Source organism: Garra rufa, chromosome 14 (genome assembly GCF_049309525.1).
Source record: "Garra rufa chromosome 14, GarRuf1.0, whole genome shotgun sequence".
In the NCBI taxonomy this organism is placed as follows: Eukaryota; Metazoa; Chordata; class Actinopteri; order Cypriniformes; family Cyprinidae; genus Garra; species Garra rufa.
The window spans coordinates 34,588,781-34,732,959 of record NC_133374.1 but is presented as its reverse complement, the minus strand read 5'-3'; the positions used below and the strand labels follow the sequence as shown (position 1 = coordinate 34,732,959).

At 37.2% G+C, this 144,179-nt stretch overlaps 3 protein-coding genes across 4 annotated transcripts in view; all 3 read left to right on the top strand.

Moving 5' to 3' along the window:
- Nucleotides 1-40,981: 40,981 nt before the first annotated feature.
- On the top strand, nt 40,982-42,730 carry foxl2a (forkhead box L2a). Its single transcript, XM_073817709.1, has one exon. The coding sequence runs from the start codon at nt 41,170-41,172 to the stop codon at nt 42,088-42,090; it is 921 nt and encodes a 306-aa protein (XP_073673810.1). The 5' UTR covers nt 40,982-41,169; the 3' UTR covers nt 42,091-42,730.
- Nucleotides 42,731-54,940: 12,210 nt separating this feature from the next.
- On the top strand, nt 54,941-108,565 carry pik3cb (phosphatidylinositol-4,5-bisphosphate 3-kinase, catalytic subunit beta). 2 transcript variants are annotated; one of them, XM_073817618.1, is made up of 24 exons: nt 54,941-55,340; nt 68,737-68,800; nt 79,897-80,080; nt 82,730-82,958; nt 83,985-84,205; nt 84,297-84,479; nt 85,391-85,558; nt 86,772-86,858; nt 88,153-88,404; nt 88,612-88,708; nt 88,946-89,076; nt 90,108-90,158; nt 93,613-93,801; nt 93,896-94,017; nt 94,109-94,252; nt 94,386-94,485; nt 95,807-95,991; nt 96,387-96,496; nt 96,585-96,663; nt 97,971-98,138; nt 103,181-103,304; nt 103,474-103,619; nt 103,745-103,877; nt 106,736-108,565. In XM_073817618.1, exons 3-24 carry the CDS (start codon nt 79,931-79,933, stop codon nt 106,865-106,867), a joined length of 3,201 nt encoding a protein of 1,066 aa, XP_073673719.1. In that variant the 5' UTR covers nt 54,941-55,340; nt 68,737-68,800; nt 79,897-79,930; the 3' UTR covers nt 106,868-108,565. The 2 variants fall into 2 exon arrangements, with proteins under 2 accessions (XP_073673719.1, XP_073673718.1); XM_073817617.1 differs by having other exon boundaries at nt 86,769-86,858.
- A 6,314-nt stretch (nt 108,566-114,879) lies between these two features.
- The window catches only part of LOC141284911 (period circadian protein homolog 2-like), a 64,065-nt gene continuing 34,765 nt past the window's right edge, over nt 114,880-144,179 (top strand). Inside the window, exons 1-19 of the mRNA XM_073817940.1 lie at nt 114,880-115,220; nt 116,891-116,983; nt 117,194-117,348; nt 117,437-117,558; nt 119,767-119,968; nt 120,126-120,177; nt 120,472-120,614; nt 120,720-120,798; nt 121,335-121,441; nt 121,733-121,886; nt 121,982-122,090; nt 126,268-126,438; nt 126,876-126,972; nt 127,175-127,310; nt 127,431-127,555; nt 127,654-127,854; nt 129,928-130,167; nt 131,372-132,050; nt 137,622-137,640. Of these exons, the coding sequence (XP_073674041.1) occupies nt 114,886-115,220; nt 116,891-116,983; nt 117,194-117,348; nt 117,437-117,558; nt 119,767-119,968; nt 120,126-120,177; nt 120,472-120,614; nt 120,720-120,798; nt 121,335-121,441; nt 121,733-121,886; nt 121,982-122,090; nt 126,268-126,438; nt 126,876-126,972; nt 127,175-127,310; nt 127,431-127,555; nt 127,654-127,854; nt 129,928-130,167; nt 131,372-132,050; nt 137,622-137,640 (3,219 nt within the window). The 5' untranslated portion in view covers nt 114,880-114,885. The remainder of the gene's footprint in view (nt 115,221-116,890; nt 116,984-117,193; nt 117,349-117,436; nt 117,559-119,766; nt 119,969-120,125; nt 120,178-120,471; nt 120,615-120,719; nt 120,799-121,334; nt 121,442-121,732; nt 121,887-121,981; nt 122,091-126,267; nt 126,439-126,875; nt 126,973-127,174; nt 127,311-127,430; nt 127,556-127,653; nt 127,855-129,927; nt 130,168-131,371; nt 132,051-137,621; nt 137,641-144,179) is intronic.

The following is a 144,179-nucleotide window of genomic DNA, read 5'->3' as shown; positions in this document are numbered from 1 at the left end:
TGATGGAAAGACTATTATTCGTTATCAGTAAATTATAAAATGTTGCTGTGTGTTTTATGAAACACTGCTGCTCAAAAGTTTGGGATCAGCAAGACTTGTAATGTTTTTAAAAGAAGTCTCTTATGTTCATTAAGGCTGCAATTATTTGATCAAAAATACAGAAAAAAAAACTGCAATATTGCAAAATGTTATTACAATATCTTTTTTTTTATTTAAATATACTTTGAAATAAAATGTATTCCTGTGATACAATGCTGTTTTTTTATCAGCTGTTACTCCAGTCTTAAGTGTCACATGATCCTTCAGAAATCATTCTAATATGCTGATTTATTATTAGAATTATCAATGTTGAAAACAGTTGTGCTGCCAAATATTTTTTTGGAACCTGTGATTCTTTTTTTCAGGATTCTTTGATGAATAAAAAATTAAAAAGAACAGCATTTATTCAAAATATAAATATTTCCTAACTATGGATGGACCAAGGTTGTTAAATTAATAAAAAATGATAGCATAGATTTATGCTATCACTTTTTATTAATTTAACATCCTTGTTGAATAAAAGTATTAATTTCTTTCAAAAAAAGAAAGAATAAAAATGTACTGACCCCAAACTTTTGAACAATAGTGTACAGTCGTGGCCAAAAGTTTTGAGAATTACATAAATATTGGAAATTGGAAAAGTTGCTGCTTAAGTTTTTATAATAGCAATTTGCATATACTCCAGAATGTTATGAAGAGTGATCAGATGAATTGCATAGTCCTTCTTTGCCATGAAAATTAACTTAATCCCGAAAAAAACTTTCCACTGCATTTCATTGCTGTCATTAAAGGATGCTTGAAATCATTGTTCTTCCATTGTTAACCATGGTGACCTGCAAAGAAACACGTGCAGCCATCATTGCGTTGCATAAAAATGGCTTCACAGGCAAGGAAATTGTGGCTACTAAGATTGCACCTAAATCAACAATTTACTGTATAGGATCATCAAGAACTTCAAGGAAAGAGGTTCAATTCTTGTTAAGAAGGCTTCAGGGCGTCCAAGAAAGTCCAGAAAGTGCCAGGATCGTCTCCTAAAGAGGATTCAGCTGCGGGATCGGAGTGCCACCAGTGCAGAGCTTGCTCAGGAATGGCAGCAGGCAGGTGTGAGCGCATCTGCACGCACAGTGAGGTGAAGACTTTTGGAAGATGGCCTGGTGTCAAGAAGGGCAGCAAAGAAGCCACTTCTCTCAAAAAAAAAAAAAAACATCAGGGACAGATTGATCTTCTGCAAAAAGTATGGCGAATGGACTGCTGAGGACTGGGGCAAAGTCATATTCTCCGATGAAGCCTCTTTCCGATTGTTTGGGGCATCTGGAAAAAGGCTTGTCCGGAGAAGAAAAGGTGAGCGCTACCATCAGTCCTGTGTCATGCCAACAATAAAGCATCCTGAGACCATTCATGTGTGGGGTTGCTTCTCATCCAAGGGTGTGGGCTCACTCACAATTTTGCCCAAAAACACAGCCATGAATAAAGAATGGTACCAAAACACCCTCCAACAGCAACTTCTTCCAACAATCCAACAACAGTTTGTTGAAGAACAATGCATTTTCCAGCACGATGGAGCACCGTGCCATAAGGCAAAAGTGATAACTAAGTGGCTCGGGGACCAAAATTTTGGGTCCATGGCCTGGAAACTCCCCAGATCTTATTTCCATTGAGAACTTGTGGTCAATCCTCAAGAGGCGGGTGGACAAACAAAAACCCACTAATTCTGACAAACTCCAAGAAGTGATTATGAAAGAATGGGTTGCTATCAGTCAGGATTTGGCCCAGAAGTTGATTGAGAGCATGCCCAGTCGAATTGCAGAGGTCCTGAAAAAGAAGGGCCAACACTGCAAATACTGACTCTTTGCATAAATGTCATGTAATTGTCGATAAAAGCCTTTGAAACGTATGAAGTGCTCGTAATTATATTTTAGTACATCACAGAAACAACTGAAACAAAGATCCAAAAGCAGTTTAGCAGCAAACTTTGTGAAAACTAATATTTGTGTCATTCTCAAAACTTTTGGCCACGACTGTATATTGTTAGAAAACCTTTCTATTTGAAATAAATGCTATTCTTTTTAACCTTTTATTGATCAAAGAATCCTGAATAAAAGTATCACAGAATCCAAAATATATATTAAGCAGCAACTGTTTTCAACATTAGTAATAAATCAGAATATTAGAATGATTTCTGAAGGATCATGTGACACTGAAGACTGGAGTAATGATGCTGAAAATGTTGCTTTGTATCACAGGAATAAATGACATTTTAAAATATATTCACATAGAAAACTGTTATTTTTAAAATTAAAATAATATTTCACAATATTACAGTTTTTTCTGTATTTTTGATCAAATAAATGGTGCCTTTAAAAACCATTAAAAATCTTACAGATCCCAAACTTTTGAGCGGCAGTGCATGTATTAACCATTTTACAAAAGCAATAAACCTATGAAGCTGTATTGTGCATAACAACGGCTCTTAGTTGTTCTAAAATTACTGTAAACCACAGCTTCTTGGGGTATATTGCTTTATTTAAAATTAGACCTTTATGTAAACTGTGTAAACACATTACTGTACTGTAATGGTATAATACATATACGTGAATATAAGTGAATCACCATATCAACAACATGATTACACAGAACTCCAAACTAATAACATTAATAATATGTTGTTCATTACTATTATATACACTTCCTATATCCATCTATATTCTTGTTTCATCTGCTTTTTCCTTGTTTTCATCCACCTAAGAATTGCATTTGTACATCTACTTTTAAGTTTGGGTCACTTGAATGCTTTAACATTTTTCTTTTTTTGTCCTTTTTTTTTTTTAGGAGTGTTATTTACGTCTGCACTGAAAATGCACTATTTTGTATTTGTGTTCAGCCTTTTAAAACTTTAAACATTAAAGTTTATGGTCCATAAAAGTTTCTCTCCTTTCTTTCAAGATGAATGAGGGTGTTCTGGTGTTCTCAGTTTGTTATCAGATAGGCAGGTTTGCTTGCCTTCCGTTAACATAAACAGTACTATAATAACTGCTGCTGTAATCCTCTAATTAAACACTGTGATCATTAAAAGATCATATTTTACACTAATTAGTTATCAGCTCACATCAGAACTTGTGTCAGGTGGTCGGCATGAAAGAGGGATTGCAATCAGCGGCTACGGTTGTTGCTGTGGAAGCTATTTGTACTATGACACCTCAACACAGCCTCTTACAACTACACAGCACAGCAGGGTCATATTCACAAACAATAACCGCACACACACACACACACACACACACACACACACACCAAATGGCTATTCTCACTCTTCACCAAGTCTGGCAGACATTGTGCTCCATCAGGGCTCACACCTGCTGCTACAGGCATATTAAGACATTGTTCTCTCTCATACACATACACATGCACACACATACATACACACACTGCTTTTTCACATAGTGCTCAATATTTAGCATTTGAATTAGTATTAAAGTAATTGCTCCTTGTATGATTGATGATTGAAGAATAAACCTGCTCTTTCCTGGCCCCTTTAGTTTTACTGGAATATGATTCTCTCACGAATACCAGCATGAAAGTTTCTGTCCTCCAACTGAACCAGCACTGGTTATCCTCATATTTCTCTGTCTTTTTCTCTCTCTCTCTCCCTATGTTTTGCCCTTTATTGCTGTAACAGGCGACTAACAAATACTCATTAGTTACAACTACATACACAGTCTAATTAGCGGTTTGTGTTGGGTTAATAATGGTTTGTTGATTAATCCTGTTAAGTAATACCAGTGTACGTTTTATATCCTTTAAACGCATTCTTTCTGTCTCTCTGTACTTCTGGATTAGACTAAGTAACTCTAAAAGCTTTTCTCAGATCTCTGCCAGCTGTGATATCCCACTGCCACACTGTCCTATATACACACATGGCCAAACGAGAGCATGCAGTCACACACACATCTGAATAAGCAGTGCAGATAAAGAGCATAGGGGGTGTCAACTGTCTCTCCGCTCTGTGTTGTTATTATTAGTGAGGCTTGTAGGGCAAGAAAATCTTTAACCCTAACTATTAATTTGGTGCTATGGGTATAAATGATACTTTGGGCAGCTTGTTGATTAGAGGTGTGCTATTACTTTCCTGAGTAGTCAGACTGACAGTTTTCAACTGGCAGACAGTTAAACAATTAAAAAGCCCCATAGACGAACACTGAAGGAAGGGCCTGAACCATGTCTAGTGACCAGAATTTCAAAGAGAGTGAAAGTGGGCTTTCTTAACATGGCCCAAGTAATTCTCTACCCATAGCAATCGCAACATGCTAAATAAACTTCTAGAAATCTATAGAAACCAACAGTTTTGGTTCTAGAAATAAAAATTCTATTCAACATTGATTTGTAAAGATAACTATAAACCTTTAAAAACAGATATACTGTAGTGTGAGTTCTGAGGTTGTTAATCAGTAGTACTGTATATGATTTTGTTGAAGCCATCAGTTCACATTATTTCAACCTATTTTCAAGGAACAATGAAATTTTGGGGAAAAAACTGCTACCTATGATTTTCTAAAAAGTTCCATCAATCATAGGGTTGCAGCAAGCATATCACACCCAAAGATCTCTGCAGCACCCACTCCCATGAAGCACCGCAAATTATGTAATCAAGTCAGTCTCCCTATGCTCTCAAATCATTTAAACATTTGTAAATATATGCATATTTTGCAGTAAATCTTATGTTTTTGCTCTCAATATTTGATCATGTGCAACTTAAGTGTCAGAAGCCTAATATCAGCTATAGTTATATGACGACTCACTAAGACATCATATATGTGTGATTGACAGCTGTAGGTAAATGGTTAATCCTGTCCCTCCAAACATCTCTCTCTCTCTTTCTCTCTCTCTCTCTGCCTCTTTGCACTGTTGAGTTGTGTATTCCAGCTGGGTTCTTTTCTCTGGTTTCTGATGTTTGATGTTTCTGCTGAGCCCCAAGCTTCCCTCATGAGATTTTAGCGTGTGTGTGTGTGTGTGTGTGTGTGTGTGTGTGTGTGTGTGTGTGTGTGTGTGTGTCAAGTCCAGGTGTTTGCTATTTGGGGGATGTCTGTCAGTGTTGGTGTGAATGGGGTGTGGACAGTGTGTCTGAGTGTGTTTCTGTGTGTTCAGAGCATGTATAGATTGCTGAACTGGGCAGGGTAGAGAAATTCCACCCATACCAATGTCAAAAAGACACCTGCATCAGATACACACATTTTATATTAAAATTGTTTATAAGATTAAAATCTTATTAAAATTCTGTAAATATAAACAAATTGAAATTGTACATTGTTCTTATTCACAATGCAACTCACATTTGATCTAAACTTTAACATTCTTCCAAAGAATAAAAAGTACACCTGAAAATCTGAAAGTCTGAAATCACTTTTCTTTTCAGTTTTTCAGCAGTTTACACCTTACCTTGCAACCAGAAAGAGATATTAAACCAATATTAGTGGACTAAAAATAATATAACCTTTCAAAGGATTGTAATGATAGGAAACTGGCTGTTTATTTTCATGTAAATGTCTCAGTAGAGCATTATTTGTTTGTTTGGTAGATTTCATCGTTTTAGGATTCTTTGATTAACCAGTCGCAATTTGTCTGACTTTTTTTTTTAGAAAGACACAGACCCAAAAGAAATGCCACAATTTGTAAGTAACCAGGTTAATTCTATGTCTAATCTGTGAATACTGATTTTTGATATGTCAGGCAATATTTTCTGCAAAATGGTTTATTGCTATTTATGTATTAGTAAATCAAGCCAGTGACTAAATGGGCAATTTCGCATTATTCCTCCTCCTTTAAAAAAAAAAAATCAAGATGCAGTGGCAAGCTCTTTTGTGCAATCAACAGACATAATTTTGATGAGTTACAATGGGCCAGACAGCAACCTTTTATGGAAAGAGGTAAAATATGTTATAACGTCAAAATTTCTCATTATTAATTAAAAGTGTTTGGCATGTAATACTTATTGCATATCCTATTAATCAGAGTGTTTAAATCAAATTCTAAAATCAGGATAGAGAATAGCCTTTTATTTCTAAATGATGGGAGTTTTTGATGTAAAAAATGGGGAAAAAAACACTTCTGAACATTATAAAATCATAAAAATCTGATATGAGAAGTCACTCGTTTATGTGCCTCTACACAGAATTGCAAAAGTTCCCTTTTTAATAAATTGTTTGCTCAAAATGAAAATTAAACTAAATTTGTTAAAAATATTGTCCTCCATAGCTCTCAAATATAATTTGTTCCTTAGCATCACTAATATCAGTTCAAATGTGACATTTGATGTAGTGACATTACTGGTGGTTACATTTAACTTGATTTGTTGAATGTTTTGAATTGATCACAAATCACTATGAATGATATTCAAGAAATTTGTCAGGGAAAGATTTTTGGAAGCTTAAATTAAGCTTCAGTCTGATTTTTACACAATCTGTCATAGGACTTCAAAAGGGTTTGTATGACCAGAGGGTGTGTATATTATAACAACAATTTTAATTTAAAACTTTTCTATGAACTTTACCCTCAAGTAAGAGGGTAAAGCGATTTCTTTTGGATAAGTTCATTTAAAAAGTCAAGAAAAGACAGGTTTATTTTCTTGTGATTTATCTTGTGATACGTTACAATTTATTTCTATTATTTTGTTTTATCTTGCGGAATAAGATTTTGGTCGTTCCACAACATTTTATTCTTACAAATGGAAATACATGTGCTATAAAACCTTTGTTTACAGTCTTTAGATCTATTTGATATAACACGCCAAAAAAAGGGAAGGAGGATGTTTGGAGGAAGAGGCGTGTCACATGCGTGCATGCAAGCGGGATGTCCAATCAGAGAGCTGCGTCACTTCCTTTCCCATCATACAAACATAGATGACACAATTAATCAGTGCACTGGAAACAACATACTTCATTAGGTCTCTGTCTTTAAAAACAAGTGTTCTTTTTTCCTCTTTATCTCTCTTCTGCCGCTCATCCGACTCTTTCTGTGCCTAATTCATTTCCTAACTCTTCTGTTGTGTTTCCTGCTTCATAAAGCTCTAATCATCCTCCATTTCTTGTTTCAAGCAAACCAAAGAATCATTAGACTGAAGCACATCCCTCTCCTTCCCCTTTGTTGTTCATTCTGCTCTAATTGGGATCTGTCATCACTCTGATCTTAGGTTTATTATTAGAGGGGTGCTTCCTGTTGCAGATAAAAATAATCAAAGAGCTCTGCGGACACATGTAATGGGGAGTCCTCTGGGGCATGTATTGTATGTGTGTGTTTAGGACCAGGGCCCAGAATGGATTCAGGGGTCAGAATGAATGTGTTTAGTCACATGTGATACCCCGATTTCTCTTCCGCCACCTGATCGCCCTGTTCAAACACCCATCGGGTCAGTGTGCTGTCTGTCAATTAACACCTACTCGCTCCAGTCCCTCCCCTCCAAATAAGTAAGAAATAAAAAACCTGTGAACCAGACATGGCCCTTCATTCACTTTGTCTTTCATTACCGCCCACCTCCAGACACACACTCACACATACTTAAACTATCTCTTTTCACCTCAGCCGCTACGAGATAGAGTGAAAGGGGCAAAACATGTCAACAGCCATTTTGTGCACCTGTCAGCTGTGCAGTGACTGCAAATATGGCAGCTGCTACTTAGCACTCAATGCTAAAATGTTAATCATCAACTATTTGTAAAGCGTGTACTGCATGATAATGAAATTATAAACACAGAACGTTACCAATTTGTATACATGGTGACTATGCTGCTGCACCGCATTACATTTTTGACAAACAGGAATGATTATCAGTCTCCAAAACCTCTTGCTAAACTAGATTCCAACACATTCCAGCAAAAAATATTTTTCCTCAGTGGAAAATATGTAAGCTACATATAGTTTTTTAGTTTTTGAAAAGGAAAAAAAAACTGTCAACACAATCTTATGGCTATTTGCAACTACTTTAAGGCGAGACACTGCAGGTGAATTGGGTAAAATAATTAGCTAATAGTTATCACCTTACTTACCCAGTTGATTGATTACTGATTACACTGATAATTGCAAACATTTTTTGTATTACAAGTTTTCTAAAATGTTACATTTAAATATGCAAATGATGCATTATTTAATAAAATATGCATTAATTTGCATATTTCGAGTACAAAAATCTAAACACTGGATGAAGTCGGTTTCAGAATTCAGAATGTTTAATTTTTTTGACATATTAGAGTCAAATGTTTTTATAGAGGGGATTTTGGGTATCTCATTTTGTTCAAAAAAACTTTGAACAGACAAAAAAAACGTATTTTTTACCATTTTGGGGGAATAAAATGTTGTATAAAATCAAGCTAATTATATATGAACAAATCCCTCTGTAAAAACCTTCAGGATATAGACAGGAATAAAAATGTAAAGTTTAGTGTTTGTAAGTGCTACTGAAGTGGAGATTTGTGGCTCAGTGTAGGAGAAAAAAATCATCCACATGCCTCGCCAGTAGTTCCGGCCCCCTGCCTACCCCAAGGCATCTCAAGGCCCGTCGGCAGAGGCCTAACCAGGCCAAACCCAAAAAATGGCTGCCACGTCAGAGTTGGTTCACGAGATGGCCTCCATTCCTGAGAATCCCCGGCCGAGATGGCCATCAAGCCTGAATCCCCAGCCAAGATGGCCACCAATCCTGAGTCCCCGGCCAAGATGGCCGCCAAGCCTGAATCCCCGGCTAAGATGGCTGCCACACCTGCGTTCCCTCTGGAGCCCGCTTCTCCAGAGCTCCTCAATCCACCATGGCCCTCTGCCATGTACGTAACCTCACGCGCCTTTTGGAGGGGGACGTTACTGTCAGTGTTTCCTAGTGTTTTCCCCCCTCACATGGACTTCAGTTGGTTTTTCCCTTTGTTCCCCTCTGTAGTTCTGTGTTTATTGGTTTATTCCCATTAGCTTTGATTTGGTTCACCTGTCTTGTTAATTTACCACACCCCCTGCCACTCCTATTTAAGTTGTTTGTTTTCTCAGTTTTATTGTCTGTCGATGATGTTACTTCGTGTTACATGTCTGCTCTTAATTTGCTTTTGGTTTCCTGGATTTTGTTTTGTTTTTCTTAAAGTAGTTTTGTTTAGTCCTGTTCTCCCAGTTTTCCTTTTTCTTCTCCACTTCATCTCCCATACACGACCCTGACACCCTTAAGTTTTGACAATTTCTTGCAGATTTAAAATGTATGTTATTTTAGATAACAGGGCAGGACATGACATATCAGTCTTTAATTGGTCAAACATCTTCACGGCAATTGTCAGGGCAAACTTCACCAAACTTGAACTTTGGAACGCAGTGAAATTCACATGAGCTTGCATTTCCTGTCTCCCGCATTCACATACATATGAATGGAAGTTAATAGGTGTGTTTGGCTTCATGAGACACTGCACAGACTGATTGGTGTCTGACTTAAAGCAGTGCATGCTGGCTAGAAACACGTGTTTTGTAGTCTGACACCTTCAGTTCCGCTAACCCTGTTGAAAAAAACAGCATATGTTGGTTAGGTAGGTTTTGATGCTGGGATGCTGGTTTTAGCTGGTTTATGCTGGTCCTTTAGCTGGTCATGTTGATTTTTTTTTTAAGTTGCCAATGGGGTAAGCAAAAAAAATCTTATTTCAAACAGAAAACAAGATTATTTCACTTCATTTTGACTTGTTTTTTTGTGTGTTTTACTCGCCTAAGAAATTTGCTGGAAACAAGACAAAAAATCTAAGTAAGAAAAGCATTTTTCCTGACTGTCAAACTGAACTATTGCTGCTTTTGAAATCGAATACTTCTAATAGACAAAATACTCCCCAAAAAATTACCTATTATATTAGCTGAGATTCTGGACTGTGCTTTTTTATAGATATTTTACTAGCCCTCAAGGCTGTAGGCAAGGATTTATGAATGGCAGTGAAGTAACGCAACTGACAAAGGTTCTTCAGATGTTAAAAGTTCTTTATGGAACCATTTAGACAAAAAGGTTCTTCTACGGCATCATGAAGAACGTCTAGGTTACGTACGTAACCCAAGTTCCCTGAAGAAGGTAATGGAGACGTTACATATGGGAACTCGCTTGAGTGACCGATCACCTCTGAGCCTTATAGAAAAGGCCAATGAGAATTGGCGAGTGGAATTTGCATGCAAACTCCCCTGTACATACGGGTATATAAGAGGGCGGCGTGCATCCACTCATTTCAGGTTTTTGCTGAGGAGCCGAGCCGCAGCCCGGCATCAGCGTGACCTAGGGTTGTGGCAAGGGGATGTAACGTCTCTGTTCCCTCCTTCAGGGAACGAGGGTTACATACGTAACCTAGACGTTCCCCTTCAGTCATTTCACTACGACGTTACATATGGGAACAGACCCATGGAAAAGGCCACAATCCTAAGCCCGCGTTATGCAAGAGACCAATGCTGACAGGTGGACGTGTCAGACAGTGGAGTCAATACGTAACCTTCCCAACACCCTGGGGGCCAATAAGGCCAGGGGTGCCAGTGTACTGAAGCATGGGTTGGGGGAGGGGGGGCACATGTGGTTTAGGCATGTGGAATAGAGACAATAAAATATATCTATTCTGGTTATAGATATATGAGGGGAAACACAGCCTTCTGGCTGACTGTGGAAAAATACTGAGACATGTTGCCACAATCTTTTGGGCGAAAGAGACCTAGTCAGAGCAGCGGACTACTCCGCATCTAGTCCTGACTGGGGGGCAGGGAGGACCCAGGGTTCACCGGAGGGAACATTCTGGGAAAATAGCGCACAGATCCCGTGGGAATGGCACAGCAAGCCGACACCTGCCGGCCTCCCGCAGATTACCTGATGTTACCTTAACACATGGGAGGACACGGGCTCGACGCGGAGATTGTAGAAACTCGCGAAGGTGTTAGGTGTCGCCCAGCCCGCAGCTCTGCTGATGTCTGCTAGTGAGGCGCCGTGCGCCAACGCATAGGAGGAGGCAACATGATTGGAGTGAGCTCGAACTCCTAGGGGGCACGGCTCCCCCTGGCCCTCATACGCCAGGGGGATGGCATCTACCACCCAATGGGCCAACCTCTGCTTGGAGACAGCATTCCCCTTCTGCTGTCCTCTATAGCAAACAAAGAGCTGCTCAGAGCGTCCGCTCCGGGTGTGTTGTCCACATATATTCGCAAGGCGCGAACGGGACACAGCAATGCTAAGGCTGGGTCTGCCTCCTCCGGGGGCAGCGCTTGCAGGTTCACCACCTGGTCTCGAAAGGGTGTGGTGGAAACTTTGGGCACATAGCCAGGCCGGGGTCTCAAGGCAACGTGAGAGTAGCCGGCCAGAATTCCAGGCATGCTTCGTTGACAGAGAAGGCTTGTAGGTTCCCAACCCTCTTGATGGAGGCGAGCGCGGTCAGGAGCGTCGTCTTAAGCGACAGGAATTTAAGCTAGACTGAAACCGACGGCTCGAAGGGGGCTCCCCGCAGGCCCTGAAGGGCGACGGAGAGAGCCCAAGAGGGTATAAGGTGTGGTCTAGGGGGATTAACCCTTCTCGCACCTCTGAGGAACCTCACAACCAGTTGATACTTCCCAATGGATGCTCCATCTACTGCATCGTGATACGCTGCAATGTCAGCAACATACACTTGAGAGTTGAAGGGGACAGCCTGCGCTCCAACTTCACTTGCAGGAAGGAAAGCACTACTGCAGTCAGGCATCTCTGTGGGTCCTCACACTAGAGGCACACTAGTCAACAAACAGACCCTCAGTACGTAGTCCTGCCTCGTAGGGGGAGCTCTAGACTGTTAGGGAGGCCGGAGAGGTCTACCGTGTCCCATCCAGAAGCTACACGTGTTAGGTTCCACAGATTGGGATGCGGGTGCCAGATAGTGCCCATCCCCTGAGAAAGAAAGTCCTTCCTCAAGGGGATCTTCCAGGGAGGGGCTGCTGCGAGGAGCAAGAGGTTGGCAAACCAGGTCCAGGTGGGCCAATGTGGCGCAGCCAACAGGACCTGCTTCCCGTCTTCCCTGACCTTGCACAAGTTCTGTGTAAGGAGGCTCACTGGGGAAAAGGCGTACTTAGGCCCCGGAGGCCAGCTGTATGACAGTGCGTTCCTGCCAAGGGAAGCCTCCCCAGATAGCAGACCAACAATGAATCAACATTGAATCAATGCTAATGCATCAATCAAATTATCATTGAATCAATTTTGAAATTTAACATTGTTTTTTCGTCAGTTTTGCACCCTGAAATAATGTTATTTCAATGATGAAAAATCGATCAAGATGGTCATTATATCAACATTTCTTCAACTCAAATTAAATCACTTATTTAACATTGAATTAACATAGAAGCTTAAAAGCTTAAAATACAATGTACATACAGGATATGATAAAATGAATGACAAAGTGGCCTTAATACATGAAACAGTTAATTCTGAATTTATAAAGCAAATGCCAGGAGAAGAGCCTGTAAAACTGACAACATATAACAAATGCAACCTGCATTTGCAAAATGGAAGTAAATCGAAATTAAAACTCACCATCAAAGGCAGAAACACTAAAATACCACAGACTGAAACATTATCAGTTTGCTGTTTCTTATTCAAAAAAGATGTCCTTACTCCTCATTAGTTGAGAACTCAGGGCTTTCCACCATAAGGCAATGCCCCAAGCCATACAGGGCCACACTGGAGCCAATGTTGCACCATCACAGCAAAGAGGAAATCTGAGGCCTCCTTTTTCTCAGCTTTGACTTTTTGTAAGGCATCTAAAGTATAAAAAACAAACAGGATGTTAAAACGTACAATAGTGTAAAACATTATATTAGTAGTAGCATGTAACTGAAAGAAGGTGGGTCCTTAATATTTGGAAATGTAACTTAATGTACTACAAAATTAAATGCAAATTGTATTTTGATCAAATGTTTACAAGTTAACAAATTTTAAGCACTACTTGCGTATTACTTTGAAACACTTAATATAAAGAATGTTTCATGTTTGTAACAAATTAGATTATGCACTTTCCACACAACAGCTCACCCTGTGCCATCTATTTTTAAGATGTGCTTGTAATATCAAACTATTGTATATTCATATAATTGATGTTATTTTATTTTATTTTATTTTATTTATAAATTATATATCAATATATATCAGGCAACCTCAAACAGTATATACTAAATATAAACGTTCTGTAAATCTGTATGAGTTTCTTTCTTCTGTTGAACATAAGAGATGATTTTCCAAAGAATGGTGGTCACCAGACAGTTGAGGGTAGACATTGACTTCCATAATATTGTTTTCCTCCACAATAAAAGTTAATGGTTTCCATCAGCTGTTGGGTTACCAACATTTTTTAACATCTTTTGTGTTCAACAGAAGAAAGAAACTGATTAGAACACAGGTTTGGAACAACATGTGGGCGAATAAATTGCTAAATTTTTGAGTGAACTAAAGGCCTGTTCACACCAGGGACCATAACTCTAAAGAAACACACACACAATAAACAAGACAATATTGTTGGAATCATTTTCACGCCTCAATTGATGCTCCTCTAACAGCAAAACAGCCAACCTAAAAGGGTGTCAGGAACATATTTGCACAAAAAACATGGACAGGCTACAAATAATTGTCATGGGAATGTAGGGTTTTTTTAAAGTTAGAAAACATTAAAAACAGCATTCACTTGGTAAATGCATGTTAAATGAAAAACTTGCTTTTGTCAATAAATAAATAAATAAAATAAAAATAAATTAATCTTAAAATAAAAATTACCATCACATATCTGGCATCTTCACATTATGGAGTCCATTCTGGTAGCTGCCATCTCTTGAAACCCCAGACACTGGTTCAGCCAGTTCTTCAGTCCTGATGTGAGCAAAGCTGTGAAACATCCTTCTGATGATAAAATAATCAAATATATTCAATTACATAAAAATGAGAAAATCAAACAATGCAAGGTTTTCCCTACTTATCAGTCAAAGAAGTAGTGAAGAGAAATTAAAATTAGGTCGATATCACGAATAAGAAGTTCGTACAAATATTTATTACATATTAATATTTTCCATTTATATTTTTTTCAGGATAGAAAATCAAAATCGCGATATATATATATATATATATAAAACGAAAATCCTTACCTGCAGTGGTGTAGTCTATTTTTTTGTAGTGAGTATACTGTGATTTTTCCGTCCCAGCCCCATATTTACCCATCCAAGAGCAACACCCCAAATGCCACCACACTCATTAATGCATACAGGATGCAGCTATATGTAATTGAGAGCATTCTGAAACACTGCTTATGTGTTATCAACATTTTGATTTATTTTTAGCAAGTTTAAGTTTTATGAGCTGTCAATTTTCAATGCACATTTAGGGGTGCAAGTTGGAACTATTATTAACAATAAATTCAGGGCTCGTACTTAAATTTTTTACATGGTAGCACTGGTGCTCCCAACTTCAAAAAGTTAGGAGCACCAAAAAAAATTAGGAGCACCCAGTTTCTTTTTAGTAATGTGCCAATCATGATTCTTCATGGTCGATTCTTATTGCTGATGCCTTTACAAGCAAATTGGCTGATTTGGAAAGCCTTTTTTTTATTATTTTACGCCTTAAGCACAGTTTGTTTGTTTATTTAAGCACAACCTATAATAGCCCACATACTAATAACAGCCTAGATATTTTATGTAGCCTAATTTGCACACATTGGGGAGTCGCTCTCTAAACGTGGGGTATTGAAATTGCTTTTGAATGCGTGTGCGCGTTTTACTTTTGGTTTCGTTTTAACGATTGCACGAAACTCTCTGTGGCGCTGAGCGTGTATTCTACAATACAAGAGATTATTTTAACAAAACCATTCGAAAGTAGGAGGACACAAACGGGATTTTGAAAAGCGTGTCCCCAGTGGAAATTACATCTTTGCGTGAGTGGAACTCTGCCGCTGAGTTAGTATTTGATGTGAATGTATGCCGCGTTGTACAGTATATTGAGACGGACAGGCTTGTGAAAACACTGAAAGAGTGTAATTCGAATCTGTTTTCGTTTCATAATTCATATCTCATTTACTGGTTTGCGTAACTTGATTTCAAACTTGCGCCGAGAATGACCACTAAGCTTGATAGGTGACGTCAGATCCAGGTCACAGCAGGCTACGGAAGCCTTAATAGTTCATATGTCATCAATCTTCAAATAGAAGCAGCCGATTGGTCTACACATCGCCGCTTCAAGTCAAACAATACGCCTCGCAAGACAGACGTGGATAATTTATGAATGAAAGTATGAAAATTATGTCACAATATCATGTTGTTACGTATCCTCGCTTTTTAAAGTGGGTATACGCAAATCCTTGACCTTTTCTAGTGGGTATACGGCGTATACCTGCGTATCACGTAGACTACACCACTGCTTACCTGGCCCTTCGTTGGTCTGGACTGCGCGCGTTCATGTGACTCACTGAAGACTCGCAGTTCACTCAGACTTGTCCAAATAAAAACACACAAGTTGTAAGTAAGATGAATAGTGAAATACACGCGAAATGAAATAAAGTCCATGTAACGCTAACTTACTTCTTTTCTCTGAGGTGAATCAATAAACATCTGTGAACTGTCATCAAATAAAGGGAACTCTCTGTAACGGAAGTAAATTAAGTTACACGGATCATTTTATTATTATTTCTAGGCGTTATATTTTATGTCAATTTTTAGTAATATTTTATTACTTGCCTATAATAAATCACTTTGACTTTGTCCTTGAGGGTGTACTCACACTAGGCAGTTTGAACCGTGCCCGAGTGCGTTTGACCACCATGGCGCGGTTCGTTTGACTAGTGTGAGTGCTCCGAACCATGCCGGGCGGTCCCTTGCCCGGTTGGAAGAGGTGGGTCAGAGCACATTTCAGTTGGACTCGAGCACGGTTCGCATGCAGTGTGAGCGCTAACCGTGCTGAAGCACGGAATAGGACGCGTGATGTCACGCTATTCGCCTTATTCACCTGGCGGTCATTTTGAAAATGACCGAAATCTCGAACGCCGTTGAGGGGTACACAAACCCGGAAGTTTGACTGACGCATACGATCTGCTCAGTTCGCAGAGCAGTGCGACAGTTAAACCAGCTTGCTAAATGTTCATTATGAGTTTATATCAACAATGCACCTTTCCTTGTCTAATAACAAAGTGTTTTACAAGATAAAAACAATTATTAAATATATTAAAATCTTCATACACCCAAGTATTATATGATTATAATAATAATAATAATAATACATTTTATTTTTAAAGCACCTTTCAGGACACCCAAGGTCGCTAATAATCATACTCTCCATGTCGTTACAAGCCAGCAGAAACTGAGGTAAATTAGCGTCCATTCATACCTTCAATGTCGTGGATAAAACCTTCGATCCAGTTACTGTATCCCTTAATTAATACTGCCTGGGGGATGTTGCAGTCGGTACTGGCCCACTGCTCCACATTTTGTATCGTTAATTCGGCAGACAGGAAAGATTGGTGGTCCACACTGGAGTTTCCATTGCAGCTGAATCTCTGAAGATCGTATGCGTCAGTCAAACTTCCGGGTTTGTGTACCCCTCAACGGCGTTCGAGTTTCAAAATGGCCGCCAGGTGAATAAGGCGATTTGCGAGGTAATCAACGTTTTTGTAGTCCGTAATCAAAGCTGCAAAGTCATTGCTGCACTTCAGCTGGTAATTGAAAACCTCCTCAGACGAGCAGCACGATTGCGTGAAAATTGCAAGCTAGTGAGCCAGTCACAGAGATAGTTGAGGAAGCAGACGCCCTTTCCACCGGAGGGGTTCAGGGCGCCCTCTGCGATCTCAGTGAGGGCGCGGGGGGACAGGGACAGGCCAAATGGGAGGACTTAGTACTGATCCGCTCGACCCTTGAAGGCAAACCATAGGAAGGGTTTGAGTCAAGGTAAAATCGAGACATGGAAGTACGCAACCTTCGGGTCAAGGACTGCAACCCAATCCTGACAAAGTCATGAACGGCAGCGACAAAGTTAGGACTTCATCTCAGCTGGAGGGAAGGCTTGATTGTGTCTTTCGCCAGGAGAACGACAATCTCTGCACACAGGACAAGAATACATTGTCAGCTTTTAAGGTAAAATAATGTCCTAAGTGTGGCAGACGCCTCGTGAGTTTTTTTTTTTTTTACTCACATAGCCGAGTCGTACTCGGATCAACCAACGAGATGGGCTAGAAGCTGACAGGACGAGCTTTAGCCTGCGTGCAAGTGGGATCGACAGAGCGTTGACCGACGTGACCAGAGTGGGGCAGCCCATTGTAAGGAAAGGGGAAAAGAGGAAGAGGGGGACTAAACCCAGAAGGATGAACATCCTGGAGAAAAGTCAGGCTGCTAAGGCAGTGCTTACCTCTTCCCGGTTCCCGTGTTGGCGAATTCAGGTTCCGAGTCCGAGGAGGCAGCAGCATCACTCGGGAACAGACACAGCCTGGAAATCTAGAAACAGAGGAAATTGCTCTTTCTGTGAGAGGGTGGGTACCACTGACCCGTAGGTCGGTGGCAGCTGAACACACAGAAGCTCCCGGCCCTCCCCCGGGAGTGGGGCGTAGATGTCATTGTCCCCCGAAGAGCAATCTCCACCATTCCAGGCTGCCCGTGTCAGGGAGGCTATCTCCTAGCATGCTTCAAGTTCTGCAGGACCCTGAGCAGCGTGCGGCGCCGCACCACTGTGATTAGCTCGACGGCGGAGGGGCTGCCTGTCTTTTTCTTCTGGAGGCAGCGGGGGCGGAGCTGGAACGCTGCAGGAGGGCGCTCTCGGTGACAAGCAGGCTAAGGCTGAGCACCCAGCTGCCTATTGTGGTCTTACGCCGGGGCGGGATTTTCTTTTTACGGCCTCCATCTGCTTCGTACTGCTAAGAACTGCTGACACAGTCCCCTGCAGTGTCACTGGAAAGGCTGGCCTGGGAGACGGGTGCGTCAAGAAAGCGTACTTTGTCGACGTCAGCCATCTGAGGATCCCAGACTCAGCCCAATGGGGCTCTGGACCCACTGTGGACATCACCTGACCAAGGGACCACGTTGTGGTTATCAGCCAGACGCAGCTCCTGCATCAACCTCGTGCAGCTATGGTGCCTCGGTATGGTGAGTCTGCAGGATAACCACGGCACAGCTGATGGTGGCCAAATCCGCAGAGCTGCAAGCCTTGACAGCCTACATGCTACGGACGAGAAACGTGGGTGACTCCAACAAGTGGCGGCGAGTTGCGAGCACGAATGCACCGCGACCGCACTCTCCACAAGAGGAGCATCCACGTAACCGTTTGGCCGCGAACGACGATAATGAGGGGTGAGGAGCAAGGACGAAAGCGAGCCGTGTGAGGGGCTGCCACATCCTAGATAGCTCCTCATGTATCTCCGAGGAAAAAGGTCTCAAGGGGGACACGGCAGTGCGGCGTTCGACCCCCTAAAAAAACAATCATCCAGCCTGAGCATAATGGGAGAAGATGCCTTAACATGTCTTAACAACCCAAATTCCCAGGCGGCCCGGAGAAACATGGCTGACTGTTCAGCGTTCACCCCCGACAGAGTGGCAGCCACGAAGGGGTGCCGCTCAGCAGGAACGTCCGCCTCAACAGCCGAACCCCCCACCTCCTCTCTGATGTTGTGATAAACATTCTGTTCTCCTCTGGAGCATCAAAGGGACGCCAGCCACACTGCACGAGGGAGCGTCAAGCTTTGATAACTCTACGAGACTGCGTGACGATCCGGAAGTCCACAGGGGGTTGCCCGGCGGAGAGTTCCAGAAACATCGCAAGATCGCCCAAGGCCTCTCGTCTTCACAGCCGCGAAGCCGATAAGAAGAGGACGAAGGCTGCCGTCTCGCGAACGAGCGGCGAGATCTCTCGCAGTCACGGTTCATGCGCTCGTAATGAACACGCAAACCATCCACAAAAGCCGGCTCAGCGCGTACTTGCGGCAACACGTGAGCCAGCGATCGTGTTCGTAACAGAGGAGAGAGAAAGTCACCACTACCCAGAGACACACGGCCGGAAAGTCATCCCGAGGGAATACTCTCGACAGCCGTGTGAGAGGAATTTGCTCTTTTAGAATCCCGGTTTGCCCAGGGAGGACCGCGGCACAACTGTGCACTCAGTATAAACTCGCTGGAATGCAAGAATGCCAGTCTAGCCGGCTCACAGGATCAGCTGGTGATGACTGCAGCAGCGGTTCAGCATAAACTTCTTTCCGACCGGCAGCAGCTATAACAGCAACAGCGTAGAGCAGTGTTCTCTCGTAGTAGTAGTAGTTTTCTTTTTATGAATGAAAGCTCGTGAGGCGAGGCTCCGAAGCAAAAATCTGAATGAGTGGATGCACACCGTCCTCTTATATACCCGTATGTACGGGAGAATTTGCATGCAAATTCCACTCGCCAATTCTCATTGGCCTTTTCTATAAAGCTCAGGGGTGATTGGTCACTCAAGCAAGTTCCCATATGTAACGTCATAGTGAAACGACTGAAGGGGAACCTTATTTTTAAGAGTGTGCGTCCGAATTTCATTTATAATTGCAGTGCATGCATAAGCCTACATGTGTATTTTTCTTTTAATGCATACCAAAGTTTAGGTAATAAACAGACATCTGGGGTCAGTTGTTCAAAAGTAATCTGATTGGATTTTGGCCATCGGATTGAATAAAATCTTGAAAATGGGTTGTTCAAGTGAAAAGGATTCTGAATTAGATCACAAAATCCAATCTAGGGTTTGATCCTCAGTTTGTGTTGTTCAAAATGTTTTAGTAAGATTGGGATATTTTTGATTCCACAAAAAAAAAGGATCATTCTGATTCCAGCAGAAGGGTGGATTTTTAAGAACAAAAATGTAATGAGACTTTAAAACTGGTCCAAAATATACAACATTTTAACATATGTCCCTAAATCTCCAAACAACTGACAATATCAAACAAAAATTAATTAAATTAAATTTATTTTATTTTTATTCATCTATTTTTTTAATCACTGATTGTAAACTACTGTTGACTGTAAATTTGGCACAATCGTCAGAGATGGACCAGTCGGAAGTAGTTATTTGTGTAAATGCAAAACTAGAATGCAAAACATTGTCTTTTTTTCATCACCATGTCCCTTTAGTGGCTCCGTAGAGCACTAGTAATCCAGATTTGAAAATCTGAAAAAGTGAGTATCTGGATTAGGGTAATCAAATTATGCTTTAAAAAACCAGCACAACAGTAAAAACATGGGATTTCCAAAACCAGATCATTCTGATCCAGATTAAACTTTCTGAACAACTGGCACCTAATTATTAGTGAGATTATTATTAGTTTTATTATTATTAGTGAAATTAGATTATTAGATCTATCTCTTAACTAAAAAGCAACTGCATGCTTGCAAAATCTGTATACTTTTAACATTTCCAATATATTATTATATACAGTGCCCTCCACTAATATTGGCACCCTTGGTAATTATAAGCAAAGGTGGATGTGAAAATAAATCTGCATAATTTATGCTGTTGATCTTTCATTCAAAAAATTCACAAAATTCAACATTAGAACCTAGGGGTGAAATCTCATTATGAAATAAATGTTTTTTCTCTAATTCACGTTGGCCACTCTTATTGGCACCCAATCATTGCAACATCCTTTTCCCAAGATAACAGTTCTGAGTTTTCTCCAACAATGTCTAATGAGTTTGGAGAACACCTGACAAGAGATCAGAGACCATTGCTTCATACAGAATCTCTCTAGATTCTCCAGAATCTCTCTCTTCAAAGCTTCATGTTGGTGCTTCTTCTCTTCAGTTTCTATACAGGGTTCAGGTCAGGGAACTGGGACGGCCATGGTAGAAGCTTTATTCTGTGCTCAGTGACACAATTTTTGTGTTGATTTTAATGTTTGTTTTGGATCATCGTCCTGCTGGAATATGCAACCATGCCCCATTATAAGATTTCTAACAGAGGCAGTCAGGTTTTGATTTTTTATCTGCTGGTATTTGATAGAATCCATGAAGCCATGTATCTAAACAAGATGTACAGGACCTCCGGCAGAAAAATAGGTCCACAACATTCAAGACCCAGCAGTATTTTTAACCGTGGTCATGGGGTACTTTTTTTTATCCCTGTCTGCACCAAAACCATCTGGAGGGTTAGCTGCCAAAAAGCTAATTTTTAGTTTCATCTGACCATAGAAGCCAGTCCTGTTTGAAGTTCCAATCATGTCTGACAAGTGAATATGCTTAAGTTTGATTTTGGGTAAGCAAGGAGGATATTTTCCTGAAACCCTCTGGATCAACATGTGGTGATGTAGGGGCTGTTTGATCATTTTATTTTAGGCTTTCTGACCCCAAGACTCAACAATTCTCTGCAATTCTCCAACTGTGATCCTTGGAGAGTCTTTAGCCACTCAAACTCTCCTCCTTATCGTGCATTAGGATGATATAGACACGCGTCCTCTTCTAGGCAGATTTGTAACATCTATAGTTGATTTTAAGTTCTTAATTATTGCCCTGATGGTGGGAATGGGGATTTTCAATACTTTAGCGCTTTTCTTAAAGCCACTATCTATTTTGTGAAGCTCAACAAACTTGTTCTGCACATCAGAACTACATTCTTTGGTTTTACTTCTTGTGATGGATGATTTATAATCCTGTGGAACAGAAAGTCATTACTGGACAATTTTATACTCCTAGCCACCCTGGTGTGCTAAAAAAAAAAGTAATATTAATGGGAATATACTTTAGAGATATTTTACTTACTTTTATTTCATAATTAGATATCCTCCCCCCCCCCCCCCCCTTTTTCCATCATTTTACTTCAGTGAAAGGTTAGAATTTTGTGAATTTTTCGAATGAAAGATCTAAAGGATAAATGCAGATTTATTTGGTCACCTTTGCTCATATTTACTAAGGGTGCCAATATTAATGGAGGGCACTGTATAATTAATTCAAAACAAGAACCCATTGACCAGCCTTCAATATTAAAATTTTTGCCCATAGCAGCATCTTCTTCCAACTTTTACATACACTTTGAGTAGCAGCCTGACCTGAGAATATGGTGAATCGTAAGCAAATGATAGCAGAATGCTCAGTGTCACAAAGACACAAATATTTACAGCCAGTGTGTGTCTGAACATGTCAACAATCTGATAGAGTGGAAGGGAGAGCCTGCTTTCACACAGACTTGAAATTCTTTATCATCATTTTTTTTTTTATTATTCGGTAGAATTCTTAGCCAGCATGACTAAACCTGTGGGTGGTGTGGCATAGTCTATTTTATTTTGATTCAGGTTTGGACAACTTACTACAAATATATGACACACATTTGCTCTAAAAGTACTGACCATGATTTTGCAGAGTAGTGATTAGTGAGTAGTTTGATAATTTACTGGAAGGATATTGTCTTAGGTTTAGGTTTACGGACATTTCCTATAATGTCCTACAGGTAAAGCAGAACATTCATCTTAATACAATACATTGGGCTCTATTTTTTTACAAACCTTTCTTAGAGTGTAGTTGAGTTCAATGATACAGTTGATAAATGAAAAAAAAAAACATTTTCAAAACAAATCTAGATAAAAACGTTTGGTGAAGCTAACCACACACATCTTGCTACACTATAAAGAAAAAATTAAACACAGAAAACTCTAACCTTTTGTTGACTGTTGGAAGGACTCAAGAGATGAATTCCATGGGCATAGGTTATTTTAGAAGAAAAAGGGTCTTCCTGCACAGAGGCATAGGAAGGTGAACAGGAAAGAACTTGGCAGAACAGGAAGTGTAAGCACCTGTATTTGATTTGAGGCTGTCAGTTTCTGACTCCATCTCTCCAGATCCATGTCTATTCTTTAATGAAGCGCAACTGAACTTTTGTTTCAGCAGTGTGTGTGGGAAAACATGACAGGCAGCTGATCCTGCAATGTGAACCTGCAGTTACCAAAACATCTGAGGGTGAGATACCTGTTTGTGGATGTCACACCCTCTGCACGTTCCCTCAGCCCCAATCACCACGATCCTCCACCAACCAGCCAATCACCACCACAACACACCCGTGAACCATCACCAGAATTCTAATCACCGTCACCTGCACCAGCAATCACCACACCCTTCAAATACTTACCTCATTCACTCACTCACCGGCTGGTATCGAAGTTGCATGGATGCTTCTCTGTGGATCTTCTCCCCCTCCTGTTGTCTCTCCTGTGCTCCTCGTGGATTCTTCTGATGTTCTCCTGTGCTCCCCGTGGATTGCTCTGATGTTCTCCTGTGAAACACGTTAATCGTGTCAGAGGGAAGTGACTGTTGCTAACGCTATGATCCTTATGAACTTGAACTCACCTGTTGTGTTATGTTTGAAGATTTGACCACAGAGACATTATTCACCCGTTTGCACGTGTGTTGAACTGTGCACGTTTGTTAATAAATACCTTGAAAGATACTCACCTTCTCCCTTTGTGTGTGGTCGTGACAGGATACCAGCCCAAAAAAGTATTAACTCACCGCGTCACTCATGGAGGCGAGCGCCGCTATCACCGAAGACACCCCCGACCCATTTTCGGATATGGTAAACGTCCTTCATCAATCTCTACCTGCTGCTCCAACGACGATTTCCAACACGCCCCTCTCTCGCCCTATGAGTTATTCCGGAGACCCGGGTGGCTGCAATGGTTTTCTCCTGCAAAGTTCCCTCTATATCGAAGCCAACGCACACCAGTTTCCTAACGAAATTTCTAAGATATCTTTTATGATTTCCCTCCTCACTGGGCAGGCACTTCAATGGGCAGACGCACTCTGGAATTCACGGAGCGACGCTTTAATCTCCTATAATGCTTTCGTTGCCCACTTCAAGGACGTGTTTGGAGCTGTGCTCACTCCCCTTTCCGTACACGATGAACTGATCACTCTGAATCAAGGTGCGTCCAATATTCACGAATACACCCTGCGCTTCCGCTCCCTAGCGGCCACCAGTGGTTGGAACCAAATCGCTCTCCTAGCAGCCTACCGTAAGGGGCTTAAACCCCAGATCCGCAAGCATATGGTCATTTACGATGACAACGTACCGCTGGAAACCTTTATTAAGAAGGCAGTAGGCATCTCTCAACATCTCTCAGCATGTCCTTCTACAAAGTCTGTACCCAGCTTCCCTCCACTTCGAACACCGTCACCCCAACGAGATGCGGAAGAACCTATGATTACGGACTCCTATCGCCTGGATCCTGCGGAGAGGAAACGACGAATTAATAATCGTCTGTGCCTATATTGTGGAGAAGCCTCTCACTTCATCAGTGCCTGTCCAGTCCGCCCGCCTCGTCCAATGGTGAGTACTGTATCTATTACTCCGGCCATGTCTCTCTTACCCCATATTACCGCTGAACTAATAGTAAACTCTCGTACTCTCCCCATCTATGTGCTCGTGGATTCCGGAGCGGCTGGCAATTTTGTTTCATCACACTTCATTGCTAAATATCGAATTCCCACCGTTCAAAATGAGGTCACATACCAAATTACCACAATCCAAAACTCACCATTGGGCGATGGTAAGATATCTCACCGGACCAGAAAAGTGACCCTCGTCTCCCAACACAACCACCGTGAACATCTAACCCTCCTAGTACTCCCGCGAGCCAACGTGGATGTCATCCTGGGCAGACCATGGCTCATTAAGCACCAACCCCGCATAGATTGGAGCACAGGAGAGGTCCTGGAGTGGGGCAAAACGTGCAGGAACCACGGCTACCATCCTTCCTCGTCGGATGCAGAGTCTCCATACCATCCTATCCCTCTGCACGCCACCACCATAGAGAGCCCTGCCACTCAATCCACCACCGCCATTCCCCCCGTCTATCAGTCTTTCACCGATGTCTTCAGCAAGGAACGGGCCACACAACTACCACCGCACCGGCCCTGGGATTGTAGTATCGACCTGCTGCCAGGCGCCAAACTACCCCACGGGAAGATCTACCCCCTCTCACGTCCTGAGCAGGAGGCCATGGAGAATTACATCCAGGAGGCTCTCCAACAGGGGTTCATCAGACCTTCCACGTCCCCAGCAGCATCCAGTTTCTTCTTCGTCCCCAAGAAGGATGGCGGGCTCAGACCCTGCATTGACTACCGGGTGCTCAACGACGCCACGGTGAAATTCGCCTATCCACTTCCTCTAGTGCCAGCTGCCTTGGAGGAACTACGGGAAGCCCACATCTTCACCAAACTCGACCTCCGCAGTGCGTACAACCTGATCCGTATCCGAGAAGGAGATGAGTGGAAAACCGCCTTCATCACCCCGACCGGTCACTATGAATATCAGGTGATGCCCTATGGCCTGGCTAACAGTCCTTCCGTATTTCAGAATTTCATGAACGAAATCTTCCGCGACTACCTCCATCGATTCGTAATCATCTACATTGACGATATCCTCATTTACTCACGTAACCTAAAGGAACATCAAGACCACGTCCGCCAGGTTCTCCAACGCCTCCGTGAGTACCAACTCTATCTGAAATTAGAAAAATGTGAATTCCATCAGCCCTCCATCTCCTTTCTCGGATACGTGATCACTGCGGAGGGAGTTCGTATGGAAGCCGGTAAGGTGGACGCAGTGGCCAAGTGGGCGGAGCCCAGGACGGTGAAGGAGCTTCAGCGTTTCTTAGGCTTCGCTAACTTCTACCGACGCTTTATAAAAAACTATAGCCTCCTATCGGCTCCACTCACTTCCCTCTTAAAGGGAGGACGCCGGGTACTACAGTGGACTCCAGAGGCTCAGCAAGCCTTCGACCGTCTAAAGCTGATGTTCACCACCGCTCCTATCCTCAAGCACCCCGACCCTTCAAGGCCCTTCGTGGTGGAAGTTGATGCGGCGGACGTAGGCGTAGGAGCTGTGCTGTCCCAGTGGTCTGATGAACCCCGATCCCTCCATCCGTGTGCGTACTATTCCAAGAAACTCACCCCAGCCGAGCAGAATTATGGAATTGGAGACCGCGAACTGCTGGCAATAAAGCTCGCCCTCGAAGAGTGGCGGCACTGGTTGGAAGGAGCCCAGTTCCCCTTCACCGTAATAACCGACCACAAGAACCTCCAGTACATTCAGCACGCCAAGAGACTAAATGCCCGTCAAGCTCGCTGGTCACTATTCTTTGCCCGATTCGACTTCAACATTACTTACCAACCCGGCCACAAAAACACCAAAGCAGACGCCCTATCACGTATGTACTCACCTGAACCTACCTCTGACGATCCTGATCCAATTCTACCCCCATCTGTCTTTCTCGCACCCATACTATGGCAGCTGGATGAAGATATACGAGCCGCCACCTTCGAGGAACCTGCACCACCGGAGCTTCCCCCGGGTCGTGTCTATGTCCCAAGCCGTCTCAGACCCCTTCTGCTGGATAGTACGCACACGTCCCCCGGCTCAGGACATCCTGGCAGCAGGCGAACCCTCTCGCTCCTCCAGCAGAAATATTGGTGGCCCAACATGAGCAGGGAAGTGGAACGGTACGTCCAAGGATGTTCGGTCTGCGCCGTTAACACAACCCCACGCCGCTTACCTGAAGGTAAATTACAACCATTACCTATTCCCCGCCGACCCTGGACACACTTGGGCATTGACTTCGCCACAGACCTGCCCCCCTCTCAGGGTTACACCACAATTTTAGTGGTAGTCGATCGATTCTCAAAAGCTTGCAAATTAATACCTCTCAAAGGTCTCCCCACAGCACTAGAAACCGCAGAAGCACTGTTCCACAATGTATTCCGGAACTTCGGACTCCCAGAAGACATCGTGTCCGATCGGGGACCCCAATTCATTTCCAGGGTCTGGCGGACCTTCTTCCAACTCCTGGGTACCACAGTCAGCCTGTCATCCGGATATCACCCTCAAACGAACGGGCAGACCGAACGGAAAATACAGGAAATCTCCCGCTACCTTCGGACGTACTGTTCCCAACATCAAAACACCTGGAGCCAGTATCTACCGTGGGCTGAGTATGCGCAAAATTCCCTCCGTCAAACCTCTACTGGTCTAACCCCATTCCAATGTATTCTAGGTTATCAACCAGCTCTGTTTCCATGGACTGGAGAGTCCTCCGAGGTGCCCGCGGTAGATCACTGGTTCCGAGAGAGCGAGAGGGTGTGGGACTCAGCGCACGTCCATCTCCAGCGGGCAGTACGGAGGCATACGGAACACGCCAACCGTCGTAGGCTACCCAACCCAGTTTACCTCCCCGGGGACCAAGTATGGCTGTCCACTCGAGACATACGCCTCCGGCTGCCCAGCAGGAAGCTGAGTCCCCGCTACATAGGGCCCTTCACCGTGCACTCACAAATCAACCCTGTCACCTACCGTCTAAACCTACCTCCACATTACAGAATCGCTCCCTCGTTTCACGTTTCCCTACTCAAACGCCACACTGAACCCCTGTTCCCTTCCTCCACAGAATCGGAGTCACCTCCTCCTCCCGACCCGCCAGAGATCCTTGGAGATAACATCTACCAAGTCCAAGAAATCCTAGACTCCCGGCGGCGGAACGGCCAGCTCCAGTACCTAGTGGACTGGGAGGGGTTCGGACCCGAGGAGAGATCGTGGATACCCCGTGACGACATCCTGGACCCGACTCTCCTCGAGGAATTCCACCGCCAACATCCCGAACGCCCAGCTCCCAGAGGTCGTGGTCGTCCCCGTCGCCGTTCTTGGGTGCCAGGAGTCACCCGTGGAGGAGGGGGTGATGTCACACCCTCTGCACGTTCCCTCAGCCCCAATCACCACGATCCTCCACCAACCAGCCAATCACCACCACAACACACCCGTGAACCATCACCAGAATTCTAATCACCGTCACCTGCACCAGCAATCACCACACCCTTCAAATACTTACCTCATTCACTCACTCACCGGCTGGTATCGAAGTTGCATGGATGCTTCTCTGTGGATCTTCTCCCCCTCCTGTTGTCTCTCCTGTGCTCCTCGTGGATTCTTCTGATGTTCTCCTGTGCTCCCCGTGGATTGCTCTGATGTTCTCCTGTGAAACACGTTAATCGTGTCAGAGGGAAGTGACTGTTGCTAACGCTATGATCCTTATGAACTTGAACTCACCTGTTGTGTTATGTTTGAAGATTTGACCACAGAGACATTATTCACCCGTTTGCACGTGTGTTGAACTGTGCACGTTTGTTAATAAATACCTTGAAAGATACTCACCTTCTCCCTTTGTGTGTGGTCGTGACAGTGGATCAGTTCACTGCATGAAAAAAATGTGACTTAGAAAAACATTGACAACCATCATAATGAGATCCTATATCCGTAGACCCCTTACGATATTGGGGCTCAACTGACCGTATATATAGCTACCTTAAAAAAAGATCTGACACTGGAGACTTTACACAGTGGTAGTGGGTATGTTCCTGAACTTGTGAGAATTTAGATTCAAGTACAACCTGGATTATGTCACCTTTACCCATCTCCTCCCCAAAAATGTCCTTTCTCTTTTCACCTACAAGAGACTGTTCCGTATGAAATATAGTACACTGCATACTCCCTACTGTTAAAAAAAGTATGTGAAACAGTTAGCAACAATAAAATGGTTTAGTGACGGCAAGTGCAATCCAGGTATCATTGTGAAATGAATACTACAATTTCAGCTTTTTTAATTAAGATCTATGTAAAAATGTGTTAACTTTGGCAATTTCAAGATACAGTTGAAGTCAAAAGTTTACATACACCTTGCAGAATCTGCAAAATGTTAATTATTTTACCAAAATAAGTGGGATCATACAAAATGCATTATTTTTAATTTAGCACTGACCTGAATAACACATTTTACATAAAATACATTTACATATATTCCACAAGAGAAAATAATAGTTACATTTATAAAAATGACCTTGTTCAAAAGTTTACATACACTTGCGTCTTAATACTTTGTTGTTGCCTGAATCATCCACAGCTGTTTTTCTTTTTTCTTTTTTTTTTTTCTTTTTTTAGTGATAGTTGTTCACGAGTCCCTTGTTTGTCCTGAACAGTTGAACTGTTGTGTTTTCTTTTGGAGCATCAGTGAGCATTTGAACCTTCTGTAATAGTTGCACATGAGTCCCTCAGTTGTCATCAGTGTGAAAAGATGAATCTCAAAATTATACAGTCATTGTTGGAAACAAACATGCATCACTAAACAAAAAAAAACAAAAAAAACACAGCTGTGAATTATTCAGGTAACAGGTAAGAATCAAGTGTATGTAAACTTTTAAACAGGGTCATTTTTACAAATTCAAATATTATTTTCTTTTGTGGGCTATGTGTAAACGTATTTTACACTGCCCTCCAAAAGTTTGGAAACACCCATGGCAAAGTGTGGTTTTGGACAATATCAGCATAGTGTGAATAATCTTTGGCCAATCCTTCAGGAGGCTTGGAGTGATATATTAAATCAATGTTTGAATAAACTGACAGCTCGGATGCCCAGATTATGCCAGAGCTGTAATAGCTGCTATGGATATTTTGATGAAAATTTAAGTTTTTTCTATGTATAAACTGTTTATGTAATAAAATATGTTTTCATAGTTTGTGTTGTCCCTTATCAGTGCAAAATTATCACAAATTAAAAAGGATTCATGCCAATATTGTCCAAAACCCTACTTTTCTAGGACATTTCCAAACTTTTGGAGGGCAGTGTATGTGAAATATCTTATTCAGGGATGCGTTTCCCGTACAACGAGGTAACTCGCTGATTCACCTCCATAGTACGATGCATTGTTGTGGAAACGAACTAGCTAGTCACGACTGTTTCCCGAACAAGGTCGCATCTCCGTCGTTTAAACCACATTTGTTCAACAATTTAGGGCCGTTGTTAATAACGTCACCGAGTAATAACTTCTGCTATTTAACTGATTAGAGATCTCAAAAATGCAGCTATATTGAACATGGCACCTAATGACTAATTTACTATTTTTTGTTCCCTGTCATTTCACTTTATTTGATGTTTGATTCATCGCGCGTTCTCTCTTACGTCATACTCCGGGGTTCCCTCAGGCATTTATGTACATGTGCACTACTCATAAACAATGCTTATAGAGAATGAACAAAATAAATGCATTTATATGTATATTCAATGGAAGATATAGATTGTACTGCATATTAGCTTACTTATTGTGCCCAAGAGCATAATTTATTGAGCCCATATGTCTTACTAACAAGAAAATATGCTTCTAACCGCAGGTCGAGAGCTGTAGTTCTAACTACGTAAGTTTGCAACGCTGTTTGCGAATGTTCGTTTCGGGAAACACCGAATCGTTGAACTATGTTGGTAACGACGGAACTTGCGACCATTGGCTAACGATGCTTTTGGGAAACGCATCCCAGGTCAGTAATAAATAAAAAAATATTATGCATTTTGTATGATCCCTCTTTTTTTGTAAAAAAATTTAACATTTTGCAGATTCTGCAAGGTGTCTGTAAACTTTTGACTTCAACTCTAAGTCACATTACATTGTGGCATAATGTATTCCACACAGTGTGCTCTACTGTATACTGACTATTTTAGGAAGTCTGTACTTTGAATACAGAAGGTTGCTCTATGTGCTTATGGTGCACAAACTGGAATACTTCAAAAACAGTAAGTGTAGTATGGTAGTATGCTGCAAACATAAAAATTAAACAACATTTTTTATGTAAATATTAACCTGTCACTAAAATAGAATGAGAAGTTTATAATGATTTTCTGTGTGATTGGATGTTGATGATGATGTAATCATAAGACAGAAAAACTGGACTATACCATGTTATAGAGAATATGGCATCAAACATCACACAAATGATAAGAATGACAATGCAGCTTTACTGTAATTGTTATGCTATTTGTAGTGAGATCACATTTCGTGCCATAGTTTTAGATCCTCCCCAACTTTCTGATAGGCATTTCCTGCTGGGCAGAACTGCTGATTGACGGTCGTCGCTTGACAGACCCCCGCCTGCTTTAATCAGCTTTGGTTCCGAATTCTAAAAGGTTTTTTTTTTAAAAAGCCTCTGAGGATTGTCCCAAAAACAAACACAGAACAACACTTCTCTCAGGAAAAGGCTCATAGCTTGTGTGTGTGTGCTTGTGTGTAAGTGTGTGCGTGTGTGGCTTTGAAGTGAACACCCAAACACACACGTCTTTATAGGCACTTTTTAGGGGGGCTAAACACTAATAAAGCAGAAACAAAACACTGGCTGTGTGCTGGGTGTATGCATGTGTGTGTGCATTTCTAAAGAGGTAAAAAGAAAGAGAAAGAAGGGACTTGACAGAGAAAGACACACGCTGTTGCACATTTAACATTTACACTGTTGACCTCTTTGTGCCTGCAGTATGAGGAAATAAACTGTTAAAAAAAATGGTTTGGTTTAAGAAATAGTTCATCCGTCAAAAAAATATTTTTTGTCACCTGTCGTTTACTAACCCTAATGTCAATATGTCTGTCTTGTCATTCAGATTGACAATAAACACCTAATAAATATCCCAGAGGAGTAGACTGCAAATAGCTTAGATTACATTTTAATCAGACTAGTCACTTTTTATTGATTACATGATTATCATAATTTATTGATTCTCCCTAATTCTTCTTTTTCTTCTTTAAAATGTTCTGTTTTGAAACAGTCCACATTCAGAAAATCTTCCAGTTTTGTGGATATTCGCACAAAGACCAATTGAGAGGCCACACAGAATTTGAACGTTGAATTTACAAAAATCATTTCAATTTTAAGAAGTGTTTTAACACTGCCTAAACATTGCCTCAACTACTGTGACACTAAACAACTCTACCAAACAATAAATAATTGTATTTCTAGAATTAACCAATATTAATAAATGCTTTAAAAAAATCATGCTTACTGTTAATGTTAGATAATGGATTCATTAATGTTAACAAAAGAGACCTTATTGTAAAGTGTTAACAGCATGTTTTATAAACTGCTTACAGGTGGTGACAAATGTTTTTTGTCCTATATTTTGAAACGAAAAAAGGACTTGGGAATTAAAAGTAATAATTTGTTTAGGGTGTCCATTTTTTAAAACAAACAAACAAACAAACAAACAAAAAATAAAACAGTTCATTAGATAAATAGAAAAATTTGATATTTAGATATTCAATATAAAACAACCCAAAGCAATCCACCAATCCCATTTAACTCATCTTTTTAAAATAGGATTAGTTAGTTTTAACTAAGTTTTAACATTTGTTAGAGTGTCACTCTGATGCCCCAGATAATTATTTAAATACAGTAAATGTACTCCTGCCCAAGCTCTCTAGAAGTCAGTTAACTTCTAGAGAGCTTGGTTAACTATATTCAATCTTAAAAGGTATATATCCCCATAAAATATGTTGCCCCACTGTTGTATTGATTTGTCAAGAGGAATTACTCTTCAAAATTTTGTACTGTATTTCCATTTATAATGGTATGTAGTTTTGTGTGTGTGTGTGTATAATTAGGTGTTCTTGTTGTAATACAGGACTCACTGAAGCCATGGTAGCTATGAGAGGGTTTGCTCAAGGTTTGGGAGTTGGGGTCTTTCACCCACACCCTTTATTTAGCTTCTCTGCTCTTTCCCAGACCCAATGGCCATGTCATATGTGCTGTTTCTAGGAGAGTAGAAACAGAGGTGTCCTACAGAGTGTACAGTCAGCATCTGTCCCTTTCTTGACATGCAAGTGTCAAATATTGTTGATTTGTTTCTAATACTAGTAGATCAGTATCCCAGTTTCATATTTTATCATAGTTATTGATTTGTAAGTTAGTCACAGTTTTTGAACATTTTTGTTGTGTAATTTGGAATCAGTAATCAGTAAATGACTACAATTTGCAAGTAATTTACCCAGCACTGCCTGTGACTAACAAACACTAACAAAACTACCAAACAATAAATAATTGTATTTCTATTAGCATTCATACATGGTTATTATTATTATTATTATTAATATACCCAATGTGTTCCTGTGCTATTTCTATAATGCAGGACTCAATGCAGATAAAAGCTTGTCTGCTTGGGGATGGTCGTGGAGAAACCTTCTCAAGTATGTGGAGTGGTCGCTCCTATTATGCGAATTCTTGTCCTCCTCTGCTCCAATGTGGCTCTTCAATCCCTTGGCTGTTGGTCAGTTGATTCCCTGGCTCCACCTTAGCTCTCCGATCCTCTGGCAACCACTTGGGTCCTCCATCCCTCCGGCTTCTCCAGTCCTGCCAGCATCACTTTAGTCTTCTGTTTCCCCCAGCTCTGCCCTGGCCCTTCAATTCTCTGGTTCTGCTTTCGTCCTCTGAGCCTGTAAAATTTTCCTGTTGTCCACCTCCTCTGTTCACCAGCTCCACCACGGTCAGCAGTCAAGCGAGCTCTGCTATGGATTTCTATCCCTCTAACTTTGCCATGGTCATCCACTCTGCCAGTTTAAACGTGACCCTTATTGTTATATATATATATATATATATATATATATATATATATATATATATACAGTCAGGTCCATATGTATGTGGACACTGACACAACTTTTATTATTTTAGCTGTTGACCAAAACATATTCAAGTTACAGTTATACAATGAATATGGGCTTAAAGTGCACACTCTGAACTTTAATTTTTAGGGCAGTCTCATCAAATTGGTAGAAAGGTTAAGGAATTACAGCTCTTTAATATGTACCCCCCCCCCCCCCCCCCCTTTTTTTAAGGGACCATAAGTAATTGGACAGTTGACTCAAAAGCTGTTTCGTGGACAGTTGTGGGCTATTCCTTCATTTTTTCTACATCAATTAACCAGGTAAATGATTTGGAGCTGATTCTAAGTGTGCCATTTGTATTTGGAGGCTGTTGCTCTGAACCCATCATGCAGTCAAAGGAGCTCTGCATGCAAATAAAACAGACAATTGTTAGGCTTCAAAAACAAAAGAAATGCATCAGAGAGATAGCAGGAACATTAGGAGTGGCCAAATCAACAGTTTGGTGAATTCTGAGAAGAAAAAGAACACACTGGTGAGCTCAGCAACATAAAAAGGCCTGGATGTTCACAAAAGACGACATTATGGTGGATGATTGGATGATCCTCTCCATGGTAATAAAACATTTTACAACATCCAACCAAGTGAAGAATACTCTCCAGGAGGTAGGCGTGTCACTGTCAAGTCTACAATCAAGAGAAGACTTCACCAGAACAAAATATATAATAGTTGCAAACAAGACCAGATTAGACTTTGTCAAAAAACATTTAAAAAAGCCAGACCACTTCTGGAAAAGCATTTTTTGGACTACTGAAATTAAAATCAATGTGTACCAGAATGACGGGAAGAAAAAAGTATGGAGAAGGCTTGGAACAGCTCATGATCCAAAGCCTACAACATCATCTGTGAACATGGTGGAGCAGTGTAATGGCATGAGCATGCATGGCTTCCAGTGGGACTGGGTTACCAGTGTTTAGTGATGATGTGACAGAAGACAGAAGCAGCCGGAAGAATTCTGAAGTGTATAGGGATATACTGTCTGCCCAGATTCAGTTAAATGGAGCAAAGTTGTTTGGGCGGCTCTTCATAGTACAAATGGATGATGACCTAAAACATACAGCAATAGCAACCTAGGAGTTTTTAAAGGTAAAAAAGTGGAATATTCTGCAATGGCCAAGTCAATCTTCTGATTTCAAATTGATTGAACATGCATTTCACTTGCTGAAGACAAAACTAAAGGCAGAAAGACCCACAAACCAACAACAACTGAAGTCAGCTGCAGTAAAGGCCTGGCAAAGCACCACAAAGGAAGAAACCCAGTCTATGGTGATGTCCATGAGTTCCAGACTTAAGACAGTCATTGCCTGCAAAGGATTCTCAACAAAATATTAAAAATGAACATTTTATTTATGATTATATTTATTTGTCCAATTACTTATGAGCCCCTGAAAATGGGGGGTCTGTGTATAAAAATGGTTGTAATTCCTTAGCATTTTATGTTACATTTTTGTTCAACCCCTTGAATTAAAGCTTAAAGTCTGCACTTCAATTTCATCTTGATTGTATCATTTTTAAAACTATTCTACTGGCATACAGAGCCGAAATTATGAAAAGTGTGTCAGTGTCCAAATATATATGGACCTGACTGTATATACACACACACACACACACACACACACACACACACACACACACACACACACACACACACACACACACACACATATACAAATGAATATATGTGTGTGTGCATGTGTGTTTGGTTCAGTTCTATGTCTGTTCTCAGTTTACGCTTTGGCTTACTGTACTCTTGTACTGTACTAGAGTGTTTTTTGCTTTTATTTAGTAAAGACCACTACTTGCTACTTTATATTGCTGCAATTTGTTGTTATATTGTTTCAAGTCATTATCATAAACACTCTGGTTTGTAGCACAAGTAGCTTTATGTTTACTGCACTTTCTTATTGTTATTCCCTTAGAGATTTTTTTATTAAAAGCCTTTGTTTAGGAGTTATAAGCCATCAACCAAGCCAGACAGCTATGGGGTGAGGCATTGCAAACTTTGATTTGAAGCAAAAATGTGAAAAGCAGACAAAAAGACAAATGTACAATATTGTGTATTTAACAGCCTTAATGAGGGAAGAAACTACAATTCCACAAAGCACTGTTAATGTCATAAATAAAGCATTGTTAATGACATAAAAATGATATAATTTGCAGTGCTTCATCATGAGAGTGGGTGGGCAGTTTTCTTTTTGTGCAATTTTCTTGTAATGATTCTCTGATTGATTAAAAATTTTCTGAAGAATCATGGGTACAAAAATGAAATAAGTTGAAATAATGCAGCCTGATGGCTTCAGAAAAAATTAACAAGTGGAGGAATGTACCTTTGCATTACACAGTACATTTCAAATTGTTAACTTTAAATCTTATTATCTTATTAATCTTATACTTAACATACTAAACATACTGCCTCAGAAGAATGTTACAAAGAAGATTACTTTGTATACTGAACTTTTCAGAAATTGGCTTCTAAGTAAACTTGAATATAGTGAGAAACCTTAACTAGATTTTTCTAAGGCAATAATTATTTTTATTTATTTATTTATTGTAACATTGAAATTACAGAGTATGATATCACAGTAATGTACTGAGCAATGGACGTCATCTGTATCTAGAGATCCTCCTGGTATGTGAACTTCTTGTGTTGCAGAGACACAAAGCTTGATCCTCCAAACTCTGCTCTAGAGTATAAGGATTTCCAGGCAGGATTACCCACACCAGATGAAACTTTAGCCCAATTTCAAAGAGACTATAGGGATTAGACAATTACCTGTTAATGCTCTCATCTGCCAGGAGTCCACAGTAAACAATCCTCATCTGGGGCTGATTATGCATATAAACACTCAAAATAAACACTATTAAAGTATTATTCTACAAGGAAAACAGCCTACACTTTCTTTTACATATTCTTTTATTTTTAGCACCTTTTTTTTACACATATTCTGAGGACAGTGTTAAAGATAACACTAATGATTCCACTGTGAAATATCACAGCTATTAAACACGTTTAGAAGTGTCCCTCTCTTTGGCCCCATGGTTGCCTCAAATGCTTCCAAGTTTCAGGTTTTAAAATAACAAGTAGTGTTCCAGGAGTGCTGATATATTAAGATCCAGTTCTCAACTGTTAACTACAAGTTTTGCCTCAGTAAACTTTTAATTTGCTGCTTATTTATAGTTAGTAAGGTAGTTGTTAATTTTAGGTATTGGGTAGGTTTATGGGATCTAAAATATTGTCATGCAGAATAAGGCATTAATATGTGCTTAAGTACTAATAAACAGACAGTAAGCTAGTAATATTCTTGCTAGTTAATAGTAAGAATTGGTCCTTATATTAAGCAATAAGTGTTACCAACACCAATCTATCAAGTTTGGTGGTCAGATACATTAATTGTAAAGTAAGGAGAGTAATCACCTTTAATAATAACATAATAACCTTTATACCTAAAATGTCCAAATTTTGTATCACTGTTTAAACTGGTACACATGAGCATCACTCACTGGAACACAGTTTTATCATAAATTAAAGCAGGACATGGGACATAATAGATATTTGCATTCTGAAGAATAGCATAAAGATCTGGGTAGACAGAATGATTGAGGGATATAGTGAATGAAAGGAGCGAGATGGTGTGTGGAGGTCCGAGACAGGTTCTGAATCCTTTTCCCTGCGGATTTGAAGACGTCCTGTTTTACTTTTTCTTTCCTGCAGGAAGCTACTCCACACTGTGTGCAAAGACCAGACACACAAACACACGCACACACACACACATACACACACCATTTCAATCACATTTGCAAATAAATAAGAACTCTTATAACCAGATACACAACTATAACACGTCCACTTCACAAATATATTTACCTAATCACTTCCACATGCTCAAATGAATTAGTGCTTTCTGTCACATCATTACTAAATCTCCAGCACTTCAATGCCAGGAGTGTTAATCTGTATTATGTCAATGTCAGTATTTTCACACCATTACTGCATCACAACCATTATAGGCACTCTTTTGTGTGCCAGGATCCAAAACGAGACACTTTTAGCAGAGAGAAAGCTACATTAATTATTAAGATGAAAAATGAATGCATGATGAGTGTACGACAACAGTAAAAAGTCCAACAGCTGTGTGACACGGTTGCAGTGTCATGGCTGCATTAACGTCTCTTGTTGTCATGGAGTCATGATGCGATAAGATCTCCCACAATTCATAGCCACCCACATGTAGGCTTTTGTACTGCCAAGAACATTCTCTGGTAGCTTGGCAACTGCAGGGCATGGGGGTGTCAGGTAAAGACCGCGCCATCATACAAACACCTTGTTCACCTGAGTTAAACCTACACATTTTTGGTCCATTAACTTTGAGGATTTAAACATGTCAGCTGTGAAACTGTCATTTTCTGATCATGCGTGTAAATGCATTTGTGTTATAAGATATGTTAACTTCACTTAGTAAGTTAGTAAGTTTATTTTTTATCCATTTGTTTATTTTAATGTGTAACATTATTTTGACTTACATTTTTGTAGACTGATCAAACGTACACACAAAGACAGATTTGTTTATGTGTGTGTGTGTTCCTTTGATGATGTCCACCTGTCTCAGTAGGAGCAGAAGAACATCCCTCCCTCTTAATCCCTCTTTCCGCTCCTCAATTTTCACATCTCACATGCACACAAAGAAGAAAATTAGCTATATGTAAGGACATCGACAGCTTGCAAACGTTAGCTTTGCTACATTAAGACTTTAACTGAGCTCAATTAGCAAGTTTTTGATAAGACAATATTAAATCTCCAGACTTTTATACACTTGAGACAATGATTGCGTGCACACACAAAAATTAATAAATAAATAAACAAATCCTTCCTTACATTACAATTGCATTAGTGTAAGGGTAATTATTGTCCTAAAATTCTAATTAATGGCATAAATATACCTGCATAAAAATCTAATTAATGGCATAAATAGGCTATACCTACAGAAACATAGGTGTGTCTCTATGGTTTGACTGAGGCCAAAAATATCCTCACGTTTAAAAATGTCCTGATAAGTAATACAGACCTTACTGAAAAACTGAAAGGGTTTATAAATCGGCCAAATCATGTTTATAATCAAATCTTTTTCTGGTTTCTGTGAGGGTTATGTTTAGGGGTAAAGGTCGGGTTAGGCAACAGAAAAGATAATAATATAAAAACGTGATATAAATACAATGAAAGTCTGTGAAATGTCCTCATAATATAATGAAACAGACGTGTACGTGCCTCCCGCACGCCTAAACAATTGACCTCATATTTCAACCCGATTTCAGAAAGTGCGGGGAACGGGAATTTCTGTCTTTCAGAGCGTATACTTAAGCACGCACTACAAATTTCTGCATTCTACATTTCTCTCCTTTTCTCCTTCTCCTCCCTCTTCCTTCCTTCCCTCTCCACACACACTCGCTATTCTTTTCCTCACTGAGCCTGTGACAAACGATGGATCTTGTTCACACCTGAAAGAGCATTTTTATTGCCATCTTTCAAAATCTTTGGCTTGTGTTGAGGGCTATCAAAACCCTGGTGAGTTTTTACAGCTAGGATCTGATGAATGGTGTGTATATTTATTTTAAAAGAAAAACATGTTCTTCTTTCTCTTGGTGGAAAATATGTTATTTGTTCATTGTTTCGGGGAATATTTTATGAAACAAAATCTGTTTAGCTTATTAACTAATTAAAGTAAACATTCCTGAAATGTCATGACAGGGTATTATTTTTAAAACCAATTGCTTTGTCATTTAGCTACCTATATTCAACCAGCATAAATATATATAGCCTATATATCGGACGGACGATAATATTTGTTATAGGCCTAATTAGTTAATTTCAATTGCATAGGGCTATGATCAAAAAGTTAAACTGAGATGCTAGAGACAGAAATGTTATTTTGATTATTAAAAACAATTGTAATTCTTAAATATAGGCTACCTGTGACGGTGAATTCTAATGAATACTCTATTATTATACTCGTAATTTCATCAATTCTAAATCACCTCTAACAAGTGAATTTTCTCATTAATTTCCTCAAACGTCAAACAGGCTAGTTAACATTAATTAACGAATATTTGCTTTAATAATCTTGTTATGGAATGAACGTGTTTGCAAATGTTAGCAGAATTAGGTGAAATGAGAATTTGTGTGTCGACGGCGGTTTGTCCAATGGATACTGTCGAATCTTAAAACTTGAATGTTATAGTATATTATAAGACTCGATTATAATACTTCATAGCTTAAAACAATGTGTGTGTTTTTTAATTAAAATAGCTCTATAGATTAGCTTATAATGATAAGGCTAATTATTAAATTTGGTTTCATTACTTAAAAATATGTAGCCTAGTTGTTACAATTAGATGTAAACTAGACATGCAACCTGTTACTTGCTCCTCTCTAGTGAGCTACATTCGCGTAAGTTTCATGTAATAATTACATAATTTATTTACTGAACCTGCCACTAACATCATAACATATCCAGAAATCAGTCACTAATGCACTAATGGTTGTTGCTGGAAGATGCATGTTCTTTCATATCCAGGTAAATACAATAACATTTTCTACAATCACCGTTCTATTCAGATCCAGACCCTTATGACACACACTAGGGCTAGTCTGTGTAATGGAGATAAATATTTTGGCGCAATGTGATCTACTAAAACAGATCCCACATGAGTAATTTGTCACATTATCCTTTACATTTGGACCCATGTTCTTGACTAACACTTTCTTATTTAAAGCGACATGCTTATAATTGGATATCAGCAGAACAGGCAGCTTTAATGCAAAATCAAACGCTTAGTCCAAAAGTATCTTGGGAATAACTAACGAATATACAAAAACAATGTAAAACAATTCGGAGCCAAATATAGAACAACAGCGCTACATACAAGTCACATAATGCCAATTAAGAAAAAAGATAATGAAAACAATAAAGTTAAAGGAACATTGTAGGAGCAAAACAAAATGGCAAATAAGGTTCAAGCTAATAGGTGGAGAACTACTGCTACTAATATAACTCTTAATTAGTATTAGGAAACATGTCCGTTTGTTATATTATTTTTAAATATTAGTTTATAATTCCTTTTTCATTAAATCACGTTTTCTATTTGACGGTGAAGGCTGGTTGATTTTAAAAGTGGTTTGAATGTGCAGATCCTTGTATAAATTCGGCTCCTGCACCTGTTATACGAACTAATTATGTCTTCTAAAACTGTGTCGGTTTCCAGTTGTTGGTTCAATTGTTGTGGTGAGAGACATAGTTCAGAATTTAAAGGGTATGAAGCAAAAAAGATAAATCGCTTTCGAGGCATACGAATCAGGAAGCTTATGTCCTACCGCATCAAATATGTGTGAATGTGAGGGAGTGTGTGAAGGAAAGAAAAGGCGGGCTTAAGGAAAAACCAAACCACAATTTGCCCTCCTTCTCTGTGTGTCTAGTTGAGGAGAAACTCTGAAGCGCAAGTGCTTTGCAAAACTTTTAACGCTGACATTAAGCTGTGCACATACAAAAAAGAAGGAAGAAACGCTTTACATGATTGTAGTCTGACGATTTTGACTGTCATCAAGACAAGTCTGCATTGCTGAACTGTTTTTATTAGTCCACGATTTTGTTCTGGTGTAGGTCTGTGTGCGCAATGATGGCCACCTACCCAGGCCCCGAAGATAACGGCATGATACTCATGGACACTACCTCGAGCTCAGCGGAGAAAGACCGAACGAAAGAGGAAACTCCACCCGAGAGGGGACCGGACAAATCCGACCCGACCCAGAAACCACCGTACTCCTACGTGGCGTTAATCGCAATGGCAATCCGCGAGAGCTCGGAGAAGCGTCTCACGCTGTCCGGTATCTACCAGTACATCATCAGTAAGTTTCCTTTCTACGAGAAGAACAAAAAAGGATGGCAGAACAGCATCCGACACAACCTGTCACTCAACGAATGCTTCATCAAGGTGCCTCGGGAGGGCGGCGGTGAGCGAAAGGGCAACTACTGGACCCTGGACCCGGCATGCGAGGATATGTTCGAAAAGGGCAACTACCGGCGAAGGCGACGCATGAAGAGACCGTTCAGGCCTCCACCGACCCATTTCCAGCCTGGCAAATCTCTCTTCGGCGGTGACGGGTACGGTTACCTCTCCACGCCCAAATATCTGCAGTCAGGCTTTATCAATAACTCATGGTCTCCTGCGCCTATGCCATATACCTCCTGTCAGATAAGCAGTGGGAACGTAAGTCCCGTTAACATGAAAAGTTTGTCCGCGCCGTCCTCGTACAATCCGTACTCGCGCGTGCAGAGCACAGGTCTCCCGGGCATGGTGAACACTTACAACGGCATGAGCCACCATCATCTCCACCATCACACGCACCCCCATGCGCTCCCGCACGCTCAGCAGTTGAGCCCCGCCACAGCTGCACCCCCTCCGGTGTCCACCGGTAACGGGACAGGGCTGCAGTTTGCTTGCTCGCGCCAACCCGCAGAACTCTCCATGATGCACTGCTCGTACTGGGACCACGAGAGCAAACACTCCGCACTACACGCGCGGATTGATATATAGCTCGGGCTTTACGAGACCATCAAGATACTTGCTAAAAGACAATAAAACAAGGTCCATCGATTTCAAAAAAACACGTAAAGACATTTCATAATTTTCTGCTGATTTAAGACTGATAAGAAGGAAAAACTTTTACTGGAGCCTCAAATTGTGGAAGCACGGCGTATAAACCTGCCTGATGCAGGGACTAAAGATCACTTTTTCCTTCACAGGAGACTCGATTACATTTATGTTCTGAATGTGTATAAATGTTCAATCAGATGAGAGGATGGCCAGCTGATTGAAGGTATAATCATCATGGAATTACAATTCATGTTTACCTGAATCCATTGTGTCAGTACCTCTGGAGTGAAGTATTGGGTTCTAAACCCTTTTCTATTTTATTTTTCTATTTGCTTTTGAATGTTTAAGGATACAGTGGAGCTCTGGGCAGGTAGACAAACCGAAGCGTATACACCTGTGTTTTGGCCTCTTGTTTCAGTGTTTAAGGGTCTCATATAAGGGGCCAGGGCACGTGACTGCCAGTTTGGATTTTTGTACTTTGTAAAAAAAGAAAAAGAAGAAGAAAAGTAAATAATTTTAATGTATATCACACATTGGGGCCATGTTTAACTAGCACTTTTCAATCTTTTTTTCTCTTTTTTAATAGGTCTAGTTTTTATTCTTTAATAAAAACATTGTGAATTTAACACTGGTTTTGGATTTTATAATTTATACGGCATAATTCAGCATTTACTATGATTATTATTATTATTATTACAATATTATTATAATTATTACTAGGCCATTATTATTATATAACAAGCTGATATGTTCTGAAGTACAACTGTTTAGCCAACTACAGTTCTGACCTTTCACTAATTATTTAATCTTTGTTGTAACCTGCTTTATGTTTATACAGGCGTGTAATTTAGAGTTTAATAGTTATACGAGATAAGTTACTGTAAGAATGAATTTCCTAATAGAACTATACAAATTTCTCTGCCTGAAGTCGTTCGTGTAATGTAGCATATAAACTATTAGTGATTCCAAAGCCTATAAAAACGAGTGCGAGTACGTAAAGCAAAATGAAGCCTGCAGATGAGGAAAAATTGCGTAATCTGCGGGGACAAATTACTTTGCTTAAGTTGTAAATATTTAGCCCTGTCGAATCAATGTCATACGCTACAAAAATAGCGAAATATTGTGTTTATGTTATTAAAAATATTGACGCATGTGGTGTCGACAATTAATAATTTTAACATAGGCCTATTTTAAACATTTCATGAATATTTTCGAATTGTGTCGTTTTTTTGTCGTGTCTATAAAAACACCTTTCATGTATATACTAGAAGTACACGACTGTTGTAATATACAATAAAGTGAATATGCTCATCTAAAAAAATTTGGCAAAACCACGATAATCGAAACGGATTAGTTTACAATTGTTACTAAAGCCTCATATTACTAAAGAAAATGCATGCTTTTGCACTATTTAATTTTACATAACATAAAGAAAAGTCTACGCAAACAAAATAACTCCTTTTGATAGGCCTAACTGTCATTTAATAACATTAGCTAAACATCTGACATAATATCTAATGTTTATTAAATTATAGTTAATCTAGATTTTAAATAATTAGACATGCAATGAAACTTTGATAAATAGATTTTACAATGATGTTTCTTAATGATTAATTGATTAGAGTTATTATAAAATGTTAACCGACTTCCTCTGTTCGTGAAACCTAAGGCTGGAACTGACTTCGTCATTCCGTGTTTCTGGAAAACATGTTTTGTAGGCTATACTAAAGTTAAGTAAACCGTTTTAAAGTTCCCGGTTTAAATCAAATTATTTATACTTTTTTACTATATTCGTTAAATTAATGATAAAGGCCAAACTCAATTTTAGCTTGGATAAGAATTTGTAGGACTGCGCGAATATATGGACATATAGGCTACATTGATAAACCCCTAGATACACAATTTACTTCACCTTTACCAACAAGAACAACAGTTGAAAAAGTAAAAAAACAACAACAACAACAACAAAAAAAAAAAAAAAAAACATTAACTATTATATTGAGATGGTGGTACACAATGTTGTTCGTTGTTTGAACATCCTGTAATGACTGTTTTTAGTTTTCATGTCTCCTCACCCTCATCCGCCAGCCACTACAGTCATTTTCAGGTGCCAGGTGTGTATCACATAATATGCCCGCATGCAGGATGCTCAGGGCCAGTGGGAGTAGGTGGGCCCCCTTTAAAGGTATCTATATAGGCTATTTTGTGTGTCCCCAAAAAGCGCATCGGGGAATGTTATCAGGAAAAAGAAAAAAAAAACTTTGCGCCTCCTTAAACTTTTTTTTGACGGGGTAGATCACAGGTGTATCCTCAAAACAGTTCATCTACGGGACAAAGATCATGTATAATACATTTTAACAAAAGTTCCTTATAATTATTTGAGAATAATAGTAATCTACTTGTCTTTGCTATATTTGCAATATTTTAGAAACCAATTGTTATCCATTCATAGTAGTAATAGTAGGCCTACTAATAATACAACAACAACAAAAACAAACGCTGTCTGTTAACAAAGTGCTGAATTATAAATCCATTGTCAATCGGCCTCATTGGGGCTTATACTTTTTTGCTTAACGTTATAAATATACATTTAAAAAAATGTCATTTTATTATTTTTTGTATTCAACCAACTGTTTTACATAAACAAGCCTATATTCTTGGGATTATTTTTGTTCAGATTATAGGTCTAGCCTACTTTTACACAATTAGGCTACTGCTTGATTGATATCTACGTTTCCCAAAAGCATCGTAAGCCTTAGCAAATAAAACAATCTTAGGGCTGTTTGTCAAAAGCAACGAAGCAAAGAAGTCTAAAGTGCATCGTAAGAACACGGGCACGTGCAGCCACCTGCTGGATAACTGCTAAATTACATGTAAACTTAATTATGACTGTATTACATGACAAAATGAGAAAACATTAATTAATTAATATTGCATTTACGTTTATTTAAACAATAATGAAATAAATAAATTAAAATAAATTAAAAAACAAATTTACACTGTTTACCCATTTGTGTGGACGAATTTACAAACCAACTTTATACACATGAAATTCAGTGAGAGTGAAATATTTAAGGGGGAAAATATTTTGCACTCTGCAGTCCGATAAAAAACCGGGGGAAACATAAATCTCAACAAAGCAGCAGGCCTAAGCGTGTAGCCTAATAGATAGTTAAGCACAAATTGATTGATAGCCTATTTAATATCTTATCGAATTGAAAAACCTTTAAACCTTTCCTACTAAGGAAATTACACGCTGGCCTATTTATACCTTTATACAAAAAAATCGCGTGATTACCATTTCAGTTGCATACAAACAATGCTGCTACTTTGTAGCAACTATCCACTCAAATCATACTTTATTTATTATATATAGGCTATATTAATTATAATGTTAAATTATATTAAGTGAAAGTAAATAAGACATTAATAAAAGTATGTCACCCTGTTTCGATGTAATTGTGTGGTTGTGTTAGGGTATAGGTTGAATGAGCCAGCCCCTGCTGTCCTTGCGTGTGGAGGTAAGCCGGTGTTGCTAATTAATTTTCTGGTGGAGCAGGGTGGGATTGTTGGAGTGGAGCAGGCAGTAACTGCGTCAAAAGTTAAGAAACGCTTTTTTGGCGAGAAAAAAGGCGATGAACGACTTGAACGTCATATAATTCGATTCAGATTTAAAATAAAATTTTGGATGTTTTCATTGTGGCTAAACTGGCTGGCTCATCAAAAGTGTAATAAATTGTGTGAGCGTGATCATTTTTTCTCAGAAATTTCGTTTGAAATTCGGGAGGTTTTGCATACTCCACCTCTGAGTGAATGCTAAATTACTAGGTCGTGGGTTGATTAACATCTAACAAAATCAATAGGGTCAAATTATTCTTACATATTTGAACAAACAGAATTTGACAGCATTGCGCACAAAGGCGCATCATCAAAAGGCGCACGCAGAGTTTGAGCTTGCGTTAATCCTTGAGATTTTGCGCCCACGTTTCACGAACAGGATTATGACTGTCGTAAGGTTTCCTGCTGGCTGACCTGGCTGATCTGGTGTCACAGCACAGGCCGTCGGTTTCCCAGTTCTCGGTACACAATTGAATTCCCAAGGTTTTTGGGAAAGGTTTAAACTGGGCAGCAGTGGATTTCACGAGCGCCCTCGCGCACACCGCCCCGAGCCTATTGAAAAGGAGAGAGGGGTCAGCTGTATTTGCTATACACAGGAAAAAAGCCAAAGATTTGATTTGCACAAAATCCGGCGATTGTTATAAAGCACATGACTTTTGTCCAAATCCAAAATAATTTGGTCAGTGGAGATGAGTGGTTTCATGTTATCATTTTCCTCTTTTTACATTTGGGCATGGAGTGAAGATTCACCCTACGTGATGTTTTCTGTTATTAGCTTTGATGAACAATAGACGACAGCAAATAATCTTCTCTATGCCAGAATTATTATTGGGATGTATTATGATATGCCACAGTGGTTTACAAATGGGAAATGTACACACGAGTTTGTATGGGTGACCTCTTCCCCCTAGAAAGAACATGTAGATGTCCATAATGAGGTTCAAAAATGGTCAGCTAAAAATAAATGATGTGTCATTTTCCTTTAGAAGATAATGAAAACAAGATATTCTTGCTAAATCATGCAAGGACCTCTCAATGACCTCGGGTGGCCAATGTCCCTTACAACAGTATGTCAACACAAGATTTTCAACCAATCAATCAATCTTGGTTTTATATGAACAATGACATTTAAATTTAAAAAGTGCTAATACAGACAAGTTGCAGATAATCAATACCTTCGGGTTGATCACAGCATTAATGTGTTTTAGTCTTTCAGTTACAATTAGTTTAAGGGGAAACACTGCAGGCAAAAACACAGTTTTTTCATGCACCTGTCAAGTTTGAGATTTTGGTCTTTCAAAGTGTTTTTTCAGTGGGAACAAAACATCCAAAAGACACTGTTAAGTGTTTCTTTTATAGCACCTTATCTATTTGTCAGTAGATTTCAATTACAATACATGTTACAATATATTACATAATATACAATATTTTTTACAATACAAGGCCGTTTTCTCAAAATGAGTTTTTTCTCTTACACTGAGCCATTAATATCCACTTCAGTAGCACTTACACACACCAAACTTTACATTTTTATTCCTGTCTATATCCTGAAGGTTTTTACAGAGGGATTTGTTCATATAAAATTAGCTTGATTTTATACATTTTATTCCCCCAAAAAAGCCTGTTCTAAGTATTTTCTAAATTATGGAGTGACAAAATATATAATTCCTTCTGTAAAAACATTTGACTCTAATATGTCAAAAAAATTAAACAAGTTTTGAACATGACTTTATCCAGTGTTTAGATTTTTGTACTAGAAATGTGTGCCAATTAGCACATATTTCATTAAATAAGGCCTCATTTGCGTATTAAAACATACCATTTTAAAGAACTTGTAATACAATGTTTGCAATTATCCATGCAATCAATCAACTGAGTAAGTAATGTGATAACTATTAGTTTTTTTTTTTACCCTAGTCACCTGCAGTGTCTCTCCTTAATAATTAAATGACTTGACACAATTCAGAATTAGTCTTATGAAAAGAAGGATTATGATACTACTAACCTTCAACATTTCCTACCCAACATCACATCAGTTTCAAAGTCTTTTATTTTGAAGTTTGTCATAATCATATTCCCTGTTTTATTATAATAATTATTTATAATAATAATTCTCTCATGTGATTGTGTCATGTGCTTTGCTTAATGTGTCTTGTTCTGACTGGTTTACTGTCTATTACTTTTAGGTGTGTCTTATGTCATTAGTCCTTGTGTGTATACAGTATGCTCTCATGCTTCCTTTAGACTCTTGCCTAGATTGTTTGCATATATAGTCAAGTTTTGTTCAAGTCTAGTTCTCACATTCAAGAGTTTCTGAACTACAGCTCCTGCTGAGGTAGCGTTGTCCGCTCCAACTTCTCCCATGGTGTTGGGTGATGACGTCCACTCCTGAATGCTCTATGCTCCTTGTCACTACCAGAGGTGGGTAGTAACGAATTACATTTACTTCGTTACATTTACTTGAGTACATTTTTGGGGTAACTAGTACTTTTAGAGTATATTTAAAGATAGGTACTTTAACTCTTACTCAAGTGCATTTATATTGAATAAACTTTACTTTTACTTCGCTACATTTGAAGCCGTTCCTCCGTTACTGACAACATGTCATTGGCATTTTCATTTCATGCCTGATAAAACTATGTTAATGCTGCTTTGTGTACAGCTGTTACTATGGAAACCGTAATATTTCAGCACTCCTAAAGCGCCCCCGCGTGACAGAGAATCAATTTTTCATTTCAAATACATTTTTTTTCAGCTGTTTATGGTCAAATGATTGCAATTATCGACCCTTGTTTTTATGCAGCAAACACAGAGTTGTAAATGTAAAAAGTTAAGGTGCCTTCTAAAAATCTAAACAAGTACAGTAATATTTATGTTTTAAATAAATATAATAAATTATATACTCAATTTATCCCTTTTAATGGTATAAAGGATGAAATGCCATAGTGTAAGATATTTTGTTTTTGTGTGAAACTGTATCTGAATTATAAATCATGCCATTTTATGGCTTAATATTCTACTTTACATTGTCCAAACCCATTGCTGTTTATTTTACTTGTGCAGATCTTAAAAAGGGTCATGAATTGCTTTAAATTAATATTTAAAAATTCTGCAGAAACACTAAATGAAATAAATATAATTAAATAAAATTCCTTCCTTGATATTTGCTTGTATTTGTGTATTAAAAACATTTTTGATTAGACTCCTATCTGATTTTTTATATTTAAAAAAATTGGTCTTTTTTTATTTGGGCTAGTTAAATTAATTTTTGGCTACCAAAATCTGAAGAGTACCTGCCCGAAGGTCTACCAGAGATTTTGAAATTTTGCGAGCCCTGTATATATATGTGTGTGTGTGTGTGTGTGTGTGTGTGTGTGTGTGTGTGTGTGTGTGTGTGTGTGTGTGTGTGTGTTTTTGTGACATATCAGGACACAAATTTGTGTAATAACATGGGTATGACATAGGTATTACAAGGAGAGGGTGACTTATGAGGACATTGCCCATGTCCCCACTTTTCAAAAGGCTTATAAATCATACAGAATACGTTTTTTTGAGAATGTAAAGATATGCACAGTCTCCTGTGAGGGCTAGGTTTAGGTGTAGGGTGATAGCAAATATCGTTTGTACAGTATAAAAACCATTACGTCTATGGAATGTCCCCACAATTCACAAAAACAAACATGTGTGTGTGTGTGTGTGTGTGTGTGTGTGTGTATTTATATATACTTTACTTCAGCCTATGTTTTCAAGGAGAGGTGTGTGGAAGCTTTCCAAATAGTTTGAAATTCAGGGTTTTCACTTCATATCAATCAGATCAGAAGTAACTAGTAACTAGCTACTTGAGTACTTTTTCCATCAGATACTTTTTTACTCTTACTCAAGTAACTATTAAGATTGTTACTTTTACTCTTACTTGAGTAAATATTTCCATAAGTACTTGTACTTTTACTTGAGTACAGATTTTGGGTACCCACCTCTGGTCACTACCAAGGAAGCACAAACTTTCTGTGGTCCCTGTCATGGCCACCTAATCATCCATGGTCATCACTTCCACTACTCCATGGCCCAGGCCTGCTTCTGCTCCATGGTCCAGGTTATTTTGAAGTTTGTCATAGTCATATTTCCTGTTTTGTCATGTGCTCCCTTTGCTATGTGTGTGTTGTTGTGATTGGTTCATTGTCTTGATTACTTTCAGGTGTGTCTTAAGTCTTTAGTCCTACTGTGTATTAACCTTAATGTTTTTAGTCCAGTGGTAAGCATGTTCAGTCATAGCGAGGCACAGTTGTGCAGAGTTCGGCTCCAACCCTGAAAAAAAAACCTGCCTATCCACCTTTTTCTACCCGTAAAAGTGGGCACGGACATTTGTAAATTTTATGGCTTCCGGTCTCATCCACGTCCAGCTATTTTTAGCTGCTTGATATTGTAAATTGTTGTGTAGTACCATATTATTTTAATGTATTGTTTTAATTATGACTGTTTGTAGTGCAAACTACCATTTACTGCATTGTAATTCGTTGTTATTCTTCTCACTATTTCCCAATAGCGGCTAATGAACCGGAAGTCTCATCCATAGACTTACTTCTGTGTTAAAGAAAAAGGAGGATAGCCTTCGTAATCCTGAAGACATTTAATTTGCTCTTTGGGACTAAAATTGCCTACCCTTGTTTTAGTCTCTTTAGTGTCTTGTCTAACTTTGTTTGTGTAACCTGCTGTTAGTGAGTTTGTCAAGTCTGTTTACAGTGTATAGTCACGTTCTACTCAAGTGTAGTTCTCACAAGTGGTCATGCTTATGTTATGTTTTAGTTCTGTTTATTATTGTATCATTCTTATAATTTATCAATAAAACTGCACTTGGATTCACATTCGGATCGCCTTAGTGGACTGTTACATTTCATGATTTTGAATCGGTAAACTTTGTGCTAACAGAACATTTTCTAACTGACTTTTACAACTCTTATTATTGAGTGGTTCAACCCCCTAGTGGACTACAAAATGCAACAATAAAAAAATCTATAATAGCAAACATTAAAATATTCTGGGTGTGTCGGCTGAATATTGATTGGAAGATGACATGCTTTATTTCATCTTATACCTTTCTCTTCTGATAGTCATTTTATTCCTGTCAAGTTGCTCCAAACCTAAACATAAAAATATATTTTGAAGAATGTAGGTAACCAGACAGTTGCTGGTCCCCACTGACGCCCATAAAACAAACAAACAAACATAAACACGGAAGTCAATGGGGACCAGAAACTGTTTGGTTACCTACATTTTAAAAAAATAATCTATCCCTTTAAATAAAGCCATGGAAGTCTTTTAATAGCTTCCATCTACCCACTTTTACCACCTTAGCGCAGACCTTTCTGCAATTGATATCTTTAAGTTTTTAAATCTAATTCAGAAGCAAAAAAAAATGCTCTTTCAAACAATGACATACCTCTTGCCCAAGGTTCACAATTAAAAAAAAAATATTATATTATGTTACCTGTAATTATACGCCTAGGCATGGGGGCTCCTTTCAAGTGTCATGTGTGTTTAGTTACAGCTGATAAGATTAGGAGTTAGGCTGATTTGGATCCCGTTAACGGAATGTTTAATGAAATAAGAAAGGAATGAGTGAATAATGGAAGCATGCTGCTTGTGGGTCCTCCCATTTAATATCAACCATTGTGTGTCACATTTTAACCTAAAACATTCACATAAAATGCACCTTGCATACATTAACAACTCAGTTGCAAATAATAATACATCTCATCATTCCCTAAACAAATACCAAACACATTCCTTCATGAATATACAACCTCACACACACACACACACACACACACACACACATGTTGGGTTTACATGTTTTATGGGGACATTCCATAGGCGTAATGGTTTTTATACTGTACAAACCGTACTTTCTATCGCCCTACACCTACCCTACACCTAAACCTAGCCCTCACAGGAGATTATGCATACTTTTACTTCATCAAAAAAACTCATTGTGCATGATTTATAAGCCTGTTTCCTCATGGGGACCTGAGAAATGTCCCCACAAGGTCAAAATCTACTGGTATTCCTATCCTTGTGGGGACATTTGGTCCCCACAACGTGATGAATACCAGGTACACACACACACACACACACACACACACACACACACAGTTCCACATGTATGGAGTCATCTGTGGGATGACTGAAATAGAGTTTGCGCTTTGAAACCTGATCTCCTCCAGCAGTCCTATTTCTGCCTCTGCTCACCGCAGGAATGACTGGAGAATGTTTTAGGATGGTTTGAAAATGCTTATCAGGAAATTTAGATCTGATCATTTTTAACTGAAACATGACCAACAGTAAGTGTATCAGTAAGGCAGTCGCTGGACTTAAATGAATGCTGCACCAGAACCACCATGATAACCAGTATGGATCTTACTGTAAGCTATGAAGACCTTAACTGGCCCAAATACCTGAAAAGTATAATGAAAATGTCTCCCCAAGTCTTCTAATGAGAAAATATAAAAGAAAGCTAAAAAATTTTGATCCTGTAAAATTAAAAATGTGAAAAAGTAGTTTTTGAATACTGGCAATGACTTAATAACGTCATTTCATTGTGAAAATTGTACAAAAATCCAAAGACCAAATAATTTTTCAAAATAAACGTTTAAATTTTTTTTTTTTTTTTTTTGTCCTAATCCTTTCAATGCTGGTAATGGTGACCTATAGCCAGATATATATATATATTATTTTCAGAATTTATTTTTTTCATAGGTGTTTTTCCTATACTTTTAATTAGCCTAATTATTGCACTGTTGTTAGGGTTAAACAGAATGTCCGTAAACTTAATTTAAAATGACCAGTACCTTTTCCGTTTTTCTGCAGATTTTTTTCTTTTTTTTTTCTTTTATTCTTATTCTGTCAGATGGTCAATATGCTAAGAACTGAATGAATGGTAATTGAGGCTGTCATTTTGCCATTAAATATCAGTTGCCTATTCACAGAAAAAATAAAGCTAGACAGGTTTAGAACAACGGAAGGGTGATAGAAAGACGTGTTTTCCAGTCTAAAATGACACTGATATACAGTAGAATCAAAACCCTTCATCAAAGTTGTCCAAAAAACAAAACAATACCTGTTCTTGTCTTAGGACACCTTTCATGAACTTATTTTCATCCACTTCAAATGTTGACTACTGTATATATATACACTTATACTTATATACACTCACACATAGACTAGTCATTAGTTGGGTGGTGTCAGCATTTGACCACTGGAGTTACTAAAATCATTTCAGGTTTAAGAAGTGTTTCAAGATTGCATCAGCTGCTGATGAACACATTCATTTTTATTTGAAATATCACTCAGCAGGTTATTCAACCATGTATTATTATTAAAAGGCTTTTGTCTTTCAAACTCATTAAAATGCACAAATTCTCGCTATTTCTTATTTGCAGATACGTTTTGTCATCTTTTTGTCTTCTGAACCTCTTTCACCTAATATAATTACTTTAAAGGGGTGGTCAATCAGCAATTCTGTAAAAGACTATATCTCCCTTTGCATTGAACTGCAGATGTTTTTTATGCTCAAACAACAACACACTAACTAAAGATAAAAAAGTGAAATAATAATCAATAAACCCTTTAAGTACCCCTGAGATTTTAAAATAATATTTTAATAATTAGGTATCACATTTGCATGTTCACAGTTGACACTGGTTAGTCATATGGCGTGCAGGTAAACGTAAAACATTTCTTCTTTTTTAGTAATTGATTATTATTTTAAAATTAATTAAAATTTTAATTTGACATTTTTATGATTTAATTACTTGTTAGCCTTTCATTAAACTCACAAAACCCCTGCAGTTCCTTTACGAACCCCAGTTTGGGAAACTTGATGTAATATAATGTTTAATGCACTTCATGTTGTTGATTACAATGAAAAGAATATATTTTCTCACTCTTTGTCTTTTTAGATCATTATGGTACTAGGTTATCCATTTTAAATCAATGTGATAAACGAGTTAGGTCTAAAAGTAATTAAAAATTAATCTGATTATATTACCTAAAATGTGTAATGTAATAGATTACGTTACTGACAAAAAATTATGTCATGTAATTTGGAATCAGTAACGGATTACAATTTGTAAGTAATCTACCCAGCTATGTGTGTGTGTGTGTGTGTGTGTGTGTGTGTGTGTGTGGTGTGTGTGTGTGTGTGTGTGTGTGTGTGTGTGTGTGTGTGTGTGTGTGTGTGTGTGTGTGTGTGTGTGTGTACCTGGTATTCATCACGTTGTGGGGACCAAATGTCCCCACAAGGATAGGAATACCAGTAGATTTTGACCTTGTGGGGACATTTCTCAGGTCCCCATGAGGAAACAGGCTTATAAATCATGCGCAATGAGTTTTTTTGATTAAGTAAAAGTGTGCACAATCTCCTGTGAGGGCTAGGTTTAGGTGTAGGGTAGGTGTAGGGCAATAGAAAGTACGGTTTGTACAGTATAAAAACCATTACGCCTATGGAATGTCCCCATAAAACATGTAAACCAGTGTGTGTGTGTGTGTGTGTGTGTGTGTGTGTGTGTGTGTGTGTGTGTGTGTGTGTGTGTGTGTGTATGTATATATATATATATATATATATATATATATATATATATATATATATATATATATCTTGGGCTGGAAAACACGTCTGTCATTCATCCTTCTGTTGTTCTAAACCTGTGAAGCTTATCCGCTATCACCACTAGACGTCAGCAAATTCCAAAGAACTACACACAGATGTCAAGCGTAACAGGTCCTTTTTCAGGAACTAAATATGGAAGAAAATATTATGGATAAAAAAACTCGCTCGTTAATACACTCGAGTGAAATTTTGGTTTAGTTTTCTAATTTATCCATAAATCCCCTGCTCATCATCATTATTATTATTAGCTATTATTTACAAAGTACACTTTATGAGTTAAAAGGGCCCCATTAAATAAGACTGGAAAACAAACAACCAAAACAGTTAAAATCATAGTGAACTAACAACACAAAGCGTGTTGTTAAGGAAAAAAAGTGGAGCAGTTATCCAGTGCACCCTCATCCCAGTGGAATGCGTTAGTGAAGAGAGAGTCACGCAGTTCACCGGGCCTAGTCTGCGTGGAGATATTTATACGACATTTAAAACATTCCCGACTGCGTAAACTGTTATCGCATTACATTCTGTCTATTTCCGGGTGAAATCACGGCTCAGAAGTTCGAGTGTTTGGGGACTGTTGACAAAATAGCGGTTGCGTGTGGAAAGGGAGGGTGTACAGAGCAAACAAGGGAAAAAAATCGAGCGATCGCTCGCTTGTTTCTCTCAGCCTGCCGAAAGAAGCAGGAAGCGGACCAGAGCTGTTCACCTGCACCGTGTCGAATGAAAGCCTGCATTGGACATTTGAAGGGGAAGATCGCTCAGCTTTTGTCTTCTCACTGTGATTTAAACCTGACCGGTGTTTGGAGTTCAACCCGAGACGCGGACAGTTAACTTTTAACATTTAGTTTCCGCGAATTCTACAGAGCTGGCGTCGGACATTCCATTCCAGTTGGAATAATCAGTTCTGAAGGTGAGCGTTTGGCACCGTTTAATGTTTTATGTTCGGCAATGTGTGTATTGCTTTGAGTTGCGTAGATTTTGTTACATTTTGTTACGATCTTGGCCGACGGCTTCTCTGGTCTTAGGCGCTGCCAGCCTCTACGTTATTTGTTTGTTAATCATTTGCAGTTGAATAAATGGGATGGTACGCTAGACGGCAAAAATGACACATTAGTTGGGAAGTATTTTAGTGCTTCAAATCGATTAATTATTACTGACGTCTTATTATTGACGTCTTATTCTATCTAAAAGTTTTAGACTTTGGAACTTATGAAATGCTCTGAATTCCATTTTTAAGTTATGGGTATCAAACCGAGGTGCTTGACTTTCACTGTCGGTTGTAGATATGGAATTGATTTATGGGGTTATATCCGATGTTGGCATTCATTTGATTAATAGTGATTGCTTGCTTTATTAAACAGAGATCTTGGAGTAATAAAGTTAGGAATCACAATTTTATTATCACACAAACAATAGATCGTAATGAATCGATCTATTGCGACCATTCGTTAAAAGGTTGGATGACCCTATTACACCCTGTTACAAGATTAGCCTACCGGTGTTCTGAAATATTCGGTGTCTGAGATTTTCTGTGACACTAGGCGGAGCTAACATGAATATTCATGAGTTTCCCGTTCACGAGTTTCGTCTTAAAGTTGCACTCAAATATTAGTGCTCCTGATTAAAAAAATACAGCTTTCTGTAACGTAATTTCAAAAGTTGGTCCTGCTCAGTCTGTTAATAAATATCATATATTTTTGATATTAAGCTGTTTTCCTAAGTCAATAAAATTGGCTCTTCCTCATCCCAGTAAAATGATGCAGAGGCATCAATCCGGGCCTTTGTATGCGCAAAATAGGCTATACTCTCAATATATTAAACTTTAATAAACTTTAAATTCTCAAACATTTCGTCTTTATTCTTGTAATATTCTGGCTTTATTATCGTAATATTTCAACTTTATTTTTGTGGTATTTGGACTTTATTCTCATAATATTTTGACTTTACTTTATAGTATTTCAACTTTATTCTCATAATATTTCGACTTTATTTTGTAGTATTTGGACTTTATTCTCGTAATATTTCGACTTTATTCTTGTAATATTTTGACTTTTATTCTCGTAGTATTTCAACTTTATTCTTGTAATATTTCGACTTTATTTTCGTAGTATTTCGACTTCATTCTCGTAGTACGTTGTCTTTATTCTCGAAATGTTACGACCTTCATTTGTTGTGTTCGTAATCTTAGATTTTTTTTTACGTGGCACTAAAACACTGTCCTATAAATGCCTGTTGACTCATTAGTTAGATCATGTCCTTAAATTAAATAATAATAAATTATATTAAATCAAACTTACAGCACACAGTCTACAAATTAAATCAACAATCTAAAGGAATAAAAAAAACTTACATTAGTTTGACGCTGAAATTAAATTAATTTAACGAAAACAGTTTATATGGTCCAAGGAGCACTAAAAATTTTAGTGGCGCTTTAACATGAAACAGGAGACTCATGAATATTCATGTTAGCTCCGCCCAGTGTCACAGAAAATCTCAGGCACCGAATATTTCAGAACACCGGACAATCCATAAAACGTGGGTTTATAGGACAGGGAGGCACGACATCGGCTGTGTGTCGTAGACGGATGCGATGCCATAATACTGGACTAAATTATGACTCAAACGCCACACAGACATGAGTAATAAAGCCTGAGCACACTCAGCCTCAGGGCACGCCCACAGGCCGTTCACCAACCTGCTGATGCATATTGCACATAAAGCTGAAAAGCACTTTCTGGATCTCGCAATCCGTTCTAGACCATTCAGAACTTGGTATTCTTGAATTTACTTCCTGAAAGTAACCACTAAAGAGACTCTCCAGGTCCGGTCATCAACTTGTCAAATCAAGATTAATCAAGAATGTCTTAAATTTGACTTCATTCTCAAGTTGGTTGTGGTTAAATCAGTGTCCCATTAGTTATTCTTATTTAGATATGAGAAAATTCTGATTTCATGGAATTCAATATAAGGGTGGAATTGGAAAATTGAAAAACATTTTTTTTAAACAAAATATTAATAAAAAATATAAAAAAAATTAAAAGTATCATATGATGTAAAGAATATATATTACTAAGTTTTAGTTTTTTATGCACACTATTAAATGGTCTATATATATATATATGTCCTTCTCAAAAAATTAGCATATTGTGATAAAGTTCATTATTTTCTGTAATGTACTGATAAACATTAGACTTTCATATATTTTAGATTCATTACACACAACTGAAGTAGTTCAAGCCTTTTATTGTTTTAATATTGATGATATTGGCATACAGCTCATGAAAACCCAAAATTCCTATCTCAAAAAATTAGCATATTTCATCCGACCAATAAAAGAATAGTGTTTTTAATACAAAAAAGTCAACTTTCAAATAATTATGTTCAGTTATGCACTCAATACTTGGTCGGGAATCCTTTTGCAGAAATGACTGCTTCAATGCGGCGTGGCATGGAGGCAATCAGCCTGTGGCACTGCTGAGGTGTTATGGAGGCCCAGGATGCTTCGATAGCGGCCTTAAGCTCATCCAGAGTGTTGGGTCTTGCGTCTCTCAACTTTCTCTTCACAATATCCCACAGATTCTCTATGGGGTTCAGGTCAAGAGAGTTGGCAGGCCAATTGAGCACAGTAATACCATGGTCAGTAAACCATTTACCAGTGGTTTTGGCACTGTGAGCAGGTGCCAGGTCGTGCTGAAAAATGAAATCTTCATCTCCATAAAGCTTTTCAGCAGATGGAAGCATGAAGTGCTCAAAAATCTCCTGATAGCTAGCTGCATTGACCATGCCCTTGATAAAACACAGTGGACCAACACCAGCAGCTGACATGGCACCCCAGACCATCACTGACTGTGGGTACTTGACACTGGACTTAAGGCATTTTGGCATTTCCCTCTCCCCAGTCTTCCTCCAGACTCTGGCACCTTGATTTCCGAATGACAACAGTCCAGTGCTGCTTCTCTGTAGCCCAGGTCAGGCGCTTCTGCCGCTGTTTCTGGTTCAAAAGTGGCTTGACCTGGGGAATGCGGCACCTGTAGCCCATTTCCTGCACACGCCTGTACACGGTGGCTTTGGATGTTTCTACTCCAGACTTAGTCCACTGCTTCCGCAGGTCCCCCAAGGTCTGGAATCGGTCCTTCTCCACAATCTTCCTCAAGGTCCGGTCACCTCTTCTCATTGTGCAGCGTTTTCTGCCACACTTTTCCTTCCCACAGACTTCCCACTGAGGTGCCTTGATACAGCACTCTGGGAACAGCCTATTCGTTCAGAAATTTCTTTCTGTGTCTTACCCTCTTGCTTGAGGGTGTCAATGATGGCCTTCTGGACAGCAGTCAGGTCGGCAGTCTTACCCATGATTGCGGTTTTGAGTAATGAACCAGGCTGGGAGTTTTTAAAAGCCTCAGAAATCTTTTGCAGGTGTTTAGAGTTAATTAGTTGATTCAGATGATTAGGTTAATAGCTCGTTTAGAGAACCTTTTCATGATATCATGATGATTTTTTGAGATAGGAATTTTGGGTTTTCATGAGCTGTATGCCAAAATCATCAATATTAAAACAATAAAAGGCTTGAACTACTTCAGTTGTGTGTAATGAATCTATAATATATGAAAGTCTAATGTTTATCAGTACATTACAGAAAATAATGAACTTCATCACAATATGCTAATTTTTTTAGAAGGACCTGTATATATATTACACCTTTGTGTAGATTTGTTAGCTGATGAGAGTGAAAACCTAAAACAAATGTTCAGAAAACAAAATAAACTTCTGAATTAAAATGTTGGTATCATTTTGAATGAACTATTCCATTAAGACCATCCTTTTATAAATCTAAAGTGGCCATGGTAACTGTAATATGTTCCAAAGTAACACTGTTATTGTTACTTCAATAAAACTTTTTATTGAAGAATTACGCACTTCTCAAATGGAACTATGTGGCATTCTGGATTCTGGAAGCTACGTTTGAATGAGATTCCTTATTCATTTCTAGAATTTATTTATTTATTTTTATTATAGCAATTCCTGGATTGACTCTTTTGGCAGACATAATGATTACAACAGTGAATTTTGCCTTGTTACTTTATTGGTCTCAGAATGAAAGGAAATACAGGACTGGAATTTGACGTGTGGAAAAACATGGAAGTTTCAAACTAATTAAATTACCACAAGATGATTGTAAACCTGCAACTGAATGTTATGACAATAATTTAGAGCTAAAATGAACATAAACAATCCCGGACTGAGGCTTATTTGTGTGTGTGTGTGTGTGTGTGTGTGTGTGTGTGTCTGTCACTCTGAACCATCATAACCCATAAGTTATAAAACATGGAAGGTCCTCTTCAGGCAGATAGTATATTAATGTATGTATATGTGTGTTTTTGTGAGTTGAGCTCCCTGGCCCTCACCCAACTACATGTGACAAGAGCTTCAGAGAGACTTTGGTGGCAGACTGTGATGTCATCAGTCAGGGGACACAAACACTTTGGGATGCCCACACACACTCGCTCACAGTCAGAAGAGAGGTCACTGTGGTGACAGGGGCCATGAATGGGCTGATTCTCTCAGTCATGTGAGAGCACAGTGTATGTGTTTGTTTTAGCGGTGCAGGAAAACATTTTTCCTTAGAAATGGGGATGAACACACACACATGCACACCCCCAGGGTGAATGTATGGTATAAAGAACAGATTATGTATGGGAAAGTCAGTTAGCATTGAGAGTTACATCTTTCACTTCATAATCTTTTAGAAATAAATTATGCTGTTTTTTAATGTCAATAAAATAGACCAATTTACTGTCTTATGGCAAGTTTGTGGTCATATTGCACATGCTATAAATGCTATAAACTATCAGATATAAAAAGAGGTAACAAAGGTCATAAAAGTGTAGCTGGCAAATCCAAAACAATGGATCAGAGAAAATGAATTATTTATTTGCGATTGTATTTTTTTAATAGCACATTTAGCACATTAAAGCTAAAGTAAAATTAAATGCAACCAACATTTTGTTGTGAAACATACTGTCCAATTATGTTTTTAAATGATACAAGAAGTGGGCTTATACAGTAAATGGGCAAGGTTCACTTCCCTTAAAGGTTACGACTTTGTCAACATGCAATAGATTTGAAAAATAAGCATTTCTATTGGATTGCATCAGGGTGTTCTCAACAGCCATAAAGCCTTGTGTGCCACTGGTGTTTCAGGAGAGAGTTTTCCACAACTGCAAACTCATTCAGGTCTGGCCTAGTGCATTCATCTATTTTTTTTTTATTTATTATTATTATTATTTTTAATCTGTTTCAGTGAGAGCGTGTGGTTAAGCCTCTGTAGATTTATTCAGCACATGGTTGCGGCTACCAGGTAGACTAAAATGGATCGTAATGACCTGTTTGTTTAATTTTTTTTTTTTTGTGTGTGTGTGTAGCTGCTACCTTTAATTGCAACTTTGTAGTCATTTGTTGAATAAAATATAACCTCATTTCTGTCATTAAAAATCTCAGAATATTTTATCATGGTAATTGTCTTGGCGTTAATGTAGATTATTGCTGCTGCTGCAAGCAACTTGCTACTGCCAATGCATACAGTAATATAGTGCTTAACGCAGCAGTATTAAGACATACTGCTGCTGCACAAATAGCATATAAAATAACCCGTAGCAGATCTATACAGGTGGAGCTGGGGAAGGTGGAGGGTTTCAGAGGAACTCTGAAAGCGTGCTGCAAAATGCTCAAATGGATGTTAACCAGCCATTTAAAGCAGAAGTTCACTTACAGAACAAAAATTTACAGATAATTTACTCACCTCCTTGTCATCCAAGATGTTCATGTCTTTCTTTTTCCAGTTGTGAAGAAATTGTTTTTTGAGGAAAACATTTCAGGATTTCTCTCCATATAATGGACTTCTATGGTGCCCACGAGTTTGAACTTCCAAAATGCAGTTTAAATGCAGCTTCAAAGGGCTTTAAACGATCTCAGCCAAGGAAGAAGTATAGAAAAGTATAGAAAAAACAATTTCTGTACTTTTTATTCTTAAATGCTTGTTTGATCTTCTTTGCACGTTCACTTGGTTGGTACTTCTGCTGTGATGTAGGACGATTTTAAAGTTGCAGGAGAAAATGAGATGGGAGTTTTTTGACCTACCCTAACTGTCTTGAACCGGAATTCACAGAGTACACGCAAAGCTAGACAAGACGAGCATTTAAGGTTAAAAAGTATATCAATTTTCAATTGATTATTTTGCTAAATAAGACCCTTCTTCCTCAGCTGGGATCATTTAGAGCCACTTGAAGCTGCATTTAAACTGCATTTTGAAAATTCAAACTCACAGGCAACATAAAAGTCCACTATATGGAGAGAAATCCTAAAATGTTTTCCTTAAAAAACATAATTTCTTTACGACTGCAGAAAGATAGACATGGATGACAAGGGAGTGTGTAAATTATCTGTAAATGTTTGTTCTGGAAGTGAACTTCTCCTTTAAGTGTAAAGCAGTAAGCTCATTGGCTGGGTAAGCAACATGAACCAATCAGCTTGTGGCAAGTTGTTTAATGCTGTGAATATCATCAGTTCCATTAAAAAACCTGTGCCATCTAGTTTTTTGTAGGCCTTACATATATCTTATTTTAACAAATAGCATAATTTTTTAAGCTTGTGGAAAGTTTTTTAAAAGGTTTTTACTCAAATGATACAAGTGCCTAAAGGTGGTTAATAGGAAAAAATCATGGGTTTGCTTTCATTTGACATGTTTGTGGCCATAATTTGATCAATTAGTGTCAGGACAGTCAGTGATTACAAGCCATCTGCACTCATTTCCTGTGGAACCCCAGCTGGGATGCATGATTGACAGTTTTAATTGAGTCTCGCTTTCTTACATATGCGGCCTCACATTTGCACGGTTGTCTCTTCTGTTTTTGCACTTACATAATAGCTGATTTGCATTCTCATCTGCAAGCCTGATTGCCATGCATATACATACTCACACACCTGTATGCACACCTGAACAGAACTCCAAGCGTGCCCGCACTTGGAATTCTACAATTCTCTGCATACGAGTCAGGACATGCTAAAGAATTCAGTATCGAGAAGCAGGAAAGGAGGGAGTGAAACATACCTAGAGGAAGAGATGGAAGAGAGGTAGAGAAAATAATGGAGGGAAAGTGTGTTAAAGCAAATGAATTATTAATTCCCAAATGTGAATCTTTTTTAATATATGTAAACAGATGTTTATATTTAGTCTGAAATGCTTTTGGAAGCGATTACAAGCGTGCATGTTTTGAATGTGCCTTTGGAGGGAGAGGCTGAACTTTAACTTGATTGAGTAAAAAAAAAAAAAAATTGAAAGTGTGCCAATATTTCACGTAAGTTCACATACAGACTTACCTTGCTATTTAAAGCCCTCTTTAAATGAGCCAAACCCCAATTTTTAAGCATTATAGTGTAACACATTCTTATGTATTAAGAAAACATATTGATTTAAATCAAGTTAAAAATAAACTAATTACTACTTACTTGATTTCTCCCCTCACCTTGACCCTCATGCCTCTGTTAAAGATAAAGAAATTGTTCACAAAAAATTCTAGTGACTTTAATGAATACCAACATCTATGAAACGAAAGTCTAAAATCTATCCTTTTTTCCAATAAACATTTATGGGATTAATGTTAGATTAATTGAGCATTACAGTCCTACCTACTTTGCCCTGCAATTTCTCTGTCTGTTAGTTCCTGCTTGTCAGATTACCGTACATGCATTAAGTGCTGAATACATGAAACAAATTTGGTTCAGTGGTGGATCACTACTTGATCCAGTGTCAAATCTGAGTCATCATGCAAAACCCAATAATGACCTCTGATGAAGACCTGACATAATTGCACAGACACACAGATTTCTATTTCTCGAGAGCCCTAAATGAAAAGGTGTGACAGCTGTTTTCGCATTCACACTGTATCTTTCTTTCTCTCTTGTGTGTGTGTGTGTGTGAGAGAGAGAGTGGTGAATTTAGAATTTGTGATGTCTTTCCTTTCCGTCTGTCAGTTCTTGCATAATATTCTCATGTAGACGCATATCACTGCTTTCAGACATGCACATACTGTACAGTTAGTTGTAGAGGAAGAGTGAGGCACACTTGTGTGCTCCACCCACAGCTAAACTGGGACCTTTGTTCAGTCAGACCTCAGTAGGTAACTGATTAACGTCTTTTTTAGTGTGTGCGTGTGTTTATTGAAATTTTGCCACCGTGGCACAGCACTGAAAGGGCAGATGCACAATGGACTCTAAATTTAGAGGTTAAAGGAATAGTTAACCCAAACATTAAAGCATATGTATATAAAACCTACTTTAATTTAACTAGTTGTTCCAGAGAAGTAAATACAACAAAATCATAGTAGAACAAAATCATGGGCTGTCAAGCTCCAAAATGGGGGAACAAAGCGTATCATAAAAAGCGTATCTGAAGCCATGCAATACCTTTGTGTAAGAAATAAAAATGAAATTGACCCTAATCTTTTCATCAAGTAGGCTGTTCCCATCACAGCTGGCACACTGGAAAAATGTATGAAATTTAAAATGGTGTGGATATTTTGTACTGAGCTATAATTTATGTGGGAAGTGTGGGAGTACAGTGTGGCAGTGATTTTTTTTCATTTATTTTATATAAAGTTGTGGCTACTGGCTACACATGTTATTGTACAAATCTTTTTTGGCCACGTCAGTATTACCTGTTTTGTCAAAACACATTTGACGTCATAATCACAAACGTACTACATGAAAACTTTACAACCTGTTTGTGGTTCTTTTCTCTGTGTTTAGAGAGACTTTACGATTACTCGAGCAGCCAACTCATCATTACTTTTTGTAAATTATAATGTAAATGGAAAACATGTTGATCATAATTATTATGAACACCCACTTTTTAAATCAAATGAGCTGAATGATGCTACATTTAGTACAAATTCAACCCATATTGATGAGTTATTTCTAAATTATCTGTATGAGGTACACTCTTAAAAAAACTAAAACTAAGCGCTTCTCACTTTTTAATAAAACTTGTTCTTTCCAGAGAGTTATTTTTCTGGTTGACAAAGACCAGGGTTTGTGGCTCTGTGTGTGTGTGTGTGTCAGAAGTGTTGTGGGAAGGGGGATGTAGTTCTGTGCGGAATCTGGATTCCTGACATTCCATTGTGAGAGCGGGAGGTAGATCAGGGCAGATGAGGAAAAGAGAGAAATACCTCCGGGTTGGAGGGCCATAAGGCTTGTACCTCCAACTGTGCCTTTCTCTGTTTGCTCTGTGATAAGGACACAGTGGTTGGTGTGTGTTCATGTGTGCACAAATAAAGAATGGTTATGCTCTCCTGTCTGAGTGTGTCTGTTTGTCTGAGAGTGTATGCAAGCAGTGGTGCTCGAAGCATCGTGCAATGCGTGTGTGTATACGTCACTGCTTTGTACTTTGTGTGTTTTGGTTCTGCTAGCATTGTTCGCTTACCAAATGTCCCCACAAGGATAGGAATACCAGTAAATTTTGACCTTGTGGGGACATTTCTCAGGTCCCCATGAGGAAACAGTAGGGATGTAACGGTATCAAAACTTCACGGTACGGTAATACCTCGGTATGAATGACACGGTACGGTATTTATTGAATCATTTACAGGAAAAACAAAACTAATGAAGAGACTCGGAAAAAGTGCCAGAAGTGTTTATTAAACAGTTTACATGAACACTGACCATATCAATGGCATACGAATTAGCCATCTATCTGTAAACTTTTAAACAGGATCTTCAATTTTTCAATTTTAATAACAAAAAATTATTAAACCATGTAACCACGTTACTTTTTTTTCGCAGTACTTTAGCCTACTTTGTGTAGTAACGAAAACATTAATTTCAGTGGAAAAATAAGTCCAAAACTCTGTTTTAACATTTTGAACAATAGGGCTCCACAATCTTTTGCTTTTTTTTTTTCTCTTTTTTTTTTTTTTTTTTTTTTTTTTTTAGAAATTCTTGTGTGTTTTTATTTTTCTGATAATCAAATGAAAGAATAAACATTTATTTTTAATCAAATGAAAAATAAACCCTTTTAATTTTTGGCAAACAAACAGAGGTTTACTGTTAAAAATCAATACATGGAAGAAAAATTATATTCAGTTTAAAACGTTTAAATAATAATTGTAGTATTTTTGTTAAGTGGTTAATCTTGTTGTAATATTTATTTTTTATCATATTGTTTTATGTAAATTATTTAAATATGAATATATGCACACCTACATTATACTGTACAAAAAACAAATACAAGACTAATATTGTTCTGTTACATGTTAAACCGTACTTTTATTTTGACAGGTTGCCGTAAAGTTTCTGTGTGTATACCGTAGTATGATACGATGCTAGTTTTCTCAAATGAAACGGTAAAAGTGACACTGACAGCAGCTTTGGAGACTGAGTTATCTGTTCATGTGAGATGCAAAGGCCAAAAATAATCGTGAGCGTCACGCGTGCTTCTACGGAGCCCCTAAGGGGACGTCAGAGTAAAAAAAATCTAAAGTTTAGTTTCATGTGCTCCCTTGAAACTTTCATGTGCTCACGCGAAAACCTTCATGTACAGAATTTTTTTTAAAGTTTAGTTTCACGTGCACACGCGATAGTTTCACGTGCGCACGCGATAGTTTCACTATTCTAGTCCATATCGCAATTTGAATTAAGTGACAGACCAACTTTTGATTTATTAATCCAATAATCGACAAATTCCGTGGCATTTCGCGCTATAGTAAATTTCGTTTTTATGAATGGAGTCCGCGATCCAGTCCGTGTTTTCGCGGAGGAGACATTGTAAACGCGTGACAGTGTAGAGACAGAAATGACATGCCTTCGTGTAAATAATATGAATAACATAAGGCAATTTAGTTTGTTTAATAAAAGAACAATGTATAGACCTGTTCTATAGGAAAGATAACCTTAAATGACTTCTATTGTGATCTGGCGCTATATCGAAAATAAAATGAACTTGACGTTCAAGGGGGGCGGGCAACAGACCGCAAAGGATGACGGCCACGCCTGGGCTGATGGGAATTGTAGTTCCCGCTACCTCCCGTTCGCTCCATTCGCCTGAGCAAACTTTTCTTAGAAGAACTATGGTTTTATCGAGTCATGCGACCACGGTAGTATCGAAAAAATTTGCTATTGCGGTACGACGGTATTTACAATACCGTTACATCCCTAGGAAACAGGCTTATAAATCCTGCACAATGAGTTTTTTTGAGGAAGTAAAAGTTTGCACAATCTCCTGTGAGGGCTAGGTTTAGGTGTAGGGTAGGGTTAGGGCGATAGAAAATACGGTTTGTACAGTATAAAAACCATTACGCCTATGGAATGTCCCCATAAAACATGTAAACCAGTGTGTGTGTGTGTGTGTGTGTGTGTGTGTGTGTGTGTGTGTGTGTGTGTGTGTGTGTGCTTAAGCATATTTTGGGGACAAATTTGTGCCAAGAAGAGAGCTAAACCTTACAAAGCCTCCCAAAAACCCCTTTAGGTAAAGTCCTTATTTGTTAAAAAAAAAAAAAAACTGCATAAAGTTTTCTGATGGGTTTAGGATGTGGGTAGGGGTTAGGTTGTAACTTGCTGTATGTAAAAACAATAGTCCCCGTTTTACATTGATAAAAAAACTGTGTGTGTGCTCACTTTTGACAGTAAAAGCGTGAGAGACTAACTGTTTCCCCCCCACTAAAAACAAACCAAGCCTTTCTGGGTCAACATTTGACTTCCATAACTTCTCTAGTAACAAAACGTACTATGCTGGTGCTATTGTACATCGGGGTCAGATAGTTATACTATGTTTTTAATGCAGTAATCATATTATATTATGATTACTGCATTAAAATACAATCGTATTTTAAAGTATGACGATGACAAAGAAGCATGGTTCTTTGAAGCACTAAAAGTACATCAAAGAATGCTATAGGATCCCTGGCTCAAATTTTTGATTTTGCAAATATTTTTTCTAAAGAAAGATAAACGTGTAGCAATGAAAGCCAAAATATTAAATGGCATGGATGAATATTTAGGGATTAAAAAGAAAAAAAAGCATCATATTTTTGCAAATTGAACCACAATGGGTTTTTGACCATTGAAAATGTGTTTAACAATTTACCCCTGGAGCCATATTGAAATTCCAATATCTCTGGAACCGAACCGTGTAGGGCCTTAAAAGTGAAGATGCGAAAGGGAAGTTTTTTGAGACCCAATATCTAAAAGGACATTAAGATATCTTTAATACTTCTTGAGTTACAAGCATTATAATCTTTGGAGTAAAAACTTGAAAAGTGCTGTTTTTCCATTTTTTACCCAGCACAACCAATTTGCCACATCATCCTGTACCGGTTTCCACTAACCTTATTGATTCTTCCTATCACGATGTGTGTTCATCAAGACTTATTACAACCTATATAAACACCAAAATAATTGTGTTTTGCTTTTGAATTAAGATTATTTTTCTTACCCAATTGTCAAATGTTTTTTTTTTTTTTTTTAAGCAAAAATTAACAAACTTTTGATACATTTTTCAACAAACAAGACATAATATCTTAAGTCATTTATACTAAAAAACAAAACAAAACAAAAATACTAAATGAGCAAATCATTTTTTGCACTCATCAGACCAGGCAACCCAGTGTGGTCTTCTGTTGCTGTGCTTATCTGCTTCAAGGTTCAATGTGTTGTGCATTCAGAGATACTCTTCATACCTTGGTTGTAACGTTTGGTTACGAGTTATTGTTGCTTTTCTATCAGCTCAAACCGGTCTAGCCATTTTCTTCTGACCTAAGGCATCAACAAGGCATTTTGCCCCACAGAACTGCTGCTATTTTCCTTTTTTTGGACCCCCTAGAGATGGTTGTGCATAAAAATCCCAGTAGGACAACTGTTTATGCAATGCTCAAACCAGCTTGTCTGGCACCAGCAATCATGCCACATTTAAGCTCAATTAAATCAGCTTTCTTTCCATGTTCAGTTTGCACTTCTGCAGATTGTTTTGACTATGTCTACATGCCTAAATGCATTGCAATTCGTTGATTAGATATTTGCATTAGAACAAGTGTACCTAATAAAGTGGCCGATGACTGTGTTAGCAAACTCTGTTTTTCTGTTTGCAAACATTAATATGGTCAACTTATCCAGAATAACCAGGGGTGATGCTGTACTACTGTATGAACTATTACTCCATGAGTTGCTGTCTCAGCTGATTTGTGGACACTTACTGTCCTTCAGTTCTGACTTCCTTCATCTCGAATATTCTCATCTGAATCCTCTTTGTGTTTCTCTGTCAGATGCAGAATCCTTTTCATCCTATCATGGAGCCAGCTGAGAAATAAGAGACTGCAGAGACAGCAGGTGAGTGTGTGTGTGTGTGTGTGTGTGTGTGTGTGTGTGTGTTTGTGCTCTCTGACAGACAAGAATACAAAGAGTCCACTGTAAGCAGTTGGAACAGGTGAAAAAAAAACAAAAAACTAAAATGTCTATATGAAACTTCAAGAGAAAGTAATGGCAATTCCATAATTTTGGTATGACTGGTCTTCCATTGAAATTTTATTTTATTGTTTATTCAACATACAAACGTAATCCCTTTTGGATAGCATATTGGATGTGTGCTTGCGACTGCAAAGCCTTCTTCCTAAAGTGATTCCCATGGCTAGGACATAAAATGGCTGCAGAAACCCCAAGAGGGTGATGTCCAAGATGTCTGAGCCCAAGACCTCCCTTGCTTCAGCAGCCTGTGAGCAAGTCATTTGGCTAACCATTGTCCCGCAATGTAAAAAAGTCATAGCTGTTAATAGTCCCAAACTAGTCCATTTGAAATCGTATGCCACACAGTTCCAATGGGGTAGTGTCCTCCATTGTTCTCTACAGTAAACCCTTTCCTGTCACTCAGGTAGATCAGAATATAAAAAAATAGCTGCTTGTCACACTGGTTTTAAATGAAGTCATGATTGTCTGTTAAGGGCACTTTGGTGCTTGTGCATGTTGAACATTGCATCACTGTCTTGTATGGTTCTTAAGGCCAGTTCTGCTGCTTTAAATTCTCAAGCTTGTGATGGCAGGATTGATTCTGATTGGGTGTCAATATTTTTATCGTTCATCAGCTGAAAAATAAAAATTGTTCTGAAAGTGATTCTAACTATATAGTTTCTCTGTGCCTTTATCATTATAGCTGTGTTGTGAACACTGCTATTCTTTAATAATGAGGACAATTTTTACAACTATATAGTTATTGTCCTTGGTGTGAACAAACTTTTAGCATGAAGAGGTAAGATTACAGTGGCATGTGAAAGTTTGGGAACCCCTTGCAGAATCTGTAAAAATGTGAATAATTTTAACAAAATAAAAGAGATAATACTAAATGCATGTTATTTTTATTTAGTACTGTACTGAGTAAGGTATTTTACATAAAAGATGTTTACATATAGTCCACACGACAAAATAAGATGGCTGAAATTATTAAAATAACCCCCTTCAAAAGTTCGGAAACCCTTGGTTCTTAATGCTGTGTGTGGTTACCTAGATGATCTACGACTAAAAAATCTTTTTGATTTTGAAGATCACACAAAGTAGCAAGAGAAGGGGGTTATTTTAATAGTTTCAGTTTTTGTCTTGTGGACTATATGTAAACATCTTTTATGTAAAATATCTTACTCAGGACAGTACTAAATAAAACAACAACATGCATTTTGTATGATCTCTCTTATTTTGTTAAAATTATTCACATTTTCACAGATTTTGCAAGGGGTTCCCAAACTTTCTCATGTCACTGTAGCTAGTCCCTTTTTCAGATTTTTAATGTTTGTAGGTTTTGACCCAAAATGGTCTGGTATTTGCCACTATCCATGAATCCTTCTATCTTGTAGCCCTATAGCATAATACTTGTACCACCATGCTTCATCTTGGATGTGATGTGGTTTGGTTGATGACCAACTTGTTTTTCTGCCATACTCTTTAAAAAATGTGGCTCAAAAATTCTATTTAGTTTCATCAGGCCATAAAACATTTTTCCACGTGGTTTTGGCAAAGTTGTTTTTGACAAGTGTCCAGTTCTTTGTAATGTCATTGCGATGTCCTATTGTACCCACTTGTTATTAATGGCCTGTACATGGCACATCAAATATTTTAGAAATACTTTTGTACCCTTCTTCTGATTGGTACCTCTTCACAATGTAACTCACACATTTTTGGTAAGTTCTTTGCAGGCCATGGACCCAGTAATAATATGCAACCAAGAAGATGCTAAGAAAATCCTGTAGAAACCGACAATTTTAATTTAGGGTTAATTGGTATAACTTAAAAGATGACCTGAGGTGATTGGTTACTGAAAGTGCTCTATTTTCACACACAAATTTTGTACTTAATATATATAAAAAAATTCAACTCTGCTATTTTGGGACACCACGAATATGAACTAAAATGTAATAGATTTGATTGAGCAAAATAATTGTTTGTGCTGTGTTTATTGTCCAAAGCTGTCCAATTATTATGATTATTTACAGAAATAAAAAAGGGAAGTATGTTCTTGTGTGAATTATTGTCTATAATATTGCATTGTACAAAAGGTCATGTATGCTCATCAAAATGCCAAAAGCCAATAAAGGTAATAACAATTGTAGGAACACTCATAACCCAGATGTATTTCATGTTAAAATTTCAAAGTTTCAATGTTAAAATGCACAGTTTAATATACTGATACATCCATAAGTAAGCCAGTAGACACCCTACTAAAAGCTACCCAGAACAGCCTAACAACAGGGCAGAATACCTCATTCATACACTTTTAATACCAAACAGAAGGTCCCAACAACCCTTTAACAACTAACCAAAAAACCTTACCAAAAACTAAATTAAAAATCAAAATATGCCAGTAGTACCTAACAGTAAACTAAACACCCTGGAAATATCTAGTAACCACAGCGTAACCTCTGTCTAGATTGTGGTAGTATAAACCATTATGTATAAAACATTAAACATTCAAGCTTAAAAAACTATTGTTAACTTTTAGTAATTTTGTTAGTTAATTAGTTTGCTTAATTTGTAATAACCAGTTTCATTATATATAGTTCTTATGATTATGCTGTACTGTAGGAAGCAGCAGATTTAGTGATGACGGATATCCCCTTGTCCATGAGTCTGGACTCCTTGGCAATAATGTGTGTCGATATTTGCATGTGTGTCTGTTAGCTGTGTTTGCGTTTTTTATTACTGCGGTAAGTTTTTCTGTTTTAAAGATGGAATGACAGAAGACATGCTTTAAAACAAAGTATTACAGAGATAAGGTGTTGTCAAAGTGGTATTTTTAACAGTTTCTGCTTCGTAGAATCAGATAGGGAAATTTGCATGTGGTTTTTTCATTTGCCTATGAGAGTGCAAGAAAGAGCCTATGGTTCATGGTTTTTTTTTTTGTTGTTTTTTTTTTTATTGTGAATGTGCGACAAAGTCTTTCTGTGACCTCTGTTGAACCCACCGCTGTGTGTGTGGGGGTGTGTGTGTGCACCCACCAAGCTTTTTTAGTACAGAGGTCTTTTGTTCCTCTCTGGTAAAGAAACTAATGCAAGTGTATTCTCTCTCTCAAAGAAGTAATTCATTTTCACAACATGACAACATGGGGAGGTTTTCTATTGCTTTACCATCACGCTGCGTCTGAAATAGAGGAAGTGTCACATAACTGATATTTTTGCTTGATTTCCTTCTCTTGACATGGTGAAATAACAGTCTTTTACAAGAGTGCAACGTATGTGAAAGTTCTAGCTGAATTGTGTTACTAATTCATTAATGGCTTGGTGGTGGTGTCTGAAAGCATGTTTTTTTTCCTCAGGGTAATGATGGATTCAAGCACAAAGTGCTGGAAACTGTTTTGTTTCTATAAGATTTTTCCCTTTTATTAGTGGTCCAAGCATGAAATGTTGGTATTTGGTTTTGGTTATGTTTCATATTTTTATATACCCTGAATTCCTTGGATCCTGCTCTAAAGGGTCAACAATCCCTTGCATTTTCAACCAGTATATCATTCAAAAAAGAAAACTGATCTTAGATTTTTAGTCTGATATTTAACCCTACAGTGTTTTACACATTATTGATTCAAATGCTGCTCGTGACTGCACTGAATGCTTAATGTGCATGAGAATGATCAAATATACCAGTAAAAAGATTAACAGTATTAATTAATTAATAAACTTACAAATTTATCATTAAATGTATGATCTAAATAGATGTTTACTGCTTGGACCCTGGTACACTCTTAAAAATAAAGGTGCTTTAAAAGGTTTTTCACAACGATGCCATAGAAGAACCATTTTTGGTCAAAGGTTAAAGAACCATCTCTTCTTACCCTTTTATAAACTTCTTTCACTACATAGAGCCTTTTTTGAAACAGAAAGGTTATTCAGATGTTAAAGGTTCTTTATGGAACCGTTTAGACAAAAAAGGTTCTTCTATGGCATCGTGAAGCACCTTTATTTTTAAGAGTACTTTTTTAATTGCTTTTTGCTGTATTGTTGGGATTATTTTGGTGCTGCTGTAATGGCCTGATGTACTTGATTCTGATCACAATGAAGAACACTTTGACATCACATGTTGATGCCATAATGGCAGTCAAACAACCATCAGATTAGTTCAAGGGTGGGGGGCTCTAAATGCAGTCTCTTGCTGAGAACTTTTACAGTTTAACGACCTTCCCGCCCCCCTCTTTCTTTCTCAGGCTTTCTCCCACTTTAACTATCCTTTTCCTCTTTATTGATCTGACACAAGATTGCAGCATTGTGTATGTGGTGCCTTCACCCTTCTTCATTTTCACTAAAATGAACACAAAAGTTACAAAGTTAGCATTAAATCCATTGATACAGTAACCCTCTTTTCTTTTTTTCTTCTTCTTTTTTTATAGTGTGCATTCAGATAAAGTGGGCCACTTTTTGTAAAACATGTAATTTAGATATTTAGATAATTTAGATAATTGTCTTTAAATATCAAATGAAATCTGAAAATCAGAATATTCAGCAGTCAGAATATTGATTAAAAAATGAACTCCTATAATACAATAAAGATATGATTATAACACAAGCAACAACAACAAGACTAAAAAAATATGAGGAACGTTTAAAATGGTAACCATGTGTAAAAATGCTTTTTGTCTATGCTCTCTAAACACTTTAAACAATTTTAATTGTACAAATTTTAAAGCTTTAGCCTATATTCTACATTTATATTTTTCTGCTCTTATCCTTTTGTCACTCCAAACCCACCATTGTCTCATTGCATCAACCAAAACTATTTTATCTTTTAGAGAAATAGTGTCCCTTAAATAAGCAACCATTGTTATGCTCTGAAAGTACAAACCCTTTGAGCACAGTACAATCGAGCTTAAACAGCCCACTTTAAATGAATTCACCCCTATGTTATCTCTGCTGTATGTAGCATACAAACTGCCAAACAAACTACATATACTAAGCAAAGCATTTCACAAAAAGCAGGGATTTTAAATGATGATTTTAAATGAACAATGTATCTAGGTCTACTTATAAATAAGAAGACTACAAGTCTTTAAAAAATGCTTTTAACTATTACTGGTCCTTCTCAAAAAATTAGCATATTGTGATAAAGTTCATTATTTTCTGTAATGTACTGATAAACATTAGACTTTCATATATTTTAGATTCATTACAACATAACTGAAGTAGTTCAAGCCTTTTATTGTTTTTAATATTGATGATTTTGGCATACAGCTCATGAAAACCCAAAATTCCTATCTCAAAAAATTAGCATATTTCATCCGACCAATAAAAGAAAAGTGTTTTTAATACAAAAAAAGTCAACCTTCAAATAATTATGTTCAGTTATGCACTCAATACTTGGTCGGGAATCCTTTTGCAGAAATGACTGCTTCAATGCGGTGTGGCATGGAGGCAATCAGCCTGTGGCACTGCTGAGGTGTTATGGAGGCCCAGGATGCTTCGATAGCGGCCTTAAGCTCATCCAGAGTGTTGGGTCTTGCGTCTCTCAACTTTCTCTTCACAATATCCCACAGATTCTCTATGGGGTTCAGGTCAGGAGAGTTGGCAGGCCAATTGAGCACAGTAATACCATGGTCAGTAAACCATTTACCAGTGGTTTTGGCACTGTGAGCAGGTGCCAGGTCATGCTGAAAAATGAAATCTTCATCTCCATAAAGCTTTTCAGCAGATGGAAGCATGAAGTGCTCCAAAATCTCCTGATAGCTAGCTGCATTGACCCTGCCCTTGATAAAACACAGTGGACCAACACCAGCAGCTGACATGGCACCCCAGACCATCACTGACTGTGGGTACTTGACACTGGACTTCAGGCATTTGGGCATTTCCCTCTCCCCAGTCTTCCTCCAGACTCTGGCACCTTGATTTCCGAATGACATGCAAAATTTGCTTTCATCCGAAAAAAGTACTTTGGACCACTGAGCAACAGTCCAGTGCTGCTTCTCTGTAGCCCAGGTCAGGCGTTTCTGCCGCTGTTTCTGGTTCAAAAGTGGCTTGACCTGGCGCCTGTACACGGTGGCTCTGGATGTTTCTACTCCAGACTCAGTCCACTGCTTCCGCAGGTCCCCCAAGGTCTGGAATCGGTCCTTCTCCACAATCTTCCTCAGGATCCGGTCACCTCTTCTCGTTGTGCAGCGTTTTCTGCCACACTTTTTCCTTCCCACAGACTTCCCACTGAGGTGCCTTGATACAGCACTCTGGGAACAGCCTATTCGTTCAGAAATATCTTTCTGTGTCTTACCCTCTTGCTTGAGGGTGTCAATGATGGCCTTCTGGTCGGCAGTCTTACCCATGATCGCGGTTTTGAGTAATGAACCAGGCTGGGAGTTTTCAAAAGCCTCAGGAATCTTTTGCAGGTGTTTAGAGTTAATTAGTTGATTCAGATGATTAGGTTAATAGCTCGTTTAGAGAACCTTTTCATGATATGCTAATTTTTTGAGATAGGAATTTTGGGTTTTCATGAGCTGTATGCCAAAATCATCAATATTAAAACAATAAAAGGCTTGAACTACTTCAGTTATGTTGTAATGAATCTAAAATATATGAAAGTCTAATGTTTATCAGTACATTACAGAAAATAATGAACTTTATCACAATATGCTAATTTTTTGAGAAGGACCAGTATACTGAAGTTTTATGTTTATATTTTTCATGTTGCTTTGATTCCTTAAAAATCAAGAACAGATAAGATCACTGCAAAAATTCCTAAAAGCCACTGACCAAGTTTTTCTAAAATTACATCACATCCACAAATGTTGACTCTAAAAATAAACAACTCATGTGACATTTCTTTGGTAAGGAAGTCAGAGGATACAGGATTATGGGCTTTTCATTCCATCCAAATAAGATTAATCAGTGGAACAGTGACCATAGTTATGGCATCACTAACCGCCTGCCTGGAATCAGTGCTGCACTTGTCTCTGACTGGAATGATGAGTCAAGGCATTTTGAACATGTTTGCTGCACATTTGGATCATTGTCTTTGTTGTGTTTATACTGTAGCTTTAATCTGCTTTATGTGCACATTCATCAGTGTTTTAATGTGTGTAGGCTGTTTGAATATGTGTGGGTGGAGGGTTAACTCAGTCACTGCTGCAGTATTTTTTTTAGCATTTGCGTGTGGCTGGGTCATAAGGTCTTCCATTAGTCATGGTACTTTTGAGAGAGAAAGAGAGAGGGCTCAAGCATACTGGTGTGTCTGAGTACAATAGGGAGACAGAACTTCCGTTTTGTTTGGATCAAAAGATTAATCAGTGGCAAAACCTATTTACTGTTTAATATTTTGTTTAATGCTTAATACTGTTAAAATTTCCTTTTTAGCATATACACATTATACAAATAACCAAAAAGAATAAGAGTTTGTTTTTGTAGTTCACTCATCTGTTTCTTGGATTATGGCAGCTGTGTAAATGCAGTGACACTAAGGAGGAAGTGGCCCCTTAACAAAATAAAATTGTACATTTCTCTTTATTATTAATTGAAAGGAAGATTATATATATTTATATCAGTAGAGTGAGTCTTTTAAAAAGTAATATTTTGAGCAGTAAAGGAGGAAGTGCATCTTGGTCTCGACCTGCCCTGGTGTGCAGTGATTGCAAATCCATTCTTTCGGCTGGCCATGTCTTTTTTTTTTTTTTTTTTATGTCTTCCTGTGGCCAGTTTGTGGTCACTGATTCTGTACTTTGTGCACTCTCAGTGTTCTGTCTTTGACAGAGTAATAAATATATTAGGCTGGGCTGTACTTATTTTTTAGATCCAGATTTAAATTGCCTTTGGGTTTTTGTTTGTTTTCTTCAGTGTTCTATATACAGTAAATATCTCTCTGTAAATTCATAATTTTAAATTAGTGGTATAGTACATTAGTGGTATAGTACATACATTTTAAATATATATTTTTTAATTGTTTAATTTGAATCCAGAGATAGCCAGACTATGTCCCCCTACACACATGAACAATTGCACAAAGCAATTTTTGAAAATGCTTTTGACATTATGTTGTTGTAAAAAAGTTTTTTTTTTATACTACCTCTACCACTTTTTACTGCACTTCCATTGTTTCACACAACTCATTTGTGTTGCCTTTTGTTTGAATATGCTTGTGTGTCTTCTTTGCTTGTTTACGCGATCGTCGTTATGCCAGGGTTGTGTACGTATGTGTGAGGCAGAGATATCAAAATAGGGGCGACGTCCCGTTGGGGTATGGGCGTGTTTGTTTTGGTGCTTTCAAATATCAACATCATTTGGCAAAAATCACTTGGTGTACCTTTAAGACCCTAACAAATCATATCAACTTGTGGAAAATAGGTATCCGATAACACCTTTAAAAATATATTTGTTAAATAATATATTGCTCGTACTTATTTAAACAAACCCCTATGATCTTAACCAATAAAGTACTTAGTGCATATCTCATTTGTACAAGACTAAAATGGAAACCTTGTATCAGAGGTTTCCAAGCTTCCATTCCTGGACCCACTTAAACAGGTAGAATGTACTTCAAGCCCCACCACAATATGGGAAGTATGGAGAGAGAGAGAGAGAGAGAGAGAGAGAGAGAGAGAGAGAGAAACACACTAGAAAAAGGCATTTTCACACAAAGCTACAAAACACACAAAATGTTTAGTCCTTCTTCTGTCGTTAACATTCTTCTGCTTGATCACTGGCGATGGAAAGCTTTCTGATAACTTGATCACAGTCTGTCAAAACACTAGTTCACAAAGTGCTCTCTTAAGGACCAACATAGAGGGTAAAACCTCAGCACTCAGTAGCTCTTAACAAATGGTGCCGTCAGCAGGGAGAGGTCAGAGGTCTGAGAACGTCAGTGCTTTTGAGTTGTGGTGGACATGGAGGTTGGGCTTCCTGAAGCACTTCACGGCATAGAGTTATTTGAACCTCTTGATATGAGCTATAATGGATGTGGTGCACTGTGGCCTGTCTAAAAGCAGACAAAGTGCACTTACAGCTGCATTGACACAGCAATTAACTCTTTCCTGTTTGTGTATATCTAAATAAACAATAGTGTGCTTGTGTGTGACAATCTGTGTTCACAAAATGAAAACCCACATCCTCTGTCCCCTAATGTGGGTATGTCTTTGTCTAACTTGTCATTTCTCGCCTGTGTGTGGAAGTGTGCTGTCAAACCACATCCCCCTCCTCCATCCTAGTGTCTCAAAGATTGACATTGTGTGACAGTGAATCTCCACACCTGTCTAGTGTCTGTTTGATGACGTTATACTTGTGATGTTTTGAGTTTGTTAGCAAGGTGAGAGCAGAGAGATAATAAGCACCATGTGTTTTAGTGACTCAGAGAAAATACTGGCTCTGAAAATAGCAAGTTAGGTCCAAGTGTTTGTTGTTTGGAAGGGATGTGTGCAATACCTAATTGACACACAAAAGGGATATTTTGGAATTGAAGCTATAGCATAGTGTAGTGTTTCTTTTTAAAGTATAGTTCAAAAAAAGTGAAAATTCTGTCATTTACTTGCCCTCATGTCGTTCTAACCCATATGATTTATGTTCATCTTTAGAACACAAATGATAATATATTTTCTCAACTCTTATTTTTTCCATCTATCTAAAGTCCATGCAAGCAAATCCATATGAATCAAATGTTTTTTTTTCTTAGCCTTCCAAAAGGACAAAGTTGCTTTATATGATGAACAGACTTAATTTAGGCTGTTATTCACATAGGAGCATTGACCAATGCACGTATACATCGAACACATCAAATATGGAAGCTCAAATGCGTGTGATAATGCCCTTCTACGGCCCTGTCCAGCTCTCCTCTTGTAGCAGCCTGTCTCCCCGTGTGGATGTGTGGATGTTCCATCCTGGATTGGGTTGCAGATACTGCTAGTAGTGAGAAAGATCCTAACAAAACACAGAACTAGAGGCAAATCAGTCAGGAAGGACAAGGAGAGAGCAATTGTCTGTGGCTACCACCTGCCAAATAATTTGTGACTTGTTGTCACTATCATTTGTACCAAAAGCTTCCTAACTGGACAGATTGATATCCCTGATGTTTAATTGACTTGCTGTGATGATTACATGTTCCCTGAAATTTTTGAGATGTTTTTTAAAGAAGTCTCTTATGCTCATCAAGACTGCATTTATTTGATCAAAAATACAGAAAAAACAATAATACTGCAATATATTATTACAATATAAAATATTGGTTTCTATTTTAATATACATTAAATATTATCACGTGTCACATGATCCTTCAGAAATCATTCAAATATGCTGATTTATGTTTTTCAAAAATATCTATGTTGTCAACAGTTGTGCTACCAAATATTTTTTGGAACCTGTGATACTTTTTTTTAGGATCCCTTGATGAATAAAAAATTTATAAGAACATTTATTCCAAATAGAAGGCTTTTCTTACAATAGAAGTCTTTGCTATCACTTTTTATCAGTTTAAAACATCCTTGCTAAATAAAAGTATTAATTTCTTTCAAAGAGAGAAAAAAGAAAACAATTACTGACCCCAAACTTTGAACAAGGTGTTTATTGTTACAAAAGTTTTCTATATTTAATAAATGCTGTTCTTTTTAACGTTTTATTTATCAAAGAATCCTGAAAAAAAAGTTTCACAGGTTCCAAAAAATATTAAGCAGCACAACTGTTTCCAACACTGATAATAAATCAGCATGTTAGAATGATTTCTGAAGGATCAAGTGACACTGAATACTGGAGTAATGATGCTGAAAATTATGCTTTGCATCACAGGAATAAATTAAATTAATTATTATTATTATTATTAAATTAATTAAATTTTAAAGTATATTTACATTTTAAATTGTTAACATTTTACAATATTATAGTTTTTTTTCTGTATTTTTAATCAAATAAACAAAAGCATTAACCGTCTTACTGAGTGGTGTGTATATATTGTGTGTATATATTTATTTGTTTTTTTTTGTTTTGATTTGTTTTCAGGTTCCCATGGTTTGGCTCCAGCGTGCTCACTGCCATGCCTCCCGCCAAGACAGATCAGCTGGACTTGTGGGCGGAGTCAGGGCTGGATGGAGACGACCAGGTGATGGTCGACTTCCTGTTGCCCACAGGAATATACATCCAGATGGAGGTTCCTCGAGAGAGCACCATCCAACACATCAAACTGGTACATGTGTTTTGTGTGCAAGCAGATTCTCTGCTCTCTGTTAATTTGTGCTTCAAATAAAATAAATGTGGGTTACACTTTATTTTGATGGCCCCCCTTTACACATTCAGTTGACTATAACTTTTTAACAACTAACTCTGATTAGAATATTAATCCAGTGACTGATAGTTGACATGTAGTGGCAAAGTTACTTATAGTAACCAAAATGTCCTTCTTCAGTGTGAACTAAAGCTTGTTTAAAATGCAGCATCACAGTTATTTTTGCATATACATCGGGATATTTGCGTATTTGAACACAACCACTTAAAGGATTATTTCACTTTCAGAACAAAAATTTACAGATAATGTACTCACCGCCTTGTCATCCAAGATGTTTGTCTTTCTTTCTTCAGTCATAAGGAAATTGTGTTTTTTGAGGAAAACATTTCAGGATTTCTCTCCATATTATGGATATGCATGGTGTTTGAAGTTTGAATCCCAGCCAAGGAAGAGGGGTCTTATCTAGCGAAATGATCGGTTATTTTCGAAACAAATTGACAATTTAGATACTTTTTATCCTCAAATGCTCGTCTTGTCCCGTCTCTGCGATGCGTAGTCTGTGTGATCCGGTTCAATACACTTTGGGTATGTCGAAAAACTCCCATCTCATTTTCTTCCCTAACCGTCGCTACGACGGATTTCCGTTACCTGCAACAAGTCTATGACGGATTTCCGTCAGTTAGAGAAAATGAAGGGAAAAGAAACCTATTGCGCATTGTTGTTGTTGTTCTGTCAGCACACCAAAAATCATCCCGGCCGTGGCTGCAGCTTCTCAGTGACAACATAGTGATGCCGCTGGCATCATTCACAGTCAGGTATTTAGCAGAGAACACAGAGCAGAACTTGAATTTTGGCGCGGGTATTAATACACATTGGAATGTATCATTTTCACGTGCTTTTGAGTCCTTATTTTAAGTGAAAGAGAGATTCATTTGCGCGCTCTCTTATAGATCATTGTCTGTGCGCCCACAGAACGCGAAAAGGACAGTGACTAATTTAAACAATTGTTAAGGGAGTAAGCAAATGTAATATTGATTTAATACAACAGTTCTATAACAAGAAAATATCAAGTGACTTACGTTGTCTGACTACATCTCTACTGCCTGATTTTACTCTATTTTTTAAATGAAAATATTTCCAAATAAAGTAACAGCTCAGCCACTGCGCATCTCTAAAAGCAAAACAGCGGTGTTTCATTCATGAATGAAAGCGAGTTTATGAAAGAATCTTCCGTTCATGATTATCCATTCATAAAGACAGTCCCTTGCTTCATTCCCGAATGAATCAGCCGTTCAAACGAATCATTTGACTTACCGCCACCTGCTGGCGGATTTTGTGTCATTGTAAATTAGACTTACAGTTATTTAAAACGTAATATTTCTATATTAAAATGTATATTTAAAACATTTATCTTAACATGAATTTATGAATTTATTTGCACTTATGCATCATTAAATGTCTGAAATTGCACCTTCAAGCCACTTTTGTGTTCCTTTGTGCCACCTTTGTAGTCCAAATTATTTTTTATTAATACTAATTTTATATGATTGGTAATTTGTCTTATTCTGCTATTATATTGTTTTAATTAGAATTTTTTAAAATAAATAAATATATATTTTTTTAGTTTGACAGATAATGACATTTAATAAAAATTAAAAATGCCATTACAATGGTAAAAAGAATCTGCCACTGTAAATCATCTTAATGCGTCAATTATCACCTCATATTATGAAGGCAAATTTTTTATCAGAATTTTCTATTATTGATCAGAAGATGCTTCTACATTTTTTAAATTAGGAGGACACGCACTATAAGAAGGAAAAAAACTGCTTATAAAGTGGGTGTGTGACAGGTATGGCTGTGGAATGGTGTTTGGCAAAGATTTTGTGGAGGAAAAATTTTCAGTCAGAAGATTTTTATTTTTTTTGCTTTAATCCCTGCTAACTTCAGAATCGTCCTACATCGCTGCAGAAGTACTGACCCAGTGTTTACAAAGTGAACATACAAAGAAGATCAAACGACCTTTACAAAAAAAAGGTAAAACAGCATTGTAGGATGATTTTCAAGTTAAAGACGAAAATGAGATGGGAGTTTTTTTGACATAGACAAGACGAGCATTTGAGCTTAACAAGTATATAAATCGTCAATTAATTTAAAAAAATATCCGATCATTTCACTACATAAGACCCTTCTTCCTCGGCTGGGATTGTTTAGAGCCCTTTGAAGCTGCATTTAAACTGCATTTTGGAAGTTCAAACTGGATGGAGAGAAATCCTAAAAATGTTTTCCTCTAAAAACATAATTTCTTTACGACTGAAGAAAGAAAGACATTAACATCTTAACAAGGGGGTGAGTACATTATCTATAAATTTTTGTTATGAAAGTGAACTAATCCTTTAATATTAAATTTAGCTGTGTAACTTGCATGCCATTTGTGCTATGGACATGGAAATCTTGTGGCATGTTGACAAGAAGTATGCTTTGCTATGTGCTCACATTTTCTCACAGAAAGTTTTAGTTGAACCATTACCAACAAAAATGCAAGGGCACTTAAAATGCAATTTTGATCAGATTATTCCCTCTCATCAACTTGCCTTTGTGTTTATCTAGCTGTTATGGAAGGAGGCACAAACGTACCCTCTCTTCTCATTGCTGGGGGAGATGGAGGGTCACATGTTCGAGTGTGTGAACCAGGCAGCAGTGCATGAAGAGCTGGAGGATGAAACCAGGCGACTATGTGATGTGCGACCATTCCTGCCTGTTCTCAAACTGATCACACGCAACTGTGGACGTGCGGAGCGCATTCTAGACTCCAAGATCGGAGTGCTCATTGGAAAAGGTGACATACGTACATCATCACATGAATAATGAGAGCTAATCTTTAAGCTAATATCCAAACAGTTTGAGACTATTTGGGATTTTTATTGACCCTTTCTGTAGGTTAAATTTGTTAGCCCAGTGGGTGACAACTAGTGATTCTCTTTTTGTGTATTGTTGGAATATAATTGAATCATTCTTAGTTTGCAGATCAACAATACACAAAGCAGCTAGAAATATTAAGTCTAAAATGCACATTCTTGTCTGGCAATTTTAGTGTTTTACACATGTATCTGTGTATGTAATCTTTGACACACTTTTGGTACCAACAGTAAGTGTGAGTGACTCAGCAGAGGCTGATTTGAAAGTCATGCTGATTCTTTGTTTGCATATACAGTATGTAAGGTTGAATCATCAAGGGGCTATGATGAGATTTCAGGCTCAGGCCGTAAGGCTTATGCACCGACACACTTCACTGGCCTTACTCATTCACTCACACACACAAACACACATAATATGGGCAGTCTCTCTTAGTGGAGAGGATCAAATGATTTTTTAATGCTCTTTAAATGTCATCATGTGTGTTATCAGGAAGCCATTTGGAACCTTTTCCCCAGAGCCCTGTCTCATAAACAAAACACACTGATGTCATTCAGCAGAAACAGATGCTCATCAAAAGAATAGTTCAGTCAAAAATGACAGAATTGCAGATCCATAATATATCTTTTTTTCTTCCATGGAATTACAAATCCACATCAGTTTTCGGGAGCAAACCGAAATTTAAGTCAACAAATGTTGTTACTCTTTTCATACAAGAATGAAGTTAAAGTGTGTTGGAGTAACAAGCATGTCTTTGAAGTGAGAATTCACAACATTACGAATGCATAAGTGTTAAAGCCGTTTTATCTGTGACAACGGTTCACACTCTGCTGAGTTCACATAATTTTCTATTCAGATAGTGTTATTTATGTCATAAACACATTCTCTGCAGTGGATGTGGTTGATATTGTGAGAGTAACGTCACAGAACTTTATGCCACATGGCACAGGTCTTCATGAGTTGGATGCCCTGCAAGACCAGGAAGTAAAAGACTTTCGTTCCAAAATGAAGCGAATCAGTGAAGAGAAGATGCAGCGCATGCAGCTGATGTCGTGGGGAGAGTGGCTTCGGAGCTGTTACTCCCCGCAGCTGGAGACGGGATCATTAGAGAATTTGATTGACAAGCATGAGGGTGTAATCAAAATTACCATGCACTATGACCAGTCACAGGTGTGTAGTGTTATTTAAGTATGTAGTATGTTGCAGATATCCCTACAATGAAATGAATTATCAGTCTTATGATCCTCTTTTTTTTCTGTAGGACACAGCCAGCCTGAAAGTGTCATTGCATTGCACAGTAACTGAACTCATGGACCAGGCTCTCAAGAAATGGCAGACCACTCACAGCCCAGAGGAAGACATTGGTACCCGTAGCGATTATGTGCTGTGTATCAGTGGCAAACTTGAGTTCCTGTTTGAAGATCACCCACTTAATCAGTACAAAGTAAGACATGAAAGCACAAACTATATTTTCCAAGGTTCACTTTTGTTAATATGGCATAAATACAGCACACTACATACTGTTTTTGCTGCACTTATAAATGCATTTCATCATTCAAATAATGTGTTTTGTTGTCATTGACATTTGTGTGCTGTATTTCATGTCTTCTGAAGCTATATATATATATATATATATATATATATATATATATATATATATATATATATATATATTTGTTAATCGCTGAAAGTCTTGTAACCAAAATTGTGTGAACTATATTACTTTACACAAAATAGAGCTTTTAAATCCTTGCTCTATAGGGGCCTCCATTTGGGCCTGAATTAGTTTTTCTGTTTAACTGATTTTTGCATTTGTGTTCACATTTAATATTCATCATGCATCTAATTACCACAGTAAGCTGTAGTGTAGTTCATCAACATTTCCTCTGGAGAATGAGATGTACAGTAACGCCAGTGTTTTTTTTTTTTTTTTTTTTAAACGATGAAAAGAATTCTGCTAGTGAAATGTATTGAACTGGTAAGTCATGTTCAGACATCAAACAAAAGAGAGTGTGCTTTACTAAATGTTCTGTACACAATAGTTTAGTTTCTCCATGAGCCTAAAACCAGTCAGGCGAGTGATCAGTAGCAGCAGTTCATTAAGGACATATGACGTGTTAGGATCATTAGTGCAATGTTGTTCCAGGAAATACATAATAACTCGCTTGCATTTGCAATTCATTTGCATTTTACAACTTACTAAAAAGTAACAAAAATTTAAGTGTTACTGTGATTTTACCATGGTATTGTGGTACTTCGTGGAAGTTCTTCGTGCCATTTGTAGGGGGCAAAAGTATGATTTATTTTCTGTTTGAAAACTTTAATATAAATGTGTGTGTGTGTGTGTGTGTTCAGTACATTAGGGTTTGTTTGTTGGCCAATGAGAGCCCTCATCTGACACTGGTTCACTGTGACGTTGTGAAGGCAATGTTTGAGAAGGAAATCAGCACAATTGGATCAGTGCTTGCACGGAAAACTTCAAACCCTCCTCTACCGCTGCCCCCAAAGAAGAGAGCGCCAACGGTATGTGTTTTTCTGCACTTCAACTAATCAATGTTTTTTTTTTTTTTTTTTTTGCACACCCAGCAGCACCAAACGGCAATGCAAAATTAATGATTTTTCGGAATAGGTTTGCCAAACGCTCCTGTAGCGTCATTTACCTCACCATCTCTCAACCATTGTTCAAATGAACAGCCAGTCCCACCCCAAACTCACACCACTGGTTGAGGCAGAAGTTGACATGCTCAAATAAACAGAGCATTGTTTTTAAAGCATCATAAGGTCACAGTGTTTACACTCGTCTTCTGTTGAGAGATACTTGTAATTCCTTTTGCACATTAAACTGGAATAGGAGAAAGTAGAAACAATTAGCACTTCTTGCTGTGCAGCTTTTGTACAGTCTTGCAATACTTGTTTATTGGCTGGTACGTTTTGTCTGGTGTTTGCTATCATGTGGATGAGTAGTGTTGTAAGTATGTGTAGCGTCCATTGCACAGAGTTTGTTTCCTCACACACGGTTTTGGGCCAGTAAGTTTCAAGAATGTGTTCCAGGAAGTGAGTCAGGCAAGTGTGTGTTAGCACTGATCATGTGAGTTATTTTGCTGATGTCAGATTGCCGACCTCTGCAAAACTGCTGATGTTAAACCAAACCCCCAAGGAGATGTACAGTATGTGCATTTGTGTTAGCGTCTATGTGTGTGTTTGAATTTGTGTGTAGTTTAAGAGGTTTCAGAGGTATATAAACTTGTATAGTGATTTAGGCACTTAAGGCACAATTCATGTCTGAATATTATTGCATTAGGTAAACAAAATAAACATCAAAATGAGCCATATGCAAAGAATTGGGGCTACACCTTTTCACAGAATTAACAATTGAAAGTGGACTGTTCTGAGCCATTTTTACAATGACTTTTCAAAGTGTCATTTTTTTAGAGGATGCCAGGACCTCATATTTTGATATTAACAACTTTAATACAATATGTGGTAACGCTTTATTTTAAGGTGTCCTTGTTACACATGTGCTTGCTATTATAATAACAATTAATTATGCATAATTACATGCAAGTAACCCTAATCCTAACCTAACCATATAATAAGCACATGTAGTTAATTTATATTACTCAGTACTTGTATAAATGTATAATTACACTGTAACAAGGACACCTTAAAATAAAGTGTAAGCCAATGGCTTTGTACTACTGTAATGTAATAATTTTATTGTCTCTTTCCTCAGCAGTTACATATGTGTGTTTGGAAGGTTCATTCTCTGTTTAGAATTAACCTTGTGAAAGGAAATAAGGTGAATGCTGAAGATGCTGCTAAGGTAAACATCATCAAGACCTCTGCATTCAGAATGATCTCTCTTACACTAACCTTTATCTGCCTCCTGGTGGCCCAGAACCAGTATTACATTAAAATGAAAACATGTTTATTTAAAGGTGCAGTGTGTCATTTATTTTTCATTCCAAAGTAATGAAGATGCGCTCTCAATTTGTTACAATTCTAAACCGTTTTACGTTTTGGCAAATTGGTGGCCAAATATAAATTTTTCAAAAATTATATGAAATCACCACCTCATAAAATAGTTACGTTTTCTCATGAAATTGGGTTGGTAATGTCTATTAATAAAAGCCTATAAAGGAAATAAGTGAAACAAAAACAGAAGTTTAATCATAATAGTGCATGGGTTCCATGGGCTTTTATATGCGTGGAAACATGATATTTGCAATTATTTAGCTTTAAAAGGATTAGTTCACTTCCACAACAAAAATGTACAGATAATGTACTCACCCCCTTGTCATCCAAGATGTTCATGTCTTTCTTTTTTCAGTCGTAAAGAAATTATGTTTTTAGAGGAAAACATTTCAGGATTTCTCTGAATATAATGGACTTCTATGGTGCCCCCAAGTTTGAAGTTCCAAAATGCAGTTTAAATGCAGCTTCAAAGGGCTCTAAACGATTCCAGGCCGAGCATTAAAGGTCTTATCTAGCGAATCGATTGGTTATTTTCTAAACAAATTGACAATTTATAGTTGGGGAAGAAAACGAGGTAGGACTTTTTCGACTTACCCTAATTGTATTGACCAGGTTCACGCAGACTACTCATGTACATAGCAGAGATGAGACAAGACAAGCATTTGAGGTAAAAAAAAAAAGTATATAAATTGTCAATTTGTTTCGAAAATAACCGATTGTTTCACGAGATTCTTCCTCTGCTGGGATAGTTTAGAGCATTTGAAACTGCATTTAAACTGCATTTTAGATGTTCAAACTTGGGGGCACCATACATATCCATTACATAGAGAGAAATCCTGAAATGTTTTCATCAAAAAACATAAATTCTTTACAACTGAAGAAAGAAAGACATGGACATCTTGGATGACAAGGGGGTGAGTACATTATCTGTAATGAAAGTTATCTAATCCTTTAAGTTCTATTTAGCCTGATGCATTTGTGGCATGATTACCACTGACAATATTTTCAGTCAAATTCATTTCAGTCTATTTTTGTTAGATACCTGTGTAAGAAGTAGAATTTGCACATAACGTTGAATAATGTATTTCTTAAAGGATTGTATGTCATGCACATTTTTTTTTTTGTAACTTGGATATGTGTAGATCCAGGTTCGAGCAGGGCTCTTTCATGGTACAGAGCTGCTGTGTAAGACAGCGGTCAGCAGTGAGAGCAGCAGTCGATCTGAGCATGTGTGGAACAAGACACTGGAATTTGACATCCCTGTTTGTGACCTGCCACGAATGGCCCGCCTCTGTTTTGCCATTTATGCTGTTATGGACAAAGTGAAGAAACAGAGGTCAACCAAGAACACACACCTAAACAAATACCAGACTATCCGCAAGGCGGGGAAAGTGGTGAGATCAGCACACAACTTTATTCATATCACATATTCTTATTTATCAGTGCTCAAGTTGGCTGTCATATGTGTTGTGGATGATAACTGAAATAATATTTGGGGATTCCATGTCTCCTAAGTGTTTTTTTTTTTTTCCCTTTTTTGTTAGAGGGGGTTGGTGATGCATACACACTAACTACTCATATGTTTTTCATCTTCTCTCTAGCACTACCCAATAGCATGGGTTAACACAATGGTGTTTGACTACAGAGGGCAGCTGAAGACTGGTGACATTATTCTCCACTGCTGGACCTCTTTTCCTGGTAAGAAGACACACATTTACATTCTCAGCTCAAAAGGTTTTGATTGTGACTACATGGTTGTGTAAACTGCTGGACAGTTGTGTAATAGGTTGTGTGTATCTGTGGAGTTAGAAAAAGACAGTGTGAGTTATCAATTCATCTGTGAGTAATACTTCATTTTGTGTAAGGTTGTGCACTGATGGTCTTGTAAAGGAAGGAAGTGTGCTCAGGAAATGCCATTTTTTCTGTGTGTTGCAGATGAGCTGGAAGAGATGTTGAACCCTATTGGGACAATTCAGACCAATCCATACACAGAGAATGCCACAGAACTGCATATTAGCTTTCTAGAATATTCAACACAACCAGTTGTATTTCCTGCTTTTGACAAGGTATGCATATACTCACACGTATTATAAAATATTATTGCACTTCAAAATATATATTTTTTTCATTTTAATATACTTATACTTATATAATTTATTTCTGTGACACAAAGCTGAATTTTCATCAGCCATTACTCCAGTCTTAAGTGTCACATCAGCATTCTAATTTTTAAATATTAATATTTTTAATATTTGTTTGGAACCTGTGATACTTTTTTTAGGATTCCTTGATGAATAAAAAGTTAAAAAGAATAGTATTTATTCAAAATAGAAATCTTTTCTAACAATGTAAGTTTTTACTATCACGTTTTATCAATTTAACACATTCTTGCTGAATAAAAGTATTAATTTCTTTTAAAGAGAGAAAGAAAATTACTTACCCCAAACTTTGAACGAGGTTTTTATTGTCACAAAAGTTTTGTATTTTAAATAAATGCTGTTCTTTTTAACATTTTATTTATTAAAGAATCCTGAAAAAAAAATATCACAGGTTAAAAAAATATATTAAGCAGCACAACTGTTTCCAACACTGATAATAAATATGCATAATAGATTTCTGAAGGATCATGTGGCACTGAATACTGGAGTAATGATGCTGAAAATTCAGCTTTGCATCACAGGAATAAATTATATTATAAAGTATTTTAAAATAGAAAACAAGTATTTTAAATTGCATTAAAATTGCACAATATTACCATTTTTCTGTAATTGTAATAAAATAAACACAGCCTTGATGAGCAAAAAAGTTTCCTTCAAAAAGCATTAACAGTTTTACTGATCCCGAACTTTTGAGCGGCGATGTATGTACACATGTACTTGCACACATTATTGTTTAGTGATTCATTTATAGACGGAATTTCTGAAACAGTTTGTGTGCATGTCTAGTAACCAGTTTACTAGATGTTACTAGTATATAGGCCCACAGACTAGTAAACGATTTGTGGGTGTGCCATCTCTGAGACTACACACATACACAATAAGGAAACATTTTTTCATGTTACTGGATATTCTGATATATATATAACATTTCTTCATAGATCCTGGAAAAAGCTGCAGAGATAGCTGGAGCCAGTGATTCCATGACAATGGTAAAATGTAGCATTCATTCAACACTTAAATTTTTATAAAGTTGATATAATGCACAACTTCTTGTTTTTATGTTGTTGTAGATTATTTTTCTTAAAAGGGTCCTATTATGCCCTTTTTGCCACTTTATGTAATATAGGTGTTCCCAGAATGTGACTGTGAAGGGCTGTGCCTTACAGCTGGTGACTCAGTTACTATGACAACAACAAGCATCTGTTTGTTTTTCATTTTCTTGTCTATCACGCTCATGTTCATGTGACTTGCAGTTGTTCATCATCATGAAAAGTTTATTTTTTGCGTCCATTTAAAACCTTATCAGTTTAAACTTTTGAAGCATTTGAATGTGGGATATTCTGACATGTACAGTCCTGGAAGAAACCTCAGGACTGCAATCGAGGTGTTCAGAAAGAGTGCTGGCTGATTTAGAGAACAACCCCCTTTGGAGTGGACTTTGTGCTTTGTAATTTTGCAGCTTGGCACATCTTTTTCATGCACAAACAGCAATATTACACGCTAAATAATAGGCATAATAGGACCCTTTTTAATACCATTACCTTCATATACAGTATCTCAAAAAAGTGAGTACACCCCTTACAATTCAGCAACCATTTTAGCATATCTTCTCAAGGGACATTACTATAGAAATGAAACTTGGATATAATTTAGAGTAGTCAATGTGCAGCTTGTATAGCAGTATATATTTACTGTCCTCTGAAAATAAATTACTCAACATACAGCCATTATTGTCAAAATAGCTGGCAACAAAAGTGAATACATAAGTGATAACAGCAGTATGTTGTTTAACCATGCAAAGCCACATGTCCTGTTCATCATGTTTGTGTTTTTGTCTGCTTGACAGGACCATACAAAGTTGTGTATCTTGTATTAGAGCAGTTAAAATTTGGCGCTTTAAGTACAATTCTCTCATACTGACCACTGGATGTTAAACATCTCATGACAAATAACTCTCTTGAGGATTTGAGAATTATAATTGTTGCTCTCCACAAAGATGTCCAAGGCTATTAGAGGTTCAGTAACACCCTGAAACCGAGTTACACTACAGTGGTCAGGGTTATACAGAGGTTTTCCAAGATGTGTTCCATTCAGAACAGGCTTTGCAAGGGTTGATTAACGAAGTTAAGCACTCGTTCTGTTCATCAGGTGCAGGATCTGGCTTCAAAAAACAGATGCATGAGTGCTGCTAGCATTGCTTTAAAGGTTGCAGAAGTAGAAGGTCAGCTTGTCAGTGCTCAGACCATACGCCGCACACTGCAACAAGTTGGTTTGCATAGGCGTTGTCCCAGAAGGAAGCCTCATCTGAAGCTGGCTCACAAGAAAGCCCACAAACAGTTTGCTGAAGACAACCTGTTCAAGAGCATGAATTACTGGAACCATGTCCTGTGGTCTGATGAGACTATAAGATAAACTTGTTTGGCTCAGATGGTGTCCAGCATGTGTGGCAATGCCCTGGTGAGGAGTACCAAGAAAATTGTGTCTTGCCTACAGTCAAGCATGGGGGTGGTAGCATCATGGTCAAGGCCGTAACCAGGGTTTGAAAATTAATGAGGTCCGAAGTAAGGTGTTAAGAATTGTGCTATAATAACACCCAAGTTCTTTTACCATGGTAAATTTGCGCGTGTAGTTGAAGAGTGCGCGCAACGAGCACAGTATGACTGACAGGACTGGAAAGTTCGTTTTTTTTTTTTTAGGTGAGGCCAGGGAATTTTTCTTTTATAACAAGTTCTAAAAATAACGTTAGAATAATGACACTGGCATAAAACTTGACAACATCTCATTTGACCGTAGATACTGAATGAGGAAAAAGCGTTTTTCTCAGGTACTGATAGAAGAGTCAACCGCTTTCACGCACGTCTTTCAAAATAATAGTCTATAGCGTCAGAAAAAACAGAATTTTGTTGTTTCTTTGACTGTACACTCCGCGACCCACTCAAAACATTTCTGCGACCCACCAGTTGAGAAACACTGCTTTGATTAATGTTTTTTGTTAACTAAAGAGCATTAGACGTCTTCCTGCTGGCCAGTAACGTTAACGTTATTTGTCATAGTAGCCTATTTCATTCTGTAACAAACAGATTTGTATTATGCTATTGTTTTTGATAGTGTTATACATTTCTTTCAGATATTATCGATTGTGGTATCTTCCTGTCAGCAATTAAGTTACAAAGATTGTCTATTAGATTTTTTTATGAATGTGCAATGTTGCCAGATGTTGCTACGAAAAACAAGCAATTACAAAAAGAAAGAAAAAGATATCCGAAATAAGTTCAAAGCTTGTGTTTTGTAAATAAGATAAATATTTGTGACCCTGGACCACAAAACCAGTCATAAGGTGAAATTTTACAAAACTGAGATATATACATCATACGAAAGCTCAATAAATAAGCTTTCTATTGGTGTATGGTTTGTTAGGATAGGACAATATTTGGCCGAGATATATCTATTTGAAAATCTGGAATCTAAGGTTGCAAAAAAATCTAAATACTGAGAAAATCACCTTTAAAGTTGTCCAAATTAAGTTCTTAACAATGCATATTACTAATCAAAAATTACATTTTGATAGGTTTACAGTAGGAATTTTACAAAAAATCTTAATGTAACATGATCTTTACTTAATTTCCTAATGATTTTTGACATAAAAGAACCCATACAATGTATTTTTGGCTATTGCTACAAATATACCCCAGCGACTTAAGACTGGTTTTGTGGTCCAGGTTCACATATCACTAACACTAACGTTCAACTTTCCACTTTATAAACGTTCCAAAGTGTCATACTAAATTGGAAAAACAAGTCTAAAAACACGTGTAATAGGTGGATCTGGCAACAAACGGAGGCTGCACCCGCGCTCTCACTCAACGCGCTCTCAAGCCCCGTTCACATGCGCTAGCTTCTCTCAGCAACATGAACTGCAAACACTAAATAATCATTCAGAGAGCTTGACATTTTATATTTGAATATAAAAAAAATGACCGAGGTCCGGACCTCGGTGACCTCATAGCTGGCTACGGCCATGATCATGGTCTGGGGCTGCATGAGTGCTGCTGGTACTGGGGAGCTGCAGTTCATTGAGGGAAACATGGATTCCATTATGTACTGTACATTTTGCAGAACATGAACATGATGCCTTCCCTCCAGAAAGTAGGCCGAATGGCAGTTTTCCAACATGATAACGATCCCAAACACACCACCAAGCTGAAGGTGAAGGTGATGGGGTGGCCAAGTATGTCTCCAGACCTGAACCCTATTAAGCACCTGTGGGGCATCCTCAAGCGTACTCTAAAATATATCCAAGTTTCATTTCTATAGTATTGTCCCCTAAGAAGATATACTAAAATGGTTGCAGAAATGTGAGGGGTGTACTCACTTTTGTGCCATACTGTAAATATTGTTGTGTCTGTGACGTGTATATTGATATATGGAAATCAATGTCTGTAGGGTCGTGGGGGTAAGAAGTTTTACATAGAGCTAAAGGAGATCATGGAGAGGGATCCTCTCTCTCAGCTTTGTGAGAATGAGAAAGATCTGATATGGACGCTTCGCTATGACTGCAGAGAAAACTTTCCTCAATCTCTCCCCAAACTTCTGCTGTCTGTCAAATGGAGCAAACATGAAGATATGGCTCAGGTATACCCACAAGCATGCACATACTTATACATTAACCAACAGAAATGTTGAAACTCAAGCAATGTTTCCTTCAAAATTCTCTCTTGTACTATAGCTCCAGGCTTTGTTGCAGATTTGGCCCAAACTAAGCCCTCGAGATGCTCTAGAACTTCTGGACTTCAACTACCCTGACCAATATGTCAGAGAATTTGCGGTCAACTGCCTTAGAGATATGAGGTGAGGGGTCTATGGTGTCATCGAGCACATTGTCAAGGACGAACCTCATAGGAATTGCTGAAATCTGAATGTTTGTTTCTGTGTGTGTTAGTGATGATGAGCTGTTGCAGTATTTACTGCAGCTTGTGCAGGTGTTGCGCTATGAGCCATACTATGACTGCGCCCTCAGCCGTTTCCTCATGGAGCGTGCTCAGTCCAGCCGCAAGATTGGCCATTTCCTCTTCTGGCATCTCAGGCAAGTGTATGCATGTTGAAGAAGCCTGAATATGTAAATACTTGGCTTCACCTGGTATTTCAGTATGCTTATGCAGAGTTAATGATTGTGTGTGTGTGTGTGTGTGTGTGTGTGTGTGTGTTGTACATTACAGGTCTGAAATGTACATGCCACCTGTGTCTGTTCATTTTGCTCTGATTTTGGAAGCATACTGCAGAGGCTGCATCCCACACATAGAAGTTCTCAAAAAACAGGTGCAACATTTTCATTTTTTTTATTTTCATTTTGTTTTCTATTATTTTCTATTCTTTTCTATTTTTTTTTTTTTTTAAATTTCATTCATATTGTATTTTGTATCAAATCAGAACACACACAATCTAACAATGTTTATTTCAAATGTGCAGTTATAATGGGCATTGGATTGTTTGCATTCTGAGGAGTGAGTTTAAGCAACATAACTAACAGTGGTTCAAAGAGGCCAACTACTGGTCAAAAAAATTGAATATGTTAAAGGACACAGTGTCAAAAATAACAAGAGCAAATGCCAGACATTAACAAATAGTAAGAGCAAAGAGGAACAGTTCTTAAGAAACATTGACAACTGGACATTTCCAAAAAAAAAGTCAAAAGTACAGTCCTAATGATCACAAAATGAGTCACCTCTTGTGTCATGCATTGTCAAGAATAAATGTTTAATAAATCTGTTAACCAACTTTATTTCCAATAAGAGCTGCCTTATAATAATCTTGCAGACCTTCACTGCATCCAAAATTGTGTACTATCAGAGTAGGTGCTTCATTTGATGATGAATTTTGCAACTTTTTGGTCACTCAAGACTGCTGTACTGTGGACTTATGGAAGAGTAAAGTATTGGAGTTGTACTTTAGAATCACTTGAAGTATCTACTGTAAATTTGAATGTACTACTCATTGCACAAACACTCTTAAAAATAAAGGTGCTTTTAAAGGTTCTTCACAGCGATTCCGTAGAAGAGCCATTTTTGATTCCACAAAGAACCATTTAGTCAAAGGTTCTTTAAAGAACCAATTCTTTCTTACCTTTTTATAATCTGAAGAACCTTCTTTCGCCACAAAGAACCTTTTGTGACACAAAGGTTCTTCAGATGTTAAAGGTTCTTTATGGAACCATTTGGACACAAATAGGTTCTTCTGTGGCATCGTGAAGCACCTTTATTTTTAAGAGGGTACTGCTTTTCACATATTACAGTAGCAAATTCAGACATGAGACCTGATTAGCTTGTTCTGGTGCGTATAATTAAAGTTGGGTCTGAAATCTGCAAGATGGCCCTCTAAGAGCATTTTACATGGAAGGGATTAAACTTTTTATCGCTTGTCACTTGACTTTTTAAGATCAAACACTTCTGTTATTGTGTTTTTAATCTGTAATTCACTTTGAATTAAAAAAAAAATCATTTTTTATGCTTTTCTTCTATCTAAATAAAAAAAATTATCCACTCAAAGTTATTTTATAAGTTTTTTTTATATGTATTATATTTTTTCATTTTATGATTCTTTTTTGAACTTAACATTATGGTGTTTTGATATTATTTTGTAGGTTGAAGCTCTCAATAAGCTGAAAGCTGTAAACGAGCTGATTAAATTGGGCACAATAAAAACTAAGACAAAACAAGCTCATCTTAAAGAGGCCATGATGACCTGCCTTAGACAGACGGGATTCATCGAGACTCTATCTGACCTGCAGTCACCTCTCAACCCCAATGTATTGCTCGCTGGAGTGATGTAAGATCTGTGTTTGTGTGTGTATTGTTTTATGCATATAGTGTTTTCAAAGTAGTGCACTGCACATTTCATAAGATTAATTAACTTTATTAGTTGGCTGAGGAATTGTTTCTTTTCATTATGAATGCAATGGCCTTTTAAGACTGTTTTTTTAAGACTTTTCACAAGACCTGGTTGCTTGTTCTGTTGTGTTTAGTTAAATTAGGAGCAAAACTTTGCAAGATGGCCCTCAGGAGTACACTTGATTTCACATGGAAGAGATTCACTATTGCTTTGCTGTTTATGATACTTTGTAGGATTCATCACTTTTACCAAATTGTTGCTGTCATTTCATACAAAATACTGCATACAACAGTAAGATGAATTTGGTCATCTTTTTTTTATTTCTCTGTCAGTGTGGAGAGGTGTAAGTACATGGACTCTAAAATGAAACCTCTGTGGATTGTTTACAATAACAAGCTGTTGGGAGGAGACACAGTGGGAATCATCTTCAAAAATGGTGATGGTGAGGGACAGATGGCTCAGATAATAGGCAAAGACAAGGCTGTTGCAAGATGACATGAAATAAACTTTTACAAATATTTATTTCTCAGACCTGCGGCAGGACATGTTGACTCTACAGATTTTGAGGTTAATGGATCTTCTGTGGAAGGAGGCTAACCTGGACCTCAGGTAAAGTGTGTATGTGTCTGTGTAAGAATTGTGTATATTTTGTTGATCCTAGTTTTCATTTGTAAGTGTGCGACTATTAAAACAGTAGTTCACTTCTTAAGAGATAATGTGCTCACCCCCTTGTCATCCGAGATGTTCATGTCTTTCTTTCTTCAGTCGTAAAGAAATTATGTTTTTGAGGAAAACATTTCAGGATTTTTCTCCGCGTAGTGGGCTTCTATGGTGCCTCGAGTTTGAACTTTCAAAATGCAGTTTAAATGCGGCTTCAAACAATTTTTTTTCCGGTTCAAAACAGTTAGGGTATGTCGAAAAACTCTCATCTTATATTCTCCCTTAACTTCAAAAATGATTTCAAAATCATCATACATCACTGCAGAAGTACCAACCCAGTGTTTGCAACAAAGAAGATCAAACACCCGTAACAAAAAAGGTAAAACAACGATGTAGGACGATTTTGAAGTTGAGGGATAAAATAAGATGGATAAGAGTTTTTCGACATAGCCTAACTGTCTTGAACCAGAAGAAACAGTTCAGGCAGAGCAAGACAAGCATTTGAGGTTAAAAAGTATATAAATTGTACTAAAAAAATTATAATAACTGATTGTTTCGCTAGATCAGACTCTTCTTACATGGCTGGGATCGTTTATAACCGCATTTTCTGTACATTTTTATTCTGGAAGTAAACTTCTCAAAGTGAATTTGATTAATATATAAACCTAACAATTAATTGTTGTACTTCAAAAAGCCAAAATATCTAAAAATTCTTAAATTAAGAAGGATTTTCTAGAGAAGTAAAAATTATTTTCTTGTTTTCAGAAAAAAACAAGTCAAAATTAAGTGAGTTTTTGCTTAGAACAAGCTAAATAATCTGCCAGTTGGGTAACCAAAGAAATCTTATTTCAAACAGAAAACAAGATTATTTTTCTTACCCCATTGGCAGATTATTTAGCTTGTTTTAAGCAAAAACGCAATTCATTTTGAGTTTTTTTTTTTCCTAAAAAACAAGACAATCATTTTTATTAGTCTAGAAAATCCTTCTTGATTTAAGAATTTTTTGATATTTTGGCTGAAAATGACAAAAAAATCTAAGAAATTAAAGGGGGCTTGTGGCAAAAATGCACCAAAAAAAGAACAAAAATGCCCGACAAATTCAAGATAAAGTGGGAAAAAATTGCCCTTGCACAAATAAACTAAATCTATTAAGGTTGTCACAGTTAAAATGAATTGTGAAAATTAACGTGAAGCGTGAATTCACTTTTTTTGGAGAATTTTAAATTTGTTGTTTTTTTCCCATCAATGTCTCGTAGAATTGTGCCTTATGGTTGCTTGGCGACAGGCGATCACTCTGGTCTGATTGAGGTTGTGTCTTCAGCTGATACCATTGCGAACATCCAAAAAACAAGCAGCAACATGGCTGCTGCTGCTGCCTTCAATAAAGATGCTCTACTGAACTGGCTCAAAGACAAGAACTCTGGGTGAGTTAGACTTGTAGTAGACAAAGATATGAACAGTTTTTGAATTTAATACATTAGTTTTTTCTGACTTTAAGGCCCTTGGATATTGAAAATTGTTGAAATGCTGTGTTTCTCAATATTTTTTATCATGGTTAGTGATACCGTATATCAAACAGGCTAATTAAACAGCCAATACCAGATTACACACCATATACCAAAATCTACACAAAGTTTTGTCAAAGGATAATACTAGTTTTGTTTGTTGTGTTTTTTCATGTTTTTAAATATTATGTGAATTGATACGAGCCCTGGCAAAAAGTATGGAATCACTACACTTCGATGATGTTCACCTAAATTGTTTACTTCGTAGCAAATAAACAAATCATAGATATGACACAAAACTATTTTTGTTTAATAATTCAACATTCTGGTTATGTGAAACATACATCAAGCAAATGAAATGAAACTCTTTTAATTAATGAAAAAAAAATTCCATATCAAGTACAAAAATTATCGAAACATCAACCAAAAAACACAATTAGTAGTTTTTTGCTCCTCTTCTGGCATTTATGACGGCCTGAATTCTTTAGGACATGGACTTCACTAATGAAAAACAATATTTTTCATCAGGCTGATTCCAACTTTCTTGAATAGCGGTTGACAGATCAGCTTTGCAAGATGGAGCCTTGTCATGGACCATTTTTTTCAATTTCCGCCATACATTTTCAATCGGATTGAGATCCGGACTGTGTGCTGGCCATATCATGAGTTGCTGTCATTCAGCTGACAGCTTTCTTGTTGGGGCCATGTTACCTCACAATTAGCCAAGATCAACAGCTTGTTAAGGTCTGTAAGCACTCTCTTTTAAATGACTAATTAGCCTCTTAGACAAGTTTAGATATTTGTTTCAGAAATAAAAATTACAAGCTGATTCCATAATTCTTTCCTCAACTTTAAATGATTCCTTAATTTTTTCTTCTACTTGATATGGAAAATAATTTTCCATAATTCAACTATTTTCATTTAATTAGTTTGTATGTTTCACATAACCAGAGTGTTGAATAATTTAAACAAAAATTGTTTTGTGCCATATCTGTGCAGTAGAGCTGCACAATTAATCTCGATTCAACCCCCCTCACGATCTTAATCTAGCATTTATACGACTAAGCCAATTATATTCTATTTATATTTTACAAAACTTTTGCTAGCCTAATTACTGCACAGACTGCTGAGAGCTGATGCAGTGACAGATTCGCTGTTCTCTCCAACATTACATAACCATTTAAACTTCATCTTCAGCGCACATTCTGTCAGATGCAATTCATGGCAGCTCTGTTTCAATGTACTGTACAACGCGGCATTCATTCACATCAAATGATAACTCAGCGGCAGAGATCCACTCACACAGGGGCGTAATTTCCTTTGGGGACACGCTTTTCAAAATCCCGTTGGTGTCCACCCACTTTTAAATGGTTTTGTTAAAGTAATCTCTTGTATTGTAAAATGCACGTTAAAACGAAACCAAAAGTAAAACACGCACACGCATTCAAAAGCAATTTTAATACCCTGCATTTAGAGAGCGACTCCCCAACGCGCGCAAATTAAGATACATAAAATATCTAGGCTGTTATTAGTATGTGGGCTATAGTAACTTGTGTAGTTGTGTAGATAGCTCTGTATCATGCTTAGAAAATTCGGTCTCTATTAGCACTTTGAATATTGAAAGAATACTTTGATCGTGCCAGATTTATGGACCAGCAGAGCAATGGAACTATATATGAGCATGACGATCCATTACTCCTTAACTGTTACTCCCATTTTTGAACAGAGTCGTGAAAATGAAGAATTGAATCTTAAATCTTTATAATTCATGGACAAATCATTTAGTAATATGATTTTGATGTACAGTTTCCATGTTAATTCAATGTCTGATTTTAAAATGGCATTCCAAAGGATGAATTTTGAAATTAAGTTTTCATCTGATATATAATTTCTTATTATTTCTAATGTGTAATATGGAAAAAGGCAACAAGGAAGTCTGTTTGTGAGAAAGGTCAGAACTCCTGTTATGAAGTAGATTTTTGAGGTGTACTCTTGTCATAAATTAATCTATAAAACTCTTGTCATAAATTATTTTTTCATAATTTGTAACACAAAAAAATGTCAAATATCTATTTAGGAGCCTTAAACCTTTCCAATGATATATAGCAGGGATCCTCAAATCTTACCCTGGAGGTCCAATGCACTGCAGAGTTTAGCTCTAACCCTAATCAAACACACCTGAGCATGCTAATCAAGGTCTTCAGGATCATTAGCGAATCACAGGTAGGTGAGTTTCATCAGGGTTGGAGCTAAACTCTGCAGCGCATTGGACCTCCAGGGTAAGATTTGAGGAACCCTGATATATAGTTTGTCATGATTAGATTAGGATTTATTTGTAAAATGGTGAAGTAAACTTGGGCATCCCACAGAGTGGACGGTGACAGCCATAAAATGTTGATAGTTTCTAGCTAAGAATCTTTAAATCGCTTTACTCTGACATAATACCTTTGTATGTTTATTTTTTAATGTTTAATGGTGATTTTATTTATTTTTTTACATTATTTTTCATTACATTTCTTTAAATTTAAAGCAAAGTTTATTTCGTCTTATTTTACTGCTATTTTACTGCTGTTTGATAACCTGATGGTCAGGGGTAAATCTTTAAAGGTCCAATGAAGTGCCTTGAAACACGCAGCGTTATTCTATGTGGTGACATACTTTTAACTGAAACAAAAACATATCGCCCAGCCCCACCCACTTATTTTGAATAGCCAATAGCGTTCCATTTATCTGCTCGGGCCAGAGCCGTTGAGCTTGGTAAAGCCGCATTTGTAAGCTTATGACCGCCACAGACTAATAAATTACCCCACAGATTTAATATGAAACTTGCTAAAACGAAATAGTGATCATTATCATGCTGAGGCTGTGTGGTTTAATACATGCCGACCGCACATATGAGCGCTTATGATCTGCTCCGTGTCTCTGTGATGGGGGCGGGACACTACGGACTCTAGAGAGCATTTGATTGGACAATACGTTTGATGAGAAACTGAAGTGCACGGTGATATCATCCAAATCCTTGATTCATATTGGCGGAAGTGACGAGACTGTAAGTTTTGAATGCCCATATCTTGTAAATGTGAATTTTGTCGTTGTTTTGAAGCACACTAGACTATAGATAATCTTAAGGCTAATATATTCATACTAAAAGCCAAAAAACTTTCATTTTGATTTCAGGGGGACTTTAAAATAAAAAAGTTCTCCAGAATCGTGAGAATCGTGATCTTTATTCTGAGTTCTTTATTTGAAGCACAATTCTACAAGAAAGGTAAATTACTGAAAAAGTGTTGGTGCTTAAAGTGCTTCACTGAGCTGAAATTTAAACTTAAAGTCCCCCTGAAATCAAAATTAAAGTTTTTTGGCTTTTAGTATGAATATATTAGCCTTAAGGTTATCTATAAGCTAGTGTGCTGCAAAACAAAGACAAAATTCGCATTTACAAGATATGGGCATTCAAAACTTACAGTCTCGTCACTTCCGCCAATTTGAATCAAGGATTTGGATGATATCACCGTGCACTTCACTTTCTCATCAACCGTTCTGTCCAATCAAATGCTCTCTAGAGTCCGTAGTGTCCCGCCCCCTACACAGAGACGCGGAGGAGATCATAAGCGCTCATATGTGGGTCGGCATGTATTAAACTACACAGCCTCAGCATGATAATGATCACTATTTCGTTTTAGCAAGTTTCATATTGAATCTGTGGGGTAATTTATTAGTCTGTGGCTGTCATAAGCTTACAAATGCGGCTTTACCAAGCTCAACGGCTCTTGCCTGAGCAGATATAAATGGAACGCTATTGGCTATTCAAAATTAGTGGGCGGGGCTGGGCGATATGTTTTTGTTTCAGTTAAAAGTACGTCACCACATAGAATAACGCTGCGTGTTTCAAGGCGCTATAGTGGACCTTTAAAATTTCTCTGGCTCTGACTCGGACTTGATCGTATGTGGCTCATTATCTAATGCCATCTCCGGACCTGGGAGGTTGATGGCTCCGTGTCATAGCATTGGTTATGATTTTGCAATTAAATTCATAAATTCATGTTGAGTTTAATGTTTTAAATATAAAATTTTGAATACAGAAATATTAAATGATTTAAATAACTGAAAAGATCTGCCAGAAGGTGGCAGCAAGACTTAATTACTGAATCATATCATTCATTTGACTGTCTTTATGAATGGGAAATTGAATCATTTCACTAGATTAGTTTAAAAATGCACATTCATTCATAAACAAAACACTGCTGTGTTTGAGTGGAGATGGGCAGCGGCTGTTACTTTTGACAACAAAACTTCTTGTTTATTTAACTGTTGTATTAAATCAATATCTCATTTATAAACTCTTTACAAACTCCCTTAAAAATTATTAAAAGCTGTCACTCATCTTAGTTTGCAATCTCACAAAGCTCTATTATAATCAACAAAGCTCTCTATACTGCACAATCAGTCTCTTATTTACACTCTCTCTACACTTTGTTTATTAAAGGATTCGAGAGATATGTCTGTGATACATTACTCAGCGTTGCAAAAACACATAGAAACCTTTTAAGCTCCCCTGAGTGCAAACACAAATATGCTGTTCGGGTCAGTTGCACATGGTGCTCCTAAATAATTTTTCGTAGTCACACGTAGTAGTTTTTTTTGTTTTTTTTTTGTTTTTTTTTGTACTTGAACGTCTTTTTTTTTTTTTTTTTTTTTTTTAGTCACACCATTGAGAAATTAGGTTGCACGTGCAACCAAATTGGTCACACTCTAGAGCCCTGATTTGCATCTCTCATTGTGAATTTCAATATAACATAAAGACAATGTATTTTCAGTTTTGTGGCAAAAGTAACTCTTCTAGATCTAGCATCCTTGCAGTCTTGGCAATCTAGATTTATTTTTTAATATTATAAGTGACAGTCATGTTCTTATCAAATATAGTTGCTGTTTGTGTCAAAACATACATGATGTGTTGACAGAGATGCTTTGGACAAAGCCATTGAGGAGTTCACTCTATCGTGTGCTGGTTATTGTGTTGCCACCTACGTCTTGGGCATTGGTGATCGGCATAGTGACAACATTATGGTTCGCAGTACAGGACAGGTAACTTACTCTTGTCTTTTAAGGTCTTCTGTTGATTAAAATGGTTGTATTTATGTAAGACTTAGCATGATAAATGAAATTTGGTTATTTTCAGATTAACAGGGTATTTATTGAATTGATATTTATTATTTATTTAGTGTGTGTGTGTGTGTGTGTGTGTGTGATTCAGCTCTTCCACATAGACTTTGGCCATATCCTAGGAAACTTTAAGTCCAAGTTTGGGATCAAGCGTGAACGTGTTCCTTTCATCCTCACTCACGACTTCATCCACGTGATTCAACAGGGAAAAACGGGCAACACAGAGAAATTTGGAAAGTTAGTGAAAAACGTTTTGTGTATTTCGCATTACTCTTAATGCACAATTTGTACATTTATTTATTTTTTCATCATTTCTAATAATATAGAATGCTTAATTAACAGTGCTTTGTATATGTGTGTAGTTTTAGGCAATATTGTGAGGAGGCGTATCTGATTCTAAGAAAGAATGGAAACCTGTTCATCACGCTCTTTGCTCTGATGCTCACAGCAGGCCTGCCAGAGCTTACGTCTGTCAAAGATATCCAGTATTTAAAGGTAAACACACATCCAGCGCAACATGAAAATGAGAATTGTAATTTATTCATTCTGATTGAGTGAACCAAGTTAAGTTTTGTCTTACAAAATGCAAAGCCTATTCTGTTCAATGAAATGGTAAATAAATAGTAGTGGGGCTGTCAAGCTCCAAAAATGACTGAAAAAGCACCATTAAACATAATCCATACATATGTCCAAGGCATATGATAGATTTGTGTGAGGAACATTCATTTAAACGGTACACTGAAAATCTTCCACCCTAGCTTTCCTTGTGTGTTATTTATATACATAAATGCATATTGTGAATAAACTGTATTTAAAAGCTATGGTAAAAAGAAAGATTCTTATAAAGATAATTACTTAAATTTTGTCTGTTACTCACACAAAGCTATCATATTACTTTTTTTATGGACTCTCTGCTAAAGTCATGACGTATTGAATATTTTTTCCAGGTCTAAAGACTGTAGTGTACACTACAGTCACAGGCTGATGGTCTCCCAGACATTATTAACTGTTCAGAAAATATGAATCACTGTCTGACTTACTGTCTGCCACTGTAGATGTCTCTTTCTGAAAATTTAAATTACAAAACAACAAAAAATATTTTATTTGGAAAAAACCAAAATGGCTGAAACTGGCGTGAGGAAATGATGCTACTTTCTGGTTGTATTCAAAGTGGACCATGTTGCATACGAGTATATTTTAGTCTAATTAACACCTCAGTCTGAAGCATTTAATACATTATATTTATGTATTCATCGGAAAATAAAAAATATGTCTTAAGGATTTTATGTTGCATTCATTGCATGTTGAAAGCAATTAAACTTGTATTAGGTGCTTAATCTAAAGAAAGCTTATATTTTCAGTCGTTATTTTTTTTAGTATATTTTGTGTACAATATGGGCAGTGATGAGTGCTTTACATGATGAGTAGATCTAACCTTTTTTATCTATGTAAACTCAACTTCGTTCTGCTATTAGAAAAATGATAGACGATTATTTAATTTGTTAAATGCATTTATCTCTTAATCATATGCTTTATTGCAAGTTAAAATGCGTTTTGTCTAGATTCTTAATGATTTATTTACATGACTCTCGTGCAGCCACTTAAGAAATGGTTTACCTCATTAAATAGAGCAGTAAGCATATGAAATGTGACCCTGGCCTGGACCACAAAACGAGTCGTAAGTAGCACGGGTATGTGTAGCAATAGCCAAAAATGCATTGTATGGGTCAAAATTATCGATTTTTCTTTTATGCCAAAAATCATTAGAATATTAAGTAAAGCTCATGTTCCATGAAGATATTTTGTCAATTTCCTACTGTAAATATTGCTAAGATCTATATTTGGACAACTTTAATTTTATTGCACCCTCAGATTCCGGATTTTCAGATCTCGAACAAATATTGTCCTATCCTATCAAACATCAATAGAAAGCTTATTTATTCATTCAGATTATGAATTCAGACGATGTATACATCTCAATTTAAAAAAATGTACCCTTATGACTCATGAATCCTAAAATACGCCTGCAAATACTTCAAAAGAGCATAGATCAATGGGATCTAGCAGCACCAATATCTTTGTAAATAGATTTAGGGTGATCATCTCTACAACTACGGTTAGAACGGGCAGAATGCAAAGAAATCCCCATATGACTTTCCTTCGTAAATAAATAACCTATTCGATACATGACATAATGGACTGCTTTGTCAATTTTAAGTAAGACTTACTAATCTCATCTCTTTTCATTTAGTACACATTTGCATCATCATTGGGTACACAACCATTTACTACAGTTTACGATTACTCTTATTTACAAATCAAAATTCAATTAAAGAATCAGTTAAAGATTGGACCATAGAACAACCACCACTTTTAGAACCAATCAAAACAATTGGAATGATCATGTATTTTGCCAATTCTTTTCAGCATTGCATAAATTAAATAGGCAATACTTGCTTTTCAAAGAAAAAAAAAATCAATTACAAAACAACAATTTAAAAATATTTATTTAACACTAAACATTTTTAACGTTGTAGTAGACATTATAGCCTACCAACAAAGCACAATTTAACTTAATAAGTTAGTAAAATAATATTCTTTGGCCATTTTTAAGACCCCCTTCTTGAATCAGGCATGTGTTTTTTAGTGTACAAATAAATGCAGCCTTGCTAAGCTAAGGAGAATGTTATAATAAATGTATTAATAGAGCTGTTGTAATGATTGTTATAATTATTTTTGTCTTATTTTTTTATTTTATTTTACAGAACAACAGTAAAATTACAATGCCAACATTTATGAATGTTGACTTTTATTTTGGTGGAAACCCGCAAGAAGACCTCAGTACTGCTTTTTGCTGACAGCAGCAGATTTATGAATGATTCTCATCACGCTGTTTCAGCACAGATTTCCCTCGCACTTTGGACTTTAAACCCTGGCTAATGAGCTTGTGCAGAGCTGTCAGAATAAATACAACTTGTGCGTGTATTAGACAACATAATGTTTTGTAGTTTATTTACTAATGGTTTAAGGCCATTTTGCGATTTCAGTTATCATACAGTAACCAGCAAAAACCACCCCTTTCAGTTCTCATCGAAGGTATGCGATGCGGTTCTATACTGTCTCTCGCTGTCGGTGCTTGTTACTTTTTTTTTAGTCTTTCCTGGACAGTTTTAAATGCTTCCACACTGACGACATGTTTGCTGCATTAGTGTGTGCCTCTATTTGATCGCGTTACATTTTTTTGTATAATTTATTCAGCCTTTTTGCTTATAAATTTTCGGTTGCTGAACATTCGGTGCATCGCTACAGTTTAATAAAATACATGATACCAGCTGTATGTTTTTGTCTTCCAGGACTCTTTGGCGTTAGGTAAAACTGATGAGGAGGCCCTCAAACAGTTCCGGCAGAAGTTTGATGAAGCTCTGCGAGAGAGTTGGACCACCAAAGTCAACTGGATGGCCCACATTGTGGCTCACCCTTCATAAACCTAGGGAAACACAACATCAGGCTCCAAACTGAAGTCAGGGTCAGAACACCATTAGGGGAACAAAACTGTTCACAAAAGTGAATTTCAACTTATTTATGATCTTATGAAATTGATGGCCAAATCGCAAAGGTCTGGAGTCTGCAGGAATACACGAAAAACTTATAAGCTTCCATGCTTTTATATTCTGTTGAATATCAACTGCATCTGACCACAGGAGAACCATAAAAAACCCTGACTTGACATTGGATGTAATTGCCTTATACAAGCTAACAACAAGGACCATTTCAGCTTTTTTCCTCCACTGAAAAAAATCAATAAACGATGAATAACTCCAGCATGTCCTTCGAGAGGAAAGCAGGAGTCCCTAAACCGCGACACAACAAGGCAAGTTTTGGCCATCTAGAAATGTTTATTGTACAGCCATGTTAACATATTGGGACTCATAGACCTTTGAAAATGGACAAATCAAAGCACAAGCTCAGAGAAAGTGAATCTTATTATACCAAAATGTAAACGTGTGCCTCACTGCACAAGCAACTTTTTTTTACCTGTATGTGCCAGACTACTTTATTATGAGGAATAGTCTTAAAAACACTGGAATCATGTTGTAGGTATAAATATTTTATGAGTTTTAAAAGTTGTAATAGTAAAGCACTGTTCCTATATACCACAGTACTACTTTATGTATAGCAGAATATCGCTGTAATTTAAACAAAGTGAGGTGGCTTCACACACAGATATTCACTGAGGATCACTTTGAACAAACTCTGTGTCAATGAAGGACCTTCCTCAACATCCCTTCTCTCCTTTCTATGTTGAGCAAAGCTCATGTAGTTTGTTCTCTGGTGCTACCCATAAAAAAATCTTGCATCTAAACATAAGCACAGCATTGTATCCAACCCCATTGTTTAATGGTTTAGACCATACATATTGTTCATTTTGGTGCCTGTTGTTTTAAGAGTAATTCACAAGTTTGTGTGGGCTTCCTATATGCCTGCATATCAAAATTCACAGTTTCAACTGCCTGTTTACTCAGAATATCTGCACAAAAGACTCAGAGGACCAAAAAGGGGAGGTCTAACTGTCATGACAGCTACTGTCTACTGACAGCTCAGGCAGTAGTAATCACTGATTAATGCCTATATTGTAAAGCACAGAGAGTAATTATCAATGTTTTTTTACTACACATAACATGCTGTCTCTAGTGCTGCTTCTATTTTTGGCTGTGTGACTAGAGATGTATAGATGCACTGAGCATGTTATTTTTACACTGAGTATCCGTATGTGTGAATGGGAAGAAAGACTGTACTGTGATATAATGAAATTATTAAGAGCAATGCAAAGATTCTAGGACCAACATTCCAGAGAGAATAATGATTTCACTTTTTGTGCTGTTATGGTATATGAGAGAATAAGATTTGTGTCTGTCAAATAAATTTCATTTTATACTAGAACAGGTTACACTCAAATGTGTATTGGCCCTACTCCTTGTGCTTTATTAGGGGATGTCTCGATGTCTTGGTGCAATATGCAACCGTAAAAGTGCAACTGTAAACCTATTTTGAGAGTGTATGTGTGTGCGCTCATGCTGCTGTATGTTACACTGATGACTTTTGATTTCACTGAAACGTTTAATACAGGCTTTGCTCTGTCTTGCCCATTTTATAGAAATACTATTAAAGTTGTTTTCATTGAACTCTCCTTTATAATTACAGTATGATTTAGAAAATAAATAAATTTTTGAAAAGAAGTCAAAAAGGTTCAAAGTTTGGTTCAAAGTGATACTTTAGAAGACTTGGATTAAACCACTGCAGTTAAGGATCATGTTTACGGAACCAGGTCTTTTTGAAACTTCTGCACAACTTTCATTGTAGATTTTTGGGTGAATTGAAGGTACAGACCAACCAGCAACATCTCTACTATGTATGCAACTACCCTTTAACAGTGTTCCTACACATTTTCATTTCGAAAATTCCATACTTTTCCAGACTCAAATTTCCAAACCTCTCAGTAGCTTTTCAGACCATATTTAACATAAATGGTTCATAGAGCATTCTTTTCAGCTTAATTTTTTGGAATATACTACAGTCATCTTTAAATATTTTTATTTTCTCAAGGGTTTTTTTCATTGATTTTTTTGAAGTGACAACATACAGAGCCTCTAAAATAGAATAAATAAATAAACAAATAATACAGACTTCTACATGCACACAAGAAATTTTTTGTGCCCTCGAGAAACTCCAAGTACATGGACATTTTTTGCATGCCTACGCATTGCAGTTTCTAGTTTTATATAATCTATTTCTTTTGTGCATCACTGCCATCTTACTATGAATAAAACGAGAGCCTGGATGCACATGAATTAACAGAGATCTACTTGTGAAAAATTTTCTTATGGTGGTACCTCTAATATAATATCAAGGCCTAATGTCCAATTTAACATATCCTCTGTGGTGGTAGAGAAACCATGACACAAAATGAGCTGATGGCATAAAATTTGACTTGAACTGTAAAGAAAGTGTTTAAAATGTGGCTTTCATTAGGGCAGAATGCCATATTTCAAGGCCTTAGGTCTCTTTAATGCATAGTCTGTGGCAGCCAAGAAACCACACCACAAAATAGGCTGATGGCACAATAGGTGGATCAGTGTGCACTGTCCTGTATGCTAAGTTTAATAGTTGCTTGTGTGCACAAGGTCCTTGAGGCTATGTAATATGGTGCTAAGAATATAGTGAGAAGAAACCCAAAATGATTATAAAATGCAATTTACATAATGAATTAGTGCACCTTGAATTTGTTTAGTCGTATTTGACAATCACTAAAGAATCACTAAACAGCTGCCATGAAACCTCACTCCTTGTACAATAAATTTATTTTCATTAAATTCTTAATTTTCTATTTTTCTAATTTTCAAAAAAGAAAAAAATAAAAAAAAAACTACATAGCGGCAAAAGTTTTGAAACAAATATTTTTCCATACTCTGCTTTCTTTTTTCCAGACTTTTCCAGACCTGGAAAAAACTTTAATCAAATTCCATACTTTTTAAACCCTGTAGGAACCCTGCTTTAATGTGTTTATTTACACAGGCCTGCACAAAAGTATAGAAACAAAATACATATTTTTTTGACTTGTGAGATCGGAAGTAATGAAAGTATCTATCAATACAGTATAATTAAGAGTTTTTCTAACTGTCTGTGCCAGTATCACAGGCATGACCACAGTTCATGATCCTCATGAAAAATACATTCTCCAAGCTTTACCTTAATTAAATTAACTCTGATTATCATTGTAAAACAACAAAACATGAATGTTTGAATACTTTTTATATACACTAGCAGTGGTTCTCAAGTCACTCTGCACATTTTGTGCTTCTTGATTTAGGTGATCAGCTTCTTAGAATGGACAGAGGCTGTGTCCGAAATTGCCTCTACACTCGCACTGGAATAACGAGTGCACAACCGGCAAGGGGAATACCCATAATGCACTTTGTGGAGGTTCGTGCTTAATTAATTCCCATGTCTCGCCAGAAGATGGCTCCTGCATCTGAATAATCTATTCACCTATTTTCCAAACCACTTGTCCAATGTGGGTATGCTTTAATATCATACAGGTATTAATTTCTTTTTACTTGATTATTAAATTGTCTAATTAAGGTTTATACATTCTAGTTTCGATGACAGGGTTTAATATAATATCTCAATATCTTTTCATTACTACTGGAGCTGCCAGTTTGCTAAGCTTTCATAAGGTTATTAACCCTCTGATGCATCAATATTATTCAGTAACAAAGTAATATTTTGTGTTTGGTTTTACTTTTAAGCAAGTGAAAAATCATGCCAATAACGTTTTTTTCAATATATGTTATTTTGAGGGAATTACACGCATCAACGGTATAGTGAGTCAATGAAAGTCATTGACTGGTCTGAAAAAAAAAAAACATGTTTTTAAAACATTTACTAACAGTAAATGCTATGAATACACATAATAACATTAAATAACAACAAGCGGCACAGTAAAGTGAAGTGTAACAAACAAAAGGTAAGAGTGAGGTTTGTGGTGGTGGGCTATTCATACATAAGCACAAATACAAACACACATAAGCACACACACCTTCCCACAACACACGCGAACGCAATCAAGCACACATATATCTGCACTCATACAGTATGTATAAATGCTTACACTTTTATAAGCCATAATTAGTAAATATAGACTGTTAGCATTAATAAATGATAAAATCTGAAGACTATTTAATATTTGTGACCCTGGAGCACAAAACCAGTCTTAAGCAGCACGGGTGTATTTTTAGCAATAGGCAAAAATACATTTTATGGGTCAAATTTATCTATTTTTCTTTTATGCCTATTATCTATTTTTTCCCCATTTTTATCTATTTTTTTATCATTTCCCACAGTAAATATATCAAAGCTTAGTTTTTGATTAGTAACATGCGTTTCTAAGAACTTAATTTGGACTTTTAACTTTAAAGGCGATTTTCTTCATATTTTTTTCTGCACCCTCAGATAATTGTATCTCGGCCAAATATTGTCCTATCCTAACAAACCATACATCAATACAAACCGTATTTATTCAAATATCAGATGATGTATAAATCTCAATTTCGAAAAATTAACACTCAAGACTGGTCCAGGGTCACATTTCTGTTCAATAAAACCATTCAAGTGCAAATTATATAATAATATTAAAATATACAAAATCAGGGAGAATCTATATATAGGCCCATAGGCAGAATTATATCCTTTAGTGCATGACGTCCACTGTAGTGGACAGATATATTCTCTGTCACAGAAAAAAATGTACAAGGAAAATATTGGTAAAATCTGGATGAAATATTTTTATTACCCGTCTGGTTTTCTGATAATAAAAGAAACACATATTCCTTGCCGCCATTTCAAATAAATATATATCTTTTTAATTTAAATATATATATTTTCTTTCACTCCCTTGTACATTAGTGGGCTAATGTAGGGAATAGAGAATGAGGGTCTATGGGGCAATTTTGAACACAAATGTGAAGAGCATTGGCTACCCTGGACTGGAAATAAGAACCACTGGTATACAGTATACAGTTCTGGTCTTGGAGAACCCCCAACACTCTGAGGGCCAACTCAGAGTGTTTATATTCCAAATATAAACCAACCTTAACCAGCTAATCAAAACTAAAGGTATAGGTGTGTTGAAGCAGGTTGGAGCTAAACTCAGGACTACAGGACTGTGGCCCTCCAGGAGCTGGGTTTGAAATTCCTGGGCTATGCACTTTGAGTAAGCTGCAGACCTTAGTAGGCCTACTTAACAAAACAGTAATGAGCATGAAGAGAGTAAACCAAATGAACTCCTTGAATCTTTATTGGGCATTATCGCAATGACTGGGCCTTCAAGACTGTGTTCTTATTTGCCTTTAAAAATACGCTGACTGGCTAATAGCAATAGTGTAAATCTGCTGAGAGAAAGTCAGCAAGGGAAGGGCATTTACCTTTAAATGCAGCCTTAGTCCAATCACTGATTGAAACCTTTTTTCTCACATACTTTATAAGTATTTCTGGTTTTTAATGCATAATATTGTACAACTAGGAAGTTGTTATCACTAACCATGTCGGCAGGGAAAAACAGTGAGCGAGTCATTAGACGAGGTAGTTGAAACACTAAAAAAGCAAACAATGATAATTGTGTATGTGTCCAAATTTTTTAATACGAATTATTTTTATGTTTTCATTTACAGTGTCACTATATATTCTTCTATTCCTGCTGAGGTATTTGCAGGTCACTGTCTGCAAACAAATCCTCTCACACAAACATATATAACAGTTCCTTGAAATAGTGGTTGGGCAGTCATTCACAGTAATGGCTAATCGCATCTCATTCTGTCAAAGATGGGACACAGTGTATGTATGAGTCAGTGGGTGTGACCCCTGTGCGCCTTTACAATATAAATGTAATTCAGCCTAAACTACAAAATAGCGTAACGGTAGAAATGTGCATCAGTACCTGAAATTAAGAAAAATATAAATATTAATCAAAAAGCTATGTCTAATTTAAAAAAGCAGCATAAAAAGAACGTTATGTGGTTAGACAGGACAACTATAATGTATATGCGTTGTATAAAAAAATGAAGCATGCAGCGGGGTGTTTTTCGCTGTATTAAGTGTAACTGAGTGCATTAGTACTTAGATTAACAAGCAATTATATTTTGTCTTTATATAATGTAGTAACGTTGCCGTCATTTTAAACTTTATTTGGTTTTTCGACTTTCAGCGATCGTAGCAGCCATCAGCATGGGATTCCACGTGCGGCGCCTTGACGATTTATATAAAAAGACTGGCGGAGGCATTCACCTATGAGCGCGGATTGACGTCACTAGGTAGTGTTTTCCATGGGAACCCTAGTGCTGCAGCCAATAGGAAGTAGAAGGGGAGGAGCCCAAATTGAGGTCAGAGCGTGATCTGCTGCTTTCAGCTGTAATAAGGACCGGTGAAGCATTGTACAGTATGGCAGGATTCGTACATGCCTAGCAGTGACAAAAGTAAGCCGGTAAACACTGATACTTCCAAGGACCTGGATCAAGCGTGAATGAAGCGTTCTCTTGCTGGTTTGTGAGACTACTTCATATTTTCACGGTTGGTTTAAAAAAATGTTGCATAACCTGTCGCGTACTGCGCATGCGCAGAAATGTTCTAATCGTTCTGTTTTGTAGAGTATTCATATATTTTGGAGTTGTAATGATTATACTACATTATAAATACAATATTACATGGGTATTTCATTTTTACCACCTGTATGTCAATTAAAAAGATCATAAAAACGATTTATATCGGTGGTAACACGACTTTTTACATAACTGTGTCAGTGTACCGTGCAGTGCATTGCAGGTCAACGTGTGTGAGTAGAGAGGCGGACAGGGGCGGGGGAGTTTGGGCTGAAAATAAAACAAATGTATTTAAACATATAAAACCATATTCACAAGAGTGTTGATGTTTTCGTCTCTAGTCTTCGTCGCCATTACATTTGCAATAATATGAATAGTTTTGATGCAATTCATTCCTTAGTATACGTAAATTGCAAGCTCTTTGTAAGACAAAGACCAAAGCATGTAACAAACTAATATTTTCACGTAGAACGTTTTTTATTCCCACATCAAAAAGTACAAATATGCACCTTAAGATAACGTTAACAAGCATTGTTAAAATTATGTAACTGCAGGCTTATGTGTGTGTGTGTGTGTGTGTGTGTGTGTGTGTGTGTGTGTGTGTTTTTCTTTTCTTTTTTTTTGGTCGGGCCTTTGGTTGCCTATGGAGGTTTGTTTATTGTTGTTTATGTATTGTTTTATTTCTTAAGCACGACACTTAAGAATATGAATTTAAGTTACATGCTTGTTTAGGGTTAAATACATTCATTGAAATAAATATGTTGTGATTTCCCTGAAAAAAAAAATGCTATTTTGCAATTTAGTTGGTGAAGCTGGACTTTCATGTAACTTTCAGAAACATTAGTCTGTGTGAGTCAAGTGTGTGCACCCAACTGCATTTCCCATGTGACTTTTGGTTGTTGTATTATATCGTGGATGCTTGACTAGCAGTTTGTTTCTATGGTTTCTATATATCAGGGAACTATGAATAAAAAAAATATATAATATCAGTTAACTAGGGGAGACTGGGCAATTGTTTAACGTTTTTGATACTTGAGAGTCTATATTACCCCTATATTACATTAATTTTAATTTAGAAATAAAAACATGCTTACCATCGCAAAGTCATTGTATGCATGAATTGCCTTTTTAATGTATTTTTTAATACACTTAATGACAGGATCTATTCATTTATTTTAGTTTTATGAGACAAAAATAGAATTATTACATTAATATACAACTTACTTAATCAATAAATATTATTTATTTTGCAGGAAAAAAGCATTAATGCCCTTTGTTTTGTTTTTTTACAGCTACAACATGTAATTGGGTCAGGGGACCTTTGACCTGAAATGTAAAGCTTGACCTTGTCCATGTCAGGTGAGACAGAGCCACAGCCCTACCTGTACAGGGGCATGTCTGAGGAAGGGGAGTCTGAGTCCCCGTGTGGCTCCATGTCTCACCTGCACCACATGGGCGGGGCCTCTGAGGGGAGTGACAGCAGTCATGACCCACCCACATCTCCGAGGCCTCAAACACAGATGCATGAGGACATAGAGATGGGCGGAAGTGGCTCAAGTGGAAGTGGCACCGAATCTCACAGTAATGAGTCCCACAGTAATGAATCACATGGAAATGAGTCTGTGGGTAGTTCCAGTGGAAACGGAAAGGATTCTGCAATCATGGCATCATCAGGAAGTAACAAGAGGTGAGGGAATACATATTGTATCATAATGTGTAAAATAATAATGTGTAACATAATACAATTGATTATTGAGAAGCAAGATGGTACCAGTTGCGTTTTTATGAAATGAGAGTGTAGGTTTATGGTGTGATATAAGGGACATGAAAGTAAACCCAGTTTTAATAACCTGGATGAGCAATCTGATATGCAGCATTGCTATGAACAACAGTCAATATCACATTTGCAATTGTGCAGATATTTATTCTTATTCTATTCTATTCTAGTCAGTCATTGTCCAGCATCATGTTTATCAGCAACTACATGCATCTGATGATGTGGTGTGTTAAGTGCATTTATAATTTTGTGTTATTTTTCCCATAATTAATTGCTTCAAATTAATGTATTAAATAGACAGCCATGTGGTATGATGCTGTTGTGGCCAGAGTTTATTCAGCACAACAGCATGCTTGCTTGTGTGTTATTACTTAATAATAAAAAATGACAACTATAGCTGCAAGCAGCAAGGGCCAGTCTCAGCAGAGGCAAAATGAGTAAGTAAGCAAGCATGGCAGGGAATTCCCAGTCAACTCAAAAAAATATTGTAACTAAAGACATCTGTTAATACTGTGATTCAAAAATGTTGAAAAAATCATTAAGTTTCCCCCTAATAGTCATTGAGAAGAGGCTTAATCGACCAACATTTTATGTAGTCATCTATCATTCATCGACCTCAAATATGGCTTTTCATCTAAAATATGTATATAGTAGCCACTTTACATCATGCACTTTGCAATATATCTATTGAGAGTGAAATGTCTTTCAAATGAACCAATTCAAATAGAAAACAAATGGTCTCACATTATGTAATCCATGTGAAACACTCATACAGGTGCATCACTACTGCGGAGATGATGAGTCAGTGTTGCTAAATTCATCTTTCAAGCCAAAAACAAACAAAGCGCTGGTTAATCAATACATTATTAAAACGTTAATGTAGTCTCCTTGCTGTTTTATCAGACATATTCATAATTATTATATCTGCCGGTGCGCTGTGGCAAGATTTTTTTTTTGCTTGCAAAGGGCTGACTTTGCAAGCAATTTAAGACTGAAACACTTAAAGGAATTTTAATGAAACAAATTGTTTTAGTCCTGCTGAAATTAAAATTGTACATTCACTGAAAAAGCACTAACTATGGCATTGTTTAACGTTATATTAAATGTCACATTTAATATTTTGCCTTTATATTTTACACAATTTCGCCTCATCTGAAACCATCTGCAGCAGTACTATACAAACTTAAAAGTCACTCACTGGCAGTAGCAATTTACCTATACACCTGGTATTAATATTCCTTGGACTATATCTCATACTGTATGTCCACTTGTGATTAAATCACCCAAGACAGAGCTACCAGACACAGTATGTTTTAAAGAAGATAACGAAAAACATATAAATCCAGAGAAGTGAAGGAAGTATTTTTGTATGTCCTTAGGTAAACTTGAGGTTGTTTGTCTGTCCTCTGTTTTATTACCCCCTTAGTTTGAGACCCTGACAGAAAAAAGCAGTCTAATATAAAATAAAGTATTATTTCAAGTTTTGATAATAGTGCCCTGACAGTCAGAAATTCTCCAGTCATTTTATGTCTGTCTCACTTATAATTGTTGTTCTCTTACCTTTTACTTCTCTTCTGTAGCTCAAACTCGCAAAGTCTTTCCCCTCCCAGTAGCAACAATGCTTTCAGCCTGGTCAGTTCAGAGCAAGACAACCCATCAACCAGCGGCTGCAGGTAAAACAGCCACAAGCATTGAATAGCTATAATATAGATGTATCACTTAATGAAGAAGACAATCAGCTTCTCTTTCTGAAGTAGTAAGGGAGTGTTGATTCGGGAAGTTAGAGAATGTTTTACATTGTAAAATAATGCAGTGACCCCTTTTAACAGTGGGTACAATAGGATTAATACAAGTGTGGTTTTGTATGTCTATTGTCTCTGCAGTAGTGAACAGTCAGCAAAGGCTAAGACTCAGAAGGAGCTTTTTAAGACCTTAAAAGAGCTGAAATATCACCTCCCTCCTGACAAACGCAGCAAGGGCCGGGCAAGCACACTACACACTCTCAGATATGCCCTGCGCTGTGTCAAACAAGTCAAAGGTCAGACAACCACAAACACAATAATTTTTGCTGTTTTTATGTATACTAATATTGTTTAAGCTTAGCATGTATTTCTTTGTTTTTGCAGCCAATGAAGAGTACTATCAGATGCTTATGATCAATGACAGTCAGCCCTCAGGTCTGGACGTGTCCTCATATACTATTGAAGAAATCAACAGTATTACCTCAGAATATACTCTCAAAAATGCTGTAAGTAGTACATACAAACACAAACTTAAACAACCTTAAACTTACAGTAAGTGTCCAGATGCTCTCTGCAAACATTAAATAAAGTTAAGTATATTATTGTCAAAATCAGTTTAAACATAATTAATGTCTTTTATATAGACCTAGACCACTTGGGATGCACTGCATATGCCGAACCCAAATCCCAGACTCAGGGCCGTGCACCTTTTGAGGGGCATGTGCTGAAACTGAAAAAAGGGCACCCCCTCCACAAACTAAGGTTATTTTCGTAAACGAAAACTAAAACTAAAACTAAGACTAAAACTATTGATCAGAAAACATTTTCGTAAACTGAAATAAAATAAAAATGTAAAAATAAATGAAAAACTAGAACGAAATTAAACTAACAACTTTTATTGAAAAACTAACTGAAATAAAATAATAATTATCAAAAATAAATAATCGTTTCTGCTTTAAATCTAGGCTACTCCATCAGTTTTAGGCATTTTTTATGTAACACAAGCGATCATCGGGACTGATTCAAAAACGCAGATTCATCCAGTAATGTATTTGTGAGCAAGTCATTTATTCATTCAAACCACTTTTTCATAAATGTAATATTATAAATTGGTGTATTAAATATATTATATTTAAATACAAATATTATGCATTAAATGACTAATAATTCATTCAAATTAATTAAACACTTTTACATATACTGCAGCAATTGATATTTTGTCTCACATTAGTTTGCTTAGTTTAGAATTGGGCGGAAATCGTGATCTCTGTTTGAAAAAACTAAAACTCAAAGTAAACTATATAAAAACTAAATAGAAATGTGTTCACAAAATAGAAACTAAACTAAAACTAACAAAATTGTTAATGAAACAAATAAAAACTAAACTAAATTTTATTTAAAGTTTGAAAACTATATCAAAATAAAACGAATTTAAAAAAGCAAAACTAAATTAACCTTGCCACGAACCCCTCCACCACCAAAAAAATAACACAATAATATTCTTATATTATATTTAATTAGTATTAATAACTTTTCAGCAGATAGCCATAAAATCAAAGTAGAAATTTCGTATATTTTACCTAGCTGACAAAAAACTCGGTTGCTTTGTGTCAAACTCAAATGCAGTTAACGATTACACCGCGGGTTTTTGACCAGCGAATTTGTCCATCATTAAAACGACGACATCACATTACGTCAACATCACACCGGTGTGGTGATGCATTATATGAACCTTTATAGACATACTACTGTTTATTTCATAAAGACAACGTTGCACTTATGCAAACAACAAGATATTTTACTGTTGCTTCTGCTCTATGACTCTGACTGATGTTGTGAGATGCGCTTTTTAATGCCTTTAATTGGTTTAATATTTTTTTTAAAGACAAACAGACGTAAAGGGTTACCAATAGCATTGATTTATAAAAAAAACCTCCCCCAAAAATAGGGCACTTCCGAGTGTAATTACAAAAAGGGCATGTGCTCAGCACAGGTTGAGCCCTACCTGTGCACGTGCCTGCCCAGACTGACCTATGATCTACTTTTAGGTTCTAAGATTTTTTGTAATACAAATCATATTTATTCTTTTCTATTTTCTGTTCAAAATGGATATAATGATTTTGACATTGTTTTGACACACACTTTGCTTACCATTAATAACCAATAGGTGGCTGTAGATGTATTCAATTATTGTGGCATGTTCAGTCTCCAGACTTAAATGTTGTTAAAAAATATTTAGTGGTATTTGAAGAAAGCAGAGGCAACAAGAAAGCAGTGATCAGTGATTATCATTATTCTTTCATCATCTTTACATTCTTAGAATCACTCAATTGTCTATTAATAAACTTTATATAATAGTTTACTGATGATTTGGTTGAATTGTTTTCAAAAAATTTAATTTGTGGCAACAGAGCGTCTTGCATGTAGAGGAGGTTGAGAATATATGGTCACACTTTATTTTAAGGTCTAATTCTCACCATTAACAAACCAATAACTCTGACCTTTGCCTCAAAAAAACAAGTTAAGTTTAGGTAATAGGTAGGATTGGGGATGTAGAATATCTGCTTTATTGATACAAATAAACATCCAATATGTTAATAATAGGCATGCTATACTGAGTTGCACTGGACACTGCTAAGTTCTTGACTTCCTTATGTGCCAGACGAACAAAAAGACAATTCTTAAAAAAATGTTGGTGTTTTTTGTGTCTGAAGGATATCTTTGCAGTTGCGGTGTCCCTGATCACGGGAAAGATCGTGTACATTTCCGAACAGGCTGCAGGAATCTTGAACTGCAGAAAAGATGAGTTCAAAGACAGAAAGTTTGTTGAGTTTCTGACACCTCGTGACGTCAGTGTGTTCTACAGTTTTACAACACCATACAGACTTCCATCTTGGAGCATGTGCACCGGAACAGGTCAGTCTACCAATGCACAGTAAATGTGGCTCCATACAATGTATGGTTTTGTCTTTGGGGAAACAGGTTGACGGAGAGTCCTTATTTATTTACTCTCCTTATTTCTTTACATCTTGCATTCATCTTGTTCACCTTCTTCGCTTTTGCTGTTTTTCAGAGTCATCATCGACTGAGTTCATGCAGGAGAAATCTTTCTTCTGTCGAATCAGGTCAGACAGACTTGAATCAAGCACTATTATACAAACACAAATTCATGTTAAGTGTTTATAACTATAAATGCAAATAGTGACTGGCTATTGACTGTCTGATGCATATTGATACCTGGAGCCCCTAAATGTCATGTGAAAAAAAACTGATGTTGCACTTTACATGTTAATCAAATGATTCATATTTATTTGGGCTGTTAAACTGTAAGTGGACCAGTGTAATTATGCTGTTAATCAAAAGTCTGGTGACGCAAGACTAGGTTTGAAATTATCCTTAAAATATGTTTTTGTGTGTAGTGGTGGTAAAGAGAAGGAAGGAGATCTGCAGTACTACCCATTCAGGATGACTCCATATTTGATGAAGGTTCAAGACTCTGAGCTCTCTGAGGAACATTTCTGCTGCCTCATACTGGCTGAGAGAGTTCACTCTGGATATGAAGGTAATCACACACAGTTGCTCTTGCCCTCGTGTTTTTAGGTTACAAGCTAATATAATAACTAAATAGGTTGTGTCTTTTGATATATATTTTTTTTCTAATTTGCAGCTCCAAGAATTCCACCCGATAAGCGAATCTTCACCACAACTCACACGCCAAACTGTGTGTTTCAAGATGTTGATGAAAGGTTTGTGTCTGAGATCAGTGTTACCTATGATTGAAGAAAATAGCAGACCGTGATTAGTTTGTCATCACCTGCAAATACTGTATTATGCATCTTAAAGGTAACTTTGGTTACAGCAATAAGTCTATAAGTAATTCTATTTTGCTTCTGTTGTCCTCATTTGTAAGTCGCTTTGGATAAAAGAGTCTGCTAAATGATTAAATGTAAATTTGTCATTACATATTTTTATTTTAAAAATAAGGGTGGTAAAATAAACGGATAGAAGCAGATGAGCTTGGCCAAGTTACACCAAAGGCAGGTGTTGGGAAAAGTCCAGAGTATAATGTTGGATGATAGCTGCCTAGTGCACCATGGGTTTCAACCCCTTCCCTATGGCATTCATTTTGGAATATCTGTTATTAGAACAAATCTATTTAGACAATATTTTATTCCGTTAGCTTTGTCTAAATGCTGTAACCAAATTTACTTTGGGAAATAAAGACAGACTGAAACTGAATAGTATAATGCAAAAGCACACCTAATACCTGCATGCTTTTCAGGGCAGTGCCTCTGTTAGGATATCTTCCTCAGGACTTGATTGGGACACCCTTTCTGTTACACCTGCATCCCAGTGACAGACCTATAATGCTGGCAGTGCACCGGAAAAGTAAGAATACAAATTTATTCACAAACACAATTGATGAGCATTGCTTTTTTTTTGTTAAAATGAGGGTGCTTTACACTCAAGCAGGCAAATCTTACTTTTTACATAATTTTTGTCATGTTGTGCACTACAAATTCAGTTTGTTTGTGACAACAGATAAAGGAAATTTGAGCATTATTATGTAGTACTAATGAAGACAAACTAAAACTGAAACCTATAACTGGAATTATGCTGCCCTCAGCCAGTCTCACCCAGTATTGTCCTTGCTTTCCTAATTGTCTCTCTTTCCTACAGTTCTGCAGTATGTTGGGCAGCCATTTGATCACTCCTCTATCCGATTCTGTGTGAGAAATGGAGAATATATTACTCTAGATACAAGCTGGTGTAGCTTTGTAAACCCATGGAGCCGGAAGGTGTCCTTTGTTATCGGACGACACAAAGTTCGCATGTGAGTTTTCACCAATGCTTATTTATATATGTAAAGGTCTTTTATATAATGTACATGAAGGTAGATATAATACACATTTCTGTGTCTATGTGCAGGGGTCCTATGAGTGAGGATGTGTTTTCAGCTCCGGCTTTCACAGAGGAAAAGATCATGGATTCAGATATACAGGAAATTACTGAACAGATTCACAGACTGCTTCTACAGGTGAAATCTCACGATTTTGCAGACACATAAATACATCACTCTTTTTACTTACTGTCCCACATAGCAATTGACATCTGGCCCAGCTCTGGGCCAAGTAAGCAGTTACACTCGGCCAAAATGCAGCAATGAATTATGGCCCTTGTGTGGCCCAGATCTGGACTACAGACATGAGCCACACATGAGCCATAACTGGCCCAAATCTCAGCCAAATAGTAACTTATAACCAGCACTGAACTGGGCCAGAACATGTTTTAATGGTGCTACCCAATCTCAGCCTTCAGTCAACCACACAGAGACCATGCCCTGATAGCAAGCAACCATTGAATCAATGTTAAAAATAGTTGATTTGTCAGTGTTAATGAAACTGAATTAATATCACTTTCGCACCCGCTATTAATGTTGAAAACATTTTGAAATTAACTATTTTTAACATCGATTCAATGGTTGCTTGCTATCAGGGCATGGTCTTTATGTGGTTGAATGAAGGCTGAGATTGTATAGCACTATTAAAACATGTTCTGGTCCAGTTCGGGGCTGGTTACAAGTTACTATTTGGCTGAGATTTGGGCCAGTTATGGCTCATGTCACCTTTATTTATTTATTTATATAGCGCTTTTAACAATACAGATTGTGTCAAAGCAACTTCAGAGTATTTAAACAGGACAATAGTGTGTAAGTAACGCATTATTGTAAACAATCAATTTTCAGTTAAAGGCAGTTCATCAATGAATTCAGTGATATCATCATCCACAGGGATTAAAGTTCTCCGTCGTTACGACGGATTTCCGTTACCTGCAACAAGTCTATGACGGATTTCCGTCAGTTAGAGAAAATGAAGGGAAAAGAAACCTATTACGCATTGTTGTTGTTGTTCTGTCAGCACACCAAAAATCATCCCGGCCGTGGCTGCAGCTCAGTGACAACATAGTGATGCCGCTGGCATCATTCACAGTCAGGTATTTAGCAGAGAACACAGAGCAGAACTTGAATTTCGGCGCGGGTATTAATACACATTGGAAGGTATCATTTTCACGTGCTTTTGAGTCCTTCTCATTTAAAGTGAAAGAGAGATTCATTTGCGCGCTCTCTTATAGATCATTGTCTGTGCGCCCACAGAACGCGAAAAGGACAGTGACTAATTTAAACAATTGTTAAGGGAGTAAGCAAATGTAATATTGATTTAATACAACAGTTCTATAACAAGAAAATATCAAGTGACTTACGTTGTCTGACTACATCTCTACTGCCTGATTTTACTCTATTTTTTAAATGAAAATATTTCCAAATAAAGTAACAGCTCAGCCACTGCGCATTTCTAAAAGCAAAACAGCGGTGTTTCATTCATGAATGAAAGCGAGTTTATGAAAGAATCTTCCGTTCATGATTATCCATTCGTAAAGACAGTCCCTTGCTTCATTCCCGAATGAATCGAGACAGTCCTCGCTGCAGCCTGTAGCATGATGACGTAGCTGGATCAGGTCCAATACGTACTGGACGTTGTAACGCGCATGCGTGGTGGTTTGCTTTGCTGATATTTCAATATATGATCAGTTTGTACATTGAATCTAATGTTTAATGTTGTTTTTTTCCCCCATATATGTACATGCCCTGCTGACATTGGGTTCTGCTTCAATTTGCTGATCAATGTAGATTACTGTAATTAAAGAAGGAATTCTTACCAGTCAAAATATCATTAAGCACACTATTTTTTTGACATCTGACAAGATTATTATTATTATTATTATTATTTTTTACTGGTGGTGTTATTATTTTTCCATTTCCCTTGAATGTGTACTGGTATTTCAAGTATTTTACATACCTTATTGTATTGTAACTTTAGGATTAAAATGACATAGAGACATATTTTTAAAATGACATAAAATGACATATTTTTGCTTCCACTCAACAATAAATATGACCTGAATAAAATGGCTTCATTTTAATATGTTGTATATACACTCACTGAAAATAATACTTGACAAATAGCTCTAAAAAAGCTCTAAAGTTATGCAATTTAAAACTTTAAAATAGTAACATTTTGCATGTGTGTAGAGAGCATCACATCACAACATAAGCATCACATTTGTGTAAATTATTATTCATTAATTATTACTTATTAATTTTCATCACTACTAGTACACAGGTTAGAATATTGTCACAATACAATATTGTCCCTTTAAACCAGCGCACGCGTATTATATTCAGAGATCGCTACTTCATGTGTCTATGACGTCGGCAAAACAAACCACTTATTTATTACCACCATTTATTATTTTAAAAAAGAGGTTCAACAGTATATCCAAACTATTTCATCATCCAAAAATGTTAAGGCTTCTAAAACTATCAATTTCTTTCATCCTTTTAATTTATATTGTTTAAGGTTTTGTTTTGTATTTATTTATTTTTATTATATACATGTATAATGCTGACATTTTTGTACTTTTGTGCTTTGTACCTTGGCAATAAAAAAAAAAAAAAACGTCCAGTACGTATTGGACCTGATCCAACTACGTCATCGCGCTACAGCCTGCAGCAAGGACCTCTTGAATGAATCAGCCGTTCAAACGAATCATTTGACTTACCGCCACCTGCTGGCGGATTTAGTGTCATTGTAAATTAGACTTACAGTTATTTAAAACGTAATATTTCTATATTAAAATGTATATTTAAAACATTTATCTCAACATGAATTTATGAATTTATTTGCACTTATGCATCATTAAATGTCTGAAATTGCACCTTCAAGCCACTTTTGTGTTCCTTTATGCCACCTTTGTAGTACAAATTATTTTTTATTAATACTAATTTTATATGATTGGTAATTTATTTGTCTTATTCTGCTATTATATTGTTTTAATTAGAATTTTTTTTTAAAATAATAAATAAATAAATATATATATATATATATATATATATATATATATATATATATTTTTTTTTTTTTTTTTTTTTAGTTTGACAGATAATGACATTTAATAAAAATTAAAAAATGCCATTACAATGGTAAAAAGAAGGATAATTTTTTTATCAGAATTTTCTATTATTGATCAGAAGATGCTTCTACATTTTTGAAATTAGGAGGACACACACTATACGAAGGAAAAAAACAGCTTATAAAGTGGGTGTGTGACAGGTATGGCTGTGGAATGGTGTTTGGCAAAGATTTTGTGGAGGAAAAATTTTCAGTCAGAAGATTTTTTTTTTCTTTAATCCCTGCATCCAGTTCAGTTCAAATAGTATAGGATATCGCTGGAAAGTGTCCCCAACTAAGCAAGCCAGAGGCGACAGCAGCAAGGAACCAAAACTCCACAGGTGACAGAAATGGAGAAAAAACCTTGGGAGAAACCAGGCTCAGTCGGGGGACCAGTTCTCCTCTGGCCAGATGAAACCAGCAGTTTGTACCAATGTCAGATTGCAGAGAACTCATCAGGTTCCCGTGTCGTAGCGCCAATAGCCGTCTAGGTGGCGAGGTCTTCATTGATGATCTGTCTCTGGAGCTCATCTGGTTGACATTCAGGGCTATAGAAGTCATCTCCAGGTGGTGATCCATGATCTGAGCTGGGTACGGACTGGATCCGGGGGACTGCAGTGACCATCTGATCTGGATACAGACTGGATCTGGTCTGAAGTGTTTTCGGTTCTGGTTGACCTAATCAGTGCAGCCTAACAATTCTTTAACGGATTTGAATTATAGGAATGTGTTAATGTTTTATGTGTAGGCCAGGTTAAAGAGATGTGTCTTTAATCTAGATTTAAACTGACAGATTGTGTCTGCCTCCCCAACAGTGTTAGATAGATTGTTCCAGAGTTTAGGGGCTAGATAAGAAAATGATCTGCCGGACATGAGGGGCTATAATGCAATAGGAGCTTGCTCCTATGTCTGCAATCCATATCTGGGCCAGACAAGGGCCGTAATTCTTTGCTGCATTTGGGCCAAGTGTAACTGCTTGCTTGGCCTAGAGCTGGGCCAGATGTCAATTGCAACATACTGCAAGCAAATATTTGATAGGCTACAGCAAGTCAGTTTTAAAGTTCCACAGATGGCCTCACATTCTCCACAAACACATAATGTGGAGTTTATAATTGATGTGTCAGTGACTGTTGCCAGGGCTAGTTGCTAGTTTCAGTTTAAAGTCTTTTTCAACAATGAAATACACTGTACATTTTTGTCTCGCAGCCGGTCCACAGTATGGGGTCCAGCGGTTATGGCAGTCATGGCAGTAATGGTTCTCATGAGCACCTGCTGAGCATAGCATCCTCTAGTGACAGTAATGGAAATGGAAACACAGCAAACGCTGGGAACAGGATCAGCGGAAATAACAGAAAGGAGGAGGGCAAGAGCAAACCGGTAATTCTCCTTCTAAGCATGCACATACTTATTTCACAACTTTTTTTCTGTAAGAGCCATCTGCTTAATGCTCATTTTTTCATTTATTATATTTATTACAGTGAGGTGTTATTATAGGAACTTGAAATGGAGTGTTAAAACCCTCTTAAACAAAGACAAAATTATTGATAACAGTTCTCCTGTGCACTTATTTTTAATTAGTGCTGTCAAGTCGATTAATTGCAATTAATCGCATCCAAAATAAAAGTTTGTGTATGTGTGTGTATATATATATATATATATATATATTATATATAAACAAATATATTACATATATTTCTTAAATATACATGTACGTGTGTGTATTTATACATATACATAAATATACACAGTACACACATATATTATGTAAACACAAACTTTTCTTTTAAATGCAATTAATCAATATTGTTTTTCAGAGGTCATTTCAGGAGATTTGTAAAGGGGTTCACATGATGAAAGCTCAAGAGCAGCAAGGCTCCTCTTCCAAAGCAGAACAGAAAAAGTCTTCTGACAGTGCGTATATCTCTCTGTGTGTGTGTGTGTGTGTGTGTGTGTGTGTGTGTGTGTGTGTGTGTGTGTGCGTGTGTGCGTGTGTGTGTCTGTGTGTGTTAGTGTGTCTATGTATAGTACAGCAGGGTATGTCAGTGTTATATATTAAAGTGTCAATGTGTGAACATGATGCATGTATGTTTGCATATTTACTAAGTGTTTTTAGCAGGGTTCAGGTCTCCTGTTGCAAAGCAGAAAGACTCTGCACTGCTGGTCAGAGACGGACCTGCCACAATGCAGGATTTGAAGGACCACACAATATACTCATACCAGCAAATCAGCTGTCTAGACAGTGTCATCAGGTGTGTATGGGCATGTGTTTTATACTGTTCAAATTTGAATTTCTTTTTCAAAATTTGACAATAATCAATATATATATGGCATTGTATTGTTTGAATGTGTCTGCATTGTGTATACCACAGATATTTGGAGAGCTGTAACGTCCCAAACATAGTAAAACGAAAGTATCAGTTCTCCTCAAACACCACCTCCTCAAATTCGGACGAGGACAAGAAAACCTCTGATGCCAGTCTACAGCAAACTGATGGTATTTTTATTCTGAAAGGTGATGTTTTGATTGATATCAAATAAAGATAAATCTTTTAATCACTGTTTGTATTTTTTGTTTGTTTTGTTTTGTTGTAGATTCTTTATGTGTGGAAGCTCCATCTTCTATGTCTATAAAGACCAACGAAAAGCCTCCACCAGGTCCTGCCGCAGGTCGTGTTGTTGGAGGGTCTTTATCTCCTTTGGACCTGCCCAGCAAAGCAGACAGTGTGGTTTCTCAGTGTTCCTACAGCAGTACAATTGTACATGTGGGAGACAAAAAAACACAGCCAGAATCAGGTACCGACGCATCACACCCCTAGTGAAAAATAAATGTACTAAAATGTATTTAAAATGCATTTATTTCATGCTAAGTGTACTACAAATACTTTTACATATTATTTACTTAATAAAAATACCCTGCAATTGTTAAAATTGTTAAAAACTTTTAGTATACTAAACTGGTATATTTAAAGTCTGACAATTGGAACAACTAATTTTGTACTTTATGCACTTTAATTGTGCAAAAATTGTGCTAAAGTCCAACTAAAGATATACTTAAGTATATTTGATTGTGCTAAAGTGGAACTATTGAAATATTAAACTATTGCTTTAGGTACACTTTAAGTATTTTGCATTTAAATTTCATATATTTAAAGATCATACAATCCTTATCAATAGTGACATTAAAACACATTTTAGGCTTAACTTTAAGAAATATGCATTGTGCATAAGTAGTACTCCAAATAAAGTTTAATTATAATTTTTATATCAGTAAGTCATGTACTATATGTCAGTAAATATGTTAATAGACTGGAATACTACTATACTATACTTAGTATAAAATAAATGCATTTTAAATCTATTACTTTTTTACTAGGGACACATTATCACTAAATAATTGGGCTGTCGATATAACACATTAATTTGGTGCAGTTAAATACAGAATAAATCAACGAATCCACGTTTTTGAATGAATCTATTGAGCCAGTGATTCAGTGACCATTCATAAACACAGTCACTTGCTTCATTTGTCATTTGAATGAATTGGTTGAATAAATGACTGAATGACTCACTCATTAAGATGATGATTTGTTGCCACCTATTGGCGGTTTAAGTTTCATAATTACGGTGTCATTTCATGAGTATCATTAAAAGATCATTTCAAACCCATTAATCTCATAACATTATTTATGCAATTCTAATACCAGTGTAAATGCATTCATGCCATCTCTGAGTAACCTGTGTAAATATACCTAAATGCCACTTTAGATGAAGCTTCTGAGAAACAATGTTATGGACACATTGGAGCCTTAAAAGTTTTTGTTACAAATATTAAATAAATTTTTTTCTAAGGCTACTCTTTGCAATGTCTATTCAATGCTTTTATCATTTAACACAATGATGACTTTAAATGATATTTTGGGAGGTAATGTCTCAGCTCAAATTCATGTGCAGTTAATTTGTGATTAAATAATTAGAGAACACATTTTAATCCCTCAACTGCCCTACAAAGTAATAAATATTTCTGATGTAATGATTAATTCTAAATAATTGTCTTATTTCACATAGAATACTGCAAAATTAGTAATATAATAACAGCTTTCTTCCACAATCCCAATTTTTTTTTATTGAAATAGCAAAGTCATGGCAGAGACGTTTAAATCAGGGCTGTCAATCTAATTAATTAATCAAATTAATTACACAATGTGGTGATTAATTAATCGTATTTATTCTTAATTGATCATACATTAAGTTGGACTAAGAAATTACTCCCAAACAAAAAGTCATTGTGTTAAATAAGAAATGCATTGAATAAACATTAAAAAAAGTGCTGTGTGTTGCTGTGAAATTGTGCAAAAACAGACAATACTGTGTCTAAAATGTAACACAATATTAATTTTGTGCATAAAATAAATATTACATTTGCAGATATATTTGGGAAAAACAGCACTCTTGTTCATGTTATATTACTAAACTATATTGTGTGACTATAAGACAAAAAAAACCCATAAAGGGGCATTTTTTTTCCTTCATAACATAAATATTAGGGGCATATAATTGGCTAAATCACTCAGTCAGTTATTGTCCTGCATCATGTCTGTCAGCAACTGCATGCAGTGTAAGATGATGTACTGTTCTGGGCCAGGTGCATTATACGCATTCATTTAGCGTGTTATTTTTTTCCATAAAAAATCACACTCAGTTATCATGTTAAATCAACAGCCCTAGTTTCAGTAGATATCTGCAATGTAGGGAACCCGTGTTGTTCTTTCCACTGTACTGCTGGGTGTCACAATGATCCAGATGTTGATTTTAGAGGAAGATTAAATTAAAATTGTGATTCAAATGTCATTTAACTGTTGCTTGCAGAGATCATTGAGGATGCTGCAGAAAGCCCAGCCCCTTCTGCACCTGTTAGTGTGGTTTCCCCACCCACAGTGGAGCAGGAAGCCTATAAGAAGCTGGGACTCACAAAACAGGTGTTGGCAGCGCACACACAGAAGGAAGAGCAAGCATTTCTCAGTCGATGTAGGGAACGTCGGAATGATCAAGCCCTCCAGAAGGATTGCCCACCTAGCACACAAAGAAACCGAGGACAGGCTCCCGAGGGTATGTAAACATTAAAAACACATAGAGTTGATGCATGTTATCAACGGCAGTGAGAAAACAAACTGGACATTGTGGATATTTACTTCTTACAGCAAACAGTTCCAGTCTTGACTGTATTATACCATATACTAGATTTTGTTAATATAATGTGTGTGTGTGTGTGTGTGTGTGTGTGTGTGTGTGTGTGTGTGTGTGTGTGTGTGTGTGTGTGTATATATGTATATACTGTTACAAAACATTTCTAACTCAAATAAATGTTATGCTTTTGAATTCTATTAATCAAAGTATCTAATAAAAAAATGTGTCACTGTTTGCACAAAATTATTAAGCAGCACAATTATTCTCAATTTTGATAATAATCAATACTCAAGCTTTTTGAGTACCAAATCAAATAGGAATAATTTATTTAAGGATTATTTAGAAAAAATATGGTGAGAACAAATCTCTGTGGAGTACTGGCTGCTGTCAGACTCTGTGCATACAAAAATCTCACTGGATTATTACAGTTAATGGCGAAAGTAATGTTTGGTGATGTAAACTAATATTTCCTACTGACATACTACAGCAAAAAAACAGAAATAACTGGTTTAAAGCCATCTTTTGTTGATGAAAATACTAGTGGGCTAAGACTTTTGCACAGTAGTGTGTGTGTGTATATATATATATATATATATATATACATACATATATACATACATACAGTTCAAGTCAAAAGTTTACATACACCTTGCAAAATGTATGTACGCTTTTAAACAGGGTCATTTTTATAAATGCAACTATTATTTTCTCTTGTGGACTATTTTGGACATTTTGCAGATTCTGAAAGGTGTTTTGACTACATACATACATACATAAACTTAAATTATCTTCATGAGTATGTTTCATTCGCATTGTTTGCAGACATTCAAAGAACCTAACAGTACAAAAAAAAACATAAATAATACATACATAAGTAAGTAAGTAAGTACCAGTTCCCCATTCCCAATCCTAGTCCCAAATGATGCTCTCCACCCTTCTGGTCTTCTGCACATTGATGATGTAATGACATGATAAGGGAGCACATGAAAGTGCTCTGCAATTGATGGCCAAAAATACACATCAAATATGCGCTTTTCATATTTTTTAGAAATAGTCCATGTAATTCTCTTTACATTACACTAATTTCCCACTCTTTCTCTGTCCTTAATATTTGTCTGCTCATCAGGAGCTCGTGGAACCAAAGCAGGAGGGGGTGTCCCTGTTACAGATGCAACCATCAAGAAAAGCTGGCGCACCAAAAAGTCAAAGAAACGCACAAAACATGCTGATTCATCAGATAATGCTGCGTCTCAGCACAGACCTCTCCCACCCCTGCAGGGTTTAAACCAGACATCTTGGTCCCCCTCCGAGACATCACAGTCTGGGCTTTCAGTTCCATTTCCAACCGTGGTGCCAGGATATCCTCTCTACCCTGTAGTTTCCTCTGTTGCCCCACCCCAAGCCCCCCCTACAGGAGTAGCAGAATCCCAGAACACTCAGGCCACGGCCTCTGCCGCTACATATCCTACCCCATTAGTCACACCAGTTGTAGCATTTGTTTTGCCCAGTTTTATGTTGCCACAGATAGGCACAGCACCTCGCTCTCCATTCTATGGTGACACTCAGCAAGCCTACAGTGCTGTCTTTCAGTCCCAGCAAGCCTACAATATACAGCAACCCCTGCAGCCTCAACAAGTCTACACCGGCCAACAAGCGTTTCAGCCACAACAAGCCTACAGCACCACGCAGCACCTTCAAAACACTCAAGGCTGCAGTACTCACCAGTGCTTTCAGACCCATACCTCCTTCACTTCCCAGCAGCCAGCATTTACACCCCAGACTCCTTTCCAGTATGAGTCTACAGAGTGTCCTTCTCCTTTGCCACCCCCTCACTCTCCCCCACTGTTTGAGTCTCGCTGTAGTTCTCCATTGCAGCTGGACCTTCTTCAGATGGAGGAAAAGCAGGACTCTCATACCACAGCTCCCCAGTCCAGCACCCAGGGTAATTGCAGTTTAGTACTGGACAAAAACAACACATCCATGAATAGCACTACTTCTGCAATGGATGACTTACAGCAGGTAAAGGGCTACAAACATATGAACAATTTTGAACACACACACACACTGTGCATGAACTTGATGAATTCCATTCTTTGCCTGATTTTCTCTATCTACTCTTCCAGGCATGTTGTTCGGGTAATGGTGGCCACTGCGGTGACCACTCCTCATCCAGCAGTGTGTTGGAAATGTTGTTGCAGGAAGACTCTCATTCTGGCATGGGCTCTGCCTTGTCCGCATCTACTGGCTCCACATCCAATGACTGCAACACCTTTAATAGTGGAACAGGTCACCGCAAGTTAATGATTCACATTAACATTACCACATTAATACTAAAAAATACTGAACAAACACAGTCTGTCATCATACCTTACGTGAGGAATTATTAACAATAGACTACTGAATTGAAAGTGGTCTGGACAACTATTCTTCTGTTGTTACCTCTCAAGACATTTTTATATATAAAGTACTTGTGCGTAGAACCATTTCCTTTATACCAATGGCAAATTCACCATTAGTTTGCTTTCAAGTATAGGTGGCTCCAAATTTGTCCATATTATAGTGGCATAACACTTTCCTAAGTAATAATGGGCAGTTTGAATATTTAATTTCTGTGTGACTGACTAGATATCAGTGATCACTAGACGAATAATTACCAGAGAGAATCAGTGACAAGCATTGCATTTGGAATTGAATGATTTTTTTATTAGGATAGTAGTAGTGTAGGAATACCAATATGGTGGGACAGCAGCTTCAGTGTCATGATGTCATGAGCAATCCAGTTCTTTATTATAGATTAGTCATATTAGTCAGAGTTATTATATATTGTATGGTGGTTTTAGCTCAGAAATCTAAACTTCTTTTGCATTTTCTCTTCCTGAGCAGGAAGCAACACAAGCAAGTATTTTGGCAGTGTGGACTCCTCAGAGAACAATCACAAGAGCGAAGACATAAAGGAACAGGAGCAGAATTTTGTTAAATATGTTCATCAAGAGCCTGTTTGGAGACTTACAGCCAATGATGATGATGACTGTGTCATGATGACCTATCAGGTGCCATCAAGGTGAGAGTCAGTTCTGTCTGTATTGGGAGAAGAGGGAATTTGATGTATAAAAGTAAAGTTCACTCAGAAATGAAAATCCTGTTATCATTTACTCACCCTTAAGCCATTCCAGACCCATAAGACTTTCGTTCATCTGTGAAACACAAATGAAGTTCATGAGAGATTTCTGTCCCTTAATTGAAAGTCTATTCCTATTAAACTTCTAAAAGTTTATAAAAACGTTATAAAAGTAATCAATATGAATCCAAGTCTTATTTATACGATGAACAGATTTAACATAGGCTTTTATTCATATATTCAATCAATATGATCAATCAACAAGTAATTGATCAGTGAGTGGTTAAGAATACTCTGTTCGAGCAATCAAACTGATGGCCTCAAGCAAAAGCAAATTTTTAGATTTTGATTAAAGATTACAAAGATACATTTTTTTTTTCAGTGTATAACCTTGCATGGATTAATTGTTCACCCCAAGACTAGTGATGTGCACAAACAAAGTAAACAGTGTGAATTTTGATTTCATGCTGTCTTTCAGTTTTTTTATAAAATAAGCTCTGTTATAAGAGTGTTGGTGTTATGGGACAGGGATATGGAAAAGGTTCTGAGGGAAGATCGGGAGCGTTTAAGGCGCATGCAGAAGAACCAGCCCCGTTTCTCTTCAGAACAACGTCGAGAACTGATTGATCAGCACCCCTGGATGAGGAGAGGAGGGATACCCAATGCCATCAACGTCATGGTATGTGACTCTAGGGTGGGCGATATGGCAAAAATATATCACAAATCTGTTTAGACAGGGGATCATGATGCATAGTCTTTTTATGATTATATTTCATATTGTTTTTTTTGTTGTTTTTTTTTACCTGTTTTGAAAATGACTGAGCAGTAATTCGTAATAACGCTTAAGTGTCCCTAATGTCCCTATTTAAATACCAAACAAATGAAAAAGAATGACAGACCATTTGTAGGAGTGGACGATATGAAAAAAAAATGATGTCATGATTTTTTTCAGGTAGATTGATGAACCACAGTCTTATCACTATTCTTTTTTTTTTTTTTTGTTTGTTTTGTTGTTATAACAAGTTGCAAGTTACTAAGCTGTATAAACTAGTAAGCCCTCAAGCTCTCTAATAAGTTCTCAAGCTTATTAAAGTAAAATAAACAGTAAGAGCAAAAAAAACAAAAAACAAATAGCAAGCTATATAACAGATGAACACAATAGTACAAAGATAAAAACAAACACAGCTGTAAGTTTTACAGGTGAGTCTATCTAAAAGTAGCAGGCTAGCCAGGTATGAAATTGCCTAATACAGGAATTGAATGAAGTAATCAAATGTAAAATACAGCATTGCGTAGTCTTCACTGCATGAATGAAATGCACATAGATTTTTACGAAAGTTACCAGTTATTAAGTCAAGAGCAGCGTGTGATTCTTTTACTTTTGTTGTTTGATTAACATTAAGGGCACAGACAGCAGCAGGTATATTAGGCTGCTGTCACTTGCACAGACATGCACAGATCCCATCTCATAGTGCACGCAGTATGCCAATACTAAATTCAGTTCTCTTTCACAGCTTATTGCGCTTTTAATAACAAACTTATCTGCACAAACAGATGTAAATAGGACACATTTATAGAATATAAAAGACCATATTTCTACAATTAGTCTTCAAACACGGTGCAAAATCGACAGATTTTCTAGTGGGTGATAAAGCAAAATGCTAATTACAAACAGTAAGACAAATGTGAACCTTGTACTTTGTTCTCTCGACATTTTTAAAGTGCAATATGAGCGCTTAACTGTATGTCAGAACAGGGTACAAATCATCCAAAAGGTGAAATTGGTAAGCTTTAAAACGCATGCAAATATTAAAGTATGATGTGAGCATAACTCGATAAAAAGTAATAAAGATAATCAAAAATTATATTAATTATATTATTATAATATTAATTAACTGCAGTAGAATATGCACTGTAGCATGATATTACCTGATAAAGCAGATCGTGGAGACATTCTAATCATTCACAATCTATATATTTTAATCATTTACAATATATCTATCTAGGAAACATACAGTGGGGCCCTGGGAACTTTTGACCCCTTTTCATGTGTTCCTTATGTGCTTTATAAATTAGTCAGCTGCAAATATGGCTTCTAACAAAAGGTTTCTCAGTGGTTTACAGTAGTATCAAATGTACTTAAAAACATACTAAAAGTTTACCAAAGTTTGACTCCAATAAAGGCCCCGTTTTCAAAATGGCGGCCGCCAGGTCCTTAAAATTACCATTACTCCTTTGTATTCCCCCTAGACCAGGAATACTGGTGCCTGATACATGTTTTGGCCATGTAATATTTTAATTAGCATATTTGCATGATAGATACAGGTGCATCTCAATAAATTAAAATGTCGTGGAAAAGTTCATTTTTTCACTAATTCAACTCAAATTGTGAAACTCATGTATTAAATAAATTAAATGCACACAGATTGAAGTAGTTTAAGTCTTTGGTTCTTTTAATTGTGATGATTTGGCTCACATTTAACAAAAAAACAACCAATTCACTATCTCAACAAATTAGAATATGGTAACTTGCCAATCACCTAATCAACTCAAAACACCTGCAAAGGTTTCCTGAGCCCTCAAAATGGTCTCTCAGTTTGACTCCCTGGGCTACATAATCATGGGGAAGACTGCTGATCTGACAGTTGTCCAAAAGACAATCATTGATACCCTTCACAAAGAGGGGAAGCCACAAACATTCATTGCAAAAGAAGCTGGCTGTTCACAGAGTACTGTATCCAAGCATGTTAACAGAAAGTTGAGTGGAAGGAAAAAGTGTGGAAGAAAAAGATAACCAACCAAGAGAACTGCAGCCTTGAGAGGCTTGTCAAGCAAAATCGATTCAAGAATTTGGGTGAACTTCACAAGGAATAGACTGAGGCTGGCGTCAAGGCACCAAGAGTCACCACACACAGACGTGTCAAGGAATTTGGCTATGGTTGTCATATTCCTCATTAAGCCACTCCTTAACCACAGACAACATCAGAGGCGTCTTACCTGGGCTAGGGAGAAGAAGAAATGGACTGTTGCCCAGTGGTCCAAAGTCCTCTTTTCGTCGACAAAGAAAGCTTGTAGGTCCCATACCCTCTTGATGGAGGCCAGTGCAGTCAGGAGCGCTGTCTTAAGTGACAGGAATTTTAGCTCAACTGACGCGAGTGGCTCGAATGGGGGTTCCCGTAGGCCTCGAAGGGCGACGGAGAGATCCCAAGAGGGTACTAGGTGCGGTCTGGGAGGATTAATCCTTCTCGCACCTCTAAGGAACCTCACGACCAGTTGGTGCTTACCAAGGGACGTTCCGTCCACTGCATCGTGATACGTTGCAACAGCAGCAATGTACACTTTGAGAGTCAAAGGGGACAGCCTGTGCTCCAACATCTCTTGCAGGAAGGAAAGCACTACTGCAATCGGACATCTCTGGGGGTCCTCTCCTCAAGAGGAGCACCAGTCGACGAACAGACCCCACCTCCGTGCGTAAGCCTGCCTCGTGGAGGGAGCTCTAGACTGAGTGATAGTTTCTATCACGGCCTGGGGAAGGCCGGAGAGGTCTGATGTGTCCCGTCCAGGAGCCAGACATGCAGGTTCCACAGGTTGGGGCGCGGGTGCCAAATTGTGCCCATCCCCTGAGAAAGAAGGTCCTTCCTCAAGGGGATCTTTATGGAAGTAAAACACTGACAAATGTTTTTGAAGTGTTGTGAACTTTTTCTTCGAGACCAGGAGACGTTTGGATATCTTGAAGCAGAAGTTTCTCTTTATTGAGATCCTAGCTGCGCGTCGCTGCAGTCATCAAAAATCGTCTGACTAAGGCATATACATTACAGTTTATATACCTTTCCAAGGGGGAGGGATACATAGAGGTGGAGGCAATTTAAACAAAGCATGCAAATGTGATATAGATAATCAGCCTAGTAGGATTTTCACATCCTTGATCTATTTAGAATACAAGTGTCATTCAAATGCAAAGGTACTAAACAAAAGGCAGTTGTACCTTGAGCTTAGAATTCACACCTCACTGGTTTGTGTGTCCTAGTCTGTCCCTTTAGTTATTGTGCACACTGTATAGTGTGAGACATGAGTTCCTAATGCAGAACCAAAATACATGTATTTTCAAAACAATGCAATCACTACATTTCTGTCCTCTAATTAAACATCAGTCCTGGTAGACATCATAACAGAGGATGGGTGACTGAATAGAATATTCTGAAGTATAACAGTTATGGCTGTGAGTGTACTTAACCAAGTGTCCCCAAGTGGGGGGAAGTGATAGTCAACTTCCCTTTGTTCTGTTTACAAAGAGTCTTTCATCTTTGTTGTAGATTACTGGGGTAATTAAGAACTCACAGCCTTAACAGTTAGCACCTTAGCAAGCTGCCCAACGAGTTTGGTGTAGTGGGGAGCTTCTGTTTTAGCATTGCTAGAAGACTGTGTAAAAGCTGATTTACATTGTTCATTTCTCTTACGTATTTTTTGTTTTTCCTACATTCTTTCATCCTGTGTCCAGGTTTGCCACAGTAATGACAACTACCCTCCCTCTTAGGACATTTACGTTCCTGTCGGTTCTCTGTTTTTACCTTAAAAGATGCTGCTGCAATCTTTACTCTGGCTTTAACATCAGTTTCTTTCCCAAGTAGCTAACCTGTCCAAGTTGCTTTCAGGGTTCTATTTGACCAAGTGAGGTCTAAGAAAGGCAGTGCATTTCTATATTCTGTTAACCCTTTCAGTGGTGAGTTTAAAATATTCTAGCGGACCCCCGAGAGTGAGTTTTTTTTTTTAAGCGACCGTTATTTTCGAACGTTCGCCCTTATTGTTTCCATGGCGACGCGTGATGCTTGTCACGTGACACAACACAGACACAATAACACTGTATGACAGATAGATCGCTTTTATTTCGTTTTTCCTTTTTTATCCAGAATACTCACACACTTGCTTACCATGCCATGAACTATCTAATATTCCGATTCACAAATATGTGTGAATTAGTATGTTTCGTCGTTTAAAACCCTATATAAATGATCTGGATCGTGATCTATAACGTGAGATGGGCGCGGCCATGTTTGTTTGCGCTGCAGTTCAGAGAGTCCTGTCAGCCGCATTTACAGCACGTACATTCATCTGTTTCTCCCGAAATACATGCAAGTAAGTGGCTGGTGAACTAGAAGAGGAATAGAGTGAACTTTTAGTTACTTAGCCTATGTGTATGTGATATGAATAAAACACATCTGCAAGTTATATTTGAATAGGTTGTTATTTGCTGCTTCCGTAGACCTATGTGTGTATTTTACAAACTCTAAATGTCTTGTTTTACTAGTACTTATGTGTATTTAAATGTCTGAAACATAAAATAAGCCTTATGTGGTTAACACTGCATAGTTGTGATTATATGACAAACGCAGAGCTCGTCCATCTCTGACTCATCACCAGCCAGCGCGCCAAAGCGCAGTTTGAATTTGTCAGTTGCGTGACGTCACCGAACGTTCTAAATCCCATATGTGGGACCGTACTCTCAGGGGCACAGAAATTAGAATCCCATATGTGGGACCGTACCGCTCAAAAGGTTAAAAGACCATCAAACCATGTTCGAGCTAGTGGACCTTTATCATCCAGTACCTTCTCTGAAGTGTCAGCTATTCCACTGTATGCTGCAGCTGTCTGACAAAATCTTTCAGTGTACTCACTTACAGTTTCATCCTTCTTCTGCACACAGTTAGTGATTCTGGACCAGTCTGTTTTGGGTCCTATGATATTCTTTAGAATTTTCAAAACACCTTCTCTCAAATCGCCTTTACTGACATGTTGTAGTTCAGAAGTAACAGCAGACTCAAAACTGTTGAATTCACATTCAGTTAGAATTTGTGACATCAGCTGTGTGACTTCTGATAACGACATGTCATAGAGACGCATTTTGCTGTTCAGTGTTCTTCTAAATTCTGAAAAATTTGCGCATGCTGAAGGTAAGCTCTTTGATAGTCTCTCTATATCTTTAGGTCTTAGTGCTTTGGCAACCGTTTGTACTGGGACAACAGAAGAGTTGGGAGGAACACTTTCAATTCCCTCAATTCCCTGAGATCTTCTCCTAGCGCCACATACCTTCACTGATTTTACTGCATCTTTCTCCATCGTTATAGTACTGCCATTGTCCTCTTGTCTACATGAAGACTGTAAGTCAGGATAGCTTTCATCTGACTGTTGGTCTTTTGAATCACTTCTGGTTGAGGCCTGGTTATGGCCCACCTTTTTAGTAAAACAGGACAATCTAGTGTGCAGCTGTTGGTTTTGTTCTTTTAACCTAGCGATACACTGACTTTGTTCTTGTGCTAAGGATAAAGTAAATTCTCTGTGGCAGCAGATAATGCCTTTTAGGTTTTTCTTTCTGATACATGCCCCAAGTACTTTTTTGCATTCTTCAATTGACCAAACTTTATCTGATTCAATACCAAATTTCTTTTCAAATCCAGTCTTACTGACTCAGTCACTATTGAGTCCATATGCTCTCCTAACAATGATTTAAACTCATCGTCTGTCCATAAAGGGGTAGCTAGTCCACCTTTCTCTGTTGTTGGAATCAGCCTAGCATTCCTTCTCAACATTTTGTAATGTCTTTCTGACACAACAGGACACTAAAACTTCTCTGATTAACAGAGGGTACGCTTGTTAACACAGATCAACTATTGTTAACCTTCCCTGAATTAACAGAGGACAACACAAACTACTAGCACTTTATGCTAATCTTCTCTGCCAAAACAGAGGATAACAAATTTTAGCACTTTAATGCTAAACTTCCCTGCCTAAACAGAGGATAGCCAATTCTTCCCTGCCGAAACAGAGGGTAACAAAATATTAACACGTAATGTTAATCTTCCCTGCCTGAACAGAGGATAATTTTCATCTCTAAAAAGAACATTTTTAGAGGATAACTTAGTTAACCAAACTGTAATAGCTGTAGTTAACCTTCTCTGAATAAACAGAGGATAAACTAGTCTGTTAACCAAACCCTGCAGCTGTTTGTTATCACTTCTCTGGCAGCGCAGAGGATAAGCACATGTACTGGTCTGTAGTGGTTCTTTTGGATAGTGATACTCACCAACCCTTGACACAGAAAAATTCAGTCAGGAACGAAGTCAGATCTTTGTTGAGCTTGAAGTTTCAATCTGGATTCAGGTGAGGAGCTCTATCCGGGTCACGGCACCAAAAATGTTTTGAACTTTTTCTTCGAGACCAGGAGACGTTTGGATATCTTGAAGCAGAAGTTTCTCTTTATTGAGATCCTAGTTGCGCGTCTCTGCAGTCATCAAAAATCGTCTGACTAAGGCATATACATTACAGTTTATATACCTTTCCAAGGGGGAGGGATACATAGAGGTGGAGGCAATTTAAACAAAGCATGCAAATGTGGCATAGATAATCAGCCTAGTAGGATTTTCCCGTCCTTGAACTATTTAGAATACAAGTGTCATTCAAATGCAAAGGTGCTAAACAAAAGGCAGTTGTACCTTGAGCTTAGAATTCACACTTAACTTGGGAAACCTGCCAGGTGTTCAGGAACTGCAGGAGAACAGGAACTGGCAGGAACCATTTGCTACAAACTTTGCTTGAGAGAATAATTTGAGAATAATCTGATGTCCTCATTTTTACCATAAATGCTAAATACAATGTAGGAACAAAAAATCATTAACAGAATCTTAAATTTGTAATCCTTCAGAAGCAAAACAGGGTGTTGTATAGCACTAACTGAAATAAAATGCATCGTATTAACAGTGCTTGCATTTTAAGGTTGTGCAATTCAACAAGGGTAGATATTTAGGCTGTGAATTTTTCAAGTGGAAACATAAAATTTCATTTGTAAAATTTCCAATGTTAATAATACAGATTATTTTAAATACGACTATCACTATTTCATTGTTTACAATTTCAATATTAAATATTCATATTATTTTAAAATACAAATTTAACAATTCAAAATTTCAATACCAAATCATTTCAATACAACCTTTGATACTTGACAGGACATTTCGGTGTGTATTATTTTGCTTCCAAAAATTCACTGATTCAAATTCGCCAAGCAATTCGATGCTACACATCCGGGTATGGCAGGAAGAGCAATTGAGCATCGATACAAAATCGACGCCTGTTGCATTCCGCTTCACTAGCAGGTGGTGAAAGCGAGTCTTGATTTTTATTTTTTATTTTGCGGTATGGTTTTTAATCTGAGTATCTGCGGTACCCAGACAGCTCAAAGAAGACCAGATCAATGTTCAGTCAAGTGTAAATACACAGCAGTCATAACTTTTCTTTTAGACATTATGCTCAGTTTTGGACAAGCGATGGTAAGTGCAAATACTGTAATGCAAATAGGCTGAAGGTACCGAGGGTGGAGAATTTAATTTTTACTGTACTATCATAGCCACAGGAACATTTCATTTTGCCAGCTTTGCCAGTTATTATAAATGTGGACAGTGTAGATGCTTAAGTAAAATGTTGATATCAGTTATATAATAAATAACGCTTAGGCTTGAAAAGTCGGTGTTTCACGATGTACTTGCTGACCGCCCCACCTTTCGTTTTTTATAAAAATTGTATAATGAAATAATTTTTATGGAAATAATATCAATGTAGTTCAGCAGAACAACAGACAATCGGCCGCTTCAGGACAATACAGCAGGTGCAACAGCGCACGAGATGAGTGATCCTGCGAGATGATTGACACGACGATTAATATACAGATCTGGCCATTTAAAATGCGCGCGGGAAGTAAAGTGGTCTCGCGTGACGCCGGTGTATTCCAAAGGAACACGGAAAACACATTTACACAGGAAAGACATGAGTCAGTAGGGGGCAGTCATGTAAAGCACAGAACTAAAGCGGCAGCAAACATCGCTCTAAGCTAAATGTGTAGCCTGTTTGTACGGTGACCTGGAGAGGACATCTTCTTCGGACATTATTCGTTTATATTCGTTAATTTTCCTATCATTTCGATCTCTTTTAACATTCAGAATCTAAATGATAAATGCTGAAATGCCATTAAAGCTTTGATTAAGCTGTATGGCTGGGATTTTTACTGGAATGCAGTTACTAGGTTGAATATAACATATACATATACATAACATATACATATATATATTAATTTCGATCTTTTAACATTCTGAATCTAAATGATAAATGCTGACATGCCATTAAAGCTTTGATTATGCTATATGGCTGGGATTTTTACTGGAATGCAGTGTATAGGTTGAATTTAACATATATATATATATATTGTGAATATATATATATATATATATTCATTTTTTTAGTCTAATTATAACCTATATAGTGTTTCATTGTCGAGTGAATCATTCACGTTCCATTTGTAAATCGTATGGTCACACACGGCATTAATACAATCATAGAGTCAAAACTTTATTGGCATAATTGTCGTTTACAATATTTGCTAAATATATGGCAAATAGCATATACAGAAAGTTATTTAGGTTAACCGATTCACAATAAAGAAAAAAGTAGAGTTCTCTATCTCTAATTCACACATTATTATTTATTATTATTATTATTATTATTATTATTATTATTATTATTATTATTATTATTATTACTATTATTAGGTTATTATTATTTAAATAACTGGTTAGGGGTATTTATTTTTAACGCCTGACAATTATGCCAATAAAGTTTTGACTTTTTGATTGTATTTATCCCCGTGTGTGACGATTAATGAGCATATGTCAAGCATTTACAGAATCATTTACATGAACGTTAAGTAAAGGGAGCCAAATTAAGGCGGGGAAACGAATATAAACGAAAATAAAAATATATACAAAAATAACAGGCTAATAAAAATAATATTAGTAATAGTAATAATAATGATAATTATAATAATATTAATACAAACACAGAAAAAAGACTTTCAGTTAACAGAAGGAATGTAGGCCTATTTTATGTGAAGATTAAATTATTTCCAAATGAAACTACGTGAATAATTCATTCTTCAATGATTTGTCTATTAATTGCAATTTGCAATTGTTTTAAGTGCATTTTGGGTACACGCATGTGAAACAATAAAGAACGTTAGCAAAATGACTCGTAGAAAACGCTCTTAAGCGCTAAGATTAATCGTTATCGGGAAATGCAGCCCAGAATGTTATGTACAGAGATCAAAATGAAGGTGAAAATAACGAATATAAACGAATAATACGGAAAAAAGAGGATAAGTTAAAGGACAAGACTGTGTGGGATGCATGAAATGTTTCTTGTAGGGCTATTTAATTTGAAGTACATGTAATATTTATTCATGATACACTTGTGAATGCAGTCTAAATCGTGCACAGACAGCATTGGCATATACAGCATCGCCAATATAATTTTTTAATATTGTATTAATTTCTATAACAATTAATATAATAATTTCTTAACTCAAAATAAAATATTAATAAACCTTTCTCTGATAATCCTGGGTTACTATGGTCACGTAGGTTTGTTTATGCATTAAACTCGTGTTTATGCCACTGCTGTAAGTTCCTCGAACTAGAATTTATTTATGGCATCAATTAAATCAGACTTTGTAGTTGGTTTTGCTACTTTTCGAATATAATCTATCAGGAGTGCGTTTCCCTTACAACGACATAACTCTCTGGTTAACCTCCATAGTATGATGCATCGTTGTGGAAACGAACTAGCTAGTCACGAGTGTTTCCCGAACACGGTTGCATCTCCGTCGTTTGAACCACATTAGTTCAACAACTTGGGGCCGTTGTTAATGACGTCACCGAGTAATAACTTCTGCTATTTAACTGATTAGGGTCTCTCAAAAATGCAGCTATATTGAACA

Coding starts and splice junctions, on each gene's coding strand:
- foxl2a (XM_073817709.1), top strand. CDS start 41,170: ATGATGGCCACCTACCCAGGCCCCGAAGATAACGGCATGATACTCATG.
- pik3cb (XM_073817617.1), top strand. CDS start 79,931: ATGCCTCCCGCCAAGACAGATCAGCTGGACTTGTGGGCGGAGTCAGGG. Junction 80,081..82,729: donor CCATCCAACACATCAAACTG/GTACATGTGTTT, acceptor GTGTTTATCTAG/CTGTTATGGAAGGAGGCACA. Junction 94,018..94,108: donor AACTGCCTTAGAGATATGAG/GTGAGGGGTCTA, acceptor TGTGTGTGTTAG/TGATGATGAGCTGTTGCAGT.